This window comes from Engraulis encrasicolus, chromosome 7, assembly GCF_034702125.1.
Source record: "Engraulis encrasicolus isolate BLACKSEA-1 chromosome 7, IST_EnEncr_1.0, whole genome shotgun sequence".
Taxonomy (NCBI): domain Eukaryota; kingdom Metazoa; phylum Chordata; class Actinopteri; order Clupeiformes; family Engraulidae; genus Engraulis; species Engraulis encrasicolus.
Genome location: NC_085863.1, coordinates 28,222,565 through 28,352,564, shown reverse-complemented (window position 1 = coordinate 28,352,564; position 130,000 = coordinate 28,222,565). Strand labels below are relative to the sequence as shown.

At 42.4% G+C, this 130,000-nt stretch overlaps 9 protein-coding genes across 13 annotated transcripts in view; 5 read left to right on the top strand and 4 right to left on the bottom strand.

Moving 5' to 3' along the window:
* LOC134451798 (collagen alpha-1(XXVI) chain) overlaps window positions 1-8,166 on the bottom strand; it is an 81,525-nt gene extending 73,359 nt beyond the window's left edge. Inside the window, exons 1-3 of the mRNA XM_063202197.1 lie at window positions 7,609-8,166; window positions 7,132-7,254; window positions 5,025-5,128 (exon numbers count right to left, since the gene is read on the bottom strand). Coding sequence (XP_063058267.1) covers window positions 5,025-5,128; window positions 7,132-7,254; window positions 7,609-7,769 — 388 coding nt within the window. The 5' untranslated portion in view covers window positions 7,770-8,166. The remainder of the gene's footprint in view (window positions 1-5,024; window positions 5,129-7,131; window positions 7,255-7,608) is intronic.
* Window positions 8,167-9,722: 1,556 nt separating this feature from the next.
* bcl7ba (BAF chromatin remodeling complex subunit BCL7B a) lies at window positions 9,723-14,459 on the bottom strand. Of its 2 annotated transcripts, none has more exons than XM_063203202.1 (6): window positions 14,314-14,459; window positions 13,619-13,694; window positions 13,415-13,511; window positions 13,062-13,250; window positions 12,247-12,329; window positions 9,723-11,493 (listed from the first exon to the last, which is right to left on the bottom strand). In XM_063203202.1, the coding sequence occupies exons 1-6, from the start codon at window positions 14,403-14,405 to the stop codon at window positions 11,365-11,367; spliced, it is 666 nt and encodes a 221-aa protein (XP_063059272.1). In that variant the 5' UTR covers window positions 14,406-14,459; the 3' UTR covers window positions 9,723-11,364. The 2 variants fall into 2 exon arrangements, with proteins under 2 accessions (XP_063059272.1, XP_063059273.1); XM_063203203.1 differs by having other exon boundaries at window positions 13,086-13,250.
* A 3,347-nt stretch (window positions 14,460-17,806) lies between these two features.
* On the bottom strand, window positions 17,807-26,317 carry tbl2 (transducin beta like 2). Its single transcript, XM_063202453.1, has 7 exons — window positions 25,872-26,317; window positions 25,256-25,374; window positions 24,266-24,450; window positions 22,939-23,090; window positions 22,507-22,633; window positions 22,208-22,360; window positions 17,807-19,162 (listed from the first exon to the last, which is right to left on the bottom strand). Exons 1-7 carry the CDS (start codon window positions 25,996-25,998, stop codon window positions 18,706-18,708), a joined length of 1,320 nt encoding a protein of 439 aa, XP_063058523.1. The 5' UTR covers window positions 25,999-26,317; the 3' UTR covers window positions 17,807-18,705.
* Window positions 26,318-26,390: 73 nt separating this feature from the next.
* Window positions 26,391-38,490, top strand: nsun5 (NOP2/Sun RNA methyltransferase 5). Its single transcript, XM_063203201.1, has 10 exons — window positions 26,391-26,604; window positions 26,721-26,840; window positions 29,715-29,886; window positions 30,153-30,258; window positions 30,371-30,509; window positions 31,351-31,466; window positions 31,959-32,137; window positions 32,487-32,718; window positions 36,034-36,207; window positions 38,087-38,490. Exons 1-10 carry the CDS (start codon window positions 26,512-26,514, stop codon window positions 38,283-38,285), a joined length of 1,530 nt encoding a protein of 509 aa, XP_063059271.1. The 5' UTR covers window positions 26,391-26,511; the 3' UTR covers window positions 38,286-38,490.
* A 733-nt stretch (window positions 38,491-39,223) lies between these two features.
* pom121 (POM121 transmembrane nucleoporin) lies at window positions 39,224-52,359 on the bottom strand. The gene is made up of 13 exons (XM_063203199.1): window positions 51,870-52,359; window positions 51,473-51,676; window positions 50,057-50,224; window positions 48,000-48,080; window positions 47,558-47,717; window positions 47,091-47,182; window positions 46,469-46,545; window positions 46,173-46,294; window positions 45,584-45,683; window positions 44,860-45,315; window positions 42,681-44,348; window positions 40,302-40,409; window positions 39,224-39,416 (listed from the first exon to the last, which is right to left on the bottom strand). The coding sequence occupies exons 1-13, from the start codon at window positions 52,328-52,330 to the stop codon at window positions 39,319-39,321; spliced, it is 3,795 nt and encodes a 1,264-aa protein (XP_063059269.1). The 5' UTR covers window positions 52,331-52,359; the 3' UTR covers window positions 39,224-39,318.
* Window positions 52,360-53,837: 1,478 nt separating this feature from the next.
* On the top strand, window positions 53,838-77,996 carry LOC134452689 (heat shock 70 kDa protein 4-like). Its single transcript, XM_063203193.1, has 19 exons — window positions 53,838-54,119; window positions 55,415-55,472; window positions 55,624-55,764; window positions 57,214-57,336; window positions 57,616-57,715; window positions 58,852-58,985; window positions 60,159-60,403; window positions 61,862-61,938; window positions 63,574-63,725; window positions 64,692-64,801; window positions 66,324-66,463; window positions 67,683-67,864; window positions 68,976-69,053; window positions 69,543-69,689; window positions 69,975-70,100; window positions 71,712-71,819; window positions 72,110-72,229; window positions 74,788-74,949; window positions 76,394-77,996. The coding sequence occupies exons 1-19, from the start codon at window positions 54,013-54,015 to the stop codon at window positions 76,601-76,603; spliced, it is 2,520 nt and encodes an 839-aa protein (XP_063059263.1). The 5' UTR covers window positions 53,838-54,012; the 3' UTR covers window positions 76,604-77,996.
* Window positions 77,997-78,724: 728 nt separating this feature from the next.
* rnf14 (ring finger protein 14) lies at window positions 78,725-102,011 on the top strand. Its single transcript, XM_063203194.1, has 8 exons — window positions 78,725-79,045; window positions 79,728-79,882; window positions 79,985-80,115; window positions 87,642-88,190; window positions 99,431-99,659; window positions 100,132-100,304; window positions 100,461-100,591; window positions 101,448-102,011. The coding sequence occupies exons 2-8, from the start codon at window positions 79,732-79,734 to the stop codon at window positions 101,512-101,514; spliced, it is 1,431 nt and encodes a 476-aa protein (XP_063059264.1). The 5' UTR covers window positions 78,725-79,045; window positions 79,728-79,731; the 3' UTR covers window positions 101,515-102,011.
* Window positions 102,012-102,833: 822 nt separating this feature from the next.
* Window positions 102,834-112,846, top strand: endou2 (endonuclease, polyU-specific 2). Of its 4 annotated transcripts, none has more exons than XM_063203197.1 (7): window positions 102,834-103,799; window positions 104,328-104,458; window positions 106,719-106,824; window positions 108,809-108,930; window positions 110,000-110,118; window positions 111,458-111,611; window positions 112,496-112,846. In XM_063203197.1, exons 2-7 carry the CDS (start codon window positions 104,357-104,359, stop codon window positions 112,757-112,759), a joined length of 867 nt encoding a protein of 288 aa, XP_063059267.1. In that variant the 5' UTR covers window positions 102,834-103,799; window positions 104,328-104,356; the 3' UTR covers window positions 112,760-112,846. The 4 variants fall into 4 exon arrangements, with proteins under 4 accessions (XP_063059267.1, XP_063059266.1, XP_063059265.1 ...); XM_063203196.1 differs by having other exon boundaries at window positions 102,834-104,134; XM_063203195.1 differs by lacking the exon at window positions 102,834-103,799 and having other exon boundaries at window positions 104,166-104,458.
* Window positions 112,847-113,655: 809 nt separating this feature from the next.
* Window positions 113,656-125,765, top strand: LOC134452686 (NEDD4 family-interacting protein 1-like). The gene is made up of 8 exons (XM_063203192.1): window positions 113,656-113,871; window positions 116,909-116,996; window positions 119,032-119,162; window positions 121,164-121,251; window positions 121,632-121,756; window positions 123,462-123,528; window positions 124,055-124,160; window positions 124,574-125,765. Exons 1-7 carry the CDS (start codon window positions 113,842-113,844, stop codon window positions 124,156-124,158), a joined length of 633 nt encoding a protein of 210 aa, XP_063059262.1. The 5' UTR covers window positions 113,656-113,841; the 3' UTR covers window positions 124,159-124,160; window positions 124,574-125,765.
* The last annotated feature ends 4,235 nt before the right edge of the window (window positions 125,766-130,000 follow it).

Genomic DNA, 130,000 nt, shown 5'->3' with positions numbered 1-130,000 from the left:
ATTGAATACCATTTCTGCCCATAAACCAATCAATCTTAATTTGCACATGTCTATTATTAGGCTATTATTATTATTATTATTATTATTATTATTATTATTATTATTATTATTATTATTATTATTATTATTGTTATTATTGTTAACATTAATATTATTATTATTATCTTTCAGACTAGTGTTGGTAATACAGTCTACAGTATTAATCAATGTATAAGTTATTGCATAGAATAACTAAACTATTTAAGATTGAATTGAAACTGAAACATTACATCAAATAGTCTTCCACATGCGAGAAAAAAACAACCTGTCGCTTTAAATCAGCAGCCTCGTGAGGAGAGCCCCTCCCCTCTCTGTCACCGTCCACAGTTGCAGTGCTCCACTACCGTTCTGAATCCCTCTCTCAAGTTTTAACCACATCTGTCGCCGTTTGGTGTTTCAGCGACTATCAAACTAATCGACTGACTGCCAATTACAACTTTGAAAACAATAATTGACATGTTTGTGCTGACAACGTGAAGTTGTCGCGTGCTGACCGAGGCAACTACACAGGTTATAACGTAAAATGGCTCACTGGCGAGTACTCAATCGCAAATTACATTGCCAGGTAAACGGCGCATGGATCGGAAAATCAGATCATTGTTGATGCAGATATGGTTATGAATGGTGGAAATGAAGGGGGGAATGGCGAAAAGTTATAGACAAGCAAATATGCCTTCTTTTGGTGCAGTTGCAGCTGTGCAGAGCCAGCGCCTACATGCAGCGCCAGGTATAAAGGCAAATGGTTGCGTGAGGAATTTAATATCTCTCGATCGGTTTTTTGATCGGCATGTTTTTCCGATCACCGATCAGGCTATTTTTGGCCATTATCGGCCGGTCATGATCGGCAGCCGAGCAATCGGAGCACCTCTAAAAAAAACCCGCCCGATGCCCTTTTTTTTAACCCGCAGACGGTCACCCTAGGCAGCCCAATTGGGCGGGAAACGGCCCAACCTGGCAACACTGGCAGTGCCGTGCAGAGCAGTTCCCTATGGGAGTGGAATGTGGCGTGTTGCATGTTGCTCAGAGCTGCTACACTCACAAGTTCCTTAGTCCGCTTATACCACTTCCCTACCACCACCGCTCCCCACAGCCCACAGCCTCCACACACAGCCCCCCACATCTCACAGCCCACAGCCTCCACACACAGCCCCCCACATCTCACAGCCCACAGCCTCCACACACAGCCCCCCACATCTCACAGCCCACAGCCTCCACACACAGCCCCCCACATCTCACAGCCCTCAGCCCGCTTCCTCACATCACAGGAGCTGTGGACAGACAACCAGGCCTGTGGCAAGACAGACAGACAGACAGACAGACAGACACACACACACACACACAAACAGACATACAAACAGACATGCATACAAGGGAAGTCATCCCGAAAAGCAAGCAGGCAACATGAGACAACAACGTGCAGACAAACAGACTGGGAGCATGCAAGGAGAGAAGCTGAGAAGCAGACAGATGAGCAAGGTGCTAGACAGACAGAAAACAACCTAGTCAGAGAGACATACTGTTCACATAGACAGACATGCACATAGAGAGACAGAAGGCGACAGACAGACTAACAGACAGACAGGCAGACTAAGCAACCGTCAAACTAGGCCGAATGGCGAGACCCGAAAAGTGCTTTGGAGACCTAACTTTGCTCCACAGGCTCTCGAACACACTGAACTTCAGTTAATATAAAATAATGATTTATGTTGAGGTTCGGAATTTTTTGCGCTGCAAGGCTATTCAAATTTCCAACTTTAATGAAGAATTTGTGTCTGGGAGGCGTATGCATATTCGGCAGACTGCACCAATGAGAGTCTACAATCGTTGAGAAGTTTGAGAATTGTTTCCATTTATTTGTAAAAAATAACAACATGAAGGGTAACTTACATTGCCTCTTTCTGTGCAATAAACAAAGCACAATTTAACAGTTGGACCACTTTGTACGTGAATGATCATTACTATTGATATTAGATATTATTGATATTATATTTCTATGTGGGCTATGTCTTTGCCTTTGGCACCCACATGCATTGTTCTTCAAGATATACATTAATCACGGTCATTGTTCACTGTTAAGAATCAATCTGGCTCCCTTTAGACATATATTTTTTTAAATCTTGTTATTTTAGTACAATTTGTGAAACGTAAAAAGGGCGGACAGCTGTCAAAATCGGGAGCGCGCTCACGTGGTGTATCTTGACGTCAAACTCGTCATTCAGCTAAGAGGAAAATATTTATTCTGTAAACGTCTCGGTTTTAAAACCTCGCATGATTTCAGGAAGCGTAACTGTCTTAATAAGTGCAATCTAGCTTTGGTCAGTTCATCATCTAATGGACATCTTGTTCGGATGCTGTGGAGCGAGACTGAACGATAATGGGGCTGACCTGACGGCCTAAACATGCAGATGGGCAGACAGAGAAGCAGACAGATAGATAGAGTGACTGTAATGTTCCCGTAATAATGGCCTTCCAACAACTGCTGGTCCAAGTTCATGTGGTTTATTTCTCTTCAATATACATAAATCTGGTACCACCGTAAGGAATTGGTTGCACTTACGGGTTCATTAGGCTCTGACTGCTCTTCAGAATCATGAAAACATAACAGCGGCAACAATCATAACAATAGAATTCTCATAACAAAACAATTATAGAACCATGGCTACTGGGTTCTTTACAGTGACTAATAGACAGGTAGATGACTTACAGACAGAAAGACAGACAGATAGTCAGACACGACAGTCACAGGCAAACAGACTGTCACAGACAGACAGACAGACAGACATAAAGAAAGGCAGGTCAGACAGGTAGCCTGGTCCTTCGGTCTGCCTGACTTACAGACAGACAGACAGACGAACAGACAGACAGACATACCGACAGGCAGACTTATAGACAGACAGACATAAAGAAAGACAGGTCATGCAGGCGACCATGCCCTCAGGTCTGGTGGTTGTTCTCTGATTGGTACCATGCCAAGCAGCAGCAGCAGCAGCCTGGTGTGGCCTGCTGTGATCTGGCCTGCTCTGGTGTCTGTGTCTTTGGGGGCGCCGAGCCCCTGGGACGCTCTCTACGCTACGCTACACTACAGTACACTACTCTACGCTACGCTATGCCAGTGAGAGGAGAGTGGCCGCATTCCTGCCCGTCTGCTGGGAACCGCCGAGACCACTGACTGGAGCAGACCAAACCAAACAATCATGTTCCCCCTTTCATGCCTGTCATAAAGCCATGCTCCACAGCCTCCACTACACACTACCCCCACTCCCCTTCTCCTCTCCTGCACAAAATCCCCTCATCTCCCCACCACACTATACCCCTCATCTCATGTACAACCTCTCTCTCCACACCACACCACATCCCCACTCACTCTCTCCTCTCTCTCCATATTCACCCCTCCCTACACCCGTCCTGTACCCCTGTCTCTCACCACACCACACTCCCACACACTCTCTCTCCACACTTACCCCCTCCCTAGACCCGTCCTGTACCCCTGTCTCTCACCCCGACACGGCCCCTAAATCATCCATGCCAGCTGTGGGAGGGAGGGAGGGAGAGATGGAGGGATGGATGTATGGAGGGAGGGAGGGAACGAGGGAATGAGGGGTACATGGGGGAGATGAGTGAGAGGCTTTCCCAGGGCCGGCTGTGTGTCTTGTGGCCTGGGTGAGTCAGTGGCAGAACAATTGCACACAATGCCCCAGGGCGAAACACTGATAGGGCCCCCATACAGCCTGTCAAGGTCATAATAGGGCCCCCAAAAATACAGGAAGGCCCTGGGCCCAGGGGCAAATGCCCTGCTTGCCCCCCTATAGCGCCGCCCCTGGGGTGAGTCATGTTGCCATTTCACGCTCCATTCGGTGGCACTGTGCTCTGGGCTCTGGTTCACACACACAGTGTGCATCACATCCATTGCATTGGGGAGTTGTGTTACTACCGTGTACTGTACCATTAATAGGGGAGTATTGTGTTGTTTCAAGACAGAAAAGGGGTAGTGCAAATTTGTTTTGGTGTGTGTGTGTGTGTGTGTGTGCGTGTGTGTGTGTGTGTCCATTTTACTGTAGGCTATGTGAGAAGTGTAAATTTGTTAGTGTGATCATATGAGCTATTCTCAATAGGTTGGATGCATAAGCACACACTCTGACCCAACAGCATGACAGGAGTAACCGAGTGGCGTACATAAATCCATTAAATCTACACGAAGGCAGGGAAACTGTTTAGGCACTTTTTAACTTCGGAAAAGTAGTGGCAGCCAGCACTTACATACTGGAATGTCCCATACTAAAAGACGCCCGGCAGAGGCAACTCCCATAGAATTAAAGTTCCGTCCCCATTACCATTCACTACGCAACACTGATAATACTGCGGTGACAAGCTGGCCCAGCACTTGGCACTTGCTTATTACTGTATATGCAGGAAGCCCCATGCCTAGCCCCACTTGTTCTACTTAGAACCATACATTACTTAGTAAAGTGAGGAAAAGTGAAGTAAAATAACGTGAAGTAAATTAAAGTGGAGTAAAGTTGTCTCCCTTCCCTGAGGTAAAAGTGGTGATCGCAGGGTCAACTACCCTTTCCAAACAAAAGTAAGATACAAAAGCACTGATGATGATGAGGACTGGCTTTCTACCATTTAGGGTTGCCACCTCTGTTGGACAAAAAATATGGACAGTTCAAACTCAATCGACCTTTGTGCTTGTACACAATGGTGTCCTTCATTTGTCCTTCCTTTGCATTGTTTTATGTTTTATTTCTTTTTATTGTTGTGTTGCTTGTTGAGCACATTGGTTTGCCTTTCTGTGGAAGAAATGGGCAATAAAATCAAATGAGACTTCCCTTGACTTGAGAACTTGACTTCATTCAGTGTCCAGGAAAGTATTTTTTTCCCGGGACAGACCATTAAAATTCGGCGCAATCAGGTGGCAACACTACTTCCATCAACGCTAAGTTCAAAGGAACTAAAGAAGAAGAAGAAGGAAGTAGCCTACTCACCCTCTCTACAGTCGTCTCCATGGAAACCAGGGCAGCAGCGCCACTCCAGGGCAGTCACCCGTCGCTGTGACAACCGATAGGTCGGCCTGAGCAGGGTCCGGTAGCTGTACAACGCATCACATGACATGGGTCAGAGGAGAGCACACACACACACACACACACACACACACACACACACACACACACACACACACACACACACACACACACACACACACACACACACACACACACACACACACCACTGTCACAACCGATAGGTCGGCCTGAGCAGGGTCTGGTAGCTGCACAACGCATCACACGACACGGGTCAGAGAGAAAAAAACACACACACACACACACACACACACACACACACACACACACACACACACACACACACACACACACACACACACACTGGCAGATGGGCCACAGCAGTGCAGGTACCTGCACAGAACATCACACGCCATGGGTCAGAGAATCTCTCTCTCTCTCTCTCTCTCTCTCTCTCTCTCTCTCTCTCTCTCTCTCTCTCTCTCTCTCTCTCTCTCTCTCACACACACACACACACACACACACACACACACACACACACACACACACACACACACACACACACACACACACACACACACTGGTCGGTCTGCTGCACCAGTTCTGTAGCTGTACAATTCATTACACGCCAGGGGTCAAAGAGTCATAAACACACCCACACACACATACACATACTGGTTGAGTCTGGTAGCTGGTTAACGCATCAGAACTCAGGGGTCAAACAATCACGTCACACAAATACAAACACACACATTGTGGCACCCAGGAGGTGGGCCATATCGGGATCCTGTGATTGCACGCACGCACGCAGGCACGCAGGCACGCACGCAGGCACGCACGCACGCACGCAGGCAGGCACGCACGCAGACACACACACACACACACATACGCACGCTCATTGGTTGGTGTATCTGCGCAACGCATTACATGTCACAGGTCAATACACACACACACACACACACACACACACACACACACACACACACACACACACACACACACACACACACACACACACACACACACACACACACACACACACACACACACACACACACACACATTTGATTACTTTTATTTGGACCCAAGAGACAAATAATAAGGTACAAGATCCAAATATTTTGGAATAGGCTATTGACAGGCTGGCAGATTTGAAAAGACTTACACACTTACACACACGCGCACACAGCTAAGTAGGTGGGCTGCACCAGAGTCCAAAGTGGCTGCATAATGCATCACCACACGCCAGGGGTCACATGTCAGGGGTCAAACAAGCGGAGATGCTGCTACACACAGCGGAGGTCATGCAGACCAGCCCCAGTGGGAAAGATCACTCTTCACAGTGCAAAGTGCCACTTTACAGACCATTGACATGGACTGGGACAAAAAAATACCCGGGGCATTGTGTCTTTAACTTGCCACAAATACAACCCGTTTTCGTACCATAGCCCACACCACTCAGTCCACTGTCTACAGTATATTGAAAATGGACCAATGGGATGCCCCCTTTGGCCAGTATCGAAGAAAATAAAACAATTTACCTGTAACAAACAAAAAAAAACCCAGCAGTGTCTGCCCCTTGGAACGGTCTGCGCACCGGTAAAAATGCCCTGTATGCCAGATTACCAGTCCAGCCCTGATTTACATTGACAGAGGCTGTTTGAAGAAGGCCGCATGCTGCAGGAGGAGGGTGCTGCTTTATGTTTGATGTCAGATGGTTGGATGCCCCAGTGCCCAGATTCCTCAACTGCTGCTGGTGGAGTATTTCAGGAATTCTGCATGCTTTTGTGGTACTGTGTGATTGCACGTTTTCCCACTATGGCCTCACATTACCGTGCCGTCAACACAGTTCAGTACAGTCTTATATTATACAGTAGGCTAAAGCCTATATATACTGTACTGTGCAAAGGCTACAGTGCATACGGTATTGTACATGCACACATACAACAAGCATGCCTAATTTGTCTGAACACAAATGCACACAAACTTCTATCTCCTGCAACATTTGCTTTAAAAAGTAAAAGAAAAGAAAGTACTTTCTACAGGTATGAGCACCTGTGACTTCACCCACCTGATGAGGTTGGAGCAAGGACCTGGCCATCTGCAGCTTTGAAAGACCCGCTGCACAAGCGTCTCTGTGCCATTCTGCACCTGGCACGACACGGTCTTAGACACCGTGTACTGGCACCAGTTCCTGCCATTAAGAAACAAAAGAGTTGTTTTAGTCATGCATCATGATATGAAAAATAATTTCCATAAAAGAACAATGTTAAATCTGTAGCCCTATTGAGAACAGCAACCGTGGTGGAGATACAAACCTTGGTGGTGGTTACAATCCAAAATTAAAACTAGCCTCCCTTTTTAAATTCATGTTTTCTGGTAGGATTCATTGTTGTAACATGACAGTGTGTCGTTGCATCTAAGACGGGATGTCTTGGATAAAGATGCGCAATAAAGAAGGTAATCAGAGGAAGGCAGTGGTCCACTATCAAGGGGACATGTATTAGCTTGCCAATCGTGCCACCTTTGGAGAGGCGAGGGAACATACCTGTGATGCGCTGTCGTCCCGGCCGGTAGTCCCGCGCTTATCTCCGTCTTATCTCGCTGTAGCCGCAGACTTGGGAAATGATACACAGCCCCACTTACTCCGAGAACATTTGCTGAACATATCCAACTGAAAATGTATACAACTGTCAATAAAGTCATCATGCGTCGTTGTGTTGTTTCCTGCTTTGGCGATGGAGGCAACTCTTTTTGGAGGCATACATATAATAGTCGCGGCGGCGTCAGAAAATCCCCTTCAGGGCAGAAAGGATAAAGTAAGCTCCAATGTAAAACTCATCGGAGGGGTTTCTGGCAGCTATACAACGGTTGTTCCTTCCTCTCTGTTTATTGCCCTGCCGATAAATTGTCTCCCTTCCTACTATGGTCGTCTTGAATGCGCAAATGGATTCTTGGGGATCTGCAACATATACGCACCACGGGACTGTAAAAGAAGTGGGGGGAAGTGGCTGGTGGTGGAAATGGTGGGAATGTGGGGGGTGCCGCTGACAGCAGTTCAGAGTCTGATAATAAGACGACACTGTGAAACCTCTAAAGACCTTTGAGGATGTACGGATTTTGAGTAGACTTTTTCATTTAAATGATGGCTACTTTTGATATTAAAATGAAACCAAGTGGTTAACATAATTTGACCTAGGCCTACATGTGGCAGTACTGACTCAACAGGTGACAAGTTAACCCAGACTCTGAACACTGGCAGAACACAGGCGTTCATTTAATCTGGCAAATTTGCCCAAATGTAAATGTATGACAGTGACACCTATTTGAGCTTGTGCCCTAAAAGTCACTGCCTATTTAAGATTTTTCCACATGAGGTGTGCATTATAAATAGGCTAGATGCCTTCTGTAGGCCTACAATATGGGCTTGGATTCATGTGTAGGCTATTGTTTGGTAGCCTAATAAATCACACCCTGGGGTTTTGCCTGAACTATGCATGGCTACAACACCAAGAAATGCACAATATTAGAATTCTCCTTTCAGAATCAGATTTGAAATATTGACTTTTCAAACCAAATATTCATTGAGTCTGAGGAGTTTACTTGTAGGCTATAGCTTAATTCCAATTTTGTTTGAATTGGACCAAAGTGTCTGTACAGGGGTCTCCACATCTCTTAATGTAGGTATGCCATGGTGAGAGTGATATCCATGTTAGTATTATGCTGCCCCCTATCTGCTGCAGTAATATCATGCTGGTATAACTGCCCGGTTGTTGTGACCACTTTTTTGACTGAGACAACAGAAAGAAGGGCTGCTTTTAGGTGAGTATTGGGTTGGGTAACCCAGATAACAACAGAACGATGGATGAAGCCAATACAATGGAAGGGTTACAATAGGTGAATGCTTCTATAGGCTATAAAATGCCCCCGGGCTTATGTATGCAGGTAATGCACAACATAATGCCAAGACTTTTGTCACCAAAACAAACTCCATTCCATGGTTTTTAGTTTCACGTGCATGGTGTTCACTGTCTTAATAATGTAATGTTTTACTTTAGGATATATTTACATGTATAGATTGCCATAACATGTTTACTAGCCTATGTAATCTACCTGTATAGCAGGAGTTCCCAAACTTTACCATGGCAAGGCACCCAGTACATTCCAGCCAAGGCCTCATTTGCATGGGCCGAGCCCCACTCTTCTTCGTGCACCCCCTTTTATAATCAAAGTCGAGGCCAAGTCAGTGCCCTATGGTATACATAAAATTAACAACTGGGAATATTGTCTCTTATTTTTGTGTACATTAGTTATTTGATGTATTCCATTATTTAGGCTATTTTGTTTTTTTACATTTCCTACCCACTTGCTGCGGCCCACCTACAAACACGCCCTGAAAACCACTGATCTACTGCATGTATTAAACAACTAAATCCAAAGCCATGTATTGCTCTGTTAATATCTCTCTCTTTCTCTCTCTCTCTCTCTGTATTTGTGTGTGTTTTTCTTGTTGCAGCGGTATGGGAGGGTCCTCATGCGAGTCATGTACAGGTACTGCCTGCAGATGTAAAATCTTCTTTTTATGTATAAAGAATGGCAAGAGACAAAACTCAGCTACAGCATAGCAGATGAATGAAACAAAAATAAAATTAGAGCGTCTACTACAATCTACAAATGTTTTATAAAATACTTTGTAATAATCATTTGCAGTAATACACTTCAGAATTCAATAAAATAATCTTTACAATCTCAGTGATACAAAAACCTGGCCATGGCCTATACATTGACAGCGAAGCCATGGGTCATCTAATCTCCATGACAACATGACATGCACTTGCCCTAAAACATGAAGCATCTGGCAACAACAATTATCTACAACAAATTTCTTGTCTTCACCACCATGTCCCCTGGAACAATGCCATATATAATTAAATAAACAACTAACACAATGGAGATAAACCATTTTTTGCCGAATCAACAATGACACTTAAGAATGCGAAATCTTTCCAAATGTAGGCATTGTTACTAAGTAATGTGACTATGCCTAATATAAACAAGAGATGGGGTTGCATATGTCTTGTACAATCGTAAACATTCTGTAGAACACATCAAATTCTGCATGAAGCAGAACTTATTCCTCCCACAAATAGTAAAGCAACTCTTCCATAAATAAAATCCCCTCTGCAATAGGCAACTATGTTAGCTTCACCAGTGTGCAATTTTGATTGTCAGAATTAGATGATGCGTAAGATAGCATTTTCTTTTTTTTTACAACTACCAAAGCACATAACAATTGCATACAGTACTAACATTTCACCACCCACAAACATTCAGTGTACATGCTATTCCAAGAAAATATAGCACTCTCCCAGGGAAGTGAAAGAAAAAAAAGAAGGAAAGACAGAAAGAAAAAGAAAGAAAGAGAGAAAAGGGGAAAGCGTTTCCTTACAGAACAATCCTTTGGGTTGTTGAAAGATCAACAGCAGAAACACATATAAGCATATAACGGCAGAAATGGAAATTAACTTTTTTGAGTAAACCAAAATCACTGAAACAAGAGAAAAAAGAAAAAAGACAAACATTCACATCATAAAAGAAGACAAAGGAACATTCTTTGGGGTCTTAAGCATGACAATCAATGTAAACTTTTGAAAGTAGAAAAGAACCTCAAAGCCTTTTTGCACATTTGTTTGCCTGGGTTTGATGTAAAACAACAGTGTGAGATGCTGTAGGATAGAGCTGTGTGTGGTTTAACTGTGTCTTTTTTATAAGCTATAAGACAATAAAGAGTCATTTACGAAATATAACGTATGACACGTTCAGCCTGCTAGATGGAAAAAAAAACAAAAACAAAAAAAACCTAAACCCCGATCACATCACTTTTGTAAAGTTTCTCACACACTCACAAGAGTTCCAGGAGCTGAGAGATTTCGCGAACCATGCTACTCGCAGGAAAGTGAATATATCAGTACAAAGAGCATTTGTTGTTGTGAAAGTAATAATCACAACATCCCTTAAGGTTACAGTCATGTTGCTGTGTGGTAGCTCCAATTCTTAACTGCATTTTAAAAAAAATCTTCCATTTCTTTTCAATTAAAACAAACACAAAGAGCGTAAAACTTACAATACCAAATAAATTACTGAACATGTAACTACTAACGTTGCAATATTTCCTCACTGTTTAAACAATCAGGCTCATATATCTGGTCCATATTTAAGCCTTTCCAGGGTGTGTAGAGAAATCTAAAAAGAGAAACGGATTGCTTTTTCGCTGCATATGCGGACCACGGTAGAGGAGAGAGGGTTAGCTCATGGTGGAGGACTGAAGCACGGAGGTCTGATCAGTGCACACTCTCTTCAAGGGAGGGGCATCAGTGTCCTCCTTCTCTACACGGGCCTTGGGAGGTGCAGACACAGGATACGGGGCTCGTAGCTGAGAGAGAGAGACCGAGAGAGAGAGAGAGAGAGAGAGAGAGAGAGAGAGAGAGAGAGAGAGAGAGAGAGAGAGAGAGCACAAAGTGAACTGGGTCATTCAGCAAGCAGGTTAGGACCACTGTAGAATCAGAGAGAGTAGAGAGAGAGAGGTTCCATTGGCCCATTGTTTCCGGGTTCTATTATTGGGGGGGAAATCCCCCTTTAGGCAGACCTATGCAGACCTAAGGACTGTTCTATTCAATGCTAGGAGCATTATGACACGCCCCTTTAGGCAGACCGGAACCTGGTCACGTTAGGTGCCCATAGAAACCTATTATGCTGGCATATCTCTATATACTTAAAGAATCTCTGGTAGAACCCCTGTTGATTACTGTATGCTACTCATGTACTCCATCAGGGGGGTTGTTCAGTGGAAGGGCAGAAAGTGTTGAGATGGAACATGTGTCTGTCTGCAATAGTCTAGTAGTATCTGGTTGAAGTAGAGTACAGTAGGGCAAATACTCAAATTCTCAAACTCTATCCACATTCCAAAACATGTAGATGTGCTGCACATGCCTTTAATAATGTGAAACAAAAATAAACATAGATTCTGGTATGCCAACCATACAAATCAGTAAATGTAAATTTGTATGATGTAACATGAGAGTGGAGTTGTAAAATGTCAAAGAGCATAAGCAATTGTCAATTCAACATGGCGTCATGCAATTGGTCTTCAGTTGGACATGGTTGTTGGACATGATTGGTTCATTACCTGTGGTGGCAAGGGAAGAAGATCCGCCTCTTTTATTAGTGTGGGGGGCTCATCAGCTATTTCCCGAGACGGCATTCCGGGCCCTTCATCAGACAAACAGAAATGTTTATTAGAAATGCCTGGCGCGCATATTGGATATTCATTCATTGAGGTCCTGAAGTGAAGGTGACAATTCATACTGTACTAAAGTTCATCACAAGTATGGTGCAAACATGACACGACAAAAGAATATGGAGAACAGTGTCAATCAAGCTGTTCCGAAAGAGTAAATATCCATAAAGATTGAAATAGTGGTAAAAAAGTATATTGCATAACATGCAGGAAAATATTTTTACAAATGTTTAATCCCTCAGTCCTGAAATGACTTCATGAACTGCACATCTTATACGAGCACCTGGTCTCTCACACTTGTATGTGCCCAACTAAGAAAAATAATGGGGTGCAATGGCCAAATGATCAGTTGATATAATAAGATGCCCTGATTTGTCCATTTCTTCACATTTACTAGTCATACAAAACAATCAAATTTAAATTGAAGGTAATGATTTGTTTTTTAAATAGCTTCTTCCCTGCTACAGTCAAATTGATGGCAAAACAGAAGATAACTAGCTTAAAGTTTTTTTTCTGTATTTGACTTTTCTACTTGGATCACTTTCTTGTCTTTTTCTTTTTTTCTATTTATTGACTCTGAGGGCCTGCACAAGAGTTAACATAAAATAAATAACTTTTAACTTTGAAGGTATGATAAGACAGACATGCAAATCAACAAATTCAATAGATCAGAAAATCAGTGCCAATCATGTGATCAGTCAAACCTGCCAAATCCTTGCGAGTCTCACCCTCCAAGCTTTCCTGTCCCAGGGTGGGAGGCTGAGGGTCGTCAGCCCGAAAGTCGGTGACATGCGCTGGGCTGACAGGCTCACTGGGCTGGGGGCTAGAGTTACTGCTGCTGTCCACCTTGGTCTGGTACATGTCTGACAGTGAGCTCTGGTTGCTGTTCTCATCTGAGGACACAACAGTACACATAAATAGCAGTAGTAGTAGTGTAATATGATATATTTAGCATGCACACACACAAATGAATGCATTACACAATTCACAATGCAATGCAGGGGGAAGGAGTTGGGAGAGTAGTCATCAATATATTCAATAGCCTACAGTTTCTTACCCTGGAAATCCAGCAGAGAGTTATTTGCAGAAGGTGTCTCTGTGGTGTAACTGTTATGTTCTCTGTTTACATTGCTTGAATGCTTGCTTTTGTCTTTCTGCAAGAGACAATTAACAGTGGATTAAAACAAAATCAGGTATTTTCTGAGGATGTGAACACCCTTCATTTCTCAAAACAATGATTGTGAAATTGTGAATGGCGCACCTCCTTGGAGTCCACAATAGGCACCCACTTGTATATCCGTAAGGAGGTATCTCCTACAGTCACCCACCTCTTCTCCCTGCAGCAGAGAAACCATCAGCTGTCAAATGATTGACAGTCGACCTGTCAAACTGGGACACTGCGACTAAGTACCATAGCATGATGACAGCCTCCATTGTTTATTGCATTCGTTTGACAGATCGAGGCAACAAGATGCAGGACGATTTGTATGGTTAGCTGAGTTAGCTAATATAACAGGCTAACTAACTTGAAAATCTGACTCGTATTTAGTGACTGACAGCCTTGAGGAAGACAGTTACAAAGGCGCACGACTCTGTGAAATGTATCTGTGCGGGAAACCGCATAGCTGGGGTGATTACGCGATTAATCGCCTTCATAAAGTTTATGAACAGGTTGCCTCTGACATGTTCCAATAGTACAGTAACACGCCTATCAACGCTTTATGTATGGGCAGCCTTTCAGAATCAAGTGATTAGCCCACCCTTCCCTTGACCAGTCACCAGCCAGTTGTCTCGTAGAAGGCAAATAACACGTATGTCATTGGCCTCTTTCACTGTCACTCAGTTGTCAGTCAGATTCAAGAAAAACACGCCTCTTCCCGACGCTGAAGTTTCTGTTTCAAAAATGTTTCCATATCATTTACAGTGGCGATCTTTCTGATCCGATATCTCACTCACCATCTGCGGACTCTTTCAATAGCCGCCATCACTTTCTTGATATCATCTTTAGCGCGGCTTCGAGTCTCCGCACGAACAGATCGTCCAGACATATTTGAGTTTTGTGTGTTCGCCTGTCTTCCTCCGACGGAATCTTCTCTCCTCGCTTGTCCCGGCTCTAACTCTCGCCTCGCGAGATTAACTTAGCTAGAACTCTGACAGGTCCCACCTACCCTTCGAGCTTTATTCGCAGGGTATGCAGAAGAGTCCATCAGCACCAGCATTAAATTTGAAGTTGTTGATGATAGTTGTCACAACTGACTATTATACCAGTAGACAACGATAGGCCACTATTCTCTCATTAACTTCAGACTGACCTATTCAAATTAACAAAGGGCCATTCTAAACCATGTTAGCCCTACCTGTAAAACAATTGTGTAAAACATTTAAAACAATTGTGGATCTCAACCACACTGATGAACACAACTAATACAAAAGCCAAAACAGATGATATATGCATGAATTGATGAGGTTTAAAAACCAAATAGTGGTCTCCAGCATTCTTAAAAACAGTTGTTTTATTTTGCATCAAAACTCAGCATGCAAAAATGTCACAGCTCCCAGTTCACATATTAGTCTAATAGCTTAGCTCCAAAATGTAAAGGAATCGTTCAGTTTGTGATACAAGCATGAAAATTGGTACACATGTAGCCAAAGGTATTCCAAAAAGAGATGGGTATGGAGCCATCGTGAATTTTCAACATGGTGGCCATGGCAGCCATTTTTCAAAATGGCCGCCAGCAACAATAGTTTTCTTGGATATAATATATTTTGGACATATTTACCATTCATATTCCACTTGGTAAATGTAATATGGATAATTGAAAAGTTGTCATGAATATATAGATGGCTGCCATTTTCAAGATGGCCGCTGTCACTTGTATGATTTATCTGATATAGGTGATATCGGTGTCAAATCAGTCATTTTTCATGATGCAGAATTCTAATTTGGAACTTTGGAATTAACCAGAAGCTTCCTTTTAGCTCATTCTATACTTGATATACAGTATAGTATCACTGTTTCTTTCAAAATGGCAGCCCATGTCAGATAGTCATACAATAGTGGAGTTTTTAACCATTACGGAACTGACAAAAGCACTTTGCATGGTGTTTCCTAATGGTATATGCTGTAATTCTAGCCTAGGAGGCCTCCAGAAAAAAAAAATCTACTATGTCATATACAATATGTCATGTTGTGTAATGCATTACATTGTTATTACATGACATTATACTTAGCTTACAATGTTAATATAGTCCCGAACTCAGCAGAGATTAAAGGGCAATGGTAGTCTGCTTGACCAGATTGATGAAAAGTACAAACATATACATAGTAGTGGTGTGCATTGGCGCTACCATCACGATTTGATTACGATTTGGGAGGTAGCGATTCCATTCCATTCCATTCCATTCTACAATGCATTGCAATGCATTACATTTCTATTGAAAGTAAAGCAAATGTTTCATCAGTCATGATGAGGCAATACAAGTAGGCAAATACTGAGCAACATTTTTTTGGCTGTTTTGCAGTTTTCAATGCTTTGAAGTGCTTTTATTTAATTTAACATTCATTTGCTCCTGAAATATCCACGGAAGTAGGCCTAATTGAAACTTGAAAAAATGATCGCATCGATTATGGAACTTGCTGCATTGCATTGAATTTTCCATGCCCTGCATTGCATTGCATTACCGAATCGATTATTGTAGTACATAGTGCGAAAGTATAAGTCTGTGCTTACATGCTTGACAGCAAATGTACCATTGTGAATGATTTGAGAAGATTCTTGGTCTGAATTCAAATTAACATTTTCCACACTAAAACTATGGTGAGAATAGACGACTGCTGCTAATGCTCGCTCAGCATCTGAATGGGGAAGTGTCAGTGCAAGATGATGTCCAAGGTAGCAGGTTCTCCATCCTCTATTTTCCATAACAGATATTTTTTATATGAGAGAGGGTAAAAGACAGGACCTCTTCATATGTATGAAGAACCCACAAGATCACCTAATTCTACATTCTCACAAGTAGCATTGTGCATATACTGAGTGCATTTCAGCCATCTTTAGAATGGCATTACATAGAGATTACTCAATATACATGTAGGCTACAGTATGTCTTCAGTTCAAATTAAATGGAAATGTTTTCTAAGTAAGTGTTGAGTAAGTAGGCAGAGGTCAATTGTTTTTTTCCCCTGAATTTGCAAACAAGTCCTCACCTAGTAATTGTGTCACAAGTTGCATTACAGTTAGTCAGTGAGTACTTAAATTGCTACTTCAAAACAGACAGCTGATGGACAACATGTGCCACCCTTACCCACAGAAGAGAGAAATATCTAACATCTAATAACAAAATGTCAGATGACTTCACATGAACTTGACATGAATGCCACATGACATAACCTTCAAGAGTTTGAGTGGCAACAGTAACATAAGTCATTCCCACTACACTTTTTTGCTTTCTATTGTACATGACCTCAGAATGCTCTACATGTTTCAGTTCTATAATTGTACTGTGCAGTACACTACAGTACAGTACAGTAGCATAGTACGGTGCGGTATAGAAAAGTACAGTACAGTGCAGTACAGTAGTATACAGTACGGTGCAGTATAGAAAAGTGCAGTAGAGTGTAGTACAGTACAGCACAGTAGCATACAGTACGGTGCAGTACAATATAGTACAGTAGTATACAGTACGGTGCAGTATAGAAAAGTGCAGTAGAGTATAGTACAGTACAGAACAGTAGCATACAGTACGGTGCAGTACAGTACAGTACAGTAGTATACAGTACAGTGCACTATAGAAAAGTACAGTAGAGTGTAGTACAGTCCAGTAGCATACAGTACGGTGCAGTACAGTATAGTACAGTAGCATACACTACGTTGCAGTATAGCAAAGTACAGTACAGTACAGTAGCATACAGTATAGTCCAGTACTGTACAGTACAGTATTTCACATTACAGTACAGTACAGTATAGTAGAGTGTAGTACAGTACAGTAGTGTGCAGTACAGTACAGTAGCATACAGTACAGTACAGTATGGTATTTCACATTACAGTACAGTATAGTAGAGTATAGTAAAGTACAGTACAGTACTGGGTCGTAAGGAAGCAGCGTTCTAAATTTCATGCTGTTTTCAGCTCCGTAACCGTAATGGCCTTTTCTTGAAAATGGCGGCCATCTTGAATATTCATGACAACTTTTAAATGATCCATAAGACATTTACCAAGTAGTATGAATGGTAAATATGTCTAAAATGTCATATTATATCCATTACTCGTAAGAAAACTGTTGTTGCTGGTGGCCATTTTGAAAAATGGCTGATATGGCCACCATGTTGAAAATTCACGATGGCTCCATATCCAGTTCTTTTTAGAATGCCTTTGGCTACATGTGTATCAATTTTCATGCTTGTATCACAAACTGAACGATTGTTTTGGTAAGCCGCTGCACTATATACCGGTAATCATCGGCGGCCACATCTCCACACCAGATTTGGTAGAGCGAGAAATGCCTAGTGATTGGATACTCCGCAGAGTTCATCAAAGACTATCCAATCACTGGGTGTTTCACGCACTACCAAGGCTAAAACACTTGACATTGGGAAATGGTGAGAGAGGAGGAGACGGAGATGGAGCCTGATGGCGAGGATGGACGTAGATGTGGAGGATGAGGCAGACAGGCCGAAGCTCAGACAGAAACCGCCACCATTCCTTTACAAGTTGGAGGAGAAGAGGAGGTGGAGGACAAGAAGAGATGACTTGACTGGCCATGCTATAGCCACATTAAATGAAGTTGAGTGTCCGTTTTTGTCCCTCATACCCAGTTGCCCAGGTATGGCAGTGACATTCGTTTGTTTGCCGCCGATGTGGGTCTAAGCAATGATCGTCTAATAGAGTAAGATTCTTCAGGCACATAGTTTTCCGGGATCCATGGGACGTGAGGTGAACGCCCCTTCAGGAGACCTTCGGTTAGGAGACTTACAGTTGAGAATACATTGAGTTAACTTTCTGCTGTAGATGGCAGTAGTACACATTTTATGCAAGCAACCACCAAACACCACAGAAAAAGAAGAAGAAGGATGGGACAACGCCCCCTTGGGAGACAGAACTTGAGCACACTCCTTTGCATTGAATGGGCAGAGTTTGACTTATATTATTCTAATAGACGATCATTGGGTCTAAACACGGCCAGGCAAGGAGATGACCACAACTGGACACATCCCCAGCCATTCTCCACAACTGGAAAGTTTCCACTCCACTTCCATCCGCTACCACTTTTCCATCCCCGTCCCATGTCCACCCCACCCCACGGCAGCAACAAACAGCAGCTGCAGCAGCATACAAACGTTTGTCTATTTCAGTGGCCGCCAGCCAGCACAGCGTCCAGGGCGCTCTGCGCCTCCTTGATCTGCTGCTGTAGCCGCTGCTTCATGCCCTCGTTGGAGGCCTTCTTCAGCATCTCCTGCATGTCCTGGATGGCCGCGCGGTAGCCCGTCACGTTGTGGAAGACGCGGATGGCGCGGTCGCCGCTGGACACCAGGAAGCGTCCGTTGATGTCGAAGCGGAGGTGGTTGACCTCCTCGGCGTGCACGCCGTGGAACTCCTGCTCCAGCTCGCCCGAGGTGGCGTTGAACATGGCCACGTCGCAGCCGTTGGAGATGGCCACCACGCGCCCGTCGGGGGACAGCGCCACCCGGCTGCCCTCCGAGGACTTGCAGGGCACGGTGCGCAGCAGCCGGGGGTCCTGCTGCTTCTTGTACTCCACGTCCGTGTCCCACAGCTTCCACGTGCCGTCTTTGGACACCGTCGCCATCCTGTGGGGCGGAGGGAGAGAGTCATATTTTAGTGTTGAATATAATAGAATGCCTTTTATTGCCATTATTTACATGTACCATTTACACCAGTGTTTCTCAACTGGTGGGTCGCGACCCAAAAGTGGGTCACGGAGGGGTCATGGGTGGGTCGCGGAGCCTTGGTGTAAAAAAAAACGTAATTCTAAAAAAAAAAAAATCCAACTTTTCCTGCAACAATTTACAACTTTTATTTTGATAGGCTAGTGAACTCTGTGTCATACCTGCCAACCTTGAATTTTTTTTTTGAGTAGCAATTTATCGCGGCGCGGCAATTCACGGCGCAACAAATACCTACAAGTGAGAAAATGTGGTCAACGCAGCGCGACGGGCCCATCTGAGGGGCTACTTTGTTTTGCACACCTTGGGTTGCCAAATGTCAAGGGGGAAAATATGGGACACTTCACTCAGGCAAGGAGAGTAGGGGTCCTCCCCCAGAAAAAAATGAGCTTTCCTTAGATGCAATTTCCTGCATTTTAATGCATTTTAGCCTAACATCCCGTGTATCTGGCAATTTCACCAGATTATCTTGCTCTTCACAGTACTTTGAACTACCATACATTATTAAACTTTCATGGAAGATGTTTTTTTTTGTTTCACACCATGACACCAATAAAATGCTATGATATAGTGTGCTGGAATTCAGGCCTCTAAATTAACTTTATTGATCACCAGCCAATATGGCTGTTAATCTTACAAGTCAAACATACCACCAGTCTGACTAGTAAGTTATCCTATGTACCAGCCAAACAGAGCATTTGGTCACTTGGGGGGTGTTAAGGAGCTGGAATCGAGTATGAAATTGAAGCATTTGCTTATTATTTTTTGGCTGTAGAAGGTACATGTAGGGAAATTTATAATTTGATTATATGATACAGAGGCATTTCAGTGATTTTTATGAACAAAAAGTTGAATTGCAATGATTCTTACATCATTTCCCCCAATATTAATAAATGGTGATGTTGTCACCTACTGTGAAGCAGTATCAGCAGTTTGTAGAGAAAAAGATGAAGACAGGTGTTATCTAGGCTAGGATAATATCAGGTTAATATTATTACCTTGGGGGCTAACATCAAAATCACACTTGCATCCATTCAGTAGCCTACACGTCATGTGGCTCTACTGATGGACGAGGGCTAATGGCCACTGCTTGGAACTTCCACAGTAACTTTTGAGGTGCATGCACGCTTCTTTTTTCACTTCTCTACATATTGGCCTATCTACCCTCATTTGCCGTCATGAGTTGGCTATTGTTCAGTGTTCTGCACATACATGATGACAGGATAATATATTTTATTAATAGATTGCCATACGTGATTACGGATAGTTCGTCATGGAGTCAAGCATATTTTGGTATGACGCACAAGACCTGTACCTGTTCACAGAATGGGCCACGGCTCCAGTATTCCTAGCTATTATGTCTTTATACGGTGTCATGGTAGATTACGGACTCCGAGCACAACCGTTAGAACTATCGCTTTATTTCCCCCAGTTAAAATGATCCGACGCAAAGGGAAACCGAATTTAGTTCGCTGCTAATCTGCTAATTTATAGCGCAGTAATAGTCAGCAGTCGACCACATTTTCTCATTCGGAAGTAATCTCGTTTCGGTCCAATATCAAAAAAAGTACCAACATATTGCCGTCAAATACGGCGAAACATTGGATGAAACATTATGTTCAGGACGACAGACCTCGAGCTTTATTTATTTTCATAAGTTTACGGATTTAGCAACTGGACGCAATTCACTATTCCTATAATCGCTATAGAGGCTACCTTTCTCAAAGCCCATTTACCTTTGAAACGGTGAATTTGACGGTGCTCACTTGTAAAACTACAGCGACAGCACCAAGATGGATAATATATGATGACAGGAGGAGGACACTTGTGTCAGAGATTATAGGAGTAGTCTCTCTGCTTGTGTCTTCGAAGCAAACTTTTTTATCTGCAGCTGATACCTCGACTCGAGCGGAGCGACAACAAATGAAGACCCCTAGCTATTACACCAGCGCTCTGATTGGTCAATATTTCCCCCCCACACGTTGCTGGCCAATGGAAAGGCCAGCGCGAGAGTTGCAAGCAGAGCCATATCTACGGCTCTGGCTGGTTGCAAGTCTACAGAGAAATAATATAAGGGCCCGTGAATACACTTTGCTATTGGGTTTTCCCGTATTTTGAAGTGACAGCGCCGTAGTTTGATGTCAAAATTCGTATCTGCTACACAAAATGCGTAATGGTCGGCAGGTATGCTGTGTCATCTGTCGTCATAGATACAATCTGAATGTTTATGCGAGATAGATAGCGCGTAACCAGTCATTCGAATCTTGATTACATTTTGAGAATTGCATTGAATTGACTTGAACGGTAAAAAAATTGGGTAGGAGAGTGGAAAATGGTGGGTCCCAAGACTGTTCCAGTTGAGAACCACTGATTTACACTATGCCCATTCACAACGACATTGAAAGCTCTGACTCCAGTGCCATTAAAATAATAAATAATTATATAAAAAGTTCAATTAACACCGCAGATACTGTTCTTTTTTTATGTGAAAAAAAAGAAAAAGAAAAAAGAGTGTCCAGTGTGCAGTGTTTAATGAACTTTTTACATTGATCAAGTTTTCCTGCCTTACACCTGCACCTGGACAACTGAAAGGTTGTGCACAAGGACTACTATAATACATAATAATAGTTGTGCTGCAATTTAGCACTATAACACCAATGTGAGTCAGGTTTGTGAATAAACATTACCCAAGGTTGTAGTTTGGACACTTTTGTTTACCTGTATACGGTATGTTGAGTTCACTATAATGAAATGAAATCACAAAACTGGATGTAGTCCGGCCACGGTCAGGCCTGTAACCTTCAGTTCAGTTTACCGTGGGAGCTCACATCGAGACACTTAGACCAGCACTCACTGTTATATTAAAAAGATGCAAAAAAATGCCTGAAACATTTAATTAAATACAGCTAAATGTAGTAAATGTGAAGCAGATACTTGGGGTTGCCATACCTGCGGGAGTCGTTGGAGAAGGCAAAGGAATGGACACCTGCCGAATGACCTTTGAGGTCAAACGCTCGCACGACCTCTCTAAACTCGCCACTCTTGCCAAAGCACACCTCCCACACCTTAACGTCAGGGGTGAACCCACAGGACGCAATAAACCTGGAACAAATCCAAAACACAAACAAGAAGCCTCATCAACCAAAGCAATATCATATACCAGTTGACTACACAGCCTTTGTGAATATTTGGCTAAGAATAGGAGTTAAGTCATCATTTGCAATGACTAGTAAAGATGAACAGCGTACCTTCCACAAGGTGAGATGGATGCATAGGCGTTATTCATCTGGTTGGTGTTGATGGAGGCCAACACTTCTCCTTTAAGGTCCCACACCAGGATAGTGGTGTCGCTTGAGGCACTCATGATAAATTTACCTGCGGTGGAAAATAAGCAGTACAGGGAGGACCATTTATCCATCCAGAAGCAAATTAAGGTGAACAAAATGGTAGGTAATCAGGGTTTTGTTTCTCGAATGCGTAGTTGCTAGCCGGTTAGCAACTTTGGCAGTTGCCAGTGGGAAATTACATTGCAACCAACAAAGTAGCAACTATGGTTTTGAGAAATGCACTTCAGCCTGGTGGTCACCAAACATAATCTCCTTCATTGCACTTTGTTATTGATACAAGAACCATCTACAGACATGCATGCAGCAGCTACAGTATAAAGCTATCATACCAACCTGTTTCTGCTATTCCAATGTTGATGACAATGGTTTTGTGTCTCTGAGGGAAGTCCTCTGGGTTGGCTGTGAAGCTGAATGATCCGTCCTCCTTTTTGGCCATTTTGAAAACGCGTATGGTGTCCCCATTAGCTAACCAGGTAATGAAGGCTCTGCAACCAGAAGTATGACACGATTTATGACCTCTTTAAATTCATACATCTACAGTGGCTGAGTGTACACCAAACAACATGCCCTCACACACATGGCTTTCATGGCCTGTTACCCAAAAGCACATGCGGAGTTTAATCCATACAGTTTCAAATGTCGACTAATTGAATACATTTCAGTGTATGATAAACATTCATGAAGATGTCAATAACCTAATCTCAGTAAATTTGATCATTCCACCATAGTGTTTTTTATTATCTAAGCCAGTGTTTCTCAACCAGGGTGCCGGGGAAACATGGCTGAGAAATAAATTATGTCATATAATACATATTTGTCTAAATTAATAAAGAATTGCTTAGTCAGTGAGTCTTTCATCTGCCATTTACGCACAATATAGTAAATTTAGGTCGCCCCAGTAAGCTGCAACTTCGAACGTAGGTTGTGTGACGTCTCCAAATGTGTTACTTTTCCAAGCTTTTGTGAAATCCGATGCGATGCCATGTTACAGCTTGTTGGTTTAGGGTGCCTTGAAAATTTTCAGGAATTGAAAGGGTGCCTCGCCTAAAAAAAGGTTGAGAAACACTGATCTAAGCCAGGGATGGGCAACTTGTATGGTGATGTGGGGCATCTTTTTTTCACTGTCGCCATCAGAGAGCCACATGACCACGGATTTGACGGAAACTCACAGAGTTTGAGGTGTAGTTGGCTTCTCAATAACAGCCCATATTGCTTGGAAGGAATAGAAGTGTACTCTATTGGCCAATAGTATAATTAAATTGATTCAGTAGCCATCTTATTTTTTTTTATTTTTAAAATTAGGTCATTATTTTTTAAGCTATCGAATGAGGAGGCGAGCTGCATGTGCCCCCCCCCCCCCGGGCCTCCAGTTGCCCATCCCTGATCTGAGCTAATGTGCAAAGCGGAAAGTGGTACCAAGGTACTGTAAGTGGTACTGTAATGCTTCTTTTCCACTGGTGGTTTTCTGGTAGGCCTACAGCTCGACACAGCGCGACTCGGCCACCACTTTTTGCTTTACGATTGAGCTGTGTTGTGTTGTGTCTATTCGAAAAGTAAAAAGTCTCGGCCGAGTCATGCTTTGTTGAGCTGTAGGCCTACCAGAAAACCGGCAGTGGAAAAGAGGCATAAGTAGAATGGGGAAGTAAAACAATGCCCGTACCTTGAGTCTGGACTAAAGCTGACCAGCGTGGCATGGTCCAGTTCTACGTTGGCACGCAGGCATTTGTGGTCTCTCTCCAAGAAGTCCTTGGTGCTCCATATTCGCACTGTGCGGTCGTCCGCACACGAGGCCAGGTACTTGCCATTGCTGCTGAAGTCAATGCAGGTTACGCTGCTACTGTGGCCCTGCAGAACACAACGAAAATAGATTGACGACATCACATCTGATAAACACATAGGTGTTTCAAGTATTTCAAAACATTTTTGATTAAAGTCTTTCAAAATAATAATAATAATAATAAACAAAGTCTATCAGAATAGAAATAATGCACTGTTTGCTATGCATTAGTCCAGCTGATGTCACATTGACCTGGCTTCTGCGTGGAATGGGAGCGAGTACTTTGAATAATCTACATTTATCAGTGTTCAAAGTTCAGAGAACACACCAAGAAAAATACACAAAGATTTTGTCATCCCTCGAAAGCCTTATCAGAGTCACATTCAACCAAGTCTTCAGGTACAATTACTTAATCTAGTAGCACTCAGACTAACAGTTCCAGTCATCATGTGACATTTAACACACTCTCTGGTCAGTGTTGCCAGATTGGGCTGGTTCCCGCCCAATTGGGCTGCTTAGGATGGCCGTGTGCGGGTAAAAATGGCATTTATCAGAAAAACCCGCCCACTTTTTGCCATAGAAATCAATAGAATTGGGCGGGATGTTGTGCCTCTAGGCGGGTTTTGACATTTTTTTTGGGCTGGAAATCATCACGCTCATCTGGCAACCCTGTCTCTGGTACACTGTCAGTAGTAATGCATCAGCTCAACCATCCATCCATTCATTCATTCATGCATTTCCATAAAAAGTTCAAAGCAACCATTGTACACTCGCATAACAAATACAAACCAACCCATCAATCATACAGGTGATGAATGCACAAAAATGCATTGCATTTTGTATAAGTATTCTCAAAGACACACTTGAACCTACCTTTAAAGAGGAAGCCAAAAGTGGGTGAGTGAATGTGTGCTGCTGAACTTTCTCCTTCCTCGGACGCTGTTGAGCTTTCTGCTTTTTGGCTGGGACAGGTTTGGCCACGTTCTGCTCCACTGGAAGGTGAAATATGGCATATAGACCGGGTAAGACAATAGTGGTATTCGAGTCTTGTTTGCCATTACCAAGTAAAGGAATGTAATTTAGAGCCTTTACCCATTCATAGCAGAACCTGCACGTAACAAGATTCATAGTTCATTTTGTCCAATAGGTCTAAACCAAAAGTATTGCAAAAAATGAAGATGGCATGGGATCATAAGACGTTGTATATAACGGACACTACTTCTCTGGGAGGGAAACTAAAATCCGTTTATTGGATAATCTTCCCAGGACCCGACCATTCGTTGTGAAATTACTGAGGTGATACAATATTATGCAATATCACACAAGAAGTTAAATCAACGTCACCTAAGCAAGTACATCAGCAACTATCTCGCTGCAGTGTCAGATTACTTATGCGTTTTCCTTTACAATTCTATCAATTAGTTGTTAGTTATTACAAATGTAGAAATGTCTAGAATGAACCACCATCACCCCTTTTGAAGATACTTACCACCAGAGTCCTCATTCTGTTCCACTACTTCAGGTAGCTCGCCTTTTCTTTTGTTTACTGCAACAAAGACTAGTAGCACCAATGCCCCGATCACTAAAGTAAGAGCTATTAGGGCAGCAAACTCCATCTTGATATTAAAGTTTTTGCCACGTTACAAGGATTTGCAGCTAAAGTCAGTTGGCTAATCAGATATGTCCTCGTACTCAAGTTGCACTGTGAAGTCTCAAGTTCCACCCTCTCTAGGTTGTGCAGCGCGAGTCAGCGTTGATTCATTCACACGCTAAAAGCTTATCCTGAAAGGAAGGTTATACATAAATGATCAATACTTGGGATTAGTTGGATGTGAAAGGGTTTCACTCATTATAACAGCAGACTTGCTTCAATATATTCCACAGAACATCTGTCGAGGAGTAAAGGTAAACTGGCGAAGCAAGTGAAGAAGTGGCATGACTATTGCCGTAAGGCAGTGTGAGAGCTTCCTCGACGTAAATTATTACCGCGTTTACAGCAGTCGTAAAGTGTATTCTACACAAGCCCAAACGTGGGCTGTGGTTTACATGTCCGAATAGCTGTGTTTATCTATGTTTTAAGTTGTTGACGGTAATAATTTTGAATTGATCACATCCCCTGGGTCATCGATATGGCGTTGTACGTCAAAGCAGCAGAAATTCTTGATAAATTCGAGCGGAAACAAGGAGCTGTGAAGACTTTGGTGTACGACAGTAAGTTTCAGGTATGTAACTTAACATGCACCCACAACCATAAGATTCCCATGCTATGTTCCAAGCTGAGCTGTTTTACTATTCTGTCAATAATCATTTTTTTGGGTACAATTTTCTTTTTTTTTAGAACATCAAACAGCTTTTTGCTCTGGTGTGCGAAACACAGAAGTATTCATCAGTGATACAAGAGATTATTGACACCACAAAGCTGCTCAAAGAAACCAAGCTGCGAATCAGTCTCGCTAAGGTAACTAGAAACTACCAACCAGTGTGTCCTTTAACTTTTCTCTGATTGCTGATGCTGTCTCTGTTAAACTTTTAACGCTGTTTAATCTTTAACTTAAAGAGCTGTTTACAATGAATTGAAAACAAAACATTAGTCAAGTCAAGTCAAGTCAAGTCAAGTTTATTGTCAATTTCTTTACATGCACTGGTCATACAAAGAATTTGAAATTGCGTTTCTTGCTCTCCCATGCAGACATAGACTAATCTAGGTAAGGACATAGACAGTATAGACATAGACAGTACTCATACATGGACATAGACAGTATGGACGTAGACATTGCTCATACAGACATTTTAAAGTGCAAGACTGGACAACAGAAGACTTGTAGAGAACATACATTAAGAGGAGGTATTTTGTTGTTCTTTTTCTAAAAGTCCTTTATAGCGTTCTGACATAGTAATAGTAGCATTTGAAGAAATAAATAATTAAAAAAAGGTTTTTATTAAATACACCAGCAGCAGTATGTGTGTGTGTGTGTTTGTATGTGTTTTGTGTGCGTGTGTGCGTGCGTGTGTGTGTGTGTGTGTGTGTGTGTGTGTGTGTGTGTGTGTGTGTGTGTGTGTGTGTGTGTGTGTGTGTGTGTGTGTGTGTGTGTGTGTGTGTGCGTGTGTGTTTAGTGCAGGTAGAAAGTGCGGTGTGCGTCTGTGTGTGTGTACCTGTGTATGTGTGTGTGTGTGTGTGTGTGTGTGTGTGTGTGTATGTGTGTGAGGTATGAGTTGTGTGTCAGTGTGTGTATGTTTGGGTTTAGTGCAGAAAGTGCAGTGTGCTTGTGTGTGTGTGTGTGTTGTGTGTGTTGTGTGTGTGTGTGTGTGTGTGTGTGTGTGTGTGTGTGTGTGTGTAGTGTGTGTGTGTGTGTGTGTGTGTGTGCATGTGTATGTTTTGAGTTAGTGCAGGTTGAAAGTTCAGTCACAGATGTAGTAGTGCAGGTGGAATGTTCAGTCGAAGATATGGTGGTGGGGATGAGGGGGGGGAGCGTTGTCAGTGGCCTGGCTGGCTAGAGGCTGACAGTGAAGGGAGAGTGGGTTGAGTGTTCAGTATCTTGATTGCTTGATGCATCGTGCTGCTTGCAAGCCTGGTGGTACGGGGAACGGAGGCGCCTGTACCTCTTTCCAGAGGGCAGGAGGCTGAACAGTTTGTGTGCAGGGTGGCTTGTGTCCTTTGATGATCATCAGTGCTTTTCGGGTGAGGCGTGCGGTGTAAATGTCCTGCAGGGAGGGGAGTGGTACTCCAATGATCTTCTTCGCTGTGTTCACAACACGCTGGAGTGTCTTCCTGTTTTTCTCCGTGCAGCTTCCTCCCCACACTGTGATGCAGCTGGACACGACGCTCTCTATGGTTCCTCTGTAGAATGTTGTCATGATGGAGGGTGCAGCACTTGCCTTCTTTAGTTTGCGCAAGAAGTAGAGACGCTGACTTCTTCGCCAGTGATGTAGTGTTGGTGGTCCAAGAGAGGTCGTCGCTGATGTGCACTCCAAGGAACTTGGTGCTGCTCACTCTCTCCACAGCATCACCGTTCGATGGTCAGTGGGTGGCAGTTGTTTTTGGACCCTCTGAAAGTTGACAACAATCTCCTTGGTCTTGTTGACATTCAGCAGGAGGTTGTTGTCTTTGCAACCATCTGGCCAGCAGGTCTACTTCTTCTCTGTAGTGGGTCTCATCGCCCTTAGTGATGAGGCCCACCAGTGTTGTATCATCCGCAAACTTCACTAGATGGTTAGTGCTGTGGGTCGTTGTGCAGTCATGTGTCAGCAGCGTGAACAGCAGGGGGCTGAGAACACAACCTTGCGGAGCCCCCGTGCTCAGGGTCAGGGTGCTTGAGGTGTTATTCCCTACCCGTACTGCTTGTGGTCTCTGCATCAGGAAGTCCAGCAGCCAGTTGCAGAGGGAGGTGCTGAAACCTAGTTTGTCCAGTTTTCTGATGAGTTGTTGTGGTATTATGGTATTGAATGCTGAGCTGAAGTCAATGAACAGCATTCTCACATATGAGTCTTTATTGTCCAAGTGGGTGAGGGCTGGATGGAGGGCAGAGCAGATTGCATCCTCCGTGGATCGCTTGGCTCGGTATGCGAACTGGTAGGGGTCCAGGGTGGGGGGTAGGGTGGCTTTGATGTGTGACAGGACTAGCCGTTCGAAGCACTTCATGATTATGGGCGTCAGTGCTACAGGACGGTAGTCATTGAAGCATGATGGTGATGATTTCTTCGGCACGGGTATGATGGTAGCAGCTTTGAAAAGTGATGGGATGACTGCTTGCTCCAGAGAGATGTTAAAGATGTCTGTGAAGACATCCTTCAGCTCTTCTGCACAATCCTTCAACACTCGGCCAGGTATGTTGTCTGGGCCAGCTGCTTTGCGTGGGTTGATGGTGGCCAGTGTCCTCTTCACACTGGCAGAGGACAGGTACAGGGGTTAGTGTATACTGCTGCTATGGTAGGCTACAAAACAATGCATGTTACATTTAATGCTCATGTTGTGAAAGCCTGCTACAAGGCGTCTATATAATGAGCAGCTGCATGGGACAGTCATGCCTATCTCTAATAATCTCCAATCAAAACACAAGTGAGGAATGTGTCCATGTCCTAGATGTCCATGACCTTTTTTGTTCTCAGATGTCAGGTGGTACAGATAATACCCATACAGTAATGAGTGCTTGGTAATTAATGTACTGCAATTAATATGTTTAGATAATACACAAAAACAACTTAACAAATCAAGCCATAAAGTGGTGACATTAGATGTGATCCGTTGCACCACCCTGACGTGGGCTACGACTAAAACACCATTGATCTTTCTTACATTTTAACAATTACAAACATGCTCATCAACCGCCATCAGGTCCTAGTCTACGATCTGCTCTTCGGCCAAGGACTGAAATGTGGGGGGAACTGGAAGACTATGATGCTGAAACAGCGATCACGCCTCCAAGCGGCCCTGGCAAGAATGAAGGTGAAGCAGAAAGTCAGCCGCAACGAAGACCTCCTGCCAGCCAATGTCAAGAATGCAGGGGGTAAGTAAAGAATTAGACAGAAGATCAGAGGTTTGGTTTGGGGTATCTTACTTTACTGTACAATTCTTTGATCTACTCGTCTTGTGGTTCATAGAGTCCGCTGAACTGGGCCCTGGATTTGCACCTATGTGATCGAAGAATGTAGAAAGGATTGCATAACAGAGTGTCTTTATCAACAAGGCTATGTACTATTCTCAGACCTTTAAAACTTGTTGATGTCTCACATCTATGTTTTTTAAAATGATCAATTCCATCTCCCCACACAGATCAGCTACCAAGGTACGTGCGAGTGAACACCTTGAAGACGACTCAGGAGGATGTCATTGACTACTTCAAGAGAGAGGGCTTTGGCTACCAGGGACATGCTTATGGGTCAGTGGGTCACTCTAAGCTGTTGTGTGTTACTTACTTACCACTATTGTAGACTCTGTCACACCATACATGCATTCTCAATGCTTATTGCATTTCCATATTATATTCACAGGATTCAGGATTTGTCTGGGCTCTCCGGTAAAGAATTTATCAGTGACCTTCACCTCCCGAATCTACTGGTTTTCTCAGCCAAAACGGATTTCCATGACCATTACCTGTATAAGGCGGGCCACATCATTCTTCAAGACAAGGTATGAATTACAGTGTTAATCGTCACTCTTTCACAGTCTTTTGCCACCTCTTATTACTACTAATCAGGGGTGTGTTTCTCGAAAGCAAAGTTCTTGGCTAGTTAGAGACTTGGGTAGTTGCCAATGGGAAATTGCATTGCAAACAACAAAGTAGCTAATGAAATGAGCTGTGGTTTTGAGAAATGCACCCCTGATATGCATAAAGTAGAAGTAGAAGTGCTGTTGCAGATGTAATTACAACACTAGTGATATGATATTACATGGATGCAACTCTGCAATATCCTACTTCTGGTGTTGTAATTACATCTGTAAGAGTACTTCTACTTTATATACTATATCTACCACTTTTCTACCTACTTAACATCTCCCTAGAGCACGTGTAACACAGTTAGAAAGCACAGTGGTAAACCATTGTCATATTTAGGAACATACTGATATTTTGCTTGTACTTATATTTACTTAAAGGTACACTGTGCAGGAAATGGTCAAAAAAGGTACTGCAACTATGCTGCTTATCGAAACTGGGCTTCCTATTGCCAAATTTGATCTTTCCATGAAAGTTTACTAAGTAGCTAACAAATATTTTCTAGTATGGTCCAAGTAGAATCATTTTTGCTGCTAAAAATGGCTATTTTTGGAAATTCAAAATGGCGGACCATGGAGAAGATCCCCCTTTTCATGTATGAAAAGTGCAATTTTTCCAGTCATAATGAATACTTAGAATTTGATGGTGATGGCAAGTATTCATGAAAAAGGTAACATTAGTGATAAGGCAGCGTGAATTCTGGAAATAAACTAAAAATCTCACACAGTGTCCCTTCAACTCAACTTTTTTGTTCAGGCTAGTTGTCTGCCAGCCTTTCTCCTGAATCCCCCCACTGGTAGCCATGTCATCGATGCCTGTGCAGCACCTGGCAACAAGACCAGCCACCTCGCCGCTCTCATGGGCAACAAAGGGTATGGACGATTTTCTGTCCTATATACAGATTCCTATATATACGGTATATATATGTGTGTATGTGTGTATGTGTGTGTGTGTGTGTGTGTGTGTGTGTATATATATAATATATATGTATGTATGTATATATATATGTATGTATGTATGTATATGTATGTATGTATGTATGTATGTATGTCTATATATTGTTTCTCCTGCCTGTAGTTTCAATTACAGTATGATTCTGTAGAGTTGCTGTAGGCAATCTCTCATGGCCATGAGATTCTTAGACTGTCTGACATAAGAAGTTGAAGACTTCTGGTTTGGCATTGATTGGATTCATGACACGGGTAGCAGCACACATACCGTTAGCACAACATCAGAATGTTCAGATGTTGGAATGCATTGGCCGTGTTAAACCCAGAGCGGCTCATTACGTTTGCATTCTCTCTGTTGTAACTGTTGGGCAGAAAATTGTACATCTTATTCACAAGTGTATTTTGTGTCTACAGGAAGCTGTTTGCTTTCGACCTGGATGCCAAGCGCCTGTCCACCATGAGCACCCTGTTACTCAGAGCTGGAGTCACATGTCATCGGCTGGCCAATCAGGACTTCCTGAAAGTGAACCCGCAGGATGCAGATTACAGAGACGTGAAGCACATCCTATTGGACCCTTCATGCAGTGGATCAGGTGACCTAGACCTGCGCAATTTTCAGTTTGATAGACTGGACTAGATTTTAGACAGGATTAAACTGAAGACATCGGTTCTGTTTGAATGCAAAGCTCTATTTATCTTTTCTGCCGTTAAATTACGCTTAATTGGTGCTTTTAACCACAGCTTGCATTGATGTTGCATTGATTATGGCATTCACGGTTAGTGAATTGTCCTTCCCTGCATTGCAATGCATTGCTGAATCAATAATTGTTGACTCCACTAGTGTACAGTGTATGTAAAGCCCAAACTTTACTGGCTAAGCTACGCATGAAAAAAGGGCAGAGTATTAAGTTTGCTGTCGCTACCTATGGTCTGGTCTTGTAGGAATGGTGTGCCTGCGTGACGGGAGCTCGGAGCAGCCGGAGGAGCAGACGCAGGAAGCAGACGCGCAGCAGGCCAGTCGTCTGGCGGCCCTGTCCGCATTCCAGCAGCGCTGCCTCCTCCACGCCCTCAGCTTCCCACAGGTGCAGCGCGTGGTCTACTCCACCTGCTCCATACACAGCCAGGAGAACGAGCAGGTGGTCACCGCCTGCCTGCAGCAGAACCCAAACTTCAGGTATTATGGATACAAATACGAATAGTGCAATTGGGACTCTATGCATCATTCCTCAGCTTGCAGGTGCATCACAGTGGTAGCCAGGCCGCGCCCTCCTAGTGATGCAACACCTTCGGCATTGCAACTAGTCAGGTCAAGAGCAATGCTAAATGTATTTGAGTTCCCGAAAATCAAGTCAAGTCAAGTCAGCTTTTATTGTCACTTTCTTCATATGCACAAGTCATACAAGGAAAAATTAAATTACGTTTTCTCTCTATACCACGCCAGGACATAGACATATACAGGTCTGACATTTTACAGACTGACATAAAGTGCAAGACAGGACAGGTAACAGTGATAGACTGGCAACAGTAAGTGGTCAATAATAAATACAGTACAAATGAACATTTAACATTAAACATTCAGCATTTAACATTGAACATCTAAACAGAAGATATGATGCATATAAAAGAATGTAGACATTACAGTAATAGAATAATAACAGTGACAGTAGCAAGTAGACAGTAGACAGCATCGTGTGTGCAGCATGTTGTATTGTCTTAGTTCCAGGACTGAGGTAGTGCAGGTAAGGTCCCATGGTACAGTACCGTGTGTGTGTGTGTGTGTGTGTGTGTGTTCTTGTGAGGTAGTGCAGGTCCAGTCCACTAGTGGAAAAAAGTCAAGGCTTTGCTGTACTACACACTGCAGTCCAGCATGGTCCATTGTAGTCCAGTGGTCAAGTAGCAGCATTTAGCAGCATAGTTCATAGGTTCAAGTCTCATAGTGCAAGCAGTTCTTGGAAGTGGAGATCAGAGAGTGCAGGTAAGGTGCAGTCATATGGAGAAGTTCCATGTGTGTGTGTGTGTGTGTGTGTGTGTGTGTGTGTGTGTGTGTGTGTGTGTGTGTGTGTGTGTGTGTGTGTCAGGGAGGGGAGAGGTGCCTTGATGATCCTATCAGCTGTGTTCACTATACGCTGCAGGGCTTTCCTGTTGTAGTCAGTGCAGCTCCCGCCCCATACAGTGATACAGCTGGTGATGATGCTTTCAATGGTTCCTCTGTAGAAGCAGGTCATGATGGCTGGTGGGGCACTGGCATACTTCAGCTTCTGCAGGAAGTAGAGGCGTTGCTGGGCTTTCTTGACTAGTGATGTAGTGTTGGTGGTCCAGGAGAGGTCCCCACTGATGTGCACTCCAAGGAATTTTGTGCTGCTCACCCTCTCCACAGCAGCACCATCGATGGTCAGTGGCAGGAGTCGGCGGGACCTTTCTCGAAGTTGTCAACAATCTCCTTTGTCTTGCTGACATTCAGGAGGTTGTTGTCGCTGCACCACTTGGCTAGGTGGTCCACTTCTGTCCTGTAGTGCATCTCGTCGCCGTTTGTGATGAGTCCCACTAGGGTTGTGTCTTCTGCAAACTTCACCAGGTGGTTGGTGTTGTAGGTCGCTCAAAAACTCCTTTGTCGGGAAGCAAACAACCATTTGCAAACCAAGGGAGGCGGGCCAACCATGCCGTTTGGGAAATGTTAATTGTTATGCTCTTGGTCAGACCAAGTCTCGAAGAGATTTGAATGTCGATGATAATCAGGCTATCACAGTGGGACACAAATCACCTAAAAGTAGAGGTTGGAGTACACTGCAGCTTAGTTTTCAGGCTTTAATGATGTGCAAACACCCGGCTAACGTTAATCAGGTGTTTGCACATAAGAAAAACCTGAAAACGAATATGAATACTTTGTCACAATGTGAAATTTTGTCTTCAGTTTCAACACATACAGCACATTTAAACAATCTCACAATACACAAATCAAGCATTCAAACGCTGCATTTGTACAAAGCAAAAGAGGAGAACACTAAGTTATTGTAAATATTTAAAATACTAAGTTAAAGGGACAATGTGTGAGATTTTTAGTTGTTTATTTCCAGAATTCATGCTGCCTATTCACGAATGTTACCTTTTTCATGAATACTTACCACCACCATCAAATTGTAAGTATTCATTATGACTGGAAAAATTGCACTTTTCATACATGAAAAGGGGGATCTTCTCCATGGTCCGCCATTTTGAATTTCCAAAAATAGCCATCTTTAGCTGTAAAAATGACTCTACTTGGACCATACTAGAAAATATTTGTTTATTACTTAGTAAACTTTCATGTAAATATCAAATTTAGTGATAGCCAACCCAGTTTCAATGAGCAGCATAGTTGCAGTACCTTTTTTGACCATTTCCTGCACAGTGTCCCTTTAAAAATATAAAATACATTAGCATCAGTGGGGGTGTATAAAAGAATACAGTCTAACTCTTCGTTCACACTGGCACCACTGACAATCGAGTGTTGACAGTGGGTGTGTGTGGCAGAATGCAGGTTGCCTTTTTGTGTGTTGCATTCATACACGCGGAGCCGGTGCAACCATCAAAGTTGAACATTCAGAACTTTTAGCGGAGGCAACAGAACCGATGGTCCCCACGATGCTTTTCAAGTATACAGTATGTTAAGAGCTCTGCATCTATGAATAGTACTACTAAAATGTATTAAGGGACAGCTCCTGTTATACAGTAATGCATGTGTAATGGCATAGTATTGCACTATGGTAATACATTTTTTGGAATAAAAATAAGCTTTCTTCTGGTGTAACTGTGTGTATTGCAAAGCTCTAGTGTATGTTCTCTGTATGAACTAACATGGTACTCTGTATGTCAGGCTGTCAAAGATAAGAAGTGTTCTTTCTAAATATCTAAGTCAGGCCTCTGCTACCTTCCCTAAGCCAGAGTGTGCCCTGCCCACACAGGAAATCTTCTTGATCATGAGCCTTGCACCCACACAACCACTGTTGTAGACTAGTGTTTCTCAACGGGGGCTTTACTATTTTATTTTTTATACTTTGGCAGGTGGGTGTCGGCAGGCTTATGATGAGGACCAGGGGGGGTTTATTCAAAAAAGGTTGAGAATGACTTGTTCTAGACCAGGGATGTCAAACTCAGGCCCGGGGGCCAAATTAGGCCCGCGGAGCCATTTTATTTGGCCCGCGAGATAATTTCAAATGTCTATTACAGTTGGCCCACATACACCATCATTTTATAGCATAAAATGACTTGAACATGACATTTGCTATGTCACAGGATGTGTAGACACGTTTGAACTAACAAATATGATGGGAAAGAGTGTATGTGGAATTTAATTATGAGTATGGAGTGCATGCATGCACAATTTTAGTCCATTTTTAAAAATAATTGTGGAGTCTGGCCCGTGACTTCGTTCCAGATTTTGATTTTGGCCCTCAGTCAATTTGAGTTTGACACCCCTTTTCTAGACGATGACCTGTGTCTTTTCTTGCAGGTTGGTTCGTCTTCTTCCACAGTGGCCAGAGCGGGGGCTGCCCCCACACACACACTGCCTGCGGGCCAGCACCACCAAGACTCTCACCCACGGCTTCTTTGTTGCCATGTTTGAACGGCACAGCAACGGAACTCAAACCATCACCACCCAGCAACCAGCAACAACACCCACACAGTATGTATTAGGGAGGGGAACAAACTATTTGAAAATCCCTGGCAACTATTTGAACAATATTCGGATGTTAGTCTCTCTGGCTGTAAATAGTGTGTGTGGGTCTTTCTGACACGCCTTTCATGTTGAAAATGAAAAACAATCTATTCGGATTTGCTGGGCAAATTTAGAAATGTTATGACACTTTGCACTAATCTTCATTGTTACTTTACACAGTACTGGGGCATATACTGCAACGCTGGTTCAGGATAAGTTAAGGTTAAGTTAACCCTATTCAGACTGGGCTTTTTTGGCATTCCTGGGCCTGGGGGGGGGGCTCTTTTGACCCCCCCCCCTCCTAACTCATGAACGGAGTACGGTATGACCACCAAACTTTCGACAGATGATCTACATATGGATATCTATGAATGACATCATTTTTGTGTCATTATCTGGTATTATGATGTCATTGTGACATCATCTGATTATAATGCCCAAAATCTCGCCATAATGTATTTTCCATCAAATTTAGGTAATGCACTTAAATTTTAAGGATTATATGCTTCAAACCACTTTAATGCTCACAAAGCTGTATGATGCTAATGCAGGGTATATACAGCAATGTTGAAGTCAACTTTACTACCATTTAATACCCTTTTTCACTACCTTTATTTTTTTTTTTTTACAACCATCACGACATTCCGATTCCAGACAACTTTTGTAATTTCTACCTTCTAAACACTACACTTGTGTTTTGCAAAAAGACGTCCGAAGGGGAGCAGCGCGATTCCAGACTGCTGTTCAAAAATCTGTTTTCTATGGCACGACTCTGCTATGAACTAGGTCAGGTGGCTACTGTTGGGCGAATCACTGGTGTATGAAAAAACTGTGATAAACAGTGAATAAAGAGATTTTTTTTATCAAAATGGTACAACTAAAAAAAAAGAATACCTAGTTTTTCAAAAAATAATACTTTTTGAGCAAATTTACTACTTTTAAGGCCATTAAATTTTGACTTTTTAATTTATCACCTTTTAATACTTTTTAAAACCCTGCATACACCCTGTATTGGAAATAACAAAAAAATATGAAAAAGGAACAATAATGAGACTTAGATCAGTGATTTTCGGTCAGACATACCTGTCAGAAAACCGTTGCCATGGCAACGGCAAAAATGATAAACATAATCTTTTGGTACTAAACTGTAGCCAACTAAATTTTAGGAACGTCACCAAGTTTCGTAGTCGTAGCGTTAGTCATTAAGGAATTATACGACATCAACGTTGGTGCAGGCACTTTTAGCTCCCCCCGCCCAGTCTGGATAGGGTTAAGAGCTAAATCATCTACCACACAAACTTTTCTAAAGAAATTGAGGACTCCAGGCTCTTCTATTAGATGGTTTACCTCTTAACTTAACCTTAACTTGTCCTGAACCCTGAAGGCCCATACAGAGTTTTTATGTGGGGTCTGCATTTTTATGTGTGGATTTTGAGACCGAATTTGCAATTTCAAAAGGACTATTCTAAATTCGTATATAGAATATTTGAAATTCAAAATTGAGTCCACATCCCAGTATGTTTTGGTCATTTGATATGATTGAGGAGTGATGGGGAGCTATTGAAGTTTGTAAAAACATTTGTGATGGGAGTTCTAACGGTCATGCCAACAAGCCTGGCTCTTTAGCATAGCTGCCAGAACCCCAGCTTGGTACAGCTTTGGGTTCAAGTCCCAGCTCCCCTTTGCCACAATATTCACAGAAGCATTGTAGATGTCAGCTCTGTATATTTTTGTTGTATGTTTGCCGTTCTTTTAAATTCCCCTACTGAGTGCAACCACATAAGTGTCTGGCTGTACACAGTGATAATGCACTATTGATTAATATATAATGTTTCCCTTTGTGTAGAACTCCTCCAGAGGTTGCTACACCTGCAGTTGATACTGCTGCTAAGATGGAGGAGGATGATCCTGATCCTCAGGAGGAGCCTTGCTCTCCACATGAAGAAGAGCAGGAGGACTCTAAACAAGACGCACCCAAGAAGAAAAGGAGGAACAGGAACAGGAACAGGAAGAAACAAAAGACTGCAGAACAGAACAGCTGTTGAACACAGCTGTAGTTGCCTGGCAGTGACTGTTTGTGGTCCAGGCAGACTACATCGCAAGACTAAAAACACACTGCTACTAAACCAACAGGCTTTTGAAAAAAATGTTTATAGTAACAGTATGTCTAATACATTATGTGCAATGTTTGTGTCAAATACAGTCCATTGTAACAAAGTTTTTGTTTTTTATTAAAACAGAATATGAGCATGTTGTGTACCAGAATCAAATCATAATCTTCGGAAAAGTACATCCATTAACAGTGGACACAAACAGCAACAGTACCTCCAAAAGCCTGTAAAACAGAGTGCTGCTAAATCACCCCCAATCTTCATTCACTTCACCTGCCCCTTGTCAAGAAGGATGGCGCACAAGGCTGCAATCATTATTCGCTCGTAGCATACAGCCGACCTCTCCGACCTAAAACATGCCTTCAATTAGGTGCTGTTTCCACATAGCTGGATATTTTTAAAATGTGGATATTTTTTCTCCTGTTTAGGTGGAAACGCAACATGGGGATAGAAAAATAAATAAAAACTCAATTGTAACAGATGCATTTTAGCCCCCTAAATGGCATATTTTTAAAGCCAGATTTTTGTGGATTTGAAAACTGTTAATGTGGAGACGGAAGGCTAAAACCAATGCGTTTTCAAAAATATCCTGCTGTGGAAACAGCACTGTATTATCAAGGTTTATGCTCTTTAGACATATCCCATAATGTGTCAATTGCGGCCTTAATATTGTTTTTAGTGCTCATCTTGTCACTGTAATACAGTAAAGTCACATGGCACAAGGTGGAAAAAACATTATAGACTTTATTAAGGGGGGGAAGTCAGTCCAATGAGACACTTAAACCAAAACAAAAAAAGACAATAAAATGAGACCTATGTAATAACATAACTCAAAATCCTCATTTTAAAAGTATTTTTTACAACCTTTGCATTACTGCAAGCTGCCAAGCAGTTGCAGCAGCTGCAGTAGTCCATAAGAGGGCGCTGTGCTCCTGAGAGAAAGAGGCTCTGGAGGCCCAGGAGACCTTTATTTCTTCCTGACCCGGCGAGCCTGCAGCCTCTGGCGGGCAGACGAGGGTTTGGAGCCCGCACCGATGGAGAAACTGCCCATTGGAGACGGAGCGCCTGGAGGGAGAAAATGCAGAGGGATAGCGATGTTAACAGATGCAGATTTATGATGTAGTTAGTAGAGTTTGACATCAGGTCAGATGGTAGAGGAGATGATTGTTCGTAAGGCGTTTGAATCAATCACTGCAACGTTTACATGAGGTTTCATTCAGAATTAAATTTCGTCGAGTTCACTTTGATCTTTCCTTTAATTTTGAATTAAGAGGTGCTTACATGACGTTTTGAAAGTTTCGGAATTAAGCTTTATTCACAATTACTCTACTCTCTCTACTCTAAAGTCAGTTAATTCAGAATTAAATGTCTCATGTAAACGTAGCAAGTATGACGCAAGGTTCTAAACTGCCATCCTATGGCAGCCTTCAACTTTTAGGAGACTATAAGAATGAATGGATTTCAAAGGAAAGTACAAGCCTACCATTTGGGAGATTGCAGTTGAGCTTGCGTCGTTACATTGGTGTCTCATGCTACTCTTTATCTTTGTTCACCATACTGTATTGAAAATCTTTCACTTTCATTCTGATGATATTCAACACTTTTTCCCACCCAATGTATTTTTAAATAAAAGGGCATTAGTTTTGGTTATGAGAATTACTGTGGTGAATAAGCATATGCTCAAAACATTTTATACAGTACTGTAGATGATCAATGACACCGGCCAATGCCAAGAGGCTTTTTAAAAACATATTTACTGATAAGTGCTTTAGATAAGATTGTACGAGCATCAGCAAAATACTAAAAACCTCAAATATAAAATCCTGCATGTAATCTACATGTACATAAAAAAAAACAAGTGGTTATATAGAGATGCAGATTACCGGTACTACAACTAGAATCCCTGCTCAAAAGCTGACTCCTTCCAGAAAAGTCTCGAAGGCATCTTACCGAAGGGGGAGCCTCCCTGTGCGTTGAAGCCCTGTGCTTGAGATTGCTGTGGCGAGCCGAACGCCATGGCGCCTCCCGCAGCCTGGGGGTTGAATGGCGTTGAAGTGGCTACCAGACAGGAGATAGACAGTGGACAGGAAGTTAGAACAATGACAATGACACAGACAATGCCATGCATACATGTGCAGCAGCACACAGCACAGTCAGCAGAATACATGTGCCCGCCCAGACCCTCGGGCTAAAACAACACTACACGCACGCACGCACGCACGGGCTAAAACATGGTCATTGACTGAAGCATGGAGCCTAACCGATGCTGAATGAGAAAAAAACCCACCACCACAGACACACACAAACACACACACACGAGCAACTGGCTGGCTGAATACAATGAGTCATATTCTGACATTTTCCTGCCATGACATGAGTATATTGCATGTGTAAGCTTAATTTACGTATTATTCAAAGTATATACTGTAAATAGGTATTGGCACAACAAAGATGAAGAATCCTTATTTTACTATAAGTCTTTTGGGTCATTTTGCGTGAAATCAGACACTTTGGGGCCCAACCCAAACAGATTTTAATAACAATTAGTGTGCCTTAGTGACAAGGTGTAACTCCAGAACTGCATTTCATTTGTATGAATTTGGCACTACTATAAAAAAGTAGAAATGGACTAAGAGCGTTTTAATTATGAGGGTAGGACATTCATCCTGAAATTAAAAGTAGTCATAGACAGGGCTGATAGTATTCAGACTCCATGCCTGATTTCAGGCTTGACAGAGTTTGCAAAAATAAAAACATTGATCATAATTAGCCATTTAGGTTATTCTTATCTCAGAGAGTGTTACAGATGCAGGGTTTTCTTCTACTATCAGGCTTGAATAATGGTCATACACAGGCTATTAAATGTTTGAATAATGTGTCAAAATAGGCCTACGTTATGTCACTATGCAGTACAGCTCCAGGCCTTTTTATTAGAATACCATGAAAAAGTTGATTTATTTCCATAATCCCATCAATACTGTTAAACAGTCATGGATTGTAGATTCATGGCCCAGTTTTTTTAACTATTCCATCATTATTTTTTTTCTTTTTATATACGTTGGCCTTCCAGCTCAAAAAACCCATGAATTTTTCTTCATCAAAATTCGGGTCACATTAAATCAGTTGAAATTTGGTACTTTCTACATAACATGCAATGGTCAATACTTGGTTAGGACATTCTCTGTCTTCATAATGGCCATGATGCGTTTAACATTGAAGTCAATGGCAAAAACAGTGCATGGGAGTTATGGAAGCCCAGATATCCTTGATGCTTTGCTGTCAGCTGTTCTTGTTTGTTGACCTGGTGCCCCACACTTCACTCTTCAATATACCCTGTAGATTTCCATGCCACGTTTTGGTGTTAACTCACCAGTTTAATTTTAAATCACCAGAAATGAAACCCCATTCATTTTCAATGGGGTTTCATTTCTGGTTATTTAGAATTAAACTGGTGAGTTAGCGACAAAACGTGGCATGGAAATCTACAGGGTATATTGAAGAGTGAAGTGTGGGACACCAGGTCAGCTATACAAAAACAGCTGACGGCAAAGCATCAAGGATATCTGGCCTTCCATTACTCCCATGCACTGTTTCTGCCATTGACTTCAATGCTAAACGCATCATGGCCGTTATTATTAATAATATTAAGACAGAGAGAGTCCTAACCAAGTATTGAACATTGCATGTTGTGTAGAAAGTACCAAAGTTCAACTGATTTGATGTGCACTGATGTGAAACAAATTTTGATGAAGAAAATTGTGATTTTATTACAATATTCTAATGATGTGAATTCCCCAATTCATGGTTTTTTTGAGCTGGAAGACCAAAATGTGTAAAAATAAACAATTCAATGATTGGAATAGTTAAAAAACTGGGCCATGAATCTACAATCCATGACAGTTTAACATTATTGATGGAATTATGGAAATAAATCAACTTTTTCATGGTATTCTAATAAAAAGGCCTGGAGCTGTATCTTGTCATTAGAGCAAGGGAAAAAGTTCAGGCTCAGGATTTTTTTTCACCATCACCCCTGCATAGAACCGTGTTTAAAGATATTATCCCACCTGACGTGTTATTTTACCACAACTGACACTCAAATTAGCATTCGTATTTTGGGTGGAGTGTCAGGTGGGGTACTAATGTCTGCTGGGGTAACACTACTCTATTACTACTTTATTACTCATTTCAACCTTACAGTCACATTATCTCTGAAACGACTCAAGAACCATATACCGACGATTACCATTAGGCCACGGCTACATTACTGTATGCACTACTATTTTACAGTATAGAAACTAGAACTACTTGTTGTTGTTTTGTCCTTACCGAGGAAGCTGGGCGCGCTGCTTCCAAAGGAGAAGGAGGGCGTCTGGGCCGGCGACCCAAAGTTGAAGCCCCCCGTGCTGCCCGAGTTGGCGGCAGGCGCCGGGGTGGATGCCATGGGGTTGGCAGCGGGCTGCACCCCGAACGCAAAGCTGGGGTTGGCAGCAGCAGTCTGTGTGGAGGAGGGGTTCCCGAAGGTGGGCATGGGGAGGCCGGAGGAGGCGGCAGTAGAGGAAGTGGTGGTGGCGGCTGGGGCTGGGGCGGCGGCGTTCGCTGCACCCCCAAACGAGAAGCCCGACGTGGTGCCTCCAGTGCTGGATCCAAACAGCGACTGCCCTGCTGCTGGGGCTGCGGCTCCGGAGCCGAACGTGGGTGCAGCAGCAGCCGGGGCAGCCGTGCCGGAGGCTCCCGCGCCCCCAAATGTAAACGGAGACGCCGTGCCAGAGGCCGATGGTGCCGCCGCAGCAGGTGCCGCACCCCCAAATGTGAAGGGCTTGGCGGCCGCCGCAGATGGTGGTTGTGCCTGTGACCCGCTAGTGAAGCCGCCCCCGAACAGAGACGCCGTAGTGGTAGTGCTGGCGGAGGAGGCAGCCGTGGCAGCTGCCGTGTTCGCAGAGGAGGCTGCCGGCGCCATGCCGAAACCTCCGAAGGGGTTCGCCGGAGCCGGCGTCGTCGTCGAGCTCTGCCCACCGAAAGTGAAGCCTCCCTGGGTAGAAGGCTGCTGCTGCTGGGCTCCTCCGAACTGGAAGCTAGCCGTGCTGGAGGAGGTGGCTGTGGGGGCGGCGGAGGCCGCAGCTCCCCCTGTGCTAGTGGCGGTCGTGGAGGAGGCGGCTCCAAACTGGAATGTGCTGCTGGCGAGGGGGTTGGAGGTGGCTGCTCCCGCTGCCGTCGTCGCCGCTCCTGCTCCTGCTCCGAAGCCGCCAAACAGGGACTTGGCCGGCGTGGAGGTGAAGGTGCCGGCAGCGCTGGAGGAGGAGGAGGGGGCGGCGGCAGACTGGCTGGAGGCGAGTCCTCCGAACAGGCTGATACCTCCTGATGCTGCCGGCGCTGCTGTTGTGGAGGCTGGAGCGGAGGACGACACGGTCGTAGCTGCTGCTGCTTGACCAAATACATTGCCAGCGCTAGTGCCGCCGCCGAAGAGGTTTGTGAAGGTGGGCACGGCCGGCTTGCTGTCTGGGGCGGCGGAGGAAGAAGCCGCAGGCGTGGCCACCGCCCCGAAGATGGGCTTGAAGCCCGAGGAGGGCAGCGCGGTGGAGCCAAAGGTGGCGATGCCAGAGGTGGCGGCTGCCGGTGCCGTGGAGGCTGAGGACGAGGCGGCAGCCGTGCTGGCCTGTGGGGTCAACGTCGCGGAGCCCAGGGTGGCGGTGGGTTTGACCAGGCCGAACAGGGTGGCTCCGGCTAGGGGGGAGGGGGAGGAAGAGGAGGAGGGGGGCTGCAGAGGCTGAGCCAGGACCTGGGCGAAGGCGGAGTTCATGTTGGGGGCGGGCCGCGGGGCTGCTATGGAGGAGGATGGGGCTGCTGCTGCTGCTGCTGCCAGGGAGGAGGCCAGGGAGGAGGGGGGGGCTGCTGTGGAGGTGAGCTCGGTCTTCAGGGTGCCCGTGCCCAGGATGGCAGCCGCGGGGGCCAGTGTTGTAGCTGTGGACGAGGCAGCTGGAGCCAGCTGGGTAGGAGCTGAAAAGGGATGAAAGAGGAAACAAAGAATAGAATTGGATATAGAAAGAGACTTAAATGGGGTCAATGATGTTTTAGTAGTAACACACAGGGTGGTGCAACAATAGCGAATGCCACTGTTGTATGGATTAAATGTTTTTTTTTGCTCATCACATGTCCCTGGTAAAAGACGGAGGAGTTTCTCAGTGCAGTTGAGATGAGATAATGAATTTCTCTTCAGGTACATGACAAAGTCTTATTGAAATTTGAACTAGAAGAATTCCACACACTCCTGTTGCATTTATTCCCTTTTAAAAAGAAACGAAGGACAGCCCTCAATGGGCAATAAAATATAAAGTAACTTTCTTGTTTCTTTTACATTATTTCTTATGGAATTAGCACCCAGTTGCGCTGTACTTTTGTTGAGTTGAGTGTGTTACATAAATGTCATTGATCAATCAATTATATATTTATAAATTATTCAATTTAATCCATAGCAGAACACCGTTTCTACCATCTTCCTCATACACACCTCCGAATGCAGATGACTTCATGGCTTTCAGGCTCTCCAGCAGAGGGTTGGGCTGGCTGGCTGCGGAGGTGGAGGTGGCCGTGGGGAGCAGTGTGGACGAGGGCAGCCCCAGCGAGAGAGCAGGAGCTGGGGCAGCCGCAGCAGTGGAGGTGGCAGGGGCAGGAGCCGCAGGGGTGACCCCAAGGGTAGAGGTGGTGGTGGAGGAAGTGTCAGGGGCCACTGAGGAGGGAAGAGTGGGCAGGGCAAGTGTGGGAGCGGAGGAGGAGGTGGAGATAAGTGATGGAGCTGGAGTGCTTTCGCTGGCTGCGGTGGGGGCAGTGGTGGAGGTGGTGGAGGGAGCAGGGGCTGTGGCTGCTGGGGTGGTGGTGGAGGTGGAGAAGAGGGAGAGAAGGGAGCTGGAAGGGGCAGAGACTGCAGGGGCAGCTGGAGCTGGAGCTGGAGCAGGCTTCTCTGGCTCTGCAAGAAAAACAAAATCCAAGATTGTTTGTGGTGGTGGTGGTGGCAAGTATTGTTAAGTTAAAACATGAGGACATTGAAGTCTAACTTCAGTCAAAACACTCTTCCATCTATGTTACTGTAAACCAGTTCAGAGTAAGGGTAAATAACATCTGCAGAGAGAACTGAGTATTTTGAGTTTGAGACATGGAGATAATGTTCTGTAAACATCGGATGCAACCACCAAACCATTGCAATAAAAACATGTCAGGCTTCAAGTTGAACGTACCAGGTTCTTCCAGAAGCTTCTGAATTTGGGAGAGTGTGGCTTTCCTCTCCCTGTCCAAGTCCTCTACCGTGATGGTGTAGCCCAGCTCAGGTGGAGGAGGCTGTGGGGGAAAGCCATTCATATAGTCACCCGTCAACACCACACATGACTAAACACCCCTTGAGGGGTATTCCAGGAATGTGGTTAAGTGATAAACCTGGCTAAGGTAACCTACAAGAAGTGGTAAACCTGCTCATAGATAAACCACAGATGTTATTTAATTAAAAAAAATAAGACTCCAAGCTCATCTACGTATTAGATGATTTGCCACTACCTCAAGGTTAGCTTAACCTGGATTACTACTGAGCCAGTTTCTTGGAATACTCCCCTAGTCACATAGTCTTACTTACTATTGCTTATTTTCTTGTCTTTAATGAATAGAGAGTTTGAGAGAAGACAGGAAGGTATACGAGAGTTGGGGAAGGATCAGGACATGACTTCGGGCCAGAATCCAACGCGGTTCCCCAGCGCAGCAGTTTGATGCCCTAGCTGTTTAGGCCATGGCCATGGCCACATCATTTTAACTGTTTGAATTCAAAGTTTGACTTACCAGTGGTATATGTCCGTCTTTGTTTTTGGACACGAGGGGTATCTTGCGTCTGCGTTGAGATCCAGCATCCTTTACGTCGGCAGCAGCCACAGATTTAGGAGTTTCAGGAGCCGGTTTGCTCTCTGCAGCAAACAGACAACAACAATTTACAGTTATCTTATCTCCAAATCCAAAAATAAGACACATCTAAGTTTATATATACACAATACAGTATTACAAATATGACATGGGAAAATATATGGGAAGTGTTTTAAACAAATAAATAACAAAACAAAAAAACTGAACAAAAAAAATACCTGAGGCTGAAGAAGAATCTGCGTCAGACTTGTCAGACTTTCCGAGGGAAAGGCTTGGTGAACTGGTACCCTCATCCCTGTTCCACGAACAAGAAAAAAACTTTTATACTTCTAAGCATATCACCAAAAAAACAACCAACAACCAATAAAACAAAGATGTATAAGAGACAGGTAATATTCCAAGAACATAGTTATGGGATTAACCTGGATAAATGACCCTGCATGAAAAGGTGTCATTTAGTTACGAAGATAAGGACTGCAGGATGTTGTATTCCATGATTGACCACTACCTCGAGGTTATCGTAACCTGAATAACTACTTAGCCAGGTTATTGGCATACTCCCGTCCCGTGGTTGCACTGTGAATCCTCATAGGTAGCACGCAGGCTTATTGAAGCAGGTAGCATATGACAAATCTAGAGGGTGCTGAACATCTGAGTGTTTAGCCAAAACCCGGCCCGTGGTGTGTGTGTGTGTGTGTGTGTGTGTGTGTGTGTGTGTGTGTGTGTGTGTGTGTGTGTGTGTGTGTGTGTGTGTGTGTGTGTGTATTGAGAATGGCTGTATCACTCACAGTGCTGTGCCCGTGTGTGTGTGTGTGTATTCATGTGTGTGTGAGTGAGTACCTGAGCTTTTTGGCTGCCCTGACTGGTGTCTGAGGCCGTGGGGATCCCAGGCTTGTTGAGGGAGACTGATTGGAGCTGTTGGATGCCTTGCGCTGGAATACAACAAAGTACAGCATTAATAAGTAACATTTGAGTTTCATATTTGGAATTTAAATGATGAAAAAAAAAAATACTTTTGAAAAATGACTCACAAGCCGTTTTTTTAATACTTTCATTTCAACAATATTTTCAATGCAAGATTAAGACAGTACATTTCACTTGAACTTGAAGTGGAGTTGGCAAAAAAAAAAAAACCCAGACAACCAACAAACAGTTATAATGTTGAGTGGATGGGAAAAAACACCAACACGCCAACAAACGCTTAACAATTCCACTGATCATCCATCCTTCCCAGTTCTATTCTTCCAAGTTTTCTCTATGTGCGCACTATGGAGTTAACTCCTCATCCCACGTTACTTCAGTCTCACCTTGGAGGCAGTGCGTGTGGAGCTGTAGGAGCTCATGATGGCGTTGCGGGCCCCGGCCGTGCTGGGACCTCCAGAGGCAGAGCTGACGGATGAGGTGCGGGACCTCTTGGTGGCCGACTCCTCTGCCAGGGCGCCGTTCAGCCACCTCTTCTGACCCGCTCTGTGAAACCAGCGGAGGAGGTGGGGTGCAAAGGGAAATGGGTGGAGAAATCGTGGTATTAGAGACACTGAGAAAGTCAGTGGGCATTTGCAGAATCACAAGAGAAATGTATCCCAAAATGGGACATTTAAAACAGCCTGACATTATGTACACAGACAAAGGGAATAGGAGAAGGAGCATTATGCATGCAATATGAAATAAAATTAAAAAAAATCTTCAGAGAACTTAATTTGTGGAATTAGATGTTGCATTGTGTGTACTTGTTGCTGCTTGTCTACTTACTTTGGTACTTGTAGGGATGGTGCTCCATTGGCTAGCAGAGCGTCCTGTCCAGAGTGGCCACTCCCACTGCTGTCATGGCGGCTAACAGTACAGAGGGAAATGGTGAGACACACAGGGCTGATTTTGCTTGTTCTTATAAAAAGTTTTCTTCTCTTCTCTGGCACACACTGGCTGGCGCGCGCGCGCACACGCACACACACACACACACACACACACACACACACACACACACACACACACACACACACATAAAATGAAAGTGGTTGCTCAATTTTGGACACAACATTATAACAATATTATAACTTATCATAACAAGTAGTACAATGCACTATTGAATGATTGGTTGGTGAAATTCACTATTTCCTTGTCAAAGGCTGTATGCACAAAAAGCTTGTATTCACCAGCTAGACCAGGGGTGTCAAACTCAAATTGACTGAGGGCTAAAACAAAAATCAGGAATGAGGTTGTGGGCCAAACGGGCTGCAGCGATTAGTCGACTATAAAAAAATTGTCGACTAATCCGTTTCATTTCATTCAATGTTTTCTTACTTACTTTACTAATGCTTTATTACTTTATTGAGACCTAATATTGCCCAGCGTGTATGAATTGGACATTGTATCTTGGAGTAAATAAGCTAATATCATGATTTAAGGCTCATTGAAAGCTGTAAGATTTTTTTCACTTCCCTGCGCTAGAGGCCGGGAAGGTTTGTTGGGAGTTGGAGCAAGTCTTTTTTTTTTTTTGAACTTCATGGAGCAAGTCTTTTTGACGTAGTGACTAATCGTGACAGATCTATCGATTAGTCAACTATCAAAACAATCGTTAGTTGCAGCCCTACTCATATTTACATTTTGCATATAAGTGTGAACAGTTTCACAGGCCTGGGCCCACTCATATTCCTGTGACTAGAGGTGCTCCGATTGCTCGGCTGCCGATCATGACCGGCCGATAATGGCCAAAAATAGCCTGATCGGTGATCGGAAAAACATGCCGATCAAAAAACCGATTGAGAGATATTAAATTCCTCACGCAACCATTTGCCTTTACACCTGGTGCTGCATGTAGGCGCTGGCTCTGCACAGCTGCAACTGCACCAAAAGAAGGCATCTTTGCTTGTCTATAACTTTTCGCCATTCCCCCCTTCATTTCCACCATTCATAACCATATCTGCATCAACAATGATCTGATTTTCCGATCCATGCGCCGTTTACCTGACAATGTAATTTGCGATTGAGTACAGTGAGCCATTTTACGTTATAACCTGTGTAGTTGCCTCGGTCAGCACGCGACAACTTCACGTTGTCAGCACAAACATGTCAATTATTGTTTTCAAAGTTGTAATTGGCAGTCAGTCGATTAGTTTGATAGTCGCTGAAACACCAAACAGTGACAGATGCGGTTAAAACTTGAGAGAGAGATTCAGAACGGTAGTGGAGCACTGCAACTGTGGACGGTGACAGAGAGGGGAGGGGCTCTCCTCACGAGGCTGCTCATTTAAAGCGACAGGTTTTTTTCTCGTATGTGGAAGACTATTTGATGTAATGTTTCAGTTTCAATTCAATCTTAAATAGTTTAGTTATTCTATGCAATAACTTATACATTGATTAATACTGTAGACTGTATAACCAACACTAGTCTGAAAGATAATAATAATAATAATAATAATAATAATAATAATAAATATTAATAATAGCCTAATAATAGACATGTGCAAATTAAGATTGATTGGTTTATGGGCAGAAATGGTATTCAATAAGGATAATTAATAGGCTATTAAAAAAATAGGAAATCATTTTTGTGATCGGCAATGATCGGTAATCGGCAGATAAAGATTTTTGGTGATCGGTATCGGTGATCGGGCCAAAAAATGGTGATCGGAGCACCTCTACCTGTGACACGTCAAATTTCATGTTCAAGTCTTATTAGGCTATACATCAATGGTGTATGTGGACCAACTGTAATACAAATTTGAAACGATCTCGCGGGTCGAATAAAATTACCCGAGTTTGACATCCCTGAGCTAGACAGACAGACGAACGGACGGAGTCTCCCATACCTTCTTTTGGTGTATTGTCCATCACTGTTCTCCCTCTTGTCCTCCTTGTCCACCTCTCTCTTGCGGCTCTCTCTGAGCACGCTCAGTACGCTCTCTCTAGAGCAGGGCTCCGGCTGCCTCCCCAGGCCATCGGAGGGGCCCGCGCCACCCGCATTTAAACTGTCAAAGCTGCCAATGCAAAACAACACAGACATCATGTGTCTGCTCAAGTGTGTGTGTGTGTGTGTGTGTGTGTGTGTGTGGAGTAGGGATGGCGAAAATTGAAAAAACTCTTAACCGGTTACTGAGACTCATTAACCGGTGGTTAACCGGTAATCTTACATTTTAAAACGTTCGCGTTCCTGATATGCACAGCACTGATTTTTTCATTTTTATTTTTCACATAAGCCTCTTTTTTTGCTGCGCAGACAGGACCTGCCATGTCCAGCCATTATTGCCAGATGGAAAGTGCTGAATTATCGTACTAAAATCTCAAAATGATCGTTTTTTGGGAGGAAATTATTATTATAATTATTAATATTATTACAACCGGTTAACCGATGGCAGAAAATTTTAACCGGTTAAAGTTGATCCGGTCGATTATCGGTTAACCGGTTACCGGTTAACATCCCTACTGGGGAGTGTCACAGCAGGTGATTTGTGATACCCCTTTTTCTCCCAAAGAAAACAATACACATTGTACTATGCAGAGTGACTTCCGACAGTCCTGGACACTTTGTTGGTCATTTGGTCTTGGGCTGCTCTGTGCCGCTCAGCTGAGGAACATGTGATATATCACTGGGACACTTTTTCTCTGTACACTTTATAATTGTGTGTGTATGTGTGAGTGTGTGAGTGAGTGAGTGAGTGAGTGAGTGAGTGAGTGAGTGAGTGAGTGAGTGAGTGAGTGAGTGAGTGAGTGAGTGACCTGCCTTGGGCTGAATGTGTGTAAGAGTGTGCGCTATGGCTAGTGTAAGTGTAATGATGTGTGTAATACCTGTGTGTAAGGACTTCTGTATTTATGTATGCATGTGTGCTACTTGATACCTTAATTTCCCTCTGGGAACAATAAATTATACTCTACTATACGTTATTGTGTTGTTTGCCTTTCTGTGGTGCTTATGACAACTTTACTTGGGTACATGTTTGCAGTACTTTTCATTGTATCCCAGAGTTATCTGGAATTCACATGATCATACTTTACATCATACTTAGCTCATTAGTCTTACAGCATACAGTGCCATTCAGGCTATCCAGACAGACACAACAGACATTACATTACTGACTTTGTCCTGCAATAGACACTGCAAATGGTTTCGAGTCCCACATTTTGATATGAGTATAACTGAAAATGTATCGTAACCCTGATGCATGTTGTTTCACGCACAGCCTACTTACAATACAGATCTGTTACAGTATACACATGCATATACTCACAATGCGGACATGTTCGGATGGCTGTCTGGTCTGGCTATCCTGACAGTCTTCTGGGCCACAACGGTGTTCCGGGGCCTGAGGATGCTCTTGGGAGAGAAGTTGTCCCAGGGCTGTGGTAGGATCCCCACGGATGATGTGCTCGCTTGGTACAGGGGGAAAGGTCGCCCGGGTGAGAGTATCCGCGTTGGGCTTTCCATAGCACTCCTGCATGACAGAACAACATTAGGGCAATACATAGGCTAGACTGTTCAGCTTATCACTGACATCTTATTATACACATTCATGAAGTGTTACTTATCAGCATTTCAGTCCATTGACAGCAGGGTTGTGGTGAGTTGTTTACATTCGCCTTCAACAGGATTCCAGAACAAAATCAGACCAGGAATTGCATACTTACCCATAGGACAACCTCTTTTTCGTTGAAGATAAAGTAGTTTTGCCATAAAATCGCGATGGACTGTATTCTCGATCCATGTGATTATATCGCGGGTAAAACGTGCAGTTGAAAGTAGAGTCCGGGGAATTGATAGAAGTTTCAGGAAGCCTCACGTTGTTTGGCTCAGCACTGGAAGGCGGGAGAGTTCTGTTTCTTCGCCTGTTTGTCGACTCTCCGCGAATGCTCCACCCGGGCAACCAGTTCAGAAAAGCCGCTGGAATTGTCAAACCATGGCGCGGGTTTAGGCCTAATCTAGAGAGAAAGGGTACGTCTATCGGCTTGTAATAACAAACAACGGCACAAGCGCTAATAACAAAAAAGTAAATATAGGTTGGGATACGGGACAAAATGAGGTACAATATTACAATCACACTAAGTATAATAGCCGTTATCGCTAGCCGCCACTTTACTTTCGGAGACATGGCGCTATGAATCTGCGCGTTAAGTTAGCCCGTCGCATATTTTGTCGTCGCCGAATCTCATTGGCCAACGCCATGTTCCCTCTTCTTTTGACGTTCGCTTGTTGATTGATCTTTCGAATCCCTGTACAGTGTCGCCACCCACTGGTCATATGCGCATGTTGTGTTGTTTTTTATGCTTTTATGGGTTATTATCAGAATGGCTTTGTTATTATGTAATGACAGCTTTGTTGAGAGATTCATGTTTATAGGAATTGAAAAAAGTCTGAACTGCATCCTTAAAATATCCCAAGCACGCGAATGTTAGCAAAACCACAGTTTACTTTACAGCTATAACTACAGTTTTCATCATTATTGTTTTTCTGTAGGTTTCATTCCTTTCACTTAAACAAACATAATGTGTCGTGAGAATCTCAGTTTCTTGGCAGAGAGTTGTAATGTGTGGATTATTTTTGCAACATGAAAAGTGTGGGCCTATAATAAGGACAACAATAGCCTACTACTATTACCACTACTACTACTGCTACTAATAGTTATAATAGTAATACATCTTGAGGTATATACCTATAACTCTAGGCCTATAGCATGTAGACAATTAAGCTTTAAGTCCATTCATTTGCCTCTGGTGCCTTGGTGATACATAAGGAGGTCTCTGATATCATGATGTTTAAATATTTTCGTGTATTTTTTCCATGAATGGTTACTTACTTATGTTTAATGTTTATGCCTGCTGTGCTAGTGGCGCAGAGAAAATGTGCGTTCTCCCAGTTCTCCCCCTTGTACGTCACCTCTCTGTAATAGAGCTCTTCAGCGTTGACGTCAACTTGTATGCGGCGTTTGGACTACCGGTTCCATGGCGATTTTTTACATTGCAAAACGCCATAGAGATTCAGGTTTGGCAAAAATATAAGTTGCACGGCAACAACGAACATTAGCGTGTCCCCGCATCCCTTTCTCATTAGTGGAACGGATCGTATCATCATGTTGGTGTATTCACATGTTAAATCATGACGATTATAATTCAATATTGCTAACCCCTTTCTGATCATTAAAACTTCCGAACTACATACTTTCCTTTGGTTGCCATGGGTACAACCTTCCGCACGTACATGCCGTTAGATACAGGCGCCGCTTCTGTAGTCGCCAAAAGCTTCCGGGTTTAGCATATGGACGCAACATCGTATTTATGTCGAAGTTTGACACAAAATGATCAACCATGTCATACCTACAGCCTATTTTTAACACCCTCGACAGTTTGCGGGGGTTCGCTAAGCGCGTGCTTGCACTCGGAGCTTATTTGAAATTTACCCCTATTCATTCCCAATGGAGGCCGGAAGCCGATAGGAACCAGGACGTCCTTAAATGCTAACATGAAAGACTACAATCTACTACATGCTTCCGCTTCCGCTGAAGAACTCTATTTACCCGAAATGTCCAGAGCAATCTAGAACAGCTCAAGTCTCGCGATATGAGTCTGGTATTTCGCGTGAGGGCCAGCAGCCGGTGTGCGATAGAGCTGTATGAGTAGTGAACATCGTGTGGTGGTTTTGGATTATGTATAGAAGTTGATACATATTGGTGGATATTTTCCTTATCATTTGAGGTTCTGTTTCATCTCTGCCTTCAGTCTACGCACTCCAGATCAGCAGTGTCACAACTTGGCTAACATAATACCTTGACTAAACATGTCAGTGGTGGGATTTGATGTTGGCTTCCAAAGCTGTTATGTTGCTGTAGCCCGATCCGGAGGAATCGAGACCGTTGCGAATGAATACAGTGACCGATGTACACCGTAAGTAAAACTTAATGTTTCAATGATCTACGAAGACAGTTCCCTCATCCACGGTGTCTAATGATGTACATGACTTGACATCTTATACACTGGTAATGGGAGTAGCCATACAGTAAGGCCCGATTACAGAAGATAAGCTTGGCACACATGAATGCTGCATTTCTCAACTAACCTCTAGCTTACAACCTGATGTAGGCTAGCCTAGCGTGCACGTATCAGGTGACGCTTCTGTTTTAATGAGACTGTTAATGTACTCGCAGTGTAATTTCACTTTATGGCAGATAGTTGGTTTGATTCGTACACTAACGCCTTATATGTGACAATTTCATTGTACTTGCTTGCTAGCATCGTACTAGAAAGTGTATGGCAAGTGTGACAGCAAAGCAGCCCTTTTGCTGCTGCAAGTAGCATGCTGAACTGTATTTGCTCAGTCGTCGCTGCGTGACGCCAGCGGTCACAAGAATATTCTAGTGATATGTAATTGGCAGTCGATGCTTACGTAGCGGTGGCAGTCAGCAAGCCACATATAGGCGCACGGCTCAATGAATCCCTGGACATTATAACTTATTTAGAAGTCAGATGGCGTGATGGTGTTCCTTAACATGTTGCTGTTGTTTTCGAGTGGCTCTGGTCCTTTGTGACATAGAGCCTATAATCCTTGGTTTTGACTTGACATTGCGCCGTGTTCATGCTGCAGACCTCATGTTTTGAGAGAAATGGGCACCAGGGAGTAAACGCAGTACGGCTACTGGTTTTGTGACTTAGCAAGTCACAGGGCGAAGCTCTTTTTTCAGCATGCATTATTAATCCTTTTTTCACGAGACAGCTTCTTGCTGAAATAAACAAACAGACAGACCATGCGTCACACCGGAGTAACAAGGACAGACTAGATTCAGTTGTTAAAACGCACGTGCGTGAGGTCCTGCTGGTGACTTCTTACATAACAGAAACGCACCCACAGTATTAAATCCATTCCCTGGAGCAAATCAACTTGTCCACGTATGGTGTGTTTGCCTCAAGCAATTACTGTATGTCAAATTGAACAGCTGTTTAGTACTGAGTGACAGTTGTGATAGGTAGGCTATAGCCTTTAGGACTGTGTGAACTGTCAATAGGCTTTATCTATCACCGTACGGCAAGCTTGCATTGCAAGTTTATTAACTCAAACTCAAGCAATAATGCACAATCAACATCATAAGATGTGCATAGGCTGTTTCTGGAGTGTGGGCACACATTGTTGCATGCATCGCTACACTGTTGCACGCATTCATCACCCCCCCCCTTTTTTTGTACAGCTCATATGTTTCATTTGGACAACATAGTCGATCGATAGGCACAGCAGCCAAGAATCAGGTGAGTCTCCCACAACCTGTCATATTGTATTAACATGACTTGGATGCATTTTTTATAGTCATCAATGAGTCATCTCTCTCATGACTAATGAATTGCTTGAGAGGCACGTTTTTTAATATTTAACACGCCGGGTGGTTGTGGTTTTTCTCAGGTGGTCACAAACTGCAAGAACACTGTCCAGGCGTTCAAGAGGTTCCATGGACGGGCATTCACTGACCCCTATGTCCAGGCAGCCAAGCCCTACTTGGGCTATGAGCTGGCTCAAATGCCCCATGGCACGACTGGTCTGAAGGTAATGCAACTAAATTCTTTCGATTGACTTGACCTCCTCAACTAACTTTGTTGTCGTATAATACATGGGTTCACAGTGTTTGTAAACATCATGTTGTGAGGAGGGGCACGACACAGCAGCCAACCATGTGAGCTAATGTTTTGACCGACAGCGCTTTCCAACAATCAGAGGTTGAGTTGTGCACAGTTAGTTTCGCACAGTCAGGAGAAAATAAAAAAAAATAACCCATGTATACAAACACCAATAGTACTCACTTTAAAGCAAGTGGGCTCCCTTCAAGGTCACAGAGCATTAGGGAAATGGATTGTTATTATTCCACTATCCAATAAGTAAATACATAAATAAAGTCAAGTCAATATTGTACAGAGAAACGTCTGGAATATTGGATGCATTAAAAAGACAGCCCATTACTATCAATTTCAATATGGTGAGGATTTTGCTGTTATGCAGCCATGTTGGAGGCAACAGCACAAATATCAGTAATCTTTAGAAAAACGTAGTTGCATTAGCAATATCCACATTGTAGGTTGTTCTCCAGAGGATGTGCACATAATAGACAAAAGAGAGCCGTTTTCACATCCTTGTTTGTTATCCTAATTTAAGAACTTGAAAAGGACTCTGAGACAGTTGCTATGGCTGAGACCATCTGGCATCTGCTGTGTTTTGCAGCAGGTTTTCAGCAATTATCCATCAGAAAGAAAACATGAATCCTACAAATAAAAGCTCAGCTAATCAGGCAGACATCAAGTGAAGGACGAAAAAGGACTACATCATTTCTTTGGTCATGGTATTAAAACTAAAGGGTCTGCTCCAAGGAGTTTTTTATTATAAGTGAATCAGCTAAGATTAAAATAAAGCAGTGGCAAAAGAGGAGAATATGAAATAAAAAAATATGTTGAGAATGTTATATCGAATGCAAGCTAATTAATGAACATGCTAGATAAATTATAACACAGCTAAGAGCAAAGCACATGTTAAAGAGATAAAAAGCTTGCAGGGATTCGTGTGAATATGACGTGTAAGCTGAAAGCAAGAAAACATTAACACTTGTGACTATAATTATAAGCTTAGTTAATAAAATGGATCAAAACCACTAAATCAATAAAACCCAAAGAATAACACATCAAAGTTAACTGAATATGCCTTTGACCAAAGCCAATATAATAACCTAATTGTATAACCGTAGAATGCTAATAAAAACCTAATATTAGACATGGATAAATTAAGGTCAAAGACAGAATGTGAATGGAAGAAAAACAGTCTGGTTACTTTTCAAAAGCTGGGCTCATATGTCTAATTTGGCAGCAGATCACATGCAAATTGGAAAAAAAGTTGGAAATCCGAAAACCATGCTTGTCTGTCTAAAGTTTGACCACTGTTTGATTTCAAGAGACCAGCAAAAGCTAATAATTGCATGTCTGTCTTGTATTTCCATGGAAAACATTGAAGGTGATGTACATGGATGAGGAGAGGGTGTTCAGCATTGAGCAGATCACTGGAATGCTGCTTACCAAGCTGAAGGAGACTGCAGAGTCTGCTCTGAAGAAGCCAGTGGTGGACTGTGTTATCTCTGTAAGTCATGAACAGACAGTTTTATTTATTTTTCGTACCTGCGGCCTGAAAAGGCTTAAGCCCTCTGACCTTCAATGTTGTTTGACCTTGTAGTGCTGTTTTCCTCTGTCATTAAGATATGATTTGTAATGACAATAAAAAATGTGGTTTGTAATGACTGTTAAGGTCATCTCAGTAAGTGACTTGTGAGTGGAGACGAGACTTTCTTTCATTTATAGCCACTGTAGTGATGCTTTACTCTGTCATTAAAATTGAATGTGGTTTGTAATGTGCGTTTAGGTTCCCAGCTATTTCACAGATGTGGAGAGGAGATCACTGATGGATGCATCACAGATCGCTGGCCTGAACTGCCTCAGGCTCATCAATGACACCACAGCAGGTGAAACCTTGAAGGCCTTTCAGTTGCTAACAGATGATGGTATTCAGGCTCATTGCCTGTTTTCAGGTTTGACAGAGATGGGTTTTTCGTAATTCGAAAATTGGTGAAGGTTCAAGCTCACGATTTTCTTCCAGCAGGCCTGCCTTGTTTCCCTTCCTAACCGCTGTCCTCTATTTTTTTACACTGGGAGAGTAAGGGTCCTGAGTCTATGCGGATGTGTCTACATATGATTGGAAATAATGTATATAATAAAAAAGGGTCATTATCTCACTTCAATCTTCCATATTCAGCCTTAACCTTTGAAAACTGACGACAGAAAAACTCCCAAGTCCTTCTGTGTGTCCACGAGTAGCAAAACACTGCAAAGACGGCTTGTTTTGATTAGGTTACCCGACGAGCCTTCCTGTGATGTTACGAGGAAGTGCATGAGTTGATGCTTCGATGTAATAATATTGAAATACCGTGTTGTGATAAAATGCTCAGATGAAATATCCAAATGGTGACTTTGTAGGAGTTTTGACTCTTTGTTTGTTTGTTGAATTAACATACCATGCTGTACCAGGGTAAATCCGCTGGGATACCCTTTCAGGCCCCTTAGGCTTCCATCACACAATCATGACCCCCATGTTACATCATTCTTTCACAGGGATTCTATGACGATATCATGTAGATGTCAAGGCCGGCAGAATGTTCTGTAATATCTTACAAATGGATATGAAGTTTCCGCAGGACCTTTAACAAGGTCATGAAACCTGTCATCTTAAAAGGAAACGAGCTTCTGACTGACGGAGGACGTAGTGGCATATAGTCACTTGCACTCTGCAATTCTGGCACTGCATGTAATTGATGATGCATTGACAGATAATGCGTTGACACATGAATGATCAGTAAACAAACCAACAAGCAGTACAACACAGTGGGATCAATGCACCACGGCATTGCCAGGTTAAGGACTAGCACTGAAGCAATAAATTGCAAATTAGTTCAGTCCTATTAGCATATTTTATGAATATGATATCATATCATGCACTGTATATAAATGAGCTGTGTCATTTAATTTAAATGATTTAATCTAGTTTCATTGATTTAAATAATTGATTTAATCTCCTTTTTTTTTTACAAATTGAATGAAACAGTGGCGCTTGCTTATGGGATCTACAAGCAGGACTTGCCTAACCCGGAGGAGAAGGCCCGCACGGTGGTGTTCGTGGATCTGGGGCACTGCGGCTACCAGGTGTCTGTGTGTGCCTTCAACAAAGGAAAGGTCAAGGTAAGGCCAGCTGGTTTGCCTTGTTGTGCCTTTTCAAATTTAATACTGGTTTATGGAATAGGGGTGTAAATAATAAGCCCAAGATTAAATTAATCGATTCCTCCACAAGAGAATTGTTTAATCTTTATTAATCAATTGATCGATTTTTGTAATTATTGCACTAATTTTGTGAGGCATTTTGTTTTGGTCATACAGTAATAATAATACTGACCATACTAAAAATGTAACATTTCACACATGAGCCAAGCCTGTAAGGGGAAAAAAATGAACCATTGATTTGAATCGAATCGAAATGAATCGAATCTCGGAGCATTCTCAAGTATCTATAATAATCTTATCGTTGGCCTAAAGAATCGATATTGAATCAAATCACCATGAAGGGTGTGATTTACACCCGTAGTATGTAGTAAGTAATTCATAACAGTGTCTTAACAGCTGGTTAATTTTCCTCACTATGCACTCTGGCCAGAGTGTCTGCTATTTATTGTATACTTTGATTTGGACCATGCACTCGTGTCTGACGTAAATAAAGCATTGAAATTGAATTTATAACAAGAGCCACTGAAATAAATATTCATTGCACCCACATAACCCTCCTGACTTTGGCTTAACCCTGCTTTGCATTTACATTAATATACAGTATGCATCACATTTTGCAATGAAGTAGATTCAGCATGTGGTGAATTTAACCACCGGATAGAGCTCTGTGCTCTACTGCTCTTCACGAGATTGTCTAGTTACTAGATACTATATTTCACCGACAATTTGATCCAAAGTGAGGATGTAAATGGCACTGCAGCATATATTATATACAACGTGAGTACACCGGCAGAACAAAGTTTGTGCTGGAAGATTTTAGCTGAGATTTTCTTAGAACGTCTCTGATTGTAGATGGTCAGTGTTAGTTTTGTTACACAGAAAAACTCTCTTGGGAGAGCAGAGTTTTCACAAAATGTATTCCAATAATGTATTCCACCATTGGAGGACAACTGGTGACATTGCAGAATGCAGAACTGCAGTTTGGAATGGGATTTACCTGGTGTGAGCTGAAGGCAGACCCAAGCACTTTGTATGGGGAGGATCGCAACATTGTGGAAGGAGCACAACACTTCAGTATAGTGTAGTTCAATAACATGCTGTGCTTGCATCCCTCCTCCTTTCCCCCAACGCCAGGTTCTGGCCTCCGCATTTGACAATGGCCTGGGCGGCAAAGACTTTGACGACGTCCTGGTGAAGAACTTCGCCGAGGAGTTCAGCAAGAAGTACAAGCTGGACGTGGCGTCCAACGCGCGCGCCCGTGTGCGCCTGGCCCAGGAGTCCGAGAAGCTCAAGAAGCTGATGAGCGCCAACTCCTCAGACCTGCCGCTCAACGTCGAGTGCTTCATGAACGGAGTCGACGTCACCTCCAAGCTCAACAGGTCAATTGTTTAAATATATTGAGCTATAATAATAATAATAGCAATGATAATGATGATAATAATGACAATAAAAAAAATATAGCTATAATAATAATATGATGATGATGATGATGATGATGCTGAGTGCTTCATGAATGTAGTCTACGTCTCCAAACTCAGCAGGTCTTCTGGGTTGCTTGGCAACTAAGAAAATAAACATGAAGCTTGATGCTTGTAGTGCTGTAGTAATAACAATAATAATAGTGTTAACTTTCAGTGCTTCATAAACAGAGTCAATGTCCCCTCTAAGATCAACAGGTCTGTTGGGTTGCCCATGAAGTTCAGCATTTCCTGTAGAACAATTACTGTACATTAGTCAAGGTGGGTGGGGGTTGGCCATATCAGAGTCATATGACTATCGTCATTGCAAAGGCTCAGGTTCATATGAATTGTATGAAACCCCCAAAAAGTGCCATTTCAGAAATGCGTAGAAACTCATTTCTAAATGTTGCCCATTTAAAAAGAGCTATTAAAGTTGTATTATCAAGTACAACAATTGAAGCCAAATCAACAAAAGATGGACTGATGATTTGTTAAGTTCACTGATTTCTTAGAAATGCAGCCTATTTCTGTAAACTGAGGGACTAAGATGGTTAAGACTGCACTTGGACAGCTTTGCATCTGAACTCTTCAATTTTCCAATGTCTTGTGAACGGTGTTGTCTTGTGAACGGTGTTGATGTCTCCTCCTAACTCAATAGGTCAGTTGCCTGGCAACGCTCGATAATAAACAATAAAAGCTTGAGCCGGGTGTGGGGGTGGGCCTGTGTCTGAGGATGAATGTCTCTCTTTAATGCCATGTCTATATCTCCTTTTTATATGCAATTGTATTGTGCTATTATAATAATAATAATAACTATTTAACAGCACGTTTCATACAGGCATGCAACTCAAAGTGCTTTAACAGTTTGACAGGAGTATGGGGTTGCCAGCATTTAACCCTGTTAGCGCAGAGCCTATGTTATAACCTTACTGTCACCAAAATTGTAATGACTATGTCATAATCTGTTACTTAAGGCTCTCAGTAATGTCATTGCAATGCTGTTATGATGTAGTTGAGTATTTCCAGGCTCTCAGCAATGTCATTGCGATGTTGTTATGATGCAGTTGAGTATTTCCAGCAAATAGTGAATAGGCTCGCCAGATTATCTGCCGTAAGGGGCTACATCATCTATACAGATGCACTGTTAATATTTTTTTGATCAAAATATTGATTAAAGTGTGATTGAAGTGAGCATGTTGCTAGTCGTGTTCGTGTGGGGATGGAAGCCCCAGTTCCTGTGTATGTGCAGTGCACAAGTTCTGGTCATGATGTAAGTGCCTCTCAATGAGTTGTTTGTAGTGCAACAGCTGTTTGAGTGTGTGTGAGTGTGTCTGCATGTGCGTGTGTAATAATAGCTGTGTGACGCGGTTCTTCCAGGGGGAGGTTTGAGGAGCTGAGCGCTGGGCTGCTGGCCAAGGTAGAGGGACCCCTACGCAGCGTCATGGAACAGGCCAGTGAGTACACACACACACACGCACACACACACGCATACACACACACACACACACACACACACACACACACACACACACACACACACACACTATGCAGCGTCATGGAACAGGCCAGTGAGTACACACACACACACACACACACACACACACACACATTACGCAGCGTCGTATAGCAGGCTAGTGAGTTCACACACACACTATGCAGCGTCATGTAGCAGGTGAGTGAGTTACGCACACTTGACTAACTATGTGGGGTCCAGTTACGCACACTTGACTAACTATGTGGGGTCCATGGAGCGGGCCAGTGAGTTAACAGACTCATAAACACATATGCACATGCACTCACACACACACACACTTTCACATACACTATTGTCAGGGAGTAGCCCGGCGAGTTAATATACGCATGCGTACCCACACACACACACACTCGTACACACATACTTTACAAGGACATGGCGCATACCAATGAATAAACACACACACACACACACACACACACACACACACACACACACACACACACTGCGCAGGATCATGAGTTAGCAGCCACGTGGGGTCACAGTCTCCGCATGCCATGTGTACTAACAGTGCCGTACGCCCCGACCTGCTGTGACACACACACACGCACACACGCGCACACACACGCACACGTGCAGGCTGACAGACACACACTGACACATGCACACATGTAAACACCAAGACCGACAGACAGGCAGATGGTGATGTATTCTCACAGTGTGGTGCATATTAGCCCCACGGGGTGAGTCGCGATACACATGCCACGATGCGATACCATCACAATGCATTGCAATGCATGTGTTATTGCGATTCATTGGGAAATTAATTTCAGTAAATGTGTGAAAATACAGCTTACTTGCCAGTTGCTGTGTAGCATTAATACGTTACATATCTGGTACAACAGAAATATTGCCAACTCTCTACTGAAAAAAATTAACCAGTGGCACATTCCACACAATTAAAAAAAGCAAAAAACTTTTTTATCGTTATTAAATAATCGATTTTTGCTGCCATGAATCAATGCAGTCTATTGTGACAATACATATCACAACACATTGTCATGAATTGATGCAGTATATTGTGGAAATAAGTATCGCGATACATTTTAATGATTGTTTTTTTTCCCGCACCCCTAATAGTACAGCCCCCATGGGGCAGTACCAGCAGCATGGCAGACACACGAAGCCCAAATCGGGAGATTAGGACTGCTGGCTGTTAGTAGTACAGATGGTAATAGAACAAGAGTAGGGATAGTTTATAGATCCCAAAGGAAGGCTGATCGACATATTAAGCACACAACAATGTACTGTACATAAAAATGAATGTGCGTACGTACACACATGCACAAACAAAGCACATTCACTTGCGTACAGTCAGACAGCCGTGCACACGCACGCACGCACGCACACACACACACTGAGTTCACAACTCACTCATACACTTAATACAGATTGACCGCCACTCACACACACACACACTCCTGACCAAGCACGCACACACACACACACACACACACACACACACACACACACACACACACACACACACACACACACACACAGGGGTAAAGCTTTCCCCAGCTGACGCTGCTGCAATCTGTTTGGTTGTTGCCAGAGCTGAAGAAGGAAGACATCTATGCTGTGGAGCTGGTGGGCGGAGCCACCAGGATCCCTTCAGTCAAGGAGCGAATCAGCAAGTTCTTCGGAAAGGAGCTGAGCACCACACTCAATGCTGACGAGGCTGTCGCTAGAGGCTGCGCTCTGCAGGTCTGTCCATCACACTCACTCTCTCTCTCTCTCTCTCTCTCTCTCTCTCTCTCTCTCTCTCTCTCTCTCTCTCTCTCTCTCTCTCTCTCTCTCTCTCTCTACTTTTATATACCCCCACTCTCTCTTTCGCTCTCTCTCTATATTTTTCTATACCCTGGCCCTCTCTTTATCTTCCTTTTTCTGTTCATCTGTTTTATTCTTGTTTTTATTATTTCTCTCTCTCTCTCTCTCTCTCTCTCTCTCTCTCTCTCTCTCTCTCTCTCTCTCTCTTTCTCTCTCTCTCTCTGTGTCTCTCACTCTCTTTCACTGTCTCTCTTTTTTTCCATCTTGGTTTCTCTCACTGTCTATCCGTCTGACTGTTTCTCTTTCAAATACTTGATTTTCTGCTGAAATACATTAAGAGGCCGGCGCCCCCCAAGCACACTTTGACACTTTGAATAATCTATTACACAATTTATTCTGATGATGCTTGGCCCGTTTTCTTTTTCTTTTTTTTTAAAGAGAGGCATACAGTATATTGCATCAATATGACACATTTTCTCCTGAATCTTCTCGTTTGTATTCATACAACTGGCCTGATTTATTCAGATAAGCCAAATGATCTTGCTTGGTCTCGCTAATATTTCAATAATGACTGTGTCTTATAACTATGTATTAAAATCAGGAAGCACACTCAACATCTCCTAATATGTGACACTGGGTGTTTAACTTTGTCGATGAAATAAACGCCAACATGAACAATAGATGAATAAAGAAGCACTCATCCTATTTCTAATTACTTATGTAATCGCCTCACAGAGGTTTCAGGCTTTTACACACTCAGTGTGAAATGGCGATCTGGAAACGGAAATCTGAGGAAGGGTGTGAGCCCAAGTGCCCGACACATTTGTGAGGCAATTAAAAAAAGTAAACCCCCCCCCACCCATTACTATGCATTTACCATGGCTTTAATCTCTGGCTTGGCAGTGTGCGATCCTGTCCCCTGCCTTTAAAGTGCGCGAGTTCTCCATCTCGGACGTGGTGCCCTACCCCATCTCCCTCAAGTGGAGCTCCAACGGCGCTGAGGAGGGACTCGGGTAAGAAATGCACTTCTCATATTGTTGGTTTATCCATTGTTTTTCCCTATAGTTTGAATTACTTGCATGTCTTTGCATTGACGGGTGTTTTGGGAGGGTGGGAGGGTAATCATTTGTATGAACACTGTAACTGTTACCATTTCCCTTTTATCACTTAAAATGAATAAACAATGACATTGACCAAAAAAGAAATTCACATTTCAGTGTAATTGCAACGTACTGTAATGCTGTCCCAATAAGTTAAAACCCCCTTGCACATCTCAGGGTTGGTGCTATAGTGCAGTGTTTCTCAACCTTTTTTTAGGCAAGGCACCCCTTCAATTCATGACAAATTTCAAGGCACCCCAAACCAACAAGCCGTACCATGGCACCGCATCCGATACCACACACAAGCTTAGAAAAGTAACACATTTGGAGACGTCACACGACCTACGTTCGAAGTTGCAGCTGACTGGGGCGACCTATATTGATTGTGCGTAAATGGCAGATGAAAGATTCCACTGACTAACATTAACTTATCAATTTAGACAATTATGTATTATATATTACATAATTTATTTATCAGCCATGTTTCCGCGGCACCCCTGAGGGAGGCCTGCGGCACCCCAGGGTGCCCCGGCGCCCCTGTTGAGAAACACTGCTATAGTGACTGCAGGGTTTGGAGACATGTTAAAAGTTCAAGATGGGTCACTGCAAACTGCTTAACTTTTCAAATGTATTTTTCTTATGAGTGAACAATGCGTTTTGCATGTAGCACCATCAGGTTTGCTCAGGAATACTGTACACTAAATTAGTAATGTCGCAGAGGAGGGATTCAGGTGATACACAGTTCACGACTGCAGATGACTGCAGATTTTGCTATGTACTCGGAAACTATGTAAACTGATACAGCATTTTGTATCAGATATTAATAGTGTGTGTGTGTGTGTGTGTGTGTGTGTGTGTGTGTGTGTGTGTGTGTGTGTCAGCCATTTCTGTGTCGTAATACAAAAAGCATAAGCCATAAGCACAGCTCCATGTTTGAATCCTCCATGCTCTGTTGCTTGATTGAATGTCAGTACAATAGGATAACAACAATAGTTTAGGGCTAAAAAAAAGTGTAGGTGTTTTTATATGTTCTAGGCAGAGTTTTTTTTTTAATTCACTTGCAGCCTTTGAAAAAACTTAAGTACCATAGTACTTACACCACTACAATAAGACACCAGGCGTTTAGTAATACATTACAACCTGGTCATTGCCATATAACAGGGCCCATGTCTTTACAGATTTAAGATCGTCTAATGCAGTGGTTCTCAACCTTTTTTGAACAAACATCCCCTAGACCTCATCTTAAGCCTGCCAACGCCCCCTTGACCTCATTATAAGTCTACCAACGCCCACCCCACCACCGCGCCTCCGTTGAGAACCACTGGTCGAATGCAACAAATGCAACTGATACCCTAACTATGACAGAGGTATTGTCTTAGTGGGTTAAGCAGTGCTGTGAATACTTTTCAAATTCCTCTCAATGATCTTGCTCTAGCTGCAGCGACTGTGAGGTGTTTCCTAAGAACCACGCGGCCCCCTTCTCCAAAGTGCTGACGTTCTACCGCAAAGAGCCCTTCCAACTGGACGCATACTACAACAACCCCAAGGAGCTGCCCTACCCAGACCCCACAATAGGTACAGTAGGCCAGGCAAACAAAAATGCCAAATGTCATTTCTTGTGTTACCTGGACTTGTTCAGGCTCACACAGTCTTAGTATTGGGCTACAGAGACCATTTTCTCTAGCATTCACTTTCTCTCGTCTCTGTGATACCAGCTTATCTAACAAGGTCAACACACAGTCCCAGAGTTCACTTGATGCTGAACGATTGAACATTTCGAATGACATAATGGGATGCAATGGGATCATGTGATCACCTGGAATTTGTATATATGGGGTGTATTTTCTGTGCATTGTCACGTCTGAAGAAGGGGTAAAACCCGAAACGTCACGTAAAAATAAAATATTGGGAGCAAAAGAAATCCTGGTCGTGCAGCGGACTTTTTCTCAAAATCATCTAGTCACTTGTGGTCCTGCTCCCAGGTCAGACGTTCCTGTGGATGTGCGAGCTTTCCATCATTACCTCATTTTGAATGACACCCACATGTATTTTACTTGACTTTACTTGATTTGACTTGAACTATTCCTTGAAATATTTCTTGAACTTTCCCAGAGATTCAGTGGAGATAAATTGTTGACTTATTGGAGATGGCAGCTTGGCCAGTGCTAGGTGCATGTGATGTGTGTGTTTGCCAAAGTGTATCATTTGGTGTGTGTTTTGTCGCCCTGTGCAGACAACACACACACACACACACACACACACACACACACACACACACACACACACACACACACACACACACACACACACAGCACCAGTTGTACCAAGCTCACACACCCATCCTGGGGAAGCTGCAATGTCAAGAGTGCCCTTGAGCAAGGCAACTAACCCCAAATTGCTATTGGGACTGTAATCAATTGCCTACACCTAAAGAACTATACGTCCATTTGGATAAACGTTTTGGCTAAGTACTGTGTAAGGTAGTGCAATGTACCGGTAATGGCATGTGTCCATGCAGGCCAGTTCGTGGTGCAGAAGGTGGTATGTAATGTAATGTAATGTAATGTAATGGCTAAGTGTGATGTAATGGCATGTGTCCATACAGGCCAGTTCGTGGTGCAGAAGGTCGTATGTAATGTAATGTAATGTAATGTAATGTAATGTAATGTAATGGCTAAGTGTGATGTAATGCCATGTGTCCATGCAGGCCAGTTCGTGGTGCAGAAGGTGGTATGTAATGTAATGTAATGTAATGTAATGGCTAAGTGTGATGTAATGCCATGTGTCCATGCAGGCCAGTTTGTGGTGCAGAAGGTGGTCCCGCAGGCGTCTGGCGAGAGTGCCAAGGTGAAGGTGAAGGTGCGTGTGAATGTGCACGGCATGTTCAGCGTCTCCAGCGCCTCACTGGTGGAGGTGCTCAAGGCGGCCGAGGGAGAGGAGCCCATGGACACCGACCCGGCAGCTAAGGAGGACGAGGTGAGTAGCACTCGCATGTGCTTTTTTCTCTCTGCACCACGCCTAACAGAGAAAGGCCACCATAGTGACGGTGTAACCGTGCGGACAGACAGCTGGCATTGAAAGAGCTAAAATGCTACCGAGTCCTGCCTGGAAAGCACAGGTACTGTATGGGGTGATGAACGCAGAAAACGATTGAACCTGAAGCGGTCGATGAGGGAGAGCGACCAACCGAAGCTCGTGTTTAGAAAAATGTGAACATTCCACTGCTGACGCCTGCTGGCACCAAGCTCATTACATATTTTTAGCTGAAGTTCGACTTCTATTTTGACGCCCTGGGCACTTGACACACCTTTGCCGCTTTTTTGTTGAGAATATTTAAGCTTCTGCCGCTTGCTCTTCCATACGAAGTCAATTACTTCCTCCTCTTTCCACGCGTTCTGTTCAGTCTGTTCACAAGGTAAGACGGGCATCACCAACGCTGTGCCTGTGGGCACCAGGTAGCCCTCTAGGATGTTAATAAATACTGTAGTAACGACTACAAGATTTTACAGTTAATGCTTTTCTTAAGGTCTTATTTTTTTCTTCATTTAATAGTGTGGTTTGATAATGATGTCAATACATTGGTAGAGGATTTTGAATAAATAGGTAGGTTTAGGGCAGGTGTAAGATCTTTAAAGCATGTGTAACACCCCAATGGTATTCTGTAGTACTGCTACACAATGCAAGTTCTTGCTTGGGCTTCTCTCTCTGTACCAACCCTGACTGAAAAAAAACCCTATAATACTCCAATGCTTTTTCATGAAACAACCCCATTGTTGTCAGCCAGTAGACAGGCAGAGCGACCACAGTGCCTCCATTCCACTGTTCATATTCCCCTTTCTCCTGTTCATTTCTCAGTAGCATCCTAAGTTACATTTGCCACAGGCGCTGTACTTACACAACAGATACAACTGATGCAGCAATGCCCATTCAAGTGTCTCACTGCCCCTGATTTCACGATCATGCCTCCTCTGTGTTTTTGTGTGTGTGTGTGTGTCTGTCTGTGTGTCTGTCTGTGTGTGTGTCTCTGTGTGTGTGTGTGTGTGTGTGTGTGCGTGTGTGTATGTGCGTGTGCGTGTGTGTGCGTCAGACAAAGATGCAGGTGGAGCAGGGGGATAAGACACAGGGAGACAGCGCAGACAAGAAGTCGGACTCTGAAGACATGGAGGTACTAGGACATGTTGACATCTTTGCCCTAAACTCTTGTCTAATGCCCACAGGAGTGACGGTGTAAGCGAGCGGTTTCAAGCTCAAAGAAGTCGTCCAGTTGATTTCAACCTATTGCCTATTTCCTGTGAGCACAGAGAGCACTGATGATGGCAGAACCCTGAAACGTCTGCTCTACTCTGCTCTACTCTGCTCTCAAAAAAAAACAAAAAACATCCTTTTGATTGACATTAGTGTCTTATTCAGTGTGCAAACCTGCTCTCACCCTTCAACTGTTCTTTTTGGGTCCACGGCACACACCTGCTTAGTTCTCTAAACATCTAGAGCGTAACAGTATCTTCGCTGCCTAACTTATCTCTTTTGGGCAACATGACTTGAGTGAATGAGCGCCTTCAGTCTCGTCTGATATTCTTACCTTTTATGTCTGCTTCAAGTTCATATTCGAACACAAGTTACATTGTTTATGGTGTGTCTTGTCTGGTGTTTGTAGACGTCAGAGGAGGGGAAGCAGGAGAAGGCCGGGCAGCCATCGAGTAAGAAGGCCAAAGTCAAGACAAAGACTGTAGACCTGCCCATACAGAACAGCCTGAGCTGGCAGCTGTCCAACGACATGTTGAATGCATTTGTTGAGAATGAGGTAAGATTATAGCGCTCTGTTTTTCTAGCAAATTAAGGGTGTATTTCTCGAAACCATAGTTGCAAGCTATGTTGGCTACTTTGTTCTTTGCCTTGCAATTTTCCGTTGGCACCTACCCAAGTTGCTAACTGGCTTACAACTACACTTAATAGAAATGCACCCCTGGTTCCAATGCTCAGATACTGATCGTTTTGATTAATAGTTTGTTAATTTTTTTAACGTATCAAAAATGTGCCTTGAATACTAGTGAGATTGGGTTATTGTAAAATATTTTTGCTCTTTCAGGGAAAGATGATCATGCAGGACAAACTGGAGAAAGAGCGAAACGATGCCAAGAACTTTGTGGAGGAGTATGTGTATGACATGAGGGACAGACTCCATGGAACCCTGGAGAAATTTGTCACTGAAGAGGTGGGTACAGTTTGTTCGTTAGAACTTAATTGTCTCCATGGGGCAATTGTATTTGAAGCAGATTTGAGACACAGATAGGCGTATCAAGCAACAACAAAAATCAGAAAACAAAAACTCAGAACATTTCTACTCACACTAGCACACACTACACACTAAGGCATTGGACAACAGGGTTACCACTTCACCTCGTTTAGTGCTTTTATCATTTGAGGAATAAAAGAAATCCTTGACTTGTTTTTGGTTAGCCTTTTAAACTAGACCAATGCTACGTACAGAGTGATTTTTGCCTGGTGGGTTGAACTAGCCTCGCACCATAGGGGATAGTCTAATTTTAGCCATGGCTCTGGCTCTGTCCTCTCATTACAATGCTCTGTGTAGTTTTGAATCTGTGTAGCGAATCAATGGGATGAGCTTAGCACAGTGAGAACACATTTTAAACTGCATTGCTTCCACAGCTTTGCCTATGGTGTGAGCCCAGACTATGCATTTCATGTTATTGTCTGGCTTGCCTGGCTGGATATGTTTTTTTTTTCGTAGTTCTTGTGGTTTGCCACTAAATGTGACTTCACTGCTTCCATTGACAATAAAAATGAACATGTGGCCGGGGAAATCCCATGCTGATTTGCAGAATCGTTAATATCTGAAAGACAGCATGGATGCTTGTCCCAAAGCGCTAGCCTGAGGTTGGGAGCCAATCCAAGAGCGAGGAAGGTTGGAAAGGTGATGACTGGTATTACTCGACAAATGGAAGCTTGCAGTTTGTTTGAATACAGCTGACACAATTGGCTATGGGCTACATATACACCTATGATACATCTGTAACAGCCAATAAACGGCCGTTGGCAATCACAAACCACACCTGCCCTACGAGAAATTCAGTAGATGTACCATAACACACTTTACGATAATGGTCTGGTGTGAACTAGGCAAGTGAACGTATGCCCCACAGTCCCCATTACCGTCAACACTACAGTGTGAGAGTCTATGCATGATCACGGACAGTTTTACTCAAATATATAGTCAAGTGTGTGGCGTGCGGATTGTGGTGGGGAGGTGGGGAGCTGCTCTGGTTATTGTGGTGGTACTCAACACAGAGGGATTAAGGAGTTAATCTGGGTAACTACGGCTATGCTAGCTACAACCGGAAAGAGCATCGGCTTTAAACCTCATGTTCCAGATTTGGGTGTGGGGGAGGGAAGCTAGTTTTCTCTTTCTCTCTCAATTGTGGCTGTGTTTCTTTTTTTCTTGCCTCAGTCCTGCTCTTGTCACATGGGTTTGCTCACCAAAGGGTTTTTCTTATGATTCTTCACATAATATAATCTTTTGTATTACTTGTACTGTATAATGCTGTGTATTCTCTCTATACCTCCCCAAGCTGTTTATGTTTATGTCCTCCTTTGCAAGCCACTTTGCATTAAATGTAATGTACATCTCAATGTAATGTACTGTTATGTGTCAAGAGTTTATTAACTTCCATAATTCTTTATTCACTTCATATTTTTCCTCCATTTCTTTTTCAACCTTCCCCTTTCTGTGAAACATGGCGGAAACAGACCATTTTTACTGGTGGAAGAGATTTCTTACTGCCTTTTCCTTTTCTGTGTTTGGCAGGAGCGGAACTCTTTTACCTTAAAGCTTGAAGATTGTGAGAACTGGTTATACGAGGATGGAGAGGACCAACAGAAACAAGTCTACATCGACAAACTGGCCGAATTGAAGGTGAATTGAAACAACTGCTTGTGTTTTTTGTTGTTGTTTCCGTTTGCAGAATTGAGTGATTGATTGGATACACAACACAATATGCTGTATTAGTTTACATGGAAATACATGTCGTAGCAGCCGCGTAATGTGCACCGTTGACCATTGAGACGCTAGCCTTTAGTAATGCAATACAACTTGGTCATTGACATTTTGTATAACAGAGGCCATGTCTTTACAGATTTACAGATTGTCTAATGCAGCTGCATATGCTAACTGATGCTCATGACTATCGTCCCTTTTCTACATAGAAAATCGGACAGCCCATCATGGAGCGGTACCAGGAGTCTGAAGAGAGACCAAAAGCGTTTGAGAAGCTGGGCAAACTTCTACAGCAGTACATGAAGATCGTAGAGCAGTACAAAATGAAGGTGAGCTTTGCACAGATCGGGCACTGAAGACTTTTTGAGTCATAATCTCTTGTCAACACGGCTCAAGAAAAAATGTAATCACGTTTTCTCTCTTGTAAACTGTATGTCTATGTCCTGGCATGGTATAGAGAGAAAACGTAATTTCATTTTCCTTGTATGACTTGTGCATATGAATAAAGTGACAATAAAAGCGGACTTGACTTGACTTGACTTCTGGGGAAGCTGTGGCGTAATGGTTGGAGAGCTCAGGAGATCGAAAGGTTGCAGGTTTGAATCCCATACTTCATACTAGTAGGAAGAATGTGGGTTCAGTGCACTCCCACACTCTCATCCATGGCTGAAGTGCCCTCAAAAGAAGCATCTGTTACTCTGCACTGGCCCAGGCACTATAGCCAATACCCTGCACCTAAATAACTCTAAGTTGCTTGGATAAAAGAATCAGCTAGCCAAAGTCTAATGTGATGTAATGTAAGGTGATGAACAACAATGGCAACACCTTGTTATTTGTTCTTTTGTTGCAATTACATGTATCAACATGTAATAATTACAGTGTATATACCTAACCCTAACCAAAAGGTACAGTGCAAGTGTATAATAGTACATGCTGTTAGACATCTTGTCAAACTGCACTTTATTTATGTAACGAGGACCTTAAAAGCCATTGTAACCAAAACAACATATGTGTTTTAAAGTATAAGGGTACGTTTATACGGTGATGATGAAAAGAGAAGACGAGTGTTAAGACGAGCATTCTCAGGGGGAAATCTGTTTATACGAAGACATAAGAGTATGTGATATTCAATTGGATGCACTCCAGAACGCTGTGTTGTGGTGTGATAGAACCCTGGGGTGCGTTTCTGGAACGTGTACTTTAAACGTATCTACTTACTTCAAGGCGAAATACATGCATTTCTCGAAACCTTACCATTCCCACAGTAAGCCCAAAGTAGTGTGGCTACTTTCCTGAGTCCACACCGCTACTTACTTTCTTGTCATTGCAGTGCGTGACCAGAGAACCAACAAGAGACAAGCATGAATAGCCCTTTTGATTGGATGACAACCACATGTGTCTTGCTGACTCATGATTCAGCTGTTTCCTCCTAAATTCAGTGCGTGAAGTACAAAGCAATAGTGTACAACCACCACCAGCACATTTGATTGGATGTCACCGCTGACACCATGACTCAGCTGTTTCCTCCACAACACACCTTGTAATTTCTTTGTGAAAAAACACGGCCGTGGCATTACAATCTGACACCGTCCGCACCAATAATGCCGTATTATCTGCATGCTGATTGGATTTCGTTTCATTCCGAGGTGTAATTTGTAAAATATTTGGATAATAAAGTAGTGGTTCCTCCCGGAAATTCAGCTGTTGAACTGTCAAATCCCTAAAAAAAATTGGTGCGAATTTCATGACATAGCCTAGTGGTATTCACTCTTGCATCCCAATGGGAAAACAGAAGCCACGCAGGTTTGAATCCACATGGTTGCAGTGCCACAATTTTGGAAATATCTTTTGTGCATTACCAACACACACGTGCAGCCAAGGGAAAATGTGTTACACTGTAGGGTCCAAAACACGATTTCACGAGTTGTTGTCAACATGCTGCGCAGTGGATTCGAACCCACGTGGCTCGCGTCTTCCCTTTGATAGGCAAGCGTAAATACCACTAGGCTATGAAATGAAATTTGCGCTTACATTTTTTGAGTACTTGACACGTAAACCAGTGAATTTCCGGGAGTAACCACTACTTTCTAATCCAAATATTTCACAAATTACACATCGAAATGAGACGAAATTCAATCGGTATACAGCTAAAAGTATATTATTAGTGTGGGATTCATCAGATTCCAAGGATATGACTTTTTTTTTTTCACGAACAAATGACATGACGTGAATTTGTGTTCTGAACACTCTCGTAGCTGTATCATGACTTTGTGTGCACGTCGATTGATTTACAGTGCTTTTGCACCACAGGATTAAAAGATATTGACACATTTGTGGTCAAATATGTACTACAAGTTTAGCTAATGGGTGGAGTCACACTCTGAAGTAGACTAGCGCTGTGTGTTACTTGGGGTGGCTGAGGTGATGTCTAGACTCAATGGATCTACTCCAGCTGTACTTCAACTTCACTGTCGAGATACGGATAGGAGGCGCCTCACTTTCAAAGTCACCACTACTTGAGAGTGCACATTACTCCAAGCAGTACCGTAGTTACTTTGTGTGCTAACGTTCGAGACACAAGAGTTAGCAACTTTTATAGTATCTACTCTGCAACGTTGCTAACAAATTAGCTACTTCGCCGTTGAGAGATACACCCCTGGTATGTCCGCGAGGAAGACCAGACCCTCTAATTTAATAGTTTAGCCGTTTAGACGGAGACGCAACCAGGGTCGTCTTCAAAAACTCTGGAAGGAGTCTTCAGATTTTTGCGTCTTCAAGCCCCGATGGCAGGGTCGCCGTCTAAACAAAAGGCGCTTTTGATAAAATATTGTGTCGTCTTCCTTTGCAATCGTTCTCGTATAAATGCCCCCTAAATGTTGTATTGCAGGAAGAGAAGTACGAGCACTTGGAGGAAGCGGAGATCTCCAAGGTGGACAAGAAGGTGAATGAGACGATGATCTGGATGAACAGCAAGATGAACCAGCAGAGCAAACAGAGTCTTACCCAGAAGCCCACCATCACCGTCAAGGAGATCCAGGCCAAGACCAAGGTACCAGTGACCAATGGTTTTATTTCTACTGAGGAAAAAAAATGTTGGATAAAAAAATGCAGGCCAAATTGAAATCTGAGGATCTCATCTCATCAAAATCTCATCAAAACGCAGTTAAAAAAGGAGTTCTCGCTTGGTCAAATCGCTTCACATCTCACTATGGGATACGCCTCTTACGAGATCATGCATAGAGGCGTAACCCATGGTGAGATGTCTCGTTCATCTCTCTCAGAGAACCAAGGTTACAAGCCGTAACCTATAGTTTTGATGGGCTTTGCAGAATTTCTGATATCTGAATTGCAAATCATTTAAGACCTTCATCGCCGTCTTGGCTGTGACATTGTGTAATATTTGCAACAGCCATATATGAATAATCACAACAGACACATCTGGATAGTGTATTTCATAATTACATGTTGATCTTATCAACAGAATGTTTCAGCTACCGCAGAACAACCCTATTTACGCTATGAGCTAAACCTGATGATTTGAACCTTGTTTGATTCCTTGCTTGTTAAGGAAATGATAATGACCAAGTCTTAATCTGATAGTTTGGCCATATGTAATGTACAATACAATACAATACAATATCTTTTATTTGTCATTGTGACAAGCACAACGAAATTGTGCATTCCTTGTTGAGGCAAAAATAAATAAAAATAAAAATAATAATACAATAAATAAAATAATAAATAAAAAATAAAAATGGAATAAAAAGAATGGTATGTATATAAAACTATGCTTTTGAAGCAAAATTCAGTTCTGTGATGGCCACTGTGTAGAAACTGTTTTTCAGTCTGTTTGTCCCTGTCTTCATGGACCTGAATCTCCTGCCCGATGGCAGCAATTCAAACAGACTGTGACCTGGGTGGGATGTGTCTCTCAGAATGCACTTGGCCTTTTTTAGGCAGCGGGTGCTGTATAGGCCCTCCAAAAATGGAAGAGGGCAGTCAATGATGTTCTCTGCAGCCTTTATGACCCCCTGGAGCTCTTTCCTCTGTCATTACAATGTTGCTATGATGTGGTTATTGCTGGTTCAGCCAACAGTATGACCCCATCGACGCCAAAAGGCTCATCTCCAGTGGTGTCTTGCCTCATACACTGAATGCATCATCACAATGGGCTCTTTCCAACATCCTTACTCCCGTCCTCTCCAAGTGCTTTTAGCCTCATGATGATGCGTCACAAGAAAGGTCTTTTTCTCATTTGCAATTGGGATGTCGAAAGGGGAAAAGTCCCCGAAAAGTTGCTGTGGCTTGGCTGAAAGTGGGGAAACTTAATTGCTTTCTCCACGGAGACGGGGACGGGGCGTCATGTAAAGCGTGAGGGCACAAGCACGGGTCAAGGAGGCAAATCAGGATGTTGGAAAGAACCCAATCACTACCCGTCACTAGCGTTTGTTTTTTTAAATTGTCATCCCGAACTTTTCATCCCCCCTTAACAGGAGCTGCTGGACGTCTGCTCCCCGATCGTCACCAAGCCCAAGCCCAAAGTGGAGCTCCCCAAAGAGGAAGGCTCGGAACAGAACGGCCCGGTCAATGGACAGCAGCAAGGCGGCGAGGCCCAGCAGCCGGGAACGCCACAGAAAGGCAGCGGTGGCGCAGCCGCAGCAGAGCAGGCCGCCGACGGCAAACCAGCGATGGACCTCGATTAAAATTCCTGAATAAAACCTCATGTGCTGCTGCTGCTGCCGCCGCTGCTGCTGCGTGAACACTGATATGCGCCAAGGTCTCTCTCTCTCTCTCTCTCTCTCTCTCTCTCTCTCTCTCTCTCTCTCTCTCTCTCTCTCTCTCTCTCTCTCACTCACACTCTCTCTCTCTCTCTCTCTCTCTCTCTCTCTCTCTCTCTCTCTCTCTCTGTGCTTCAACTCCTCCATGGACTCCTGCTCCAGTTCTTCCCGTGCTCCTCCTACCTGTGTCTCCTTGTTATAGGACTTCACTTCTGCAGTCAATGTGTGTGTGGGCCCCTTCTGTCTAGTGCTGTTCATATTTTTTTGTTTTCTTTTTTTTATCTTAATTCTCCTTTTTTTGTTTATGTTCATTATTTAACTTGTGTTTTTTGAAATTCTGAAGAAAAAAAACAGAATGATAATCTCCTCTCCTGAAAGCTTAGTGCACTTGTGTAGATGATTGTTTTTTGGGATTTTTTTATTTTTTTTTGCATAGTGGGTGTTTGGCATAGTGGGTCATAGGATATAACTACATATTCATGTCAGTTGAATCAGTTATTTGTCAGTTATTTTAGTCTCTTCATTGAAAAAAAAATTCAATACAAAATTGTCAAGGCAATGTGCAAGATCTTTCTGGGAAGTTTAAGGTTTATTTTTGACCAGATAAGAAACCTTTCCAGTTGTTTGGTCTCTGAAAAAATCCTTATAGAATGTACCTGTAGAATCCTGCACCTATCTACTTGCTGCATTCTCATCCTACACAAGAAAAAAAAACTGAATTTAGCTGTGGTTCATAATGTTTACAGTCACATATTCTTTAACAATCATGGAGATGTTCCCAGCCGCAGGCAGAAGTGTAGGCTCAATGTAGCTGTAGAGTACTTGTCAACCTATGTTACAAAACAATGCCGTACAATGCCCACTAGATAATCATACAGATACTTTACCTGTGTACTTAGCGCAAGTGTACCTGTGTGGAGTTAGCCCGCAGAATGAAGTCTTGTGTCTTCTGAAGTCAACGCTGTCTCCACAAACAACTATTTGTAAATATGGAATGCTAGTTGGAGTTTTAAATGACAGAACTCTATTAGATCCTCTATGGGATTTTTTTTTTCATTGATGTGAGACGGTATGGTATGTACAAGCCAAGCTTGTTGTTTGACTCAAGTATGGTGTTGTAAGATATGAATTATAGTGGCACAACAATAAGAATACAAGCACTCGAAGTTGAAGCAGACCTTGGTCACTGTTATGCAGTATTGCAAAGTTCAGCAAATCAAAACAAATCTCCAGAGCTGGAGCTGATCTTTTTTTTTTCTACTCTGTATCAACGCTCAACAAATAAACATATAAACAACCCTTCTGGTTTAAGACTACAGTGCAAACTGAATGGCTGTGTCCTTCATGATGTTGCCGCTTACTTACTTGATATACTTGGATACAGACAGCGGGGGTCAAAGGGGTCAGTTGTCCCCGGTTCCAGGGATAGAGGGGTGCCCAGGACTGGGTCCACAATACATTACAGGCATTGATTGACGGCGGGCAAGCCATTTCAGAAGACATTGTCCCGGGCCAGGACAAAGCTGTCAGCAGCCCTTCCTGGAAATGAGGGCTTACTACACCTGGCAAGGATAAAGAATATAATGATTAGCAGTCCCCCAATAATGGAACCATTTTTGAGAGAATGCTGATTTACACCAGTGGTGGGGAACCTCGTTCTCAAGGGCTGTTTTTATCCAGCCCTCAATATAATTGTAATGTTATGCATCATCACATGAAATATTACATATTTTGTAAAGGAATCTTAGAAATTACAGTACATTTGCAATACAATTAAGTTATATTTCAGGGGACATAGAGGAGGTGGGGTTTGTTTTAAAGATGGCTGCCTTCAATAAAGGCCTAAAGTGCAGGGGCAAATTCTGGTATGTGTTCATAGTACAGCCCTTGGAGGACTGTTATGGCCCTTGGAGGAATTTTAAGTGGCCCCTCAATGACCCCACCCCTGATTTACACTATTCTATTGAGTATGATCAGGGTAAGGGTGCCATGGCCAATTCAAGTTCTAGAACTATGGCCTTTGTACTTGCTCTCGAGGCCTCTTGTTTTCATATTGGTGCATCTCAGTACAATGATCCAACAAGATTTGGGCATTGAATGTATCCATATGTGTATAATGTGGTGCTACTGTTAAAAAAAGCACAGGTAAAGCAAAGCACAGGTTTTCTAAAAAGGGCTGTGGGCAAAGTCTGTTGACATACAGTATAACACCGGTAGATGGCAATGTTATGGTGGAAGCCTCAGTCATCACCATAGAAAGAATGATAGAACTAGAAGACCGACCGGCTTGATGGGCATGAGTAAACAGCTGCGCTCCTTGTGCAGCAGCCACGGCGCGGCTACACTCTTATGACAGCTGAAAGAAGGGTAATCAAACATTTATTACACGTTCATGTTAAGGAATAAGAGGTGTCGTAATACATGCCCTCAAAGGACGGTATAGTGACCTAGTTCTGTGTATTCAGGCGAGCGTCTGGACGAGGGTCTCTTGGTTGGTAGCTTACTTTGGACTGGGTTGGGCCCACCTTGTGCTAAGTTGGGGTAGTTGGCTATTAAAATAAGTTGCTTTATACTGTGCTGTGCATTTTCAAAGACATATTGTTGCAAGTGGCAAGATACATGTGCAACGTGTTTTCTCTAATATATTTAGACATAGATATCATGAACGATAAAGGTGACATAACACCATCGTATCTTTCCCAAACTAGCATACTGTAATTATCTTCACAGCAGCTTCTCAGTAGGCTATCCTGTATTAAAATAATTTGAGCGACTATTACATTACAATAGATCGTTTAGTTATAGTTGAAAACAACATTTAATAATGTATGGGTTTGTTTATAGTTTGCTGCCTGGATCATTAGCCCGATGTACTTTGACATTTTCGAAATGTGTCTTCGTCCGTCATTGATGACGTCAGAAATTGGAATCATAAACAAGAAATCTGTATGAAGTAGGCTACTGCACGTGCACTGTAATAACATACCAGTTGTGATTTTTGTTGAATTACCGTATTTAATCCTAATTCTTCCTCCGTGTTGACTCATAGTTAAATGGCGGATGCACAGGAAGAGAGGGAAAATGAAATGCTTGCTTTAGCAAGTATTTACGACGAAGACGTCTTCCGCCAAGCCGATTCTGGTGACAGGGGCGAGGTACACTTGTGTCTGGATCTTCCTCCCAACTTCAAGTTGGTTTTTCAAGGTAATGTAAAGCATATTCTCTCATACTTCAAATACATGGTCATGAACACCTTATCTGAAGTGTTGTCTGTGTCCAGCGTTAAAATCCCCATGCATTTCACAGGGGTGGAACAGACAGAGCATGATGTTTCTTTTCTACCTCCACTTAAACTGGAGTTTGCGCTACCTGAAGATTACCCCTCATCTTCTCCTCCCATCTTCACTCTAAAGTCCAAGTGGCTCACACGGATTCAGGTGGTTATTATTATTATTTTAAGTTGCCATTTTGATTTAGCATCACTGTACTTTACTTTCTAACCAATTATCTACAGTTAAGGTGTTGTGTTTTTGTGTTACAATGTTATAAATTAATGTAATGTAACGTAATGTAATACTCTGGTAGTACTGTAGCCTACTGTGCTTTTTATTCTATCTTCAGGAATGTTCTTTCTGCAGACAAGATGTTGTCAGAGAACTTGCTTAACCTGCAATTCAATCTCTCTCTCTCTCTCTCTCTCTCTCTCTCTCTCTCTCTCTCTCTCTCTCTCTCTCTCTCTCTCTCTCTCTCTCTCTTTTTCTTCTTCTTCTTCTGAGCTAGTCTGGTCCTAAATTCATTCATTCATAGTCGTCGTTGAGATTGCGTTTCCTGGTTAGTAAAATATGATGTGGAAGTGTAGGCAACCAGAACAAACTGGCCGGAGTGGCCACCCATTCAATAACACTGCCCTGCTGAGTCCTTTGTTTTGCTCTTACAGTGATAGGCTACACCTCCAAAAGGCATTGCCAGTCTGGCAGCAGCTACAAAGCAGTGAAACTCAAGTCCCACTCCGCTAGATACACACTCATGATCATGTCTGTTTACCGGTACATTTGTGTTTTGTTTAGAATTACGACATGTTGCTCTGCTGCTGGCCGCAAGCAACATCTCTGCGAGTTTGATATTTCTGTGGCCTTGTTCAGGTACACTCTCCAGCATTATAATCCTTGCAATGGATGAAACTCATTCAGATTATTACCAGAGTTTGGGGGGGGAATGCCGAAATTAAAAACCAAAGGCAGTACAGAAAAGACGATTCACTCACGTCATAAGAGAGTACCCAAGTAAAAAAAAAGTGTACTTAATATATACTTAATAAGTACGTTTTATTGTATTTAAAGTGTACTTCAAAAGTGTGTATTTAAAGAATGTTATTTTGGGACAACTTATAGTATACTTAAATGTACTTGAAATATAATTAAGTAGAGCTTAAACACATTTTAAGTTGACTTTTTTGTACTAAAATTAAACTTTGTATAAGTGTACTTAATATACTAAAAATATATTTAACTTTAAGTACATTATAAGTATACTAACCAAGTCACTTTAAAATGTGTTTAATGTTTACTTTAGCATGCGGATAAGTGCATTTTAAGTACATTAGAAATCTATTTTAACGTCATGAGAAAGTACTTTATAGTATACTGCAGAAGTACATACTTAAGTTGTGTTATTTTGGGACAACTTATAGTATACTTAAATACACTTGAAATATAATTAAGTAGAGCTTAATCACATTTCAAGTTGACTTTTTTGTACTAAAATCAAACTTTGTACAAGTGTACTTAGTATACTAAAAACATACTTAATTTTAAGTACATTATAAGTATACTAACCAAATCACTTTAAAATGTGTTTAATGTGGATAAGTGTAGCATGTGGATAAGTGCATTTTAAGTACATTAGAAATCTATTTTAACGTCATGAGAAAGTACTTTATAGTATACTGCAGAAGTACATACTTAAGTTGTGTTATTTTGGGACAACTTATAGTATACTTAAATACACTTGAAATATAATTAAGTAGAGCTTAATCACATTTTAAGTTGACTTTTTTTGTACTAAAATCAAACTTTGTACAAGTGTACTTAATATACTAAAAATATATTTAACTTTAAGTACATTATAAGTATACTAACCAAGTCACTTTAAAATGTGTTTAATGTGAACTTTAGCATGCGGATAAGCACATTTTAAGTACATTAGAAATCTATTTCAATGTCATGAGAAAGTACTTTATAGTATACTGCAGAAGTACATACTTAAGTTGTGTTATTTTGGGACAACTTATAGTATACTTAAATACACTTGAAATATAATTAAGTAGAGCTTAATCACATTTTAAGTTGACTTTTTTGTACTAAAATCAAACTTTGTACAAGTGTACTTAATATACTAAAAACATACTTACTTTAAGTACATTTCAAATATATTCACAAAAATCGCTTTAAGTACATTTTAAGTGTATTGACTCTAAATGTATTTTAAGTATACTACAAGTAGATTTTACTTTAAGCACATTTCAAATATATTTATTTTAAATACACTTTAAATATATTTCAAAAGTATATGAAAAAAACATTAATGTAATCACCAGTTACTCATTTCCATTGTACATTGTCTTGTTCACAACCATCAGCCATTCACATGAACCTTCCTTTCACCTTCACTTCAGACAACAACCACTGCCTCAACCAGGATTCGAACCCACAATTCACTGAATCACAGACCTGCACTCTAACCACTAGACCACAACTACCTGTTCTTTGACAGGCACAATTACGTTCTTGAAGTAATAGTCTTGAGTAGTACACTTTAAGTATACTTTTATATACTTAATTATAATACTTAGAAATCATTGGTGGTGGTATGCTTTTATCGAATTAAAGACACTTATACATGTTTAATTTGTGCACCAAAAAGTACACTTAAAGTGCACTTAATACACCAATAACACAACTTAAGTACAGACTTCAGTATTGTGCTTAAAAGTTTAATAGGTAAGGCCTTACATGCCTTTTTAAGATCTGTTTGTGCTCTTCAATATGGTGTTTTTACCATGAAAATACATTAACAAAATGGAAGGTGGAAGGTTATTTAATGTTACAAAGCATAATGAATAAATAAGCCTAGGTTAAAATACACTAAAATGATGGTTTAAAAAAGTACCCAGGTGAAAAAAGTGTACTTAATATACTTAATAAGTATGTATTTTTGTATTTAAAATATACTTCAAAAGTGTGTATTTAAAGAATGTTATTTTGGGACAACTTATAGTATACTTAAATACACTTGAAATATAATTAAGTAGAGCTTTAACACATTTTAAGTTGACTTTTTGGTACTAAAAATCAAACTTTGTACAAGTGTACTTAATATACTAAAATCATACTTAACTTTAAGTACGTTTCAAATATTCTTTCTAATACCAAACTTTAGCACATTACTTTTAAAATACAAATACACTTAAAATACACTTAAAATATACTACACTAACAGTATGTTTTCAAATACAACACTTAAGCACATTACTTTAAAAAATACAAATACACTTAAAATACACTTGAAGTGGTTCAAGACAACAAGAAAAATAACATAAAATCTTTATAAGTGAGTACATTTCATTAAAGACAATTCGCCTTTGGCTAAGCCCCGCCCTCTTTAGTTACAGTTGCTAGGTCGGACAGATAAACTTTCAATGCTGAGATATCAACGTGATTTATGCAGTGACTGCAAATCGCAGCAGTTATTCACTCATAATAAATAAAAAACGCATTCATAGTATTGTGAATATAAGTATTTATTTTCTGAACGGTCATGCGATGCATCACAGCTGTTATGGGCTCTTCTATGGGTATCGATAGGCATTGTAACCAGCACCATGGTAAGCTGAGCTCGCATATCTTTTGAGCCCTGACTCAAACTTGCTAGACGAAAACGAAATCACACAACTTAATGGCTGTAGTCATCTTCAAAGCTACCACAGCAATGTGTAAAATTAACGTTTGGCGTTTATATCTTCAGTAGCTTAACAAAGTCACGTCCATCAGCTGCTAGTCAAAACTCCTGCCGTGACCGATAGTTAACTTTGCTAGCGGTGTTTCTTCATTAATTAGGTCAGAAATCCAAAATCCTACTCTGAAACAGGTTCGTGGTGTGCTTACAACCTTACTGAAAAGGGACATGAATGAGATGGTGTCATGATCGGAGCACACAAAGTATGTTTTTGATCCGTGTGCTTTCTAGTCGAGTGCGAGGCTGCCGAGACCCTTCAAGGCAGACTATCCAGCTGCTAGTAATATTAGTCCGGTTTTAGGGAAAGAGGAAAGTGATTACCACCTGTTACATCGCGGGGAAACTTGCACATTTGTCACAAATACCCCAGGCACAATTTCCAATCATATTTTAATAATAATACGACCGTATCTCGCGAACTACTTGAAAACATGCGATTTCAGCATTGAGTTCAATGGAGCGCTGTCAAAACTGTCCGAGGTTTGTCCGAGGTCGTCCTTTTGCTGCGCTGTGATTGGTCAAAAAGCACTTTAGGGCGGGCCTTAGCCAAAGGTGAATTAATATTAGTGTCAAAAAGGCAATATAGTAAGTATGCAAAAAAATATGCATATTTGTAAAGGTCGTAAAATAAAGTTTAGGTATATATAACTGATAATGTATATTTTCTAACACTATGTTTGAGTACATTTTTTAAGAACAAAGTTTAATACATTAAACTAGCAGTACATTTTCTAATACCATACATTACTATAATGGTGTACTGTGTATGATTTTTTGTAGTTTATTTCCAAAATTCATGCTGGAAAAAGGGGAGTCATTCATCATCATCATAAATTGAGGTTCTTGTCCATGTTCCAGATATAGACAATTTTTGCTAGGAAAATGACTGTACTTTGGCCAGTAATTAGTTTATTTATTTTGTAAATATAGTTACAATACATTTAAATACACAACACTAATAGTGTATTTTCTAAAAAACAATCTTTAGCACATTACTTTAAAAATACAAATGTACTTAAAATACATTTAAATACAATACACTAATAGTGTATTTTATAACACTACACTTTAACACATTACTTTTAAAATATAAATGTACTTAAAATAGACTTAAAATAGAATATACTAATAGTATATTTAACAATACCACACTTAAGCACATTACTTTAAAAATACAAATGTATTTACAATACATTTAAATACAATACACTAATAGTGTATTTTTTAATAAAACACTTTAGCACATTACTTTTAAAATACAAATGTACTTAAAATAGACTTTAAATAGAATATACTAATAGTATATTTAACAATACCACACTTTAGCACATTACTTTAAAAATACAAATGTATTTACAATACATTTAAATACAATACACTAATAGTGTATTTTATAATACTACACTTTAACACATTACTTTTAAAATACAAATGTACTTAAAATAGACTTAAAATTGAATATACTAAAAGTATATTTAACAGTACCACACTTAAGCACATTACTTTAAAAATACAAATGTACTTACAATACATTTAAATACAATACACTAATAGTGTATTTTATAATACTACATTTAAGTACATAACTTTTAAAATACAAAGATACTTAAAATACACTTAAAATATAATACACTAATAGTATACTTTATAATGCTACACTTTAGCACATTACTTTTAAAATACAAATGTACTTGAAATACATTTAAATAGAATATACTAATAGTATATTTAACAATACCACACTTTAGCACATTACTTTAAAAATACAAATGTATTTACAATACATTTAAATACAATACACTAATAGTGTATTTTATAATACTACACGTTAACACATTACTTTTAAAATACAAATGTACTTTAAATAGACTTAAAATTGAATATACTACTAGTATAATTAACAATACTACACTTAAGCCCATTACTTTTGAAATACAAATGTACTTAAAATATATTTAAATACAATACAATAATAGTGTATTTCATAACACTACACTTAAGTACATGACTTTTAAAATACAATTGTACTAACAATACATTTAAATACAATACACTAATAGTGTATTTTATAATACTACACTTAAGTACATAACTTTTAAAATACAAAGATACTTAAAATACACTTAAAATATAATACACTAACAGTATACTGTATAATGCTACACTTTAGCACATTACTTTTAAAATACAAATGTACTTAAATTAGACTTAAAATACAATATACTAATAGTATATTTGACAATACTACACTTTAGCACATTACTTTTAAAATACAAATGTACTTACAATACATTTAAATACAATACATTAATAGTGTACTTTATAATACTACGCTTAAGTACATAACTTTTAAAATGCAAAGATACTTAAAATACACTTAAAGTATAATACACTAATAGTATACTTTATAATGCTACACTTTAGCACATTACTTTTAAAATACAAATATACTTGAAATACATTTAAAGTACAATACACTAATAGTATATTTGACAATACTACACTTAGCACATTACTTTTAAAATACAAATATACTTAAAATACATTTAAAGTACAATACACTAACAGTATATTTTATAAAACTATATTTAAGTACATAACTTTAATAATAGAAATTATTTTAAAATATATTTAAAATACACTTAACTATAAGTATATTTTTAAATACCATACTTAAGTACTGTACTTGATAAGTAGAGTGTACTTAAAATATACTTTCAGAAAATTAAATATATTTAAAGTACACTTAAGTACACATTTTTTTGACCTGGGTAGTACGGCATGGCCGCAAGCGCAGACACTTTCTTCTTCTGCTGTCAGTACTGCGCCATGGTAAAGTGCAATGCCACTGCTGCCAGGGCTGGAGTGTGGAATAGGTCATAGGACACTGTGGGTTTTTGACCGCTGCCATTAATTATCCCCTGCAATTAATGCTGACTGACATCTGAAGTTAATTTGGCCACAAACTGAACATCAACCAATCGGACATCGTCTTTCGGCCAGGGCCAGAACACCGACCCACAATGCAATATAAATTGCGGACATCTGGAGTGATTTCCGGAGTCACGTTTTTATCCATCATGGCATTGTGGGGTTTGTCTCCATTAATGTCAGACAGGCACTCTTGATCTGGTGAGTTTACTGCAGATTCTTTATTACTGCTCCAGAGATGGGAACAGGGAACGTCTTAGCGAGAGACACCATTCTCGCTGATGTCTCTAGGTCGGAGGCCCACTAGCCTGTGGTATCGTTGGGTATTTTATAGGTATTGGCCCACCCAGGCCAGATGCTTTACACATGCTAATTAGCTTGGCCCCACCTCAGCTGACAGACTCTCACACTCAACACAGATTACAATGCTTACACACTGGAACGATATATACATATAGTCACAGACATATACATCTATATTCCTGCATATACATGTACATCTAATAATCTGCATAAGAATCATATAAGAATAAAATTCTTACGACAGCATCGCACCCACTGCCCTGACCTCAGGCTTCACCCCCGCACTACTCCATGGCCAATGCATTTTCCAGCCTGTAATCGTTCTTCTCCTATCAACTTTCTTTGTTAAAAAAAAACCTGCCACAGTTTTGCTCCAGCCAATTCAATGAACCGAGTGATCCTAATTACTACTGTAAAAAATCTAAGCAGGACTACTACTGTGTTAGTCCAGTTTTTCCATGTCTGATTAAGACACGTGTTGCCCTCATACTCAAAAGAATACCTTTCCTGAACATGATAAAAGAGAAGATTTGGAGGGCTGCGGTACTAGTCTTCAAGTGTAGGCTGAAGGGGCTTTTAGTAACAGAAAAAAGAATCCAAGGCTCTCTTCAAAAAAGCTTTAATATAATGACAAAATCATATATGATTAGTTACATAAAAGCATACCATTCCTGTTCAATGTTTATTATTCCCCCCTATGTCTCTGCATGTTTAGCTGTCGGCTCTCTGCAAGCGATTGGACGAGCTGTGGGAGGAGAACGAGGGCTGCGTGGTGCTCTTCACATGGATCCAGTTCCTCAAGGAGGAGACTCTGGACTTCCTGGAGATCCAGTCTCCTCTCCTGGTGGGCACACATAGCAGCAACAAGACCCAGCATGACCTCGCCAAGACCACCACCACTACCTCCACCGCCGCCACCACCTCCCAGGAAGGTGTCACAGCACCTGGGGAAGCCTCCTCCGCAGCGCCCCACCTGGTGGATCCCCGGGCCGTGCTGGACCTGGACCATAAGCACGATCTGGCCGCGCAGCTGCTGGACTTCAACGAGGAGCAGTGGCTGAAGGTCTTCAATGGCAAGATGTTGAACTGTGGCATCTGCTTCACGGAGAAGCTGGGCGGCGACTGCCTGTACTTCAAGATCTGCAACCACGTCTACTGCAACGAGTGCATGGCCGAGTACTTCACCATTCAGATCCGAGACGGGAACGTACAGTGCCTTTCCTGCCCCGAGCCCAAATGCACCTCGGTTGCCACACCAGAACAGGTACGGTAACAGTATATGCATCCATTTTATTTTCACCTTTGTGATAACCGGTAACAAGCCTAAGTGGCACATTTATCAGTACGTTTAAAATCCCTTCAATGCAGAACCTCTATTATAAGCTTGCCACAAAAATGGTGATGAACAACTCTTTATCAATCTGTTCATTAAGACTTTCGGTAATGTCATAGCAATGTTGTTATGATGTAGTCGCTTGTTAGCGGAATGTTATTATTGTTGTGGCAGCGTTTTTTCAGCAAGCAGTCAAAAAAACAGCAAATCGAGTAGGCAAACCCATCGACACTAAGTCACTACAGACAAAATGTATTAGGAAATTCCAGTTTGCACTCTTGTTCTTTCTGAAGAATGGATTCCTGTGTCACTTACTTGTGTCACTTGCTTTTGGGAAGTTGTGAGTTTTGGTTCCGGAGCTGAAGGGTTTCCAACTATAGCAACTATTGGGCTCCTGTGGTGTGTGTTTGTGAATGACGTGAGACGAGTGGGGTCTTTGTTTACAAATGTGATTACATAGCTATAAATGCTGCACATGTTAGGTAGGATGAAATGTGTGGTTTCGGGGTGGTCATGATCCATTAATGTCAGTGACATTTTAGTACCGGTTGTTTAATAGCACATGACGGGTAAGTGCAACCACAGCTAATGCCACTATTGTATGTGTTTTATTTTTTTAGTGAGTTTCCAAGAAAATTGTATATTCATTCCAGTACATTCATTTCCGATGACTAATTAATTTATGGGCATTGGCTGTGCTTGTACAATCTGATGTCTGAGTAAAAAAAAAAAAAAAAAACTGCCATTGACCCTAATATATCCTGACAAGAGCTTTTGTAGGTTCATTAGCTTTTGTGTCCTCTAACTCATTCTGTTAAGAGAAGGGTGAAATACAGAAGTTAAGTGGATAGACAGGAAATCTAGAGAATGGCCATGAGGGCTCCAGGGGTCACTGCCTGTCCAGTGTGGAAAGTTGAACTCTGCCCCCTAGCTTACGGAGGCAGCAAGGCTTGCATCAAAAACGCCAAGTCATCTTAGCCAATGTACATAGCACAATCAGTGGTGCTTGTTTTATTCAGACATTTACATTTGAACTAAATGGACTTTGAACAGGTAGTTTTCCACCGTGGCTCTGTAATGACTCATCACGTCCACACGGCTACTTACTTTCCCCTCTCCACAGTGCGTGAGCATGGAAGCAACAAGAGTAAACGAGGAATAGCCCTTCTGATTGGATGACACGGCCTGAGTCATGTCTCAGCTGTTTCCTCCACGAACACACCGTGTAATTTCTTTATGAAAAAACACGGCCATGGCATTAGAATCTGACACCGTCCGCACTAATAATTTAGTTTTATCTGCATGCCGATTGGATTTCGTTTCATTTCGAGGTGTAATTTGTAAAATATTTGGATAATAAAGTATTGATCTCTCCCGCAAATTCACCAGTTAAATTGTCAATGCCCTAAAAAATGTTGGCGCAAATTTCATTACGTAGCTTAGTGGTATTCACGCTTGCATCCCAATGAGAAGACATGAGTCACGCAGGTTCGAATCCACAAGGTTTCTGTGCCACAATTATAAGACATACATGTGGAAAAATCTGTCAGAAACAGATATATTATTTTGTGTATTACCAACACAAACGTGCAGTCAAGGGAAATGTGTTGCACTGTAGGACACAAAACATGATTTCATGTTTTCTTGTCAACATGCTGCGCAGTGGATTCGAACCCGCGTGGCTCACGTCTTTGACAGGAAAGTGAAAGTACCATTAGGCTACGAAATGGAATTCTCGCTGAATTTTTTCGGGGATTTGACTCTTAAACTGTTGAATGTGCGGGAGTAACTAATACTTTCTAATCCAAATATTTCACAAATTACACCTCAAAATTAAACGAAATTCAATCGGTATGCAGCTAAAACTATATTATTAGTGTGGGAGACATTCCAAGGACATGACAATTTTTTTTCACGAACATATGACATGACGTGAATTTGTGTTCTGAACACTCTCACAGCTGTATCATGACTTTGTGTTCATGTCGATTGATTTTTCCCTGCTTTTGCACCACGGGATTAAGAGATATTGACACGTTTGTGGTCAAATATGTACCACAAGTTTAGCTAAGTTAATGGGTGGAGTCACACTCTGAGGTGGACTAGCGCTCTGTGTGTTACTTGGGGTGGCTGAGGTGATGTCTGGACTCAATGGATCTACTCCAGCTGTACTTCAACTTCACTGTCGAGATACGGATAGGAGGCGCCTCACTTTTAAAGTCCCCACTACTTCAAAGTGTGCAGTACTCCAAGCAGTAGTTACTTTGTGTGCTAACGTTCGAGATACAGTTAGCAACTTTTTTAGTATTTACTCTGCGCTAGGGATGCAAATTATCGAATAATTAATGAATCGTTAGTTGATAGTCTTATTGATCAACTTACGATTAATTGATAAGCAGCGTTTTTCCCCCTGAAATCTCAAAGTTTCTTAAAAAAAACCTACTAAATCTAAACATTTTAATTGAAAATTCAGATAAAATTCCACATTTTAATGAATTCTATTTCTATTATTTAATCCAAAGGTGATTAAAATATTCCCACTATTCACACCCCTCTTCACACGCACTCTTCACATGCCCATTTCACCTGGGTCTCTTGTCAGTTGAATTGTCAAGTCAAGTCAAGTCAAGTCAAGTTTTTATTGTCAATTTCTTTACATGCACTGGTCATACAAAGAATTTGAAATTGCGTTTCTTGCTCTCCCATGCAGACATAGACTAATCTAGGTAAGGACATAGACAGTATAGACATAGACAGTACTCATACATGGACATAAGACAGTATGGACATAGACATTGCTCATACAGACATTTAAAGTGCAAGACTGGACAACAGAAGACTTGTAGAGAACATACATTAAGAGGAGGGTCATTCCACGCCAAATCAACAAGTGCCCGCGCACTTAGGTCTCAAAAAATTCTGAAAATATTACCAAGTGTACCCATGGTACTTAAGAGAAACACTGTAAATTGATTTGAATGTAAGATGTATACTCTCCGTGTTACAGCCAATTTTACTGGGGGAGGGGGGTGCCCATTTTGTTCACACTCTTTTTTTTGTCAAAGTTCACAAGCCCCTAGCTCAATAACTAAACCATGTAGGAAGCTCAAATTTGGCATGCTGGTACATAGATAGGAATAGTTTGTTGCTAAACTGTCAGTTTTGGTCTGTATGATCCTGCATCGTCATAGCATTCCCTCAAAGACGATACAAATTGTACTGGAGTTTTTGGCTGTGCTCTGTTTAGGCCTTCAGAAGACATATTTGTGCCCAACATAGCCTCATGATTTTTTCCCCTTGTAGATACAAGTAGAAACATTCCCATAAAAATCTATAAATAGAAAGGAAACCCCATCAGCGTTTGACCAGAAGACCTCACAAGTCTGACAAATCATTTTGGGTGTCATTTTCAGAGCACCAGAACACCTTGTGGGATTGTCCACAGATTTTTATTTTATTTTTTTCTTCATTCTCCATGAAGTCTTCTTTTTAAAAATGCCAATGAGACTTGTCTTATGTTATGTTTTCATTTTTAATTTCCACCCTGAACATGGGCAAAATGCAAAAAGAGAGCAACATGATTTCTATAACATTTAATGTAAAGACTAAATAATCAAATGCAAATTTTGCCCAGACATGATCACCCAAGAGTCCCTGTGCAGGGGTGCAGGTATCCCTTTCAATTTCAATGATTTCAGGAGCGTTCAATGTGGGAGCAGGTTCGCACACCAAAAGAGACAGTAGGTCAGGCACAAAGAGTCATGTTGTTACTTTTTTTGACCAGCAGATGGCAGCGGAAGAAACGCATAGAAAACATATTGCTCTCAATGTGCATGGTGCCCATGTTCAGGTTGGAAATTAAAAAAGAAAGCATCACATAAGACAAGTCTCATTGGCATTTTTAAAAAGAAGAATTCATGGAGAATGAAGAAAAAAATAAAATAAAAATCTGTGGACAATCCCACAAGGGGTTCTGGAGCTCTGAAAATGACACCCAAAACGATTTGTCAGACTTGTGAGGTCTTCTTTTCAAACACTGATGGGGTTTACTTTCTATTTATAGCTTTTCATGAGAGTGTTCCTACTTGTCTCTACAAGGGGAAAAAATCAAGAGGCCATGTTGGGCACAAATATGTCTTCTGAAGGCCTAAACAGAGCACAGCCAAAAACTCCAGTACAATTTGTATCATCTTTGAGGGAATGCTATGACAATGCAGGATCATACAGACCAAAACTGACAGTTTAGCAACAAACTATTCCTATATATGTACCAGCATGCCAAATTTGAGCTTCCTACATGGTTTAGTTATTGAGCTAGGGGCTTGTGAACTTTGACAAAAAAAAGAGTGTGAACAAAATGGGCACCCCCCTCCCCCAGTAAAATTGGCTGTAACACGGAGAGTATACATCTTGCATTCAAATAAATTTACAGTGTTTCTCTTAAGTACCATGGGTACACTTGGTAATATTTTCAGAATTTTTTGAGACCTAAGTGCGCGGGCACTTGTTGATTTGGCGTGGAATGACCCAGGAGGTATTTTGTTGTGCTTTTTCTAAAAGTCATTCGTTCTGACATAGTAATAGTAGCATTTGAAGAAAATAAATAATTAAAATAGGTTTATTAAATGCACCAGCAGCAGTATGTGTGTGTGTGTGTGTTTGTATGTGTTTTGTGTGCGTGTGTGTGTGTGTGTGTGTGTGTGTGTGTGTGTGTGTGTGTGTGTGTGTGTGTGTGTGTGTGTGTGTGTGTGTGTGTGTGTGTGTGTGTGTGTGTGTGTGTGTGCAACATGATCTCCAAAAATTCTGTGCTACTGGACACGGATGTTAAGGACACAAAATCAGTGTTCAGGAGCACGGATTTTGCCAAAATTCCGTGCTTCTGGACACGGAATTGTTTTCCGTGCTCCTGGACACGGAATTGTTTGAAGTGCTTTCTATAGGCTATTTCCACAGTCTTGTGTTTTCACAGGATTTTTCTAATTTCAAATATTTTGTCTAAAAAACCCCCATTTCTGACAGGTTATGGTTAGGCATTGTTTTGGTCTGGGCACAGCTAGTTTTCTTTCATTCATTATATGAGTTTGATAGCCTAGCAACCAACTGGAAAAGATATTTCTCAAAAATATGTCTTTAATGACAGGTTAAGGTTAGGGAATGTTTTGGTCAGGGCACAACTTAAATTTCTATAGCATTATTTTGTTTAGGATTAGCATTTGGTATGTATTTTCTAACGATAGAGTTAACACAGTGCTGTGGTAATAGCCTATAGAAAGCACTTCCGTGTGCCCATCACGGAAAACAATTCCGTGTCCAGGAGCACGGAAAACAATTCCGTGTCCAGGAGCACGGAATTTTGGCAAAATCCGTGGTCCTGGACACGGATTTCGTGTCCTTAACATCCGTGTCCAGGAGCACAGAATTTTTGGAGATCAGGCTGGTGTGTGTGTGTGTGTGTGTGTGTGTGTGTGTGTGTGTGTGTGTGTGTGTTTAGTGCAGGTAGAAAGTGCGGTGTGCGTCTGTGTGTGTGTCTGTGTATCTGTGTATGTGTGTGTGTGTGTGTGTGTGTGTGAGTATGAGTTGTGTGTCAGTGTGTGTATGTTTGGGTTTAGTGCAGAAAGTGCGGTGTGTGTGTGTGTGTGTGTGTGTGTGTGTGTGTGTGTGTGTGTGTGTGTGTGTGTGTGTGTGTGTGTGTGTGTGTGCATGTGTATGTTTTGAGTTAGTGCAGGTTGAAAGTTCAGTCACACAGTGTTAATTTTGTCATCCATTTTTTTATTTAGTCTTAGTCTTAGTCTTGTGTCAAAGTCCATTCTTAGTCTTAGTCGCTTTTAGTCTTTCAAAAATCATTTTTGTTTAGTTATTATTTAGTCGACTAAAATTCCTCAACATTTTTGTCTAGTTTTAGTCTTTCACAAATAATTTTTGTTTAGTCATTATTTAGTCGACTAAAAGTCCTCAACATTTTTGTCTAGTTTTAGTCTAAACATTTTAGTCTTTAGTTTAAGTCACAATACAATAAAACACAAGGCCTTTAGTAATGTACTGAGACTTGGTTATTGCCATTCTGGTAAAGCAGTCAATAGTGCATACAAATGGGAATATGTCGCTGGTGCTACGTATTCGTAAAGGGATTTTTGTTTTGTTAGAGAAGCTTCTCCCCCAATATTCGTTAGGGTCAGTCTGCTAAAAGTAAAATCGGTGGATGGATTCCGCTGTAATTAATCATTTTTTAAATCCCATAGTGTCCCTTTAAAGGTTAATTACCAATTAACAATTAATTTATAGGTTTTAGTTGTGGTTGTACCAATTTATGTCTGAGCCTCTCCAAAAAGTCTACGTCTTGGTCGTTTTTAGTCTTTCACAAATCATTTTTGTCAGAATTTAGTCGACTAAAAGTTAGTTCTTAGTCTTAGTCACTTTTAGTCTTTCACAAATCATTTTTGTTTAGTCATTATTTAGTCGACTTAAAGTCCTCAACATTTTAGTCTCGTTTTAGTCTTTCACAGATCATTTTTGTTAGTCAGAATTTAGTCAATTAAACTCTCAAAAGGTTAGTCGACTAATATATTTAGTCTTAGTCTAGTCGACAAAATTAACACTGCAGTCACAGATGTAGTAGTGCAGGTGGAATGTTCAGTCGCAGATATGGTGGTGGGGATGAGGGGGGGAGGGTTGTCAGTGGCCTGGCTGGCTAGAGGCTGACAGTGGAGGGAGAGTGGGTTGAGTGTTCAGTATCTTGATTGCTTGATGCATCGTGCTGCTTGCAAGCCTGGTGGTACGGGAATGGAGGCGCCTGTACCTCTTTCCAGAGGGCAGGAGGCTGAACAGTTTGTGTGCAGGGTGGCTTGTGTCTTTGATGATCATCAGTGCTTTCCGGGTGAGGCGTGCGGTGTAAATGTCCTGCAGGGAGGGGAGTGGTACTCCAATGATCTTCTTCGCTGTGTGTGGAGTGTCTGGAGTGTCTTCCTGTTTTTCTCCGTGTTGCTTCCTCCCCACACTGTGATGCAGCTGGACACTACGCTCTCTATGGATCCTCTGTAGAATGTTGTCATGATGGAGGGTGTAGCACTTGCCTTCTTTAGTTTGCGCAAGAAGTAGAGATGCTGATGGGCCTTCTTCGCCAGTGATGTAGTGTTGGTGGTCCAAGAGAGGTCGTCGCTGGTGTGCACTCCAAGGAACTTGGTGCTGCTCACTCTCTCCACAGCATCACCGTCGATGGTCAGTGGTGGCAGTTGTTTTTGGACCCTCTGAAAGTTGACAACAATCTCCTTGGTCTTGTTGACATTCAGCAGGAGGTTGTTGTCTTTGCACCATCTGGCCAGCAGGTCTACTTCTTCTCTGTAGTGGGTCTCATCGCCCTTAGTGATGAGGTCCACCAGTGTTGTATCATCCGCAAACTTCACTAGATGGTTAGTGCTGTGGGTCGTTGTGCAGTCATGTGTCAGCAGCGTGAACAGCAGGGGGCTGAGAACACAACCTTGCGGAGCCCCCGTGCTCAGGGTCAGGGTGCTTGAGGTGTTGTTCCCTACCCGTACTGCTTGTGATCTCTGCATCAGGAAGTCCAGCAGCCAGTTGCAGAGGGAGGTGCTGAAACCTAGTTTGTCCAGTTTTCTGATGAGTTGTTGTGGTATTATGATATTGAATGCTGAACTGAAGTCAATGAACAGCATTCTCACATATGAGTCTTTATTGTCCAAGTGGGTGAGGGCTGGATGGAGGGCAGAGCAGATTGCATCCTCCGTGGATCGCTTGGCTTGGTATGCGAACTGGTAGGGGTCCAGGGTGGGGGGTAGGGTGGCTTTGATGTGTGACAGGACTAGCCGTTCGAAGCACTTCATGATTATGGGCGTCAGTGCTACAGGACGGTAGTCATTGAAGCATGATGGTGATGATTTCTTCGGCACGGGTATGATGGTAGCAGCTTTGAAAAGTGATGGGATGACTGCTTGCTCCAGAGAGATGTTTAAGATGTCTGTGAAGACATCCTTCAGCTCTTCTGCACAATCCTTCAACACTCGGCCAGGTATGTTGTCTGGGCCAGCTGCTTTGCGTGGGTTGATGGTAGGGTTGTGCCGATAGACGATATCATCGTCCATCGCCGATGGACAGCTGGCATCACGATGGACGCCAACATCGTGATGCCAAGGAATCCTCTACCTTTGTATTTTTGAAGCCGCTGCTATTGTCATCATTACGGTGCTTGGCATTGAAATAAACTGAAACATTACCGTAAAATCCTTAGTAGCAGCGGACTGCGCAGGTAGCAGAACTGAACTGACCGAGGTTGTCAACACAAGCCTCAAGCAGAGTGAAATGGAATAAAAAAAACTTGTGAACTAAGCCCAACTATTGTTTGCTGCATATGAGTTCAAGTAAGTGTCTGATTGCCTACATTTATTTATGTGACCCAAGTTTCTACAACGGAGAGTCATGAGGCATTGGTTCTCCCTCCGGAGTAGCCTAAAGTGAAAGCAACAAATCGTTCAGCAATTGCGACAGTTTACCATTTCATGTTTAACGGAAATTCGACTCAAAATGTTTAATCTCTCCGCGATGGAGATGTCTTGTGAAGTAGCCACACAAGATTGTAAGCTACACTTCTGATTAGCCCACTGTCAAGAGGGAGCGCAAGTGATTCCATGTCTGCCCACGTCTTCGTGGCTTCACCGCAATTGTTTCCATTGATGAATTAAAAAGTCTCGCTATGTGCTAAAGAAACATTCGCGTCGGGTAATTTGCTAACTCAAGCTAAAATCCATTGCAAAACCTCGAGAGGACACGCGTGGGTTCTCATCTCTTCCATTTGACAAACGTTCTGGGCTTCCCTGCACTGTATGGCTAAAGTTATGTAGGCCTATGCAAAAACGCCGTGACACAGCTCGTCTTGAAATAGAACTACACCGATAAATAACACACTCTAGTAGGCCTAGCAGCCTGCAGTAGGCTGCATTAGTAGGCTGCATCGTGAAATTTATTGAAAATAAGTTTCCACGCAGTGGAGTTTGGAAGAGTAGTGGCCTTGAAGCAGCGACACGACATCGACACGAAAGACAAGAAGGGCGATGGGGAGGGGTCGGGGGGGAGAGTCGCTCTCACAGACAGCAGAGCGACCATCTCTGTTGCAGACAGAGTAGCGCAGCTGGAGGAGGTTTAAACATTTTTTGTAAGAATTTAAAAACTGTTAATATATTTGAGTTAGGCCTACTCTTAAAGCAAATATATTAAAATAATAGCTTAGCGAAAGCCAAAAAAACGAAACATATAATAATAATAATAATAATAAAATGTAATAAGAAATGATACTAAATAACCCCCCCCCCCAACAACGACGACGATGTCATCTTCCATCGCATCGTCTCACTGTAAACATCGTCAGCTGACAATTAGGGGGACATCGCCCAAGCCTAGTTGATGGTGGCCAGTGTCCTCTTCACACTGGCAGAGGACAGGTACAGGGGTTGATCATGGGGGGGAGGGGGAGTTTTCTGTGGATGAGTGTCATTTTGTGCTTCAAAACGGGCAAAGAAACTGTTCAGGTCGTTTAGCAGAGAGGTGTTGTTGTCACAGCTTCGTGGTGCAGGCTTATAGTCCGTGAATTGTCGATTAATTGCGATTAATGTTTTTTTAATGTTCGATTAATCGATTAATCATTTGCATCCCTACTCTGCACAGTTGCTAGGAAATTAGCTACTTCCCTGTTGAGGGATGCACCCCTGGTTCGGGATAAGTTAAGGTTAAGTTAAGAGGTAAATCATCTAATAGAAGAGCTTTTCTTAAGAAAATGAGGACTCCAGTCTCTTCTATTAGATGATTTACCTCTTAACTTAACCTTAACTTATCCTGAATCAGCTTTGTAGTATAGGCCCCCTTTGTGGGAAGTGGTAATGAGAATGCTTTCCAGCTGCCGTAGTTGCCACTTACCCACTGTGCCAGAACAACGCACAATACAGATGACTCATCGTCAACATACAATTGACCCAATGACATCACAAGGCCAAGGGGTCAGCTGCAAGCCTCCGGTCCCTAACGGCTGTGATACATGCAAGTGAATTCCACCCGCTTTCAACCTGCTCGCTCGCCTCGCATGGTGACGTAGCATCGTTTCCCGGTTAAATTAGCTTAGCTTAGCAAATGCTGTGGTCAAAAAACTGTCTCACTTCAATCTCAAACACTGTATGTACAAATAAAAATGATGAAACAGGAGCGAATACATTGGTCACCTTAACCCAAGTGTCATTTATTTTAAAACCATCTGTGAAAAACGATCGGCAGATTTGACACTACCGAAATCAAAACAGCCTCCATCCCAGTAGTGCTGGTGACGCACGTGACGTCATGGCGTTGAAAGCTCTCCCATTGGTTAACGCTTCGCGGTGCCGCTACATTTTTCAGCCAAGCTCAACTTTCTCGCCTCGCTCGCCCACCGCCCGCCACCCTCGCTTCCCTACGTCACCACCTCTCGCCTCGCTGCCGCGTCCCAACGGAAAATAATGGAACGCCACGCTTGTACCGCGTTGGAAGCGCCCATGTAAATCAGGCGTACGAACCTGATCAGCACTGTCCCAATCTGACACTTTATTCAAAACGCCTTGTTGTGCCTATTCAAAACACCTTGTTGTGCCTATTCAAAATCATCAGTCTTGTTTTAGTGATCAGTAGACTTATTTAGTCAAATAGTTCACTCTTGTTCTTGCCCTAATGTAAACATCTCATCTTATTCCTTATCCAGTCATCATCATTGTGCTGTCTTACCGTCTTTTGTCTGTAATGTTGCGTGGCCTTGCCTCATCTCTCATTTGATGTATTAGTGTTTCAGCTAATGCAGCATTAGCACTTTAGTTAGTGCAGTTAGTATTGACCTACTGTATGCTGATATGGAGTTTGGAGTTGTGGAGTTTATGCTGTATTCTACGACTGACTGCTGCTGCACTGACCTACTGTATTTATAAACCCAAATCTCTGGTCCAATCAGGTGAAGAAACTGGTTGCTACTATTACAAACAGTTGTTATAATCCCTTATCTCCTGAGTTATAACCCCCACAGCTCTCCGATGTCCAATCAGGTGAAGAAGCTGTTTGGGGAGGTAGAGTTTTCCCGCTACTGTTACAAACAGTAGTTATAATCCCTCATCTCCTGAGTTATAACCCCACATCTGTCTCCGATGTCCTCTCAGGTGAAGAAGCTGGTCGGGGAGGCGGAGTTTGCGCGGTACGACCGGCTGCTGCTTCAGTCGAGTCTGGACGGGATGCCGGACGTGGTGTACTGCCCGCGCTCCGTCTGCCGCGCCGCTGTCATGCTGGAGCCCGAGACCAAGCTGGCCATCTGCCCCGCCTGCCAGTTCGCCTTCTGCCACCTCTGCAACAGGGGCTACCACGGCGTCTCGGCCTGCAAAGCCAAGTTTGGTGAGGCTTGCGTGTGTGTGTGTGCGTGTGTGTGTGTGCGTGTGTGTGTGATGCCCAGATGAGTGTTTGGCAATGCGTGAATGCATATGGCATCAGTGGTTCCCAAACTTTTTTTCCTTGCGCACCCCCTTGTATATTTAAATGTTTGCGCACCCCCTAAGCGAATGTTTTGGCGTGCAGATGACCACTCAAGTAGCCTATGGCTTCACTTCACAAATCATCGCACATAATGCTGTATAAGAACACGCATATCCACCATTGCTTATTCAATTCACGCACCCGTTTGTGGCAGGCCACGCACCCCAGTTTGGGAAACCCTTGCATATGTGAATGCGAGCCCATACTGTCAAAATTGGATGAGGCACAGGAATAGGTTGTGTGTGTGTGTGTGTGTGTGTGTGTGTGTGTGTGTGTGTGTGTGTGTGTGTGTGTGTGTGTGTGTGTGTGTGTGTGTGTGTGTGTGTCTCTTCAGAGGAGCTGCTGGCGATGCGTGAAGAGTATATAAATGCAAGCCCTGCTGAGAAGGCCTTCATGGAGCAACGTTATGGCAAGCACGTCCTGCAGAGGGTGGTAGAGGAGTCCTACAGCAGCCAGTGGCTCAAGGAGAACTGCAAAAACTGCCCCCTGTGCGGCACCAATATACAGGTACATCACCATCTCATAGTTACATTTACATAAGGTAATATCATATAGGGTATTAAGAGGACACCTGGAGAACTGCAAAAACTGGCCCCTCTGTGGCACCAATATACAGGTAGCGGTCAAGTAAGACATGTCTTCTGTGTTTTTTTCTTGTTGCAGAAGATCGATGGCTGCAACAAGATGACGTGCAGTAGCTGTAAGCAGTACTTCTGCTGGTTGTGCCTGGGCTCCCTCTCCAAAGCAGACCCCTACAGTCACTTCAACAACCAGGCCTCCCCCTGCTTCAATCAGTGAGTAGCGCGCCGCGCCGCGCCGCACCGCACCGCACAGCCAACCATACCTGCACTTCACATGGTTCAGGAGATTAACCCTTTCATGAATAGGGCTTTCAGGCCGCGAAGAACAGAGTCGGTGCCGGTGCCCGCACCAGTTACGTTTGGCACTTTAGTGCTTATCTGTGAACTGCCCGTGTTCATACCGGGCTCTGAACTATTCCTGCAAGTGACTGTGTTACCCGGATGAACCTGCTGACAGCCACACTGTCGTCACGGTTCATAGAGAAAAACCTAGTATGTTGCGGTTCGCATTGCGAACCAACTTTCCGGTTTGCGAATGCTAAAATCTGTGGCGTAAACATGACGGCCGGTTCGTGATTAGGTACGGAAACGGGCACCGGCACGGTTCTCAGTCAGTCTGAATATGCTATAAGGGCCACTGTCAGACAGTGCACATCGACAATGAGTACACCCCTTTTGAAAAGATACTGCAACAGCAAAACTCTACGAACCAAACTGTGGTAAGTTTAGAGCTGTCAAAGGGCTGTCTCAACACATGCCTTTGTATGCTACTGGTCTTGTTCTGTAGAGTCTTTGGGCAGGACCCAGGCTAATGATTGTCACCTCAATGGCAGACATTAAGGAGCAAAAAGGCAGAGAATGTGTGCACACATCAGAACAAGTCCAAACAGACGAAAACCGAAAGGAAATAATAAAGGCCCATAACACGGATCTATTCTCCCATTTATTTTCTGACATTAAGGAGCAACCAGAGAGGGAGTTTATCTGAAAATGATGATTATGAATGAATCTTACATGTTCGTGTTCTAATCACATTACAATGTTATGATTTCTCCACCTCTTCTTGCAGGCTGTTCCAAGGAGTAGATGTGGAAGATGACTTTTGGGATGATGAAGATGACCCGATGTTTATCTAGCGGGTTGTTCAACTGTTGTAGAGGACGTACAGCACAGGATGCCTTTCTCCCTCACTGTTGATGGACACACTAACTGCACTTTACTTGGAGAGCGTGCCAGAGTTGGGGATTTGCCGAGCAAGCCAAGTGAATTGCGCTCAACAAAATGCGACTGCGAGCTACCAGACACAAGAGACAAATGTTTGGAGTGGAGTGTTCTTCAAAGTTTGTGCTACAGATCTAGAGTTGGCTGTTCAAAGATAGCTTTTTGACATCATGAGTTCAAAGCGGTATCTGATGAGATTCAACATATCCATATTTTTTTATGAATTCTACCTTTTAAAAGATGCTGCAACGAAAAGCAAATGCGAAAATGCAATTTGGTTTTTTTTTTCATGCGTAACTACTCTATGGATTCTCATTTAAGTGATTATGTTTGATATACAAATGCGTGTCCCTGTATCATCAGGGATACTTCCACTTTCTGTCATAAAGTAAATCCAAATAATGTATTGTAATATGAGTTGTCTCAGTTGCATTTTTTAAGTGTTGTTATTCATCATGAAATTCAAATACATCCCAAGTTGCAACAGGGTTAGCACAATTGCTACTGCATTTTTTTTTTTTTTGCAATAGTAGTTATTTTTATAAATGATTGTAGATGGTGCTGTTCGACAAAGTGTGAGTAATTCAAATATGTACGTAGTGTTTGTTGAACGGTGTGTTGATTGTGATTCCAGACACCAAGGGCGTGCTTCAACCTCTAGCCTTACCTTCCCAGAGATTCTGAGACACTCAGATGGGAGAAGAGGAGAGGCGTGATGATGGCAATCAGATGTGGAGCAGTAAGCTGCTATGTGTGCACTATGTAATATTTTGGCAGTTTCTTTCCAGAATGCATGCTGACCATTCCAAGTGTTACCTTTTCCACAAATACTTACCACCACCATCCAAATCCTAAGTATTCATTATGACTGGGAAATTTTGCACTTTCATCAAAGGTGGATCTTCTCCTTGTCCTCCATTGTGAATTCCCAGAAATAGACATTTTCACCTGCAAAACTTGCTGTACTTTGGTCATAGTAGTAAATAGTTATTATTTTGTAAATCATCATGAAAAAAACATTAAATTTGGCAATAGGCAGCACAGTTTAAATGTATAGTAAACTTTATTATCCCAAAAAGAGAAATTCAAGTGGTCAGGCAGGGTGCTATACAAAGGTAGACAGGACTTATTCTGTTCTTAAGTCCTGTCTATCTTTGTATAGCACCCTGACCACTTGAATTTCCCTTTTTGGGATAATAAAGTTTACTTTGACTTTGACTTTGACTTTGAGGAGCATAGCTGCAATTGAGTTGTACCTTAATCCCGTTCTTTCAGTCATTTTCTGAGTCTGGTGATATATATACACGGTATATCTATTTGTAGCCAAGAAGCAATATCACTGGACTCAAGAGAACGGCAGGAAGAGCAAAAGAATGGTAAAACATAATTATTTAACTTGAGGGGAGGTGTAAAATGACCCAATTTCCAAAAAATGTTGAGCTGTTCATGTATTAATTTCTGGTTTGCGGTTATTTCTTGCTTTCAGTCCTTGACACTCCTATAGGGCTATGTACTGTATGTGTAACCGAGGTGTTCCATCGCAGTTCGTCGCCCTCGGGGTCTCGAACTCGCCACCGCCTCGTCAACGCATCGGTTCGGGTATGGGAGGCACAGCTCGATACCGCTGAGCTAAAGGACCGGGCCGATAGCCCAACGCCACCGATACTGTATAAAGCTTCAGGAGGGAGGTTAACTAACGTTCCACACCACACTCTGCTAGTTGGCCCCTCTTACATATGCTCCCACCAATGTATATGTAACATGTTGGACTGCCCCAGATTTCAGAATGCAGTACTGGCATCTGTGGGTGAAGCTGTGTTGGGACAAGAGCGATGCCTAGGGGTAGGAGCTGAATTTGACACACGGCAACACCATGCCTAGGAATGAACAATACTCCACCCATCCCATCCCACCCCACCGACCCCCTCTGAGGGGTACAAAGCCACAACTCCCATTGTGGTGCAAGTCAAAAGCACCTCAACCTAGTTTAATCCCTTTGGCTAGAGTTGCTGACACGGGACAACCCTTTAAAATAGCATGGCCCCATTGGACAGAACTGTCTCCCACAATCCCAGTGTCGTTTCTCCCCTTGCGCTACTACTACGCTAGCACGTGTAACCCTTTTCTCCCCTGAGATACGGCCAGCTGTTGAGCAAACCATTCTGGAGCATCCTTAGCAGGTGACCAAAGGAGACAGAAGGTAAGCACAGCTACTGTTCTTTATGTGTGTGTATATGTGATGGATTTCTCTACTCAATGTGTCCCATGAAGAGGCCAAGAGTTTGTGTAAACAGATTTGAAAGTAGTGTATTATATGACATTGTATGGAATCACTGCTTATCGGCCATGTATTTAGTTAAACTATAATTTACCTTTTGTTAATTTGGGCTCCTTTTGCCCTGTTATTTACTCTCTTTTTTGTATGCTGAGCTGTTAATACCTGTAGACTTCATATGCATAGAGTGATAACAAAAGGTCTCCTATTCCAGCTTGAACTGGACACCTATTGTTTTGAAGATACATATCGTATCTGAGGTTTGTTTATGAATCTATCTATCTATCTGAAATGTTCTCTGTGTACATAGCCATTTGTCCTAGTATCTGAGGGTTATTTACCATCCGAAATGTTCTTTATGCACTTAACAACCATTCATCACGGTAGAACGTGTACCATTTCATTTTCAAGGTCTGTAGAACTCACTTCTTTGTCTGATGTTCATTTACGCAGCCATTGTTCCTCTGAAGCCGGAAGCCACCATGACTGAGAGTGACAGGGAGCTGTCTGCCATGGTGCAGTCTCTATGGGATAACGACGCCAACCGTCTGCAGCCGGGCAAGGACTACCGCATCTCCCTGCAGGTAGGGTACCTTGGGGCAGCTGTGGTCTAATGGTTAAGGAGATGGGCTTTAGATCAGGGGGTTGCAGGTTCGAATCGCACCCCATCCCACTCGCTACCTGACACTCCATTGCTGAAGTGTCCCTGAGCAAGGCACCTAACCCCACATTGCTCCAGGCCCTGTATTTAAAAAAAACCCTGCAAGTCGTGTTGGATAGAAGCATCAGCTAAGTGTCGTGTAATGTAACCTTGCGCTGTAGCCTGGGAATTCCTATGTTGCTTTGAGCACTGGTTCTCCTCTGAAACCCACGCTGAAATCTTTGCCTGAGTTTGGGAACCCAACCACAGAACGGGAAGGAAGGGCAGTACATATTACCAGTCAAACAGGAGCTTGTAGTTTGTTTTCAGAGCCACCATGTCGACGGCAGATGCAAAACCAGACACGAAACCTCTTTTAGATAGTATTTCAAATCATTTAGTCTGACCTCGTCTATGAGAAAAGAGAAACGAGAATAGATACTAGATAGTTCCCAGACCACACGTGTGGCACCTTGACTTCCTCTGATGGATTTACATGAAGATCGCCCATTTCGGGGGTTGCTGTGGCGCAGCATGCTAAGCCCCCCGATTTGGGCTTACATTGCCCACGGGGACCCCGGTTTGAGTCCAGCCGGGGTCATATCCCGGCCCTGCCCCACTTCTCTCTCCCAATCATTTCCTGTCTACTATCACACTGTCCTATGATAATAAAGGCCAAAAAGCCACAAAAAATACTTAAAAAAAAGATCTCCCATTTCAGTCACCATGGAGTCCTATTATTCAGCGCGTAGTCAGGGAGCAGGCTGTTTATTGCTTTTGCTGTGTAGCTGTGCGATGAATGGTCACAGTTGTGTGTTGTCTGTTCACCGAACAAAAAGTCAGAGGTCAACATTGATTCAGCTTCAGTCAGTCTTTTGCTTTACCATAGGCACTGGAACCATCATCAGGGCCACCCGTGCTTTGTTGTTGAGTCTCAGAACATGTCACACACACACATACACACCTACATACAAATCTACAACAAATGACATGTTGTATTCTGTGAAAATAACTCTCCTTAAAAACCCTTTGAGGAGTAAGGATTTCCCCCCAGTTCTTTTAGAATTTTAATCGAACACTCTACAGCTCCCATAGAAGTCTGTGTTAAAAATCTCGCAACGTCCTTATGACGACATAATGAGAACTCAAAATGTTGGCAAAATTCTAATCACATATTTGTGATGGTACTCCTCAAAGGGTTTTTAAAGGGGAAGTGTGGTGGTAATTACATGTAAAGCCCTGTTGTCTGGTGGTTTACGGAGAAATACAATGGTTAAGATTGATAACTGGACATTTTAGGTTCGTGTTGCAGTATCACATGGAGAGTTTCGGGTCTTTAGGTGATGTGTTTCAGGAATGATTTCTCCAGTGAACCTATAATAGCCATTGCGAATTGAGCAGGTAGGGCTGGACTGGGCTGACGACGGGGGCAAAAACACAAAATAACTGGGCATCTTTCAGCCTAGACCAGGCATTGAGAGAGATAATGAAGACTGTAACAACTGTTTTAGTAATCTGATATGAACTATTTTGTCTACAACAACCAAAATGTGAGCTAGCTGACTATTTAGGATAGGACTGCTGTAGCAGCATGAGGCTTGATGCCATTGAGGTTAGGCTTACACAACAAACAGTGCACTGGGCAAATGCCCTGTATGCCATATGTCCAATCCAACCATGCAGCCATCGAAAAAGGTGAGCAGGTGCTACCACTGTAACCGACATTTCTCCATTGTATTACATCACAAACAAACACAGGGCTTAAAAGGTACACTGTGCAAGAAATGGTCAAAAAAGGTACTGCAACTATGCTGCTCATTGAAACTGGGTTGCCTATTGTCAAATTTGATCTTTGATCATGAAAGTTTACTCAGTGATAAACTAATATTTTCTAGTATGGCACATGGCTATTTCTGGAAATTCAAAATGGCGGACCATGTATGAAAAGTGCAATTTTTCCAGTCATAATGAATACTTAGTGTTGGTAAGTATTCATGAAAAAGGTAACATTAGTGAATGGGTAGCATGAATTCTGGAAATTAACAACTACAAATCTTACACAGTGTACCTTTTAAGTGTAAAATACCCAACTTCCCCTTTAAGTTCATTTTGAAGTGTTACATTGTATGCTGCTCCATGATTGAAGAGACGTTTAACAACTGACCAGAATCTTCTTGTTGTTTTTCCCCCTCTCCCTCCTGTAGGGCAAAGCGGGAGATGTTATGTCTGTGAATGACGACCAAGATGGTGCTGGGTCTCCTTTGTTCACATTTGTTGATGAAAACATTTTCAAAAAGGAGACTTTCTTGGGTAGGAGTTCAACGTGTGAAACAACTGTTTAGTTTGATTCCTCTATTCTGAGGGAGTCAAAAACCAACCTCCAGTGCAGGTATATAATTGGGAGAACGTTGGCAGCACACACAGCATTGCCCAAGTGTAACTGTTGAAGGAGAAATCCAGTGTGATTCAATCCATAGTCCTGGAGGATATTAAAAAAAAAAGGTGATTAAAGGACTAAATTAACCCGGAGTGAGTCGTAAACCTGCTAATAGAAGAGACATGTAGGTTCACCCTCAAATCAAATCTATGCCACAGTTCTCTTCTAATGCAAGAGTTCCTACTTGCTCAAGGTTTACCTACCCAAGTAAGAGACCAACCCTGCTTTCTGGAATAGCCCCCTAGTGTTCAAAGTCACAAAGTTCTATGTGTGAAAAGCATAAACCACGTCAGTGGCATAAACTGCTTTAATAGCCCATTGTAAGGCAACTATAGCCTGGTCCTGACCATCCCATAATACTACCATAGTCTCTTGGTGGAAGTACGTAGGATGGTAGGATGTCGCAAGGCTAAGGCAACTAGCATTAAAGGGAAATTCTGGGGCATGGAGAAACTGAACTGAAATGGGTCTATACGTCCTTTTCAATTTGTGTTTAAGATTACTCCATCGTGTGGTCCACGTAGCATTGATTTCATTCCACATTTTTTCATACCACCAGTGGTTTGTGACTTCAAACAACAGGGCTATAGATTGCTTCACACTGGATGCCTGCTTTGAGGCAGATAATGCTGAATTTTGCCTTACCATAAATGCAAATGCCATTTCTTCCAGGCAGGGTAGATTTCAGAAGAATCACTTCGTGTTTGCTTTTCTCTGCAGATGCACAAAACATTGTCTGCCTGCTCTTGTTTTTCATTCATTCATTCATTCATTTATGACAACTGTGTTTATAACTATGTGTCCTGGGGTTAATTGTCTTTCTTTAATTGTCTGGGCTTTACCCACACCAGAAAGTAACTGGATTCGAAAGACTATGGCAAGTGGTGTGAGTCCCGAGGTCAGAAATGAAGTACCCTACCAGGTTGCCACAAATTTGATACAACCAGCTTTGAATCAGCTGTTTACAGAAGGATATAAAGTTAAATAAAAATAGAAGACAGTACTTATACCTCGTTAGTTACAGCGAAATAACTGGTGTATTAACTATGCCAGATCATGTACTAGTGCAGTGGTTCTTAACCTTTTTTCCTTAAAGCACCCCCTTAAATGTGCCCAAGACAAGCCGCGCACCCCCAACCCAAACTTATGTGCGTGAACAAGCACTAAAAATTATTTAAGAGATGAATTACAAGGCTTCCTGTTCGAGACATTAAGCAATACCTTAATTCCTTAACATGGGGACCAAAACATGTTTTAATTTCGTTTTGATTTTGCCCAATTGTAATGTTCTCAAGCTAAATTTTGGTCACAACCTCAACACAAACAAAATTCCGCGCACCCCCTGAAATGTCTGGCGCACCCACAGGGGGTGCCCGCACCCCAGGTTAAGAACCAATGTACTAGTGTACTATTTCGATTCCTACTTTAAACACATGTGGCTGCTTGTAATGACCACTAGATGCAGCCAAATAACCTGCACAGTGATGCAACCTGTGGTAGAAGGACAAATTGGTAGGGCTTTCATTTTCTGAACCCTTCAGCAGTATCCAATGCCATTTCATCTGTGTAAAAATATATTGTATGTGTCTGAAGAGTATGTGTCATTCATCCAGTTCATCTTAGTCAACTGGACTCATTTTTGTAGATTGTAGATTTGTAGAAAAAAACTAGTCAAGAAGAAGTCAAGTGGCCTACCACAAAATTCGTGTTATAATGTGTGTAATAATATGCTTTCAATATTCAAAATATGTTTTGAATAAAAGCATGCATTTTATCATGTACTACAGAGACAGCAGGTAGCCTATAGCGTCTGTGCTTGCTCTCAGGTCATGTGTAGTTTGTGACATGTCTTGGCAGCTTTCATCTCCCTGCTGGACAACTACGAGAGTGACACCGGAGAGCCTGAGATCGTCACCCCGGAGGAGGAGGCAGAAAACCACAAGTTCCTGGACTCCATGCTGCGGACGTCCACCATGAAGGTAGCCACGCCTATACATTAACAACAGCCAACCGGCCAAAAGCTGGTCAAATTTCAGTTTGGCTGGTAGAAAAGACCAACTTACTTGCCAGTTTGACCCTTTAGTGAGTGTATGTTTGTGTTTACTAGCCATTTTGGCTGGTGATGAAGAAAAGTTCATTTAGAGCCGTGAAGGTAGCTATACGTAGCTAAGAGCACTGCAAAATGGTACCAGGTCCAGGGACCTCACATATTGGGGGCCCCTAAAGAAAGTAAAAACAAAAAAGTGTAACATTTTAATATCATAAATTGTGGGGTGGCGGTCCATTGGAATTTGGTGCTACACCCCTGGCTATACTAGCACTTGTGTATGCCAAACAAGTGGGTTAGTGTGTTAGTTTAGGCAATATGTTTGTCTTTTTGACTGAACTCAAATAAAAAAGTTTCTAAAGTGAAAATATGTTTACATAATTACAATCTATGCAGATATCATTTGTTTTGAGGAGTTTCAATACAGTTTGATCTTAACATGGTCCTGTGGGGCATCCTGTCCTCAAGGAGCAGTCTGTGCATTTGCGACCAATCAACCACCCATCCGTTATATCAGACCTTTTGGTAGTCCCACAGTTGGCACATCACTTCACTCAAAATTTGTTTGCGTGTTTGCATGGATCACCAATCCAGTGAAAGAACACAGCACTGCCCCTACTGTTTCTTTCCTCAGTAATTTGTTCTGTAGCTCATTCAGATAGCGAAACAAAGCAGCTTTACAGCAAAGACAGATTGCCAAACACTCTAACCACTCTGTCTGACATAAAAAGAGTATATCATATCAGGAGTATATCAGGCCTGAGAAATGTAGTAAAGTGGCCGTGTGTGCGTACATACTGTGCTAGCGTACATACTGTACACATGCATCTATTCTAGATTCTAAATAGAATTCCTATCAGTGTGTTATATTCCTATGTAGATAATCTACGTACTTGCATTAAATGACAATGTTTTCAATTCATTGAATCTGCCTGTCTGTCTGTCTGTCTATCTGTCTGTCTGTGGTATCAAATTACTCACTATGGTTCTAATTATTCCAGATAGTTCATAAGTACCTAGCGGAGAAGCGTCTTTCCCCTGAAGATGTGGAAGGATTCAAGAAGCAGCTTTATCGCATCTGGTTCGAGCTCTACACGAGGAAGGGCTCAAGCTCAAGCAAGTGAGATTGAATACCTGGCTAGTTATCATGGATTATGATGATGATAATCAAGTCTAGTCAGTCGGTTTTATTGTCAGTTGCTTTACATGCACTGGTCATGCAAAGAATTGAAACTACGTTTCTTACTTTCCCATGCAGACATAAATATAGACTTTGGGGTTAATTGGTTATCAGAGGAAGACTCTCTTGAAAATGTTCTTCAGGTGACTGTAAAGAGTTGGAGAAATCCAATCAGGGATTGGTCAAAGCACCCATGAATCATAAAGTGGGCCTTCTTGATTCAAGTTTTGGTATCCAGGATTAAAGAACACAAAGCACCTTATGCCTTATATTCTATGTTGTTAATTGAATAAGTCAATCAGTAATTGGACAAAGCACCTCTCATCACACTTTCCATCAGCCTGATTCAGTCAAGCCATCAACTGTATGTTTCACGGAAGTCTTGAAGACTCTGATTGACTCAATTAATAACATAGTGATTTAAGCGGTTTGTATTCCTTAATCCTGAATCATGACGGTGTACTTTCTGGTGACGATTAAAACAGAATTTTTTTTTTGCATTATTTATTTTATTTCCTAATGTGTAAGACTTGACTTAAATCTTTCATTCAAGTTGTTAACTTTGATGATATCCAGCCACAGACAGACCCTTCAAAAATTACACAGCACCTGTAGAGGCATGCATTCACCATTCCACTACTAGCATTGCCACTAGCGCAGTAAAGCATATGATATTACCCTCTCAAACAAGCTCTAATTCTGATTTTTCACTTTTTAAAACCTTTAGGAGATCCTATATCTTCTAGATATCCCTGCAATATCTTCTCTTGCTTGTCCAGTTCAGCTCTACTCAGTCGTCTCGACTTTTAAAAAAATATATATATTTTAGGGGCTTTCATGCCTTTATTTGATAGGACAGTCTCAGATGGTGACAGGAAGCGAGTGGGACAGAGAGACGGGGTGGGATCGGGAAATGACCCCGGCCGGACTCGAACCGGGGTCCCCATGGGCCACAGCGCCCCCCAATTCTGACTTTTAATCCTATTGTGAGAGAGCTAACCACTCTGTAATAAATAATAGATACTTTGTAGAAAATAATAATAGGTCTATGACTATTGTGGGACAAAAAATCTGAAGAACAACTTATATTGAGTTTTAATATCATTTTAATTTCTGATAATAATTTCTGACTTCTGTCATAGTGTTTTACAATGTATTCATTTATTATTCAGAGGGTCTGCACAAGAGTTCCAGTGTGTCTGGACTACTAGTGAGTGCGCACAAATGTCAAATAAAAAAACTAAGACTTTGACTTCAACTTCATTCTGTTCTATTCCAGACCAGACTCCTCGGGATTTGAGCATGTGTTTGTTGGGGAGACACGTGGCAAGCGCACAGTCATAGGCTTTCACAACTGGATCCAGCTCTACCTCCAGGAAAAGCTTGGACACATCGACTACAAAGGCTATAGTGCTATGGCAAACTCTCCTCAAGTAAGATTCTCTCTCTGTCTCTATCTCTTTCTCAGACACACACACATTAAGTACAGGGTCGGATTGACACATAGGTGGCCAGGCTGCCACCACCTGCCAGGGGGCCACCGGTTGGCCAAAAGTCAAAAATTGCAGAATTGTAACAAGATGCAATATCGAAAAATGAATCTGTAATGTTGAGTGCAGTTTTAAATCTTGTTAATATGTTAATACTCCTCTCCACAGCTGGCAGATATGTTATCTGTTAGTCCTAGTTTTTAATTATGGCACTATGTAATTCCGTTGTGAAATTTTCCTTCCAGGCAGGCCCACAGCAGCCTGTAGCCTAGGGGCCCTGGGCTATCTTAATTCGGCCCAGCATACATACTATATAAATCAAAGAGGGTAGAGCTGCCTTGTCCGTATTCAAACCCGGCCCTCTGGGGTACCAGGCAGGGGCTTTGACAGTGCTACACCAAAGAATCAGACTCGTACATTGGAGCAATAGTCGGAGAACTATGTCATTTCATCATACTCACTTATACTCACTCATTCACTCACACTCTCTCTCTCTCTCTCTCTCTCTCTCTCTCTCTCTCTCTCTCTCTCTCTCTCTCTCTCTCTCTCTCTCTCTCTCTCTCTCTCGCTCTCTCTCTCACACACACACACACACACACACACACACACACACACACACACACACACACACACACACACACACACACACGTTTTGCATGAGTAGCTATTTTTAAATGCCTGTCTGTAAATGTATGTACCTATTCCAATTTAACCCATTAGTCTTTTGGCACAACTAAATTCATTTTTTTGTTACCAGATGTGCTGTATTGTAAATGATATAGATCTCTCTTTGTCTACCCCACCCCATCTCTTTATTTCCAACACAGCCCGACGAGAACAAGCACATCCTGGCACTGCAGTTCTGCTGGAAGAACGGCTTCAAGCCCAAAGGCAGCATCTTCATCGGCGTCAGCCCGGAGTTCGAGTTTGCCCTCTACACCCTGTGCTTCCTCACCTCACCCAACCACGAGAGGGTCAAAGTATCCTTCAGCCTCTACGAAGTGGAGATCGTATGCCATCACTACAACCAGAAGCACATAGGAACCACCTATCCTGTTCTGTTGAAGTACCAGACAGCCAGAGGAACATGAGGACCCCATATCTGACAAGTCACAGATGGCCAAGTGTCAAGAACATTGTTTTTATATTTTTACTGAAAATAAATGCAGTGAACCCTTCCAGAGTGTTTGCACATATTTTTTTATACTCTTTTGGTAATGAAGATAGGCCTGTTTCTGTGGAAACATTTACTGTAGTAGATGTGCACACACAGAAAAGCCAAAAGCTTGTTACACTTGCCTTTTCCACACTGTTTGTAGTTACTTTTTCAGTCAATTATGTACCACCAGTTGCATGCATTGTATGCACCAAATGATTATTCTCTTTATCAAGCTGCCAAACCAAGGTGAACAGAGGTTTGAAATATTTAATTCATTGTAAATTACCCTTGGAGGGTATAGGGGAAATGCAGTTCATTTCATTTCTTAGCCTACTTTTGCTTCTTTAGAATACCCCTAGATTTCAGGGATGGGCAACTGGAGGTCAAGGGGGCAGTGTGGCCTGTAGGACATAGGCCTACTGTAATATTTTTAAAAGATCAGTTTTTAACCTCTAATAAATGAATCAATAATTTAAACATTCAGATATAAATATAGGAAAATTGATCACTCTTATTTTGCAGCTTCTCATGTGCATGGTCATGTGGCCCTCCGATTGTGGCGATGAAAAATGCTGGCCCTCTATCACATTGCCCATCCCTGCTGACCTGTCATTAACATGTAACCCTTAAACAGCTCTGTGGTTCTTATGTAGGCTAGTTGTTATGCACTTACAAAATAAGCAAAGTATAAGACCACTAAAGAATTAGGTAGGTGCAATGCATTTGAAAGACAAAAGTATCAATATGTTCAGCGAGCCAGTCAGCCAGGATGTCAGAGGCCTTGGTAGATTTATTTTTCTGTAGTTTCAAAGTTTCACCTGTAGGGGGTGATTGTTTTCACGCTACGCTAGGCCCAGTCGTATGCGTCAGTTGATGTCGGTAGCAAATGCGTAGGAGGATCAGTCAGTGGGACGTGAGCCTGTAGTCGTCCCTCACATACTTCATGTAAGATTTATTTGGCAAAGAAAATCGCCGCACAGGGGGAATTCTGGCGAGTTACCAACATATCTGACGATGGCAGAGTCAAGCGGAAGATACCAGCAGGTAAAGCGACGTGCACATTTTGTTAAAAAAATAAAAGGTTCATTCGTCTACTCGTGAGGGCTTATATCTCATTGCTCATGTTTCTTATTGCTAATGTTTGACGTGAGGCCTCATTGTTTTGAACGGCATGATATAACTTGCATTGTTTGCCAAGTCTCCTAATCACAACCTTTAATATAAAGTACCATGTGCTGTAGATATTTCTCCTGAGAATCGTGCTAATACCGACACTAAAAGCTGTGTTGACATTTCACCTGGAGTAAAAACATTGCTATGTGCTAGCATATAGCTAACGTACTAGCCAGCACAGACTACAGCTGGAGATAGGCAAGCTAAGCTAGCGTGGCTGCAAGTGGACATTTCACCTTATTTTGGAAGTTGGGAATCATGGCATTGTGTGTGTCATATTCAAGCTATTAATTGAACGTGTGAACATCTCGCATATCCAGGCACATTTCTGTAAACCCTAGAAACTACGTAAAATTTAAAGGGTCATTGTAAATGTGTCGTAGCCTATCAGCCAACAAACTGAGCGTTATACTTCTACTAGTACAAATACGAACGAGTTAGCTAGCTCGTTTAGGTGTTAGTTATCGACAGATGTTCATTTGTTTGACAGCGTTGCAGAAGCATTTATTATGACTGTTCTTTATGATTGAAAAACCAAACTCCAATCTCACCCAACCCAACAGGAAATTGTTCACGACTATGGTACGCTGCTTGATGTGCAACGAAGGTGAAATCACAGACCTATGTGGGTGAAATAGCTAACACTAATCATGTCTTGTCATTACACAATCGATTGATGTCAACAGTATTTTCTTTTGGTTTAGTGCCAAATGGAGTTGATCCAGGGTCACTCTTGACCTGTTAAATTTGTCCTGGTGTGAACTGGGAATTTTCGGCTGTCAACAGGAATGGGTTTTAGTTGAGCATTAAGTTGGATTAAACTTGCAGAACTAGGCCCACTGTTGTGATTGTCACACAAGCAATAAAAGCTGAACAGCTGCACTGAATTCTTAAAATAGGATTTGTAAGCAATTGTGTCTTATTATTCTTAACATAAGCATCACATAAGGATTGCACATGGGTACTGACATTTCTGATGGACATTTCAAGTTTTGCCAGAGGTTGTGTGGTTTACAACTTGGTGAGGCAAAGTGTCAGGAAATATATTGGCTGAGACTGTTCTTTTAATTAACTACTCGTGAAAAGCATCTCCGATGTTTGGTAATTGCGGTTTTGTGTGTTAGAGTCCAGTAAGTGGTTTTACTTTTCTACATGGGGTGAAGCTCTGTTTGTTCTGTACATCCATACTAGCATTGGCCTTGATTTTTTGTGCTTGGTAGTCATTCATTGAAATCTGTATGTAGTTGTGGTAAAACCTGGAACTGTGTACACTGTGCAGTTATGAACTGCAAGTGGAACATTCTAACTTAAAGGCCAACTTCCGATAAAACTCAGTTTTACTCACTCCTTTCGAAGATCGGACGGTCACCCCAAGTTAAACTCACTTGCAAGGCTCTCATAGCGGTGCGTCAACTCTCCTGGCTGTGTTTCCCGGTGTTTCCCAATTTACATAAATAATGCAGAGAAACGAGCGAATCACGAAAGCCTTTCTGTGTTTCGTCACGTCGAAAGAAGGCGTTGCCCACAAAGGTTTATATCGACCCATTTATCTAAAAACATGTCGAGTAATTTTTTTCTGCTTGTTTTCAAAACAAGCAACGTCTGGTGGTCCGAAACATAGCTTAGCTTAGCTATCAGCTGGTTGCTACTCTCAGGTACACACACAGCACAAAGCCTCATACATAAAGCCTGCTCACTCCGGTTGCTCCGTGCCTACAGCTCGCCTAGGGGTCGCTGTCGAAAGAGCACAGCCCTGAAATGAGCCTGTACGCCTCCGTTGGCGCCCCAATAGTGCAGTACCACCCGGGGAAGTGGCGACTCTGTTTCCCATTACATTCTCTCCAAGGGCTGGAGGACTGAGCCAATCAGAGACGCGTTTCTTTGAGAGCAGGAGGAGTGAGCCAATCAGAGACGCATTTCCACGAGAAACACGGAACACTCTCTCGTTTCTCCACAAGCCACCTTGCCAGCTTGCAAAAACGTCTTGAAACAAAGCAACCAGAACGTTTTTTAAAACAGGACCAACGCGTAACACATTCAATAACAATTGGGAACACGGCAATATTAATTAAATTACGTTGAGAGGCGATCTTTAAGGCAGCATGCTGCTGCAGTGCGTCACACTCTCCAGTATGACGTGTTACACCACCTTGTATTTCTCAATGGGAGCTGCTTTTTTAGTGGTTATTTCCACACTTCATTGTAACTACAAATCAATCAGCTGATTTGTTGTCATGTTAAGTGGACAGCAAATTAGAGCTTAGTGTCGGTGATTGTCAGGCAGGGCCAGTAGGGAGGGACTGACATCCATACAGCCAGCCAGTCACCACAAGCTGTTAGGGCAGCTGTGGTTTAGGAGTTGATCTTTCTATCCGGGGGTTGTTGGTTCGAATCCCACCTGACCTCTCCCTTCACCTCAATCCATGGCAGAAGTGTCCTTAAGCAAGGTACCAAACCCAATATGGCTCCAGGAACTGTAACTAAAACCCTGAAAGATAATAACTATAAATTGCTTTGGATAAAAGCATCAGCAAAGCATAATGTAGTGTAATGTAATATTCTACTGAGTACTCAAAACAAAGCACAGCTTGATGAGCAGTCATCTTTCAATTTCACACAACTTCGTGAACATTGTTCTAGCGAATAGCATGGTGGTGTATTTATGTGTGTGTACTTGTGTGTGTACGTTCGCCCTGCTATATTATTTATGCTGAAGCACTCAACAGAGAGCATATATGGAAGCAGAGGCATTAACCCATTACTGTTTCTGACCTATGCATCAGCGCTGCATCCACATTCAAGGACTATACTTCCCTTAGGCTCATGACAGGGGAGGATGAAATATCCAAACTTTATGAAGCACTATGTGTTTGTTGACTCTGCTGCCTTAATCTGATTGGTTCCTCAGCTGCCCAATGAGGAAGAGCCGGAGGATGCCCCACAGCCTGCCCCTGATGCTCCGCCCCCATACAGCAGTATAGCTGCGGACAGCGCAGGTGAGTCTGGCACGCTAACCTCCAACTGGGGATGTTGGGTACATTCCATTATCCAAACTCCCATCCTCCACCTGTGCTTGTGGCCTCACGCTTCGCTGATGTCCCGTCTTCGCGTAGAACACAATAAAGTTTCCCCGCTGTCAGCCTTGCCACAATAACTTTTGAATTGCACTTTTGCGAGATATTCAATTAAACGTCTGTCATCAATGACGTCTTGCGACATCATCACGAGGCCACAAGCACAAGGTAGGGCGGAAATTAGGATAATGGGAAGAAGCCATTGACAGGGGGCTAAAGCCCCAAGCATTCCTTCATTTCCTTTGTCTACTCTACTCCATGTTTTTCAGCCTCGCCTGTGGACACTTTACATTTCTTAGCTCCAAATGCAAGCCTTATTGCCATCAGCCTTTGAACGCACTTCCGCTTTCTCTACACATGTCTTCAATTCTGACCTGGACCCTGTGTCTTGAAAGCTTCATTGCTATCCATTTAGCAACTTAGTAGGTTGCCAATGGGAAATTGCATTGCAACCAAGTAAGTAGCTAACTTAGTTAGCAACAACCCTGGCGAGAAACGCACACCTCCAGTGATTGGCTGAAAAGTGCCCTTTGACCTCACGGGGTGTTCCAGTTCTCGTCCTTTGTAGTCTGTGCACGTGTAGGACTAGTGTTATCCAGTGTTGCCAGATGTGTCTGATCAAATCCCGCCCAAAAGGTTCACAAAAAAACGCCAAAATGCGCTAAATTCCGCCCAAATTCAACAAATTACATTGACTTCTATGGGCCCAAAACGGCTGAAAAAACTGCCAAATGGCCAATTTTTCCATTTTTACCCGCAGACACTCATCCCAAGTAGCCCAATTGGGCGGGCACCCGCCCAATCTGGCAACACTGGTGTTATCTAGCAGTCGGGTCTAATGGCAAACACAGCAACGCCTACTACATCCGTTTACGTATCAGGTAATACAAATGAAGATGATTAATTGATCTCCACATCCCTGTTGTGGTACTCGGTTGGACTGTGAAAGTAAATCGTGTCGTTCCTCCATGTTTAGATGGTGCGGTGCCACAGTAGATATCCAAAACGGATTACTTATTGCTGGTCAAGTAAATGTGCTGTTATTAGCTGAAAAGCAATGTAAAAGTCAAGTAGAGGCTCATTAACCCATTTAACCCTAAGGCACCTGCAAAAAACGGCTGCTGAATGCCTAAGCCCTCTGCCTATTAAAACCGAAATATTTCAGCCTCCGAAGCACATAAAAACATGAAATAAGTTGTATTTAAAAGCTAGGACCCCAATCTTGCATTAGGATGTGTTCATTCAGCTCTCACATACCCACATTTTTAATTTAAAAACTCAAAAAGAGCCTGAATGCAGCGTATATATGTCGCTCCAGGCACCAAAGATCAGACAATATATACGCAGCATCAGGATAAAATGGGTCAAACCAGATTGAGAGAGCAAAAGCCGTTTCCTTCCTTCTGCCCCCATTTACCCTACACTGGTGGTTTCACTGGTCAGCTCATGTAGCTTACCTAGGGATAAGTTTGACAATTGATTTGACGAGAACAAATAAAATGGTGTTGGACTTTCACTTCCTGTAACCGGAATGAATGGCCCAGCCTCTGTGGTCAAATTAATTGGGTTTAAAGCTTTGTAAACACGTCATAACTAGCGGCATGCAGAGCGAAAGAAGTCCATAGAATGTGTATGTGTTCCACTGATGCACAGCCTGAGGTAGCGAGAGGAGCACAAGCCACTTGACACTGCAGGTTCCAAGTTAATATTATTTCCTTTTATGCTGAGGTATCAAGTATCCGTATGTGTGTTTGGGTCAATGACATTTTTGTTGTAGCTTTTTAGTAGTTTTTAGTTTGTTTGTAGTGGATTATGTAAGAAGTATATTCATTGCAGTACATGAATTGCCAATTACTACCGGTAATTGATTTATGGGCATTGGCTGATGTCTGAACCCCCCAAAAAAAGTAATTGACCTGTGTATTTTTAAGAAAAACTCTCTGTGATCTCTCTGCAGCCTTCTATGACTACAAAGAAGATGGACCATTCCCCAAGCCTCCTTCCTACAACGTGGCCACCACACTGCCCTCCTATGATGAGGCTGAGAGGCTCAAGGCTGAAGCCACCGTCCCCTTGGTGGCAGACAGGGTGAGTGGAGGGTAAAACGCACACGCACACACACACACACACACACACACACACAGGAACTGGAGGCAGTATTGTAAAATGTGCGGTCAGTGGAGAGTGCATGCAATTAGAGGGCCGTTACAATAGTAATTGCATGTTTCTAGTCAGTCAATCTGACACGCCACCTCTCCATGCATGTACATTTGCAGGCCTGCTTAAATCAGCTAGTGTCATATATCACTGCCCTTCTATCACGAGTCCGAGAGGATCAAGACAGATGCCACCGTGCCCGGGGGGTATTTCTCCAAGTGAAGTGTCCCAGCCTTACTAGGACGAGTAATGCCCATTTTTTTGCAGATTTCACCACGGAGTATCCAATTAGTAATTACACTAAGTATTTCACCACGGAGTATCCAATTAGTAATTACACGTAGATTAAGTTATTGGGTACTCCTCCTTGGTGACATCTGTAAAAACTGTCCATTACTCGTCCTAGCAGGGCTTTGACACTTCCCTTTGAGAAATAGCCAGGGTGAGTGGGGAGGGTGGAGATTGGGCACATCCCAGGTAAAGGTGCAAGACTGAGGCTGGCTGAAGTTTTACAGTGAGCACTGTTTTTCGAGTGAGTCTGCACACTTAAAATCACACTTAAATTTATTTCCCATTTAATTTATTTACTTTTTATATGTAGTCCATGGAAGAACAAAATTTCGACCATTGGCTTCTTCTTTATAGAGAATTTGAAGAAGACAATGTTTGAAAGTAGTTCTGCCTTTTTTTTTTTTTTTTAAAGGATTTTAAGTGTGCAGACTTCTCACTCGAAAACGTCAGTCAAGTGAGTGGAGCACTGGAGTCTGCCACATTTCCACGGCACCCCTGAGGGGGGCCCGCGGCACCCTTGTTGAGAGACACTGGTCTAATGGTTGTTTCATTAAAACTTTGTTCTGCTGAGTTCCTTTCTCAATTGTCTTTGCTTATTTGTCAGTGTTTGCATGCATGCTTGTATGGGCTCTGCATTTATTATTCTGTGTAGAGTCTGATGCATACCTTCCCACAGTCCCTTTTCAACATACACCATAGGCTAGCATCTCATCAGAATGTACTCTCTAATTTCTGAGAGCAATTTGAATGACAAGCTGGACAGCGAATGTTTGTGCATATAACATCCTAAATATCACAAAGTGGCACTATGAATACACTGTGAATAATGTGTATACACATAAACATACAGTCCAAATGTCAAATGCAGTTTTGAATCAGAAAATACAGGTGTGTTTGTCTGCCATTCATCCAAAGCATTCAATGTGCATTGCACCTGCCAGTCCCACTCCTCCCCAGCTTGTCATTCAGAACCCTCTTTTACTGTAGCTCATGTCTTCATGCATTCTTTCACTCTGGTAAGGTGAAATATGGACACACGCACACACACCAGACACACACACACATTATCTTTCTTCTCTCTGCCTCTTGCCAGCTCTGTGTTTTATTCTGTTTTGTTTCTTTGCCACATACTGCTTACGCTCAGAGCCGGGAGCGGCTGACCACTTTTGATGATGTAACGCGCAGTGCTCTGGAGGTACGGTATCTGTTTGGGATGGATGTTAGTGACCTCATCATTGTGGGACCACTACATCTGCAGAAACTGCATTACATTGTAGAAACACATTTGTGAGATGCAAGTGAATGTACAGAATATGTATCAGAACAAAGTATTCCGGTGTGTCAGATTAAATGCATTGTCTTCTTGTTTTCTTTAAAACATGCATAACGAGATATACCAAGTCAATGACATTGCTGGAGGCGCAGAATGTTTTGTGAACTGTTTTATTGTCTTCATCACGCCATGTTCTTGCTGAAACATTTAGGCAACATTGTATTTTGTTACATTAGTGTAATCTTGTAGTTCATCCTAAATTGTATCTCTTGACAAACATTTTGCAGACGTTCGGTGTTTTTGTTGGTATCCATGTTTCCTTGCCCTTCTTTAACCTTTTACTGTCCTCTTGTTTCGTGGGTTGACAGGATGAGGACTTTGTGACCAGGGATGATTTTGACGATGCCGACCAGTTACGGATAGGAAACGACGGCATCTTTATGCTAACCTTCTTCAGTAAGTGTATTCATTGGCTTTATGTGTGTCGTCTTTGTGTATGGGCACACATGCATCACCGGTATTTGCGTGCGCGTGCGCGTGCGTGTGCGTGTGTGTGTGTTTGTGTGTCAGAGAGAGAATAAAAAGTTGCATACTGTACTGTTTTTTACAGGGTAGTGTACTCTCTTATAGACATTTTAGAATATGTATCATTACACACTCGGAGGCACATCTTTTTGTACACGATGTCACAGTAAATTGTATTCCCACTTAATATCATTCTAAAGTAGGTTTGTTTTGAAATTCATGTGTTTTTAAAGTTGTAAACGGCACCTTATCCTAGGATGTGCATAAATGTTCCACTTGATATGACTGAAGTCCTCTTCTCCTCCCTCCAGTGGCGTTCCTGTTCAACTGGATCGGATTCTTCCTCTCCTTCTGCCTCACCACCTCGGCAGCCGGTCGCTACGGCGCCATCTCGGGCTTCGGCCTCTCGCTCATCAAATGGATTCTCATCGTCAGGGTAAGGAAGGCGACATATATTTTGACACGGATACCTATCGTGTACGGTGAATAAGTATGTATAGCTTAAGGCTGCGTCCCATTTCTCCCCACTCGCACTTCATTTCGTCTCATCTTCCACTCTGTTGGTAGTGGTCGTCAAGGGATTTTAAGCACTTCCCCTTACTCTGGGAAGTATTCAGACACACTACTACGCTTTCATACTGTATGCACATACAGAGGTGAAGTGCTGTAAGTGTAACCTGAAGTATTACACACAGTTCATCCTCCGTGGGGCCGCGAACTCGCCACTCCGTCAATGGGAGTCACAGCACGATACCGCTGGACTAAAGGACCAATCTGATAGCCCAGCGTTACCGGTACTGTATGAGGCTTCGGGAGGGATGTTTACTAACGCTCCACGCCACACTCTGCTAGTTGGCCTCCGTTACATAAGGCAAAAAATGAGTGGAATGGGTAGTAATGGGACAGGACCTTATCCTCCTCCGTCTCATACTTTGGCAAGGCTACACACTTCAGGCAGTGTCTACACACTGTGTTTGAGCAGCTAATTGTTGTAAAATGGGGGTTTGAGACCCAAGGCCATTGCACTGCCTACTCAATGCTGCCTCGTCCTAGTTTTTTAAAGTCATATACTGTTAAAAGTAATAAATAAATAGGGCTGTATCGATATACTCAAGTCACGATTCGGTTGGTATCACGATTTTTGACCTACGGTTCAATATACCCCACGATTTTTTAAATGTACCTTTTTGATGATCGTTTATTGGTAGAATAGGTTACAAGAGGCTACTAAAAAATGTTTCATTTTTGATTTGAAGCTTTGAAGCACCATCACATCATACCATGTGATTGTTCTCTGGACCAAAGACTAACAGAACTTTGAAAGGGCATATCACAATGCTGCCTTCTTGCATCATGATACAGTATTGTGACTCTGCGTATCACAATTTCTCAGTTCGATACAATATCATTACAGCGCTATAAATAACAGAATCAATATTGCTCCAACCAAACCTCGAGGGGAAAGCTATGACGCAAGTGAATGAACAATTGGTCTAGCCAGCAAATGGTCTTACTCATCCATTAAAGGAGAAGATTGCCTAACTATTCAGGGGCCTGTGTGTAAAGTAACACAATTCCACAATGTATAGCCTGCCCCCTAATAGTGACCAGCCTGGTCTAAAACCGTATTCAATAAATAAAAGCTTTTTCTTCTCTTGGTATTAAAAGAGGCTTTCAACTTGTAGCCTACCCCTATTTGTTGCCTAGTCAAAGCTAACAATTTTTGTTAAAAGTAGCCCCAGCTATTATTAGACGAAACGCAAGTAAGTGCAGATGCAGGGACTTCCTGGCTAGACCACAGCACCTGACAGTGCATCAGTGGTGAGTTGACAAAGCAGAGAGCTGCACAGTGTGCATAAAGATTTCCTGAGAGAAGTGAAGTAGACAGCATGTAACACATGTACCAAGGACAACCATGTGTCATGCTGCGGTCATATGACCTGCTGACAACAATGATGAATTGTCATTCGCAGATAGATAAAAGGTCTTTATCTCTCTATCTGTTCTCCCTCTTTCCCTCCCTCCCTCCCTCTCTGTATCTGTCTTTCTCTCTTTGTGTCCTTTTGTCCTCTCCTATGCTTCCTCTTTTCTTCCCTTGCTCTTCCTTCCCCATTTAATCGCCATTTCTGTTCTCTTTTCAGTTCTCCACCTATTTCCCAGGCTACTTTGATGGCCAGTACTGGCTCTGGTGGGTCTTCCTGGTTCTTGGTAAGTACAGCTTAAACCATCACTATGTAGTTCTTGCAAACGAAAACACTCTTCCCAAACTCACTTAATAGGTATATTCCGATCAGGGGGGGGAAATAGTCCATATAAACATAATTACTCTACGGACAAGTAGAAACAAGCACGATGAAAGTTAATTATAACAGATTTCTGGTTGCTTTTGGCAAACAGTTGTTGTTGTCACTTTCAACTAATACAGAGAACTTGCCTTTGTAGGTTTTAGGGGGAAAAGTTATTGTCCCTTTTTTTGAATGGATGTTTAAAAATAGATGTAAATTAAATTGAGCTCATTACATTTTCCCTTTCAAGATGATGGAAACCAGATTTTAAACAGTTGGAAGTTGTTTAGGTCCAAACCAAGCGAGGGTTTTGGTCTGGCAATATAGCTGGAAAAACATCTTGAGAACTACTCTTCTAAAACTAGTAATTTTTTCAGCAACCATGAAGTGCTAAATCTGTTGTTGTTGGTAAAACGACCGCAAATAAACAAATAAATTGTTCTCCGCAGGGTTCCTGCTGTTCCTCAGAGGATTCATCAACTACGCCAAGATCCGCAAGATGGCCGACACCTTCTCCCCAATCCCCCGCACCAGAGTTCTCTTTATCTATTAATGGTAAACATTTTGTCATGTTTCACAGTTTTTGACAATTAGACTTCTTCACTTCACGTCAGATACCTTTCATTCAATGTATTTGAAGCAGGACAAGTATCATCCGACAATAAGACATAAACTTACACCCCGTACCACTATACCATAGTGGCATAGACGTGAACTTACACAACATAGCATGCTTTTTATGCAAATAGTCATTTTTTTTCCCTGCCTCACTTCAAAATCTGAACTTGTGTGGCGTCAGGGTGAAAAAGGCTAACATGTGGCTAGATCAACTCGTTTTGTTTTCTTCAATCTGCATTTGTTTGATGACAGTGGAAGTCTTAGTCAATGAGAATCCAGAATTAATATTTCTATTTTATCTTATTTTATCTTATCTTCTAATCTCAGTCGTGATTTCCATTCTTTTTCAGCTGCAGGTTGGCATCGTAGACACACCTCCCAGCAGCCATCAGTGAGACTCATGTGATTAAGAAACATCTTGCAAACAGCTCTGGATTTCTGTAAGAAAAAAAGAAGATAAACCTGATGAGGGCAAAAAAAAAAAACAAACAAATCAAATTCCACTCTGTACTCTGCCCATAGAACTCCATCCCTGCCTGGACGGAGATGTTCTCTGCAGAACCTTGTTTCCATGAGAATAACATTATGATGATGATGATGATGATGATGATGACTATGATGATCCTCTTTCTATGTTTCTAGATGTAAACCAGTGAATGCTGACAACTCTGTAAACCCATTCAATCATTAGTTGACATCAAGTGCTATTTGTTATCAGGTTTGTGAGGTAAAACAACAACAAGAAGAAAACAAAATTGTGTATGAAATGAAAATATTGCCTTATGTATGATCTGTTTTAGTCCTGGCATGCACTTTTCTTGCCCCTAATAGTCACTAGAGGGCAGTATTTGTTTATTTTTTGCCCCCTTCTCTCCTGCATTTGTGGTTCACTTTATACATGGGGATAGGTTCACAGTGAGTAGCTTATTGGTATGGGGGGCAACATGTGACACATTTGTAATAATAATAGTTTTACTGTTGTTTCTCTCTTTCTATCCCTTTGCCTCTCTCTCTCTCTCGCTCTCGCTCTCTCTCTCGCTCTCTCTCTCTCTCTCTCTCTCTCTCTCTCTCTCTCTCTCTCTCTCTCCTTTGTAACCCGAAGCTGTTTCCTGCAGTGAAGTTACTATGACCGTGACAAAATCATGCCCTGTGTTAGATGAGCACAAGTTAAATGATGTGTGAAAGTATACCTTTGCCAAGTATGCGGTTCAGACATGTCTGGGCTATCTTCTATATCGCTCCATGAATTATACTCTCTTTTTCCCTCTCACCTGTTGTTTGCCATTGATTACTGTTCCCAGGCGGTAACAGTAAATCTATGATCTGAACTGAGCGTGAGAGAGAAAGCCAACATAAAAATCAGGCAACAAGACTGAAAGCTTTTTACCAGTTGTGGATTATTACATAGTAGGTTTATGCCAGTGCTGAGTTGTACATGCTATGTCAAAGCTTTTTGTTTTGGTAGTCCATATCATGATGTTTTTTAGTTCGATGTGGGTTGATATAAATAAACCAACTCTTGATTAAACACATTGACGAGAACTGTGCCTCGTCGTCCTACATTAAAAAGGTTCAAGGAGTCTTCGCTCCCTCACCCGTGTTTACAGCCTAGCAGGGCTGGACTGGGGAAGAAATAGGGCATGGGCACCTTTGACTGAAAGGGGGCCCCTCATAATTAGCGGCGCAGAACTGACTCACCAGTGGGCACCATCATAGGCCCCTGTTTTCAGAATTTTTTTTTTTTTTTTTTTTTAAATCACATTTCTGAAAAAAGGGGCCCACGAGTGATGCCCTGCCCGTTATGCCAGATGGCCACCTGCAGCCTAGACCAGTGGTGACAAACATAAGGCCCGGGGGCTGGATGTGACCCGATAGATGTTCAAACCGTTCAAACCGTCAAAAAAAGTAAATCTCTAGGGCACCATTGCAAAGTTGCTGCAGGTGTCTGAGATTTCAGGATTTTGATACCTGAAAACAAATTTGCTCTTTTTTTGTTGTTGCACCATTTACAGTCAGTGCTCTTTATATGCCCACTGCTAAACACCTTCTGTTGCAGGACTGATGCGATTCTGGCCAGTGGTGAATATAAACAGCCTGTTTTGGAACAAATTTTCATGCCGTTCTCACGCATAAAATTACATTGAATATATACGGAAACTGTAATGCGTAAAATTTTAATTAAGTTTGCGTAATGAGGGTGATGGAAACATTTGAATAGATAGACATGCTACTGGACTATGTCTCGCACACATACGGTACATACTTGATTTCAGACAGACAATTCCTCAGAAAAACAGCATAAGCCATTTGGCCGCTATCTATTTTCCTTTTATGTATATGTGTCCATTATGGCTCAATTAATTTGTAGACCTGCAAACAATTCTTTGCTCATCTACTACGTAACCAAAGACACTGCTATTTGACAGACAGCCACCAGGTAGCACTATTGCTTGCCATATTCATTTACTCGGTATCCATCTGTCTTTTGTGTGTGTGTGTGTGTGTGTGTGTGTGTGTGTGTGTGTGTGTGTGTGTGTGTGTGTGTCTACATACGCATGTGTCTGAGCTCATACTTTTTTTTTACCTCTCCCTCTCAATGAATTAGAAAACTCCATAGCAGGTTGGACCAGTTTGTTAGCTGCAGAGTGACAATAGGTTATGTCTGGTGTTCAGCGTGTGTGTGTGTGTGTGTGTGTGTGTGTGTGTGTGTGTGTGTGCGTGTGTGTGTGTGTGTGTGCGTGCGTGCGTGTGTGTGTGTGTGTGTGGATGAGTCATGCCTCCACTTCCTCTTCCACTACAGCCAATGGGAGCGCAGCATTTCACCAGTTTCATCTGTGTATTTATCATCACCGGTCCACCATGGAATGATGCAGCCTAAAACTTAACTGATGAAAATCATTTTACGGCCTATCAAAACATTTATTTAGTCAGTGTGTCACCAGGCTCCACGCTCATTGGATGGGGTTTGTTTAATGCCACATCTTTGTGTCTTGTCACCCATTGTTACCCAATGAGCATCTAATATTTTAATGTACAACCACTGATGGAGCAGCTCAGCATTTTTCACAATTCCGTAAAGACTCGAATGAAATTAAATGATCGTGCCTAAACATGCCCGAGGCCCCTACTCTACCAGTAAGCCCAATACAGTATGTTCAGACTCAGCGCAGGTTTACCATTTGCATATTAATCAGTCAATAAAATGTATTGATATCGCACAATATCACAACTAAACAATTGTGCGGGGTTCCCGTGAGATAGAGCTCACACACACACTCACACAAAAACACCAAAAATAGCTTAATAATAATAGTCCTACATTAGATACTAGACCTAGCAGCCCTGGAAGACGCTAGTAGTTAAGCTTATTAATTCAGGATGTCCAATTTCTGAGGCATTACAGTTGTCATGGGAGGTTTTGCGCATGCTCAAGTTGCAAGTCAGTGAGAGAAGAGAAACGGAGAGAGCAAACAATGTATTTTTTATGCGTAGGTGAGGAAGGTTACACACACACGCGCACACACACACACACACACACACACACACAGTCCCCCCTTAACCTTCCAGGCTTAGTTCCTGCATATTGATTGTGGGCTGTGCTAGGGATGGGATTGGACTGGATGGTGTTGATGCAGCCTGGTGAGTCACACTCAGACACTCAGGTGGGGGGAGGGAGGGGAAGGGGGGTATGGGCACCGGTAGGTAACTCACTACTGACACATCTCTCCTTCTCTACACCCTGTATTTTCTTTTTTCTCTCTCTCTTCTCTTCTTCCGTGTCATCCTCTGCATCTTGCTCTTTTTTCAATGGGGTACTTTTTTTGTCAATGGGCTGCTGTTTGCTATTCTATTCATCTGTGTGTCTACCATACTGACATATGTAAATAATAATAATAATTGTATTTGTATAGCACTGTATCATACAAGGCATGCAACTCAAAGTGCTTAAGAAATGGGGGGAAAAACATCATTGTTAGAGATGGATTTAAAGGGAGAGGTAGAGAGGAGAGGCAGAAACAGCAGGAAGGCAGAGGAAGAAGAGATAGATAGAGATTGTAGTTTCCTCACTCACTACCTTCACACTTCTTTTTCCTCCCTCTGCATTTTACACAATTATCAATGGGCTACTATTCTATATACTATATACTATTCTACTATACTACCGCTATTCTTTCCATCCATCTACCTGTATGTCTACTCATATTGTTGTTCTGTAGAGCCACAATATTGACATATGAATGTAATTTTTACATATTCACATTGATTTACCTTTTCTTTCTCCTTGTCTGTCCTTTCTTGTGTTCTACTCTGTCCTCGCTGCTCTGCCATTTTGCCCGTCGTTGTGTACGTACTAAACCTGTGGTTGCATGTGTACGTATTTGCATGTATATATTATATACTTACTATATACTTATTATATTTACTTATTATATATTTATTTACAATAAATTCATACATACTATATCCTCACTAAAGTGATTCATCTCTTTCCCATGTCTCTCATCGTAGTTTTTCATCCTCTCTCTCTCTGTCTCTCTTCTTCCTGTCAGCTTCCTTTTTGTCCTTTTTGCCACCCCATACCCCCCTCCTGCAGTCTACCCCATCCCGACCCCTCCACCACATCCTCCAACCCACTCACCATCACACACACACACACACACACCTACGTCAGTGTCTTAAAATGAATGAATGAGCAAACTGAGGTGGTGCACTGTGCCAGAGATGCCTTCCTTCCTGAGTGAGGCACTCAATCCTCCCTGCTCTGCTCTGGCATCGCAGTCTAAACAAACACGATTGTGAACACACACACACATACATTGCATGCACACACGCACTTGCACTTGCACACAAACACACACACTAAATACACACACACACACACACTGTCTTCCACACAATCTGTGATGGGAAAATGGGGGGTGCGGAGAGGTTGGCGTGACGACACACACACACACACACACATGATGGGAAAAGTGGGGGATACTGGGAGGGAGGTGTGACGTCACACAAATTGCACACGCACACACACACACACTTACACGTGATAGAAACAGTGGGGGACACTGGGCAAGTGTGACGTCACAGAAATTGTGTGCGCGCGCACACACACACTCACACACGTGATTGGAATTTGGAACAATGGGGAATACTGGGAGGGGGGCGTGATGTCACATAAATTGCACACATACACACACACAGACACACACACACGTGATGGGAACAGTGGGAGATATTGGGAAGCAGGGAAAAGGTCCAACATACAAACACACAGCAATGGGAGGATGGGGGATACTGGGAGGCAGGGGAGACGTGACACACACACACACACACACTCTCGCTCTAATACAGGCGTGCGCTCACACGTGATGGGAAGAGGGAGGATACTGGGAGGACACGCGCACGCAATGGCTAGAGTGGGGGATGCAGGGAGACACACACACACACACACACAAGCTGGTTAGGGTGGGAGATGTTTGGACACACACACACACACACACACACACACACACACACACACACACACTGGTGTTGGGACACACACATGCACTGGTTATAGGGGGAGATGCTGCGAGCCATACACATGCACTGGTGTGAATGGGGGATGTTGGTAGGCACACACACACACACACACACACACACACACACACACACACACACACACACACACACACACATGCGCTGGGTGGAGTGGGGGATGCTGGGAGACACACACACACACACACACATGCTGGGAGGCAGGGGAGACGTCACACTTCCGCAGTGCATCAAGGGAGTCA

What these genes read in the sequence shown, in the direction of transcription:
- endou2 (XM_063203195.1), top strand. Translation starts at nt 104,312, where the DNA reads ATGTTCATTTACGCAGCCATTGTTCCTCTGAAGCCGGAAGCCACCATG. An exon ending in CAAAAAGGAGACTTTCTTGG is followed by an intron (nt 106,825 to 108,808) that starts GTAGGAGTTCAA and finishes ATGTCTTGGCAG; the next exon opens with CTTTCATCTCCCTGCTGGAC. An exon ending in AAGGGCTCAAGCTCAAGCAA is followed by an intron (nt 110,119 to 111,457) that starts GTGAGATTGAAT and finishes GTTCTATTCCAG; the next exon opens with ACCAGACTCCTCGGGATTTG.
- tbl2 (XM_063202453.1), bottom strand. Translation starts at nt 25,998, where the DNA reads ATGGAGTTTGCTGCCCTAATAGCTCTTACTTTAGTGATCGGGGCATTG. An exon ending in AGCTTTAGTCCAGACTCAAG is followed by an intron (nt 23,091 to 24,265) that starts GTACGGGCATTG and finishes TTCTGGTTGCAG; the next exon opens with AGCCTTCATTACCTGGTTAG. An exon ending in TCCATCTCACCTTGTGGAAG is followed by an intron (nt 22,361 to 22,506) that starts GTACGCTGTTCA and finishes GATTTGTTCCAG; the next exon opens with GTTTATTGCGTCCTGTGGGT.
- bcl7ba (XM_063203202.1), bottom strand. Translation starts at nt 14,405, where the DNA reads ATGTCTGGACGATCTGTTCGTGCGGAGACTCGAAGCCGCGCTAAAGAT. An exon ending in CTATTGTGGACTCCAAGGAG is followed by an intron (nt 13,512 to 13,618) that starts GTGCGCCATTCA and finishes TGTCTCTTGCAG; the next exon opens with AAAGACAAAAGCAAGCATTC. An exon ending in TTCTTCCCTTGCCACCACAG is followed by an intron (nt 11,494 to 12,246) that starts GTAATGAACCAA and finishes TCTCTCTCTCAG; the next exon opens with CTACGAGCCCCGTATCCTGT.
- LOC134452689 (XM_063203193.1), top strand. Translation starts at nt 54,013, where the DNA reads ATGTCAGTGGTGGGATTTGATGTTGGCTTCCAAAGCTGTTATGTTGCT. An exon ending in CATCAATGACACCACAGCAG is followed by an intron (nt 57,716 to 58,851) that starts GTGAAACCTTGA and finishes TGAATGAAACAG; the next exon opens with TGGCGCTTGCTTATGGGATC. An exon ending in GGCGCTGAGGAGGGACTCGG is followed by an intron (nt 64,802 to 66,323) that starts GTAAGAAATGCA and finishes ATCTTGCTCTAG; the next exon opens with CTGCAGCGACTGTGAGGTGT.
- pom121 (XM_063203199.1), bottom strand. Translation starts at nt 52,330, where the DNA reads ATGTCTCCGAAAGTAAAGTGGCGGCTAGCGATAACGGCTATTATACTT. An exon ending in CCATCCCTACAAGTACCAAA is followed by an intron (nt 47,718 to 47,999) that starts GTAAGTAGACAA and finishes CTGGTTTCACAG; the next exon opens with AGCGGGTCAGAAGAGGTGGC. An exon ending in ACAGGGAGGCTCCCCCTTCG is followed by an intron (nt 39,417 to 40,301) that starts GTAAGATGCCTT and finishes TTCTCCCTCCAG; the next exon opens with GCGCTCCGTCTCCAATGGGC.
- rnf14 (XM_063203194.1), top strand. Translation starts at nt 79,732, where the DNA reads ATGGCGGATGCACAGGAAGAGAGGGAAAATGAAATGCTTGCTTTAGCA. An exon ending in CTTCAAGTTGGTTTTTCAAG is followed by an intron (nt 79,883 to 79,984) that starts GTAATGTAAAGC and finishes TGCATTTCACAG; the next exon opens with GGGTGGAACAGACAGAGCAT. An exon ending in CGGTTGCCACACCAGAACAG is followed by an intron (nt 88,191 to 99,430) that starts GTACGGTAACAG and finishes ATGTCCTCTCAG; the next exon opens with GTGAAGAAGCTGGTCGGGGA.
- LOC134452686 (XM_063203192.1), top strand. Translation starts at nt 113,842, where the DNA reads ATGGCAGAGTCAAGCGGAAGATACCAGCAG. An exon ending in TCCCCTTGGTGGCAGACAGG is followed by an intron (nt 119,163 to 121,163) that starts GTGAGTGGAGGG and finishes GTGGGTTGACAG; the next exon opens with GATGAGGACTTTGTGACCAG. An exon ending in CTTTATGCTAACCTTCTTCA is followed by an intron (nt 121,252 to 121,631) that starts GTAAGTGTATTC and finishes TCCTCCCTCCAG; the next exon opens with TGGCGTTCCTGTTCAACTGG.
- nsun5 (XM_063203201.1), top strand. Translation starts at nt 26,512, where the DNA reads ATGGCGTTGTACGTCAAAGCAGCAGAAATTCTTGATAAATTCGAGCGG. An exon ending in TGCGAATCAGTCTCGCTAAG is followed by an intron (nt 26,841 to 29,714) that starts GTAACTAGAAAC and finishes AACCGCCATCAG; the next exon opens with GTCCTAGTCTACGATCTGCT. An exon ending in CCCTTCATGCAGTGGATCAG is followed by an intron (nt 32,138 to 32,486) that starts GTGACCTAGACC and finishes CTGGTCTTGTAG; the next exon opens with GAATGGTGTGCCTGCGTGAC.